Raw genomic sequence first — 132,833 nt, 5'->3', positions numbered from 1 at the left:
TGTCTGGGCAGATGGGTGGGAAATGGCCCTGAGACAGTCAGACGTGAACAGCTGGCCAGATGTGAGGGCGAGCAGGAGAGACGGCAAGGGTGCCTGGGCCTTCCACTCCAGTTACCAGGCCCAGGGGACCAGCGGGCGACCCTGGCTACTGGCCTCCAACTGCCCTGTGGCCAGGCCCACAAAGCCAGAGCCCAGACTTTGGGTGCTCTTTGATGCCCAAGAGCTAGCCAGTCCAAGTAGTAGAAGTCATGGGACTGGAGTCCCACGGAGTCACCGGAGTCTAGTCATGGGGCTGGAAGAGAGGAAATGGGACAGAGAGGTGTGTCCGGGGGAGGAGTGTTACCACCTGTGCGGCCGTGATGACCACGGAGGCCTCTTTGCCCGTGGTGCCCCTCCCCCAGCCTGCCACGGTGTCCAGGCTGCAGGACAAGGTGTGGGTAGGAACCTCCCACCTGGCGAAACCTTTGTCTGAAGGGCTTCTCTGACCTGCTCTTCCCTTGCTTTCTAGGGCTTTCCAGGACCTTGTGCTGTCACCTGATCCCTTCTCCTCCCAAGTACCCAATGCCACCTAATTCAGACCACAGCTCTCCCGGGGCATCAGACCTGCCCTTCAGGGGGCGCAGGCTCCGAGCCCTGGGCAGTATGGGCCCCACCCCTATTGAGAGGCCTGGCCTGGGTGAAAGGCTGGCTACAGCCACTGCCCTGAGAGCCCTGGAGGTGTCCTCAGGCCCCGGCCCTCGAATCCAGGGGTGTCCAGACACAAACCCAATAACAGATCCAGCAGCCAGGCCACCAGGTCTCTGCTGTCTACCTCATCTAAATCCTATCCCTCCGGCCCATTCCCACCCTTAGTCCCCCCCACCCTGCCCCACCGATGGGCTTGCCTCGGTAGGAGCTGAGAGGTGCCCAGAAGATCTTGAGACCACCACAGGATTCTGGCCTCAGCATCTAGTGGACGTGGGGATGGGAGGTGAGCCTGGTGCTGGAGAGGCCCCTCTTGGCGGAGTGACGTCCAGGACTTGGGACAGCCAGGGCATCCGAGTTCAGACCCCAGGTTAGGTCTGAGGGGAGGCCCAGCTCCCCACCCCTCCTAGCCCACTCGCCCTCCCGGGGGCCTGGGGCAGAGGGGCAGGCCTGAAGAGGCCTTGCCAGTGAGGAGTGGACGGGCTGCAGTAGCTGGACTCTGCAGGTCCCCCAGGCTCTGTGGGACCTTCTTTGTTGCCCACGGTCCAAGATGCTCACCCTAGACCTCCAAGGGCGCACCTAGCACTCGGGAAATGGTTCTGTCCTCTTGTAACAGTCAAATCACTTTCGACTCTCAGGTGTTCAGAAATGCTGTTTACTTTGTAGGCAAAGTTGGTTCAATAAATTATGCAGCTGGTACTGCCTGCCTGGCCAGACCCCCTCCACCCTCCAGCACACATCCTCAGCTACATCCTCCAGCACACGTCAGTGGTGATGGGTGGGCAGCTGAGAAAGCGGAAACCGTATTTGCTCTCAGCTGTGCTCTGCACAGACAAAGCCACCATGGGGCAGCTCCGGTCTACACTTTTCCGGCATACCTGCAGAACAAGCTGAGCATGAGCGCCAGCCCCGAGGAGGAGCTGGGCCTGAGGGCCACCCAGGCCGGCCAGGCAGACCGGGAAGAAGCTGGGTGGGCGGGAGTACTTACCCGGAACCTGTCCTCCCTCCTACTCAAACACTTCTCGAGGGGCAGCCCGGCCTCTGTGTAGGACAGGACGGAGTGGAGTCAGGCTGGCCAGCCAAGGTCCCTGGGGCAGAGGGGGTCAGGCCACCCTCGCTCTGCACCTCATGCTCACCAGGGACGGTGGGCGGAAGCTGCTGTACCTCAGTCTTGGTGCCCTCCCGCTGTGCCGGACCCTTTCCTGGGTGACAAGGCTTGCGAGTGCTTAGCTGTGGCAAAATGCCCCAAGTCCTGGTGGAACCGGGCATCTTGGTCAACCTGGGAAAGGGATGGGACCGGCAGGGTGCGCGAGAGTTCAGAGCAAGTTCAGAGCAGTGTTTCTGGCCGTGGCCGGGCCTAGGGAGCTGAGGTGCTCCTGGGGAGCGCGTGGAAGACAAGTTTTGCTGGCAAGCACCAGACTGAGGGACTCACACCCACCCCAGCTTCCGGCGTCCGGCCCTGGACTCCTGCACTCTGCCCTTGCACATGGGTAGAGGCCGGCGCTGCTGTTCCTGGGTGTCTGTCCCAAGTCCAGCCTCGGAGAGAGGGAAACAATCGATAGACCAGTCCATGTTGTCCTCAAAGGTTCTGGAGCCCAGGGTGGCACAGTGTGGGGCTTGGTGTTCACTGAGGACCTTCAGGGCCAGCAAGGGCACATCAGCGACCCCTGCCCTGCCAGGCGTGCCCAGCCCTTCCCGACTGGGACCAGCACTGACCTGACCCTCAGCATTCAGGAGCAGCGTTACGCAGCCCTGGCTGGAGTGGAAGTAGAAAGGTTCCTGGCCCAAGAATAGAGGCGGCTGCTTCTTGGTGCGGCGAGTCCCCTCACCCCACACCTGGGAACGGCACGGGACGTTGGGGGAGGAGCAGAGGGCTGGGGTGGGGCCACACGGGCTCATGGACAGGGGGGCGCACCGTAATGTGGTGTCTTGGGGCCAGCAGGGTGCCAGGTGGGAAGCGGAACATGCACACTGGGAAGTTCTGCACCAGCTGCTGCAGCAGGAAGCCGCCCAGCTCCACAGTCTCCTCTTGGGACTGGTTGAGGATGCGGACAAACCTCTCCCGGCAATTCACAGCTACGATCTTCAAGCAGCAGCTATCCTGGCTGGGGCAGAAAAGGAGTGCCAAGGAGGTGCCCTGACCCGAAAGCTGCCCACCGGCCGGTGTGCCGATGGCCGGGCAACCCCCTCACCTCAGCTGGTACCCAGAACCTTGGTAGTCAGGGTCCACATAGGGCTTCGGGACCATCTTGCTGGGGTGGCCCAAGTGCGGTTTCTGGCGACCTACGGCAATGAGTGCTGTCAGGGAGCAAGGCGCGCAGGTGCCGTCTGGTGGGAACAGCACCGTATGAGGCCAGCCAGGCCTGCAGCACGTAGGGTCTGCCTGGCGGGGAGCAGGCCTGGAGAGGTGGGGAGTCCTACCTGCGCCACCTTCTGTGTCTCTGCTGAAGCTCTCGCTCCACGTCTGGTTCTGCTCAGAAGACAAGTCTGGGTACCCGGGCACCTTCTGCCCTTGGGAATGCAGGACCGGCTGGCAGTGGTGGGGGTCAGCGTTGGTGCCCTCTGAGCTGCTGGAGCGTACCACGGGCAGGGAGCCCCACTCCAGGCTCTTGCCAGGCCTCTCCGGGTGCTTGTCAGGGGAATCCAAGCTCCAGGAGTCCAGTGAAGAGGGCGGGCGGGGCTGGATCTGCCTGGGGCCACCTTCTGCTCACTGGGTGCCCTGGCTGGCAGCCCCGCCCTCATCCAAGCCCACAGCATGGTAGCAGTGGCCCAGTGGGTCCTTCCCTTCATCTTGAACCCATCCTACAGATTTAGTTCTTCCAAGGCTTGGAAGGACTAAAGGACTTGTCTAGGGATACTTAAAGATCGAAGGAAGCCTGACTTACTTCTGCCAGGCCAAGCCTTCCCCCTTGCCCTGGCCCCTGGGGCTCCCAGCCCAAGGCAGTTAGTTACTTCTGCTCCACACTGGACGTGATGTTGGTGAGGAGATTGGGGAACCGACGGGCAATGCTATTCCAGTCCACGTCCTCCAGCCGGAAACCCTGGGCAGGAAAGCAACAGGCACGTGGCTCCCTACCCAACAAGTGGAATGCCCCTTGCCTCCAGCGGGGGGTCCTGCTCACCTCCCCAGTCTGCTCATTCTCCGAGACGTCACTGGGTTCCATCAGGGTCTCCGCAGTGATCACCTGCAAGGGACACAGGCCAGGGGAAGACGCCTCTCCCCCGGTGGCGCCCCTCCCTCGACCTCATCAGCACCTTCTGCCAGGTGGGCAGGAATGCAGGTCACATGACTCCCCTTGACCAAGGGCAACGAGGAACCCTAACAGAAGCACTCAACAGAGCAGCACGATGACCCCCAAGGACGGCCGGGAAGGGGCCCGGGGGCTAAGCTCACTTCCACGCTGCCGGTCTGCGACCGAAGTATGCGGCCCACCCAGGAGGAGTGGGCCAGATGCAGGAGGCATGACTTCTGGAAGTTCTGTAGCTCATCCTCCAGCTGCTGCACCATGTGGAGGGTCTGCATCAGCTGCTTTTCCAAGAGCTCTTTCTCCTGCTCAGGGGAACTGTCTGTGAGGAGCCGCCTGGTGTCCTGTTCCCAAGACCAGCCTAGGCACCCTTGCCAGGGACTGGCCCCGCTCCCCACGCCCAGAGCCTCACCAGCCGGGCTTGTTCTTTTTGCGCTTTGAGATCCAGAGTCAACTTCCGGACCTGGTTCTGCAGGAACTTCTCCTGAGTGCAAGGGCTCCTGGGAAGAGAGGCAATCTCATCTCAGCAGGCCCCGCGTCAGGGCCAGGCAAGCTCCTGAGGGGCCAGCATCGGAGCCTCTGGCTTGACTGCCATGGCACCCTGGGTGTGGGCTAGGGCTTAGGGGTACAGTGCAGCAGGTTACGGCAGGTTGTACCCTGTCAGGTTTGAGGAGGGGTCCACATGCTCCGGCCTACACTTACACTTAGAGCGTAGTAACTCAGAGCGCAGGGTTCCCTCATCTAGCAAGGACTAGTGCTAGCAATGAAGGTTGTCAAAGTGCAAGTGCTAGAAACAAAGAAGTGCTAGCTCAGCAGTTGGGGTTGGGGTTTGACAGAAACCAGAAGCTGGGGAACCCAGAGGCTGGGTTGAGCGGGGGATGTCACTGCTGACCTCTCCCGGGGGATCCCTGCCACCTCCTGTAGGAGGCGGCAGTGCCTGTCATTCTGGAGGGCCGACCGCAGCGACTGGATCTCCACTTCTCTCAGTTGCCACAGCAGCCTCAGGGTCCGGGGGTCCAGGGCCTCAGGGGACAACCTGCAATTCCAGTCCCTGCTGCTTAACCAGCCTGGTCTTCCGGTCAGCACAGGAGGCTGGCCACCTGTCCTTCCTGTCCTTACTGCAGGTTGACAACTGGTGGTTGACTTGTGGTGTCCTGGGAATGGGAGGGATTCCCTTTGTCTGTAGGTGTGTCCACTGGAGGCCCCACATCGCTGCTGGCCGGCTCTCCATCTGCTGGCACCGGGGGCACCTCCTCCTCTTCAGACTCTAGGGAAGATTCTGGGGCCATGCTCGATGTTGGTCAGGAGCTGGGAGGGAAAGTAAGCTCAAGTTTATCCTTGTATCCCAGGTATGGGCATCTCATGGAACTCACATGGGCCGGAGAGAACTGAGTAGCGCTACCAGTTCACTAGGGGTCACTGAGGCCCACATGTATGTGTCCACCCCATTGGACAGAGGGCTGCTGGTCACTGAGAGTCTTCATCTGTTTCAGGCCGGGTGGCAGGTCATTTCCCTGGCGTCATGTTCTCAGTGTGTCCACCAGCTCTCTCCTCTTTGCCCCCCAACCCTCATCCTAGAGCAAAGGTCAGAGGTGCTGGCACTCTGCCATGACCTCACTCACATGCCCCCAGCCCAAGGGACTCACCACCAACACCCACCTGAGGCTTGAGCCGTTAGCAGGCTAGGGAGGGATGGAGAGGTGGGTTCTATGCAGTTGCCATGGGTACCTGCATCCAGAAGAAGGGCTGTTTGTTAACAGAAGCTTCCAAGGAGACCCAGTCCTAGAGCCATGAATGGGTTCTGGGCCAGCCCAGCCTAGAAGTATAGGGAATGGTCCACTGCCCAGCTAAAGACCAGAGGACCACATAGACACCTGAACCCTTCCCTGGTCAATGGTGACTGGTGGACTGGGGGCTCAGGGGCTGTGCTGGCTAACAGCAGTGAATGGTAGACTTGCCAGTCTGAGGCCGCAGTGGTCTAGGACCGCGTACCTAACCCAGAAATGGAAACTTCACCTTCCCTCCCCATCACCACACCCCCTGGGCCGCCTCAGTGGCGGTCCATCCCAGGGAGCCCTAGGGACAGTTCCTTTGCTCCAGGATCAAAGTGAGGCCTAGAAGTGGGGTACTCCAGTCTTTGTGTAGCGTCCAACTTGGTGCTTTCTCTCACACCTTCAACCTTTGCCACTTTAGGTTTCAGGAGGGGCCTTATGGGGTGGACACACAGGCCGCCGCGCCCCCTCCCCCCACTTCCACCTGATTGGGGCAGAGCAGATAGCCAGAGGCCTGGGATTCTCTCGCCAGGATGGCAGGGGAGGTGGAGGGGCAGCTCTAAGTGCCACTCAGTGTGCAGAGGCCTGGGCCAGCCTGCGGCTCCCGAGGGCACTGGGCCCCACTGGGGCGGGATGGAGCCTCAGACAAAGAGCCTGGGGCCTTTGTCCTAAGCAGCCTCAGAGGGTACTCCTCCCCCATCATGGCTGCAGCGCCCACCAGCCCTGCCCGGCTGGGGAGGGGGGGGCTCCCTCCTCCTCCCTGCCCGGCTGGGGGGGCTCCCTCCTCCTGCCCAGCGCGGGGGGGGGGGCTCCCTCCTCCTGCCCAGCGCGGGTGTGTGTGTGTGTGTGCTCCCTCCTCCTGCCCGGCTGGGGGGACTCCCTCCTCCTGCCCGGCTGGGGGGGCTCCCTCCTCCTGCCCAGCGCGGGGGGGGGGGCTCCCTCCTCCCTGCCCGGCTGGGGGGGCTCCCTCCTCCTGCCCAGTGCGGGGGGGGGGGCTCCCTCCTCCTCCCTGCCCGGCGGGGGGGGCTCCCTCCTCCTCCCTGCCCGGCTGGGGGGGCTCCCTCCTCCTGCCCAGCGCGGGGGGGGGGCTCCCTCCTCCTGCCCGGCTGGGGGGGCTCCCTCCTCCTGCCCAGCGCGGGGGGGGGCTCCCTCCTCCTGCCCGGCTGGGGGGGGCTCCCTCCTCCTGCCCGGCTGGGGGGGGCTCCCTCCTCCTCCCTGCCCGGCGGGGGGGGCTCCCTCCTCCTGCCCGGCGGGGGGGGCTCCCTCCTCCTGCCCGGCGGGGGGGGCTCCCTCCTCCCTGCCCGGCTGGGGGGGCTCCCTCCTCCTGCCCAGCGCGGGGGGGGGCTCCCTCCTCCTCCCTGCCCGGCGGGGGGGGCTCCCTCCTCCTGCCCGGCGGGGGGGGCTCCCTCCTCCTGCCCGGCGGGGAGGCTCCCTCCTCCCGCAGGATCGAAGCCCCCCCCATCCGGAGGGGACGGGGTCGGGGGGGGGGTCCCAGACCCACAGGGCAGTTCAGGACAAGACGGGGCGGCTTTGGCCCCGCCACCCCTTGGACGCAGGACCCCAGCCCAGCGCTCCCTCGCTGGCGGGGCGGGGTACCCGTCACACCGGAAAGCTACTGCGGAAGTCGGCGGGCAAGCGCGACCTCACACCGGCGCGGAGACGCGGCGGACGGCCGCCGACGGCCGCGGACCGGCGCTTCCGCGTTGTTCTCGGGAGGTGAGCGGGACCAGCCCCGCCCCTTCCTGCAGGCCCCGCCCACACCTGGGCCGGGGGCGTGGCGTCGAGCCAGGGGCGGAGCTAACGAGGGCAGCCAATGGGCGCGGGTGTGGGGCGGTATCACTGGCCACAGGGCCACGGGTGCGCGGTGGGGTGGGGCGAGCGGGCCGCCGGCCAATGAGGCTGCGGGGCTGGGGCGCGGCGCGGCGCTAGGCAGCAGGTTGCGGCCGGCGCGGCGCGGCGCGGCGCGGCGCGGGAGCGTCCTGGTCCGAGTGGCGGGCGAGCGCCCAGGTGAGCGTCGCGCCGTCCCCGGGCCTCCCGAGCGCGAGGCGCGGGGCCGGACGGCGGGACGCGTGGGAACCGCGCCGAACCTGAACCGACCGCCGCGGAGCAGGGAAGTCGGGTGCTGCGTGGTGGGGGAGTCACGAGTGCCCGCGGCGGAGGGAGAGCTCGAGCCGCAGGCCGGCGGCTGGGCCGGGGCGGCAGCGTCCGCCCCTCCGGGCGTCTCCACGGTCCCGAGCCTCCGAGGCGCGGCCCCTCCCGCGGGGGCTGTTCCCGCGGCAGCGAGGGCGTCCTGTGGGCCCGCCGGTGCCCTCGGTGCCTGGGCACGGCCACCTGCGGTGCCGCCCGCGGGAGGGGCCGCGCCCTCGGGGCAGGTGACGGGAAATCCTGGACCCGGTTAATGATTCCTTCATTCCTGGAGCGGGGTGGAGCTGGGCCGGCGAGGGGCTGGACGCGGGAGGCCGCCCGGCTTCCAGGGGACACCACACTGAACCTGTTGCGGGGCCGCCGAGGCCCTGACCTCGGGTCTGTGCCCTCCCCACAGGACAGGTATGATCTTGGAGCTGGCCGCCATGGAGCTGAAAGTGTGGGTGGACGGCATCCAGCGGGTGGTCTGTGGGGTCTCAGAGCAGACCACCTGCCAGGAAGTGGTCATAGCACTAGCCCAAGCAATAGGTAAGTACCTTGGAGGCAGAGAGACTCAGCGGGTAGGGCAGGGGCCTAATGGTCGCTGACCCTCCCCCTTCAAGGAGGGGGAAACCGGGTCCTGATCGCTCTGGTTCTGACTCTTCAAGTAAGGTAGACCGAGTCAAGGACACAGGCTGAACCTTTCTCTCCTCTACAGGCCAGACAGGCCGCTTCGTGCTCGTGCAGCGTCTCAGAGAGAAGGAGCGGCAGCTGCTGCCACAGGAGTGTCCAGTAGGTGCCCAGGCCACCTGTGGACAGTTTGCCAGTGATGTGCAGTTTGTCCTAAGGCGGACAGGACCCAGCCTGTCTGGGAGACCCTCCTCAGACAGATGTCTGCCCCCGGAGCGATGCCCAGTTCGTGCCAGCCTCCCCCCAAAGCCAAGAGTAGGACCTGGCCGTGAGCCCCGGAAAGCACTGACCTTCAGTTTGGGATGTCCCAGGCTGGCTCCCAATCCCCTATCCCCTGAGCCTACAACCCCATTAGCACCCACACCGGGCACCTTTGCAGACCTGCAGGACCTAGAGGTCAGAGTACAGAGGAATGCCGAGGAGCTGGGCCATGAGGCCTTCTGGGAACAGGAGCTTCGGAGAGAGCAAGCCCGGGAGCGAGAGGGCCAGGCTCGCTTGCAGGCCCTGAGTGCAGCTACTGCCGAGCATGCGGCCAGGCTCCAGGCCCTGGATGCTCAGGCCTGTGCCCTGGAGACCGAGCTTCGGCTGGCCACAGAGGCGCCTGCGCCTCCCTCGGCTACAGCATCTGCTACAGAACGCCTGCTCCAGGACCTGGCAATCCAGGAGCGGCAGAGTGTGGAGGTGCAGGGTAGCCTGGCCCTGGTGAGCCGAGCTCTGGAGGCTGCTGAGCATGCCCTGCAGGTGAGCCCAGGAGACTCAGGCCCTGCTGCCTCCCTGTCCCATACACAGGCCAGCTTGGGGGTCTGGCAGAGGGTCAGATTAGCAAGCTTGCTCTGTGGGTTGTGGAGCTCCATGGTCGGCCCCTGAGAGTTCTATGTGCTCCCAGGCCCAGGCTCAGGAGCTTGAGGAGCTGAACCGGGAGCTCCGCCAGTGTAACCTGCAGCAATTCATCCAGCAGACAGGGGCTGCCCTACCACCGCACACACATCCTGACAGAGGCCCATCTGGCACAGAGGTTAGCGTGGTTCTGGGGAAAGGCAGAATGATGGGGGCCAGGCCCAGCTCCCAGCTGACCTGCTTTCCTCACAGAATCTTCTGCCTCCAGCCAGCGAAGAGGCCCTCCAAGGAACCCCCCAGAGTCATGTCTTAGTGCCCAGCCTGAGTCCTGAGGGTATGTCTGCCAGCCCCCCACCTGTGGGATGGACCCTTCCCGGGCCTCAGCCTCCTCAGTTGTGTCTTCCCACAGCTTCCCACATATGGCAGAGCTCCTGGAGGTAGCAACTCTCGCCCAAGTGGGGCTGGCTGAAGATAGATGAGCCAGGATAGCTGGGATGAGTCGCCTGGACAGCAGGACAGCAGGCGTCTGTGGCCACAGAGGATTCCGTCCACGTGCAGTGCGAAGCACTAGTGTCCTGGGGCTTCTGCTTCAGGAAGGTGGAGTGCCGCAAGCACAGCACCCTAGCCCTTGCCAGTTGACAAGTCCCCTGGAGAGGCTTGGGCCAGCTCAGAACTCCCCTGCTCCCAGGGCCACTACTCCTTGCCAGGGAAGGGCAAGTATGGATACTATATTCGCGCAGTGGTCATGTGCCTGTGGGCAGTGTCCTTCACTGTGTGCGTGCCACCTCCCCTTCCCTACCCCAACACTGAAACAATAAACTACCCAAAGTGCCTTGAACGTGTCCCAAGACAGTGCTGTGCAGGTTCTGTGAGGCCTAGAACTTGAAGTCTACATAACAGCCATGGTGGAGTACTCTGGACGGGCCACTGGGATCTGGGAAGGGGGTGCTTCAGGAACCAGAGCTCCCTGGGATCCAAGCTGGGACTTCCCTAGTTGTTTTGCCCTGCGGGTCTCTGAGACCTTTGTCATCTCCAGACTTATGAAGGCCTGCCAGCTCAGCTCTGACCTGGGTTTTTGTCTGGACCCCACTCCAACCGGGCTTCCTGAGTCTGTCTGGCCTGCACCCCATACAGCAGCAGGAACTAGGGATGACAGGACTACAAGTAAGACCTGCCCGGCAGGTTTGCTGAGAACTTGTGGAGGCTGGTTCCTGGATCCTGGGTCAGGTCCTGGGTTTCTGGGCTGGCCAGGCCCTGGGAGCCTTCCGAGGAGGGTATGGGCCCTGAGTGGCCAGGGTCTGTGCCCTTTCTCCTGTGGGAGTGCACAGCCCCTAGTGGGATTCCAGCTTTGAAATTAGGGTAGGGCGGCTTCCTTAGCTTAGCCCAACCACTCCCAGCCCAGGGCCTCTCCCAGCCCTGGCTTCAGGGGGGCGTGGCATGGTCCTAGCAGCTAGAGCTGTGGCTAGGCTTAAGATTTTTTTTTTTTTTTTTTTTTTGATAAGCAGAGCCAGGGGAGCCCCCAGGCTCTGGGCACCCAAGGGTGGTGATGGAGACAGGAAGTCACCTAGGAAGCTGGAAATGGCCCCTCCTCCAAGGCCAGAGCCACCAGGAACCTACTGCTGTGGGGGCATGGAGAACAGAGTATTTACCCGAGGCAGGGTGGAGTGGGGAGGGGCTGGGGCCCAGCAGGCAAGGCCAAGCACGGGGTCACACAGAGTGCAGCCCAAAGTGCAGAGGCTGCTAGGGCTGGGCACCTAGCTCCTCCACCCACCACAGGAGGCGTCACACACACTCTGGGCACCAACCTTAAGCCCCCTAAGCACATGGGCTAGAGGGCACAGTGCCAGGTGGTGTCCAGAGACCACCTCACACCAGGGTTCAGGCAGAGGAGGTCACATCTTTCCTGAGTTTTTTTTTTGGGGGGGGAGGGGTCCGGTTGTGGGGCCTGAACTCTGGGCCTGGGCGCTGTCCCTCAGCTCTTCAGCTCAAGGCTAGCGCTCTACCACTTGAGCCACAGCACCACTTCCAGCTTTTTTCTTTTTGCTTATGTGGTGCTGAGGAATTGAACCCAGGGCCTCATGCATGCAAGGCAAGCGCTCTACCACTGAGCCACCTTCCCAACCCTCCTGAGTTTTTATCCATCTTCCCTGGCCCAGACTAGAAGCAGGCAGAGCCAGCATGTACCAGGTGCTGTCCAGCCTGCGGTGTGGCATTGACTGGCCCTGAAGAAGCTGCAGAGCCCTGGTCATCTGTGATGTGGGAGGGGCAGAGCCCCTCAGCAGCTGTTCAAGGTGAACAGAATCCCACACCGTGAGGAGGTGCCACCCTGCTTCGTTCAGCTCACGAAGCCTTGGAGATGCTGAAAAGTTTAGTTTTAGTTTGAAACTTTTATTTAGAGACAATGGTATGAGTTGTGCTGTGCGAAAGTAAGGAAAAGGGAGACGGCTCTCTACACACATCAGGTCTCAGACAGAGCAGGACCTAGCCTTGCTAGCGGGCCATCTCCCTGATCAATGCCTGGAGGGACCCCAGCACCTTTCATTGTGGGGAGGTCTCTGCCCCTCCCTTTGCCTCACCCAGCCAGGCTGTGCTGTGTGTGATGCTGGGGTCACTCTGGGCCTTGACCCCGAGGTCCAGCTCGGAGTCACCAAGGCCACACGGCCTCCCCCAGCCTGCATAGCCGGCTGGGCATGGCAGGCACTGCACTGAGGACAGGATGTGGCCAATCTGAACCCAGAAGGGCCTGGACCAAGTCTGTTCCTCCTCCACAGCCTCCTGAGAGAGGGGACAGGGCCTGCTCCATGTGTCCCGGCCCCGCAGGCCCAGAGCTTTCAGCAGGGTAGCCTGAGAACACCCAGCAGAGAGGGCCCCGGGAGGGACCTGGGACCCCACGAAGAGGCCCGTGGTCCTGCCTCCCGCGCTGAGGTTGAGCCGTCCACGTCCCCGGGTAGGAAGTCCCAGAAGTGGCCCTCGGAGGGGGTCCCGCGGGTCCGGTCCTGTCGGCTGAAGATCACAAGACACTAGCCTGCCCAGGGCTTCCCGGGACACACGGGGAACGGCATTCCCTCCAAAAGGGTCTCCGGCCCAATCTCAACCCCGACCCGCGTGGCGCGCCGGGAGCTCCCCCGCGTCCCCCCACCCCACCCCGCCCCGGGCTGGGCCAGGCGGGCCAGGCGGTGGGAGCAGCCCCCGTCCGGGCCGGCCTCCCCGGACCCGGCGCCTGCACGCCCGCCCGCCGGCCTGACCCGGTCGGCCAGCGCCGGGGTTCGTGCTGCCCAGGGGCAGATCAGCCGCTGTCACACGCACAGTGGGTCCGGAGCAACGCAGTGTGCGGTGGGCAGGGGCTGCCCTGCGCCCGGAGGCCGGCGCGGCGCGCGGGCGGCGGAGGGTCGCCCCGCTGCTCCCACTTAGGCAGGAACCCCCGCGACCCCCGGGAGAGGACGACCCCGGAGGCGCCACCCCGCCCTCCGGCTCGGTACCCCGCGTGCGTCACCTGCGACCCCGGCCCGGGGCCGTCGCTCGCTCTCAGACCAACTTCGGTGGACGCCTCGGTCCCCCTCGCGCCCCCGGCGGGCCCGGACCGGGCCCCACGTGCCCGCCCAATATGCAAATGTAAGAGCTTCCAGCCAATGGGTCGCCGCGCGGGGCCCGCCCTGCGGCGCCTCGGCCAATGGGCGCGCGGCGGTGGGCGCAGCACGCCCCGCCCACCGCCGCGCGGCCCTCGGCAGGCGCGGCCGGCGCGTTCCTTTCTGCACGTCGGCTTGGGGAGGGGCGGCCACCTGCCGGGCGGGGCCTGCGGGGCGGCGGGGCCTGCGGGGCGGCGGGGCCTGCGGGGCGGCGGGGCCTGCGGGGCCTGCGGGGCGGCGGGGCGCGGGGCCCGCGGGGCGGCCCCTCCGCCGGGGGCCCGAGGCGGTCGCCCCGCCGTCCGGCCCACCGCGTCGCCGCGCTCCGGCGCTCCTCGCCCGGGCGGCACCCCGGGGAGTGGGCCGGGGCTGGGGTCCGCGGAGAGGGGGGCCGCCGGCGGAGCCGTCCTGCCGTGCGCGGGGACGAGGCCTGCGTGCCCGCCGCCCCGGAAGACGTCGCGGAGCCGCCTGCAGTCCCGACGGCTTAGGAGGCTGCAGTCGGGACCCAGCAGACCCTCACCTCCCGTTCCCCGCAGGAAGTCGGAAAGGAGGCGTGGCCCAAGGGGCAGAGCGCCAGCTTTGAGCTGAGCCAGCCCAGCAAGAGCAGGAGGCCCCGAGTTCAACGCCCAGTACGTGTGTTACGTGTGTGTGCATGCGTGTGCCCGCTTCGAGCCAGCAGCCAGGGACGCCTGGTCCCCGTGGCTGTCCTCTCTTCACTCCCTTCCCCTCCGTGGCCAAGGTGGACCCTGAGGTGAAACCGTGGATCTTCTCACCCCTAAGCAGGCAGGAAGGTGCTTCTTCTATTGCTTCCAAAACAGGAGTCCTTATGAGCTCTTTGTCCCCCCCCCAATCTCCCTCAAATCAACCAGTTCCCCACATTCCTGCCTCAGAGACTGTCTGACCTGGTGAACCTCCCCGCCTTGCTCCAGCACCTCCAAGAGGTTCCTTTGCCCTGCCCAGGCCCTTGTCCACGGCTGCCCTCCTCTCGTTGGACCGTTCTTGTCTTCTCTGCTTCCACAGAGTCCCACATCTTGTACAGTCTAGGGTTAGCGCTTGTCAGCTGCCACAAACCCAGCCTGGGCAGTTGAGTGCTGGGGCTCCACAGGGGTGTCGGATCTAGACCTCAGTAGCATAGAACTTTGGGACTGGCTCTAAGCACAGGGTTGTGCAATGCGGCTGTCTATGGATGTAGCACCAAGAAGGCAGAAACCAGCTTAGTTCATTGGCCACCAGAAATTTAAGGGTATGATTGGGCTCCAATGCTCATATCTGTAATCCTGGATCCTTGAAAGGTAGAGATTGGGAAGAGTATGGACTATACATCTGTTGTCTCACCCACAAATGAATTGTAAAGATAATGGCTAAGGTCTAGACCAACCTAAGGATAAACTCTAGATCCTATCTCGAAACTAAAGCAAAAAGAGTTGGTAGTAGAGCACCTGCCTAGCAATGTGAAACCTTTAATTCAACCCCTAGTACCCCAAAAAAAGAAAGGATGAATTGAAGGGTCAGCAAGACTTACATCATGTGGAGTTTTTGTTTTTTGTTTTTGTTTCTTTGTGCCAGTCCTGGGGCTTGAACTCAGGGCCTGAGCTTCTTTCACTCAAGGCTAGCATTCTACCACTTGAGCCACAGTTCTGTTTCTGGTTCTTTGTTGTTGGTGTTGGTGTTGGTGGTGGTGGTGGTCATGGTCATGGGGCTTGAACGCTGGGCCTGGGCTCTGTCAGCTCTTCAGCTCAAGGCTAATGCTCTACCACTTGAGCCACACCACCACTTCCAGCTTTTCCTGCTTATGTGGTGCTGAGGAATGGAACCCAGGGCTTCAGGCATGCAAGGCAAGCGCTCTACCACAGAGCCACCTTCCCAGCCCCCTCTGGCTCTTTTTAAATAGTTTTATTGGAGATAAGCTTCTCACAGACTAACCTCCCTGTGCTGGCTTCAAACCCCTTGGATCTCAGCCTTCTGAGTAGATAGGATTACAGGTGTGAGACATCTGTACCCAACAGAATCATGAGTTCTTGAGGGATTATATGTTTGTTTGTACCCATGCTCAAGTCTAGTCTTCTACCACTTGAGCAACTGCTTAATTGGAGATAAGAGTCTCACAGACCTACCTGCACAGGCTAGTAAGATCTGTGATCCTCAGCTCTCAGCCTCCTGAGTAGCTAGGATTACAGGTGTGGATCATGTGTTCTTGAAGGAATCCCTTGGATCATTAGGATTCCTGAAGAGGGCCCTATCTTTAAGATAGAGCACAGATTCAGAGGGAAGAGTCAGGGACTAGAGGATAGGAAGAAATTTAACCACAGGAACATGATTCGCACATGTTCCCCAATTCTGCCAATCCCCAAAGTACTTATATATTCATGCCCAGGCCCTATAAATGTAACTGTGACCTTATTTGGACAAAAGGGATTTTTCAGAAAACTCAAGTGAAAGACCTTGAAATGGAATGACGCTCAATTACCTAGATGGACCCTGGACCCTGAATCCAATGACAGTATTCTTTATTTTCTGCACTGGTCCTCGGGCTTGACTTAGGCCTGGGCACTATCCCTGAGCTCTTTCACTTAAAACAAGTGCTCTACCACTTTGAGCCACACTTCCATTTCTGGTTTTCTGGTAATTAACTGGAGATAAGAATGTCACCAAAGCTGGGAGCAGGTGGCTCTCACCTGTAATCCTAGCCACTCAGGAGCCTGAGATCTGATGATCACGGTTCAAAGCCAGCCTAGGCAGGAAAGTCCTTGAGACTCTTATCTCCAATAAACCACTCAGAAAACTGGAAGTGGCGCTGTGGCTCACGTGGTAGAGCAATCACTTTGAGCTGAAGAACTGAGGGACAGAGCCCAGGCCCAGAGTTCAAGCCCATGACCGACCAAAAAAAAAAAAAAAAAAAGAATGTCATAGATTTTCCTTCTCGGGCTGGCTTTGAACTGGGATCCTCAGATCTCAACCTCCTGAGTAGCTAGGATTACAGGTGTGAGCCACCAGCATCCAGCTTTATCCCTGGGCTTTTATGCTAAAGGCTTGTGCTCTACCAGTTGATTCACAACTCCCAGATTTTTTTTGGGGGGGTCCGGTCGTGGGGCCTGACCTCTGGGCCTGGGCTTGTCCCTCAGCTCTTCAGCTCAAGGCTAGCGCTCTACCACTTGAGCCATAGCGCCACTTCCAGCTTCTTCATTTTGCTTATGTGGTGCTGAGGAATCGAACCCAGGGCCTCAGGCATGCCAGGCAAGCACTCTACCACTGAGCCACCTTCCCAGCCCATCATCTCCCAGATTTTTTTTTTTTTTGTGATTAATTGTAGATAACTCTCACAGACTTTCCTGCCCTGGCTGGCTTTGAACTGCGATCCTCAGCCTCCTGAGAAGCTAGGATTTTAAGTGTGAGCCACTGGCACCTGGCAGACATCTGTTGTTTTAAACCATCTAGTTTGTGGTCAAAAGACACTCAAGTATCTGCTTTCCCTGGTCTCAGAAGGCAGTGCTGCCTGTCCCTCGACACCTCTGGGTGTTTCAATTACCTTGTTCTCACCCCTTTCACTGCCCCTGCTTTAGCCTTCCTCGGGCATTTACTTGTCGAGATGGATGGAATGGGATAAAGGACAACACCAGGGTTCAGGGCTCACCCAGCTGTATGAATTACAGGCAGGATGGGGAAGGGTCCGGACCCTCTGGGAGAAGCTGGCTCAGGCTAGATAGAATTGAGAGAACTCTCAGCCTACTTTGCCCTTCTGTGTAAGCCAGAACACATACCATATCTTGGCTTGTCTGTGCCCATGTGAGGCAGGAATAGCATGAACCAGCACAAAGGAGGAACCCAGCAGAGACCTACCTCTGGGTACACATGTGGATCTACACTGGCAGTAACTGGGAGAGATGGCAGGAAGATAACCAATGCATGCATGAGAACTGACAGTAGTAATGTGGGGTGTTGTCATGGGGGTGTCTGTGCCTGTCATTCACTCCATGTGAGCAGACAAGGAGAAACTTTATATCAGTGGGTGAAGGGAGAGGGCATGAGTAGGTAAGAGGTATAGATACATGTTTGAGCCCAGTCTGGCCTTGCGCAGCTAGCTCCTTATGGATACTTCTCACACCTAAGCATGGGTTGGCAGGGTTGGGTCGTTTCTGTGCTCTGCTCAAATTTGCTCACTCAGAAAGTGTTCTATGTCATTGTGGGTGCACAAGCTTTTCCAGGGCAGCTGTGGAGATTCAGGGCCTTTCACATGCTACACAGCACTTCACCACTGAGCTACACCGCCAGTCCCATTCTGTCATATCACCGTCTCTCATATCAAATAGTTCAATTCTCAACAGGGTTCAAGTTATTTTGTTTCGTTTTGCGCCAGTACTGGAGCCCGAACTTAGGGCCTAGCGCCCTTGGCTTTTTCACTCATACATGATACTCTACCACTTGAGCCACGTGACCTTTTGCTGTTTAACTGTAGATAAGAGCCACAGATTCATCTGCATGGGCTGACTTCCCACACTGCCCTCAGATCTCGGCCTCCTGGGTAGCTAACGTGATCACAGGTGTGGGCAGCTGGCACAGACTCCTATTCAAAGTTTACTCTGTCTCGCAAAGCTGGGACCCAGGAGCCCGCACTTGAAGAGCCAGCACACACCAGGTGCAACCTGAGAGCCCTGTGCCTGCTTCAAAGGACAGACAGGAGCAGCCAGAACCCACACCCAGCCCCACCTCGGGGCCAAGGGCGATCCAGCCAGACCCCAGGCTCGCGCACGAAGGGCGGGGCCTGCGCGGGGGCGGGGCCTGCGCGGGGGCGGGGCCTGCGCGGGGGCGGGGCCTGCGCGGGGCGGGGCCTGCGCGGGGCGGGGCCTGCGCGGAGCGGGGCCTGCGCGGGGCCCTGGCAGAAGGCCGCTCCCATTCGCGCCAGGAGGGAGGCGGAGGGTGGGCTGTACCATCATCTGCGCCGGGGGAGCGGTGGGCCAGCACACTGGAGGACGGCCGAGCACGAATTCTTCCACAACACTGACTTCTCTGGACAGAGCCCCTGCACTAACCAGCGTCGGCGAAGGGAGAAGGCGTTCTAGCGCGTCGGAGCTCCGTGAGAGCGTTCTCCCCCCGCCACGGCCCGGCCCAGTGGTTTCGGCCAACGGGCGGGGCGGAAGGCGCCCGAAGCTCACACGGTGCGCTTCCGGGTCGGGGTGCGCGCGCTGGCGGCGGCGGCGGCCGCAGCGGCGGTGGCGGCGGTCGGGCCTAATCGCGGTCTGGCTTTGGCGGCGGCGGGGACGTCCGGCCGCGCCCAGGAGGCGCCAGGTTCCCGGGTACGTACGGTGGCCGCGCCGGCCCCGGGCCCCCGCCCCCCCCGGCCGCGCAGGCCCCTGGGGGCGCCGCTCGCTTTGTCTGCGGCCTCTGGGGCGAGCGAAGCCTGCGCCCTGCTGGCTGCGGGCCGGGACAGGCGGGCGCCCGCGGCCGCGCGCTCGGCCCCCCGGCCCGGCCCCTCAGGTGGCGGGGCGCCCGGCGCCGGGCCGGCGGGGCGCGGCGGGGCCGGCGGGGAAGGCTGGTCCCGGCGGCCCCGGCCCGCGGGGGAGCCGAGGGCTCGCGTGTCCCCCGGTCGAGCGGCCCTCAGCGCCGGCTCTCGGGAGTTAGCTCGTCGTCCTCGGTCTGCCCACGGATCAGGTCCCCGAGAGGCCGAGTCGCTTGCCTGGGTCACGCAGCCGCAGCGTGGGGCCGCGCTGGCGGCCGGGCCCCGCTCCGCGCGGTGAGCCGTGCGGGCCGCCGGCCCGGCCCCGCCGGGGACCTGCGCGCGCGTCTGCCCGCGAGAAGGGCACTTGGGGCCGCGGCGGCCGGGGCAGGCTGAGTCCGAGGTGGAACGCGGGACTTGGCGTTCCTGGGCCAGGCCTCCTTCGGACGGAAAGGACGTTGGGCCAGCAGCAGCGAGAGGCCTTTCCGGGACTGTCCTGGCGCTGTGGAGAACGCCCTGCCCGGAGCCACCAGCTCGGCTTTACTCAGAAGGGCGGCGTTGTAGCCCCGCGCTCAGCCTAGCAGAGACTTTCGGAGGCTCCTAGTGTCCACTTCCATTGCAGCGTTTCATACACGTCGTAATGGTACACGATCGTGAAGAACAAGCCCGAGCTGGGTTCTGGGGGTTCATGCCTGTAATCCAGACCACTCAGGAGGTGGAGATCTGAGGATTTCAGTTCAAAGCCATCCTGGCAGGAAAGGCCCATGAGGCCCAGCACAGTTAACCGATTAACCCGCACAAAGCTGGAAAGTAGAGATATGGCTCAAGTGGTTGATTGTCATCCTTGAGGAAAAAAGCCAAATGAGAGTGTACCAGTTCAAACCTCAGGATGGCACCAAAGAAGAAAAAGTCAACCTGAATGGAGAAGTTGGACTTTGCTGCAGGCTTTGCCCACTGCCTTTTTTTCTTTTTCTTTTTGTCAGTCATGGGGCTTGAACTCTGGGCCTGGGTGCTGTCCCTCAGCTCTTCAGCTCAAGGCACACACTCTACCACTTGAGCCACAGCTCCACTTCCGGTTTTCTGGTAGTTTATTAGAGATAAGAGTTTCATGGACTTTCCTGCCTAGGCTGGCTTTGAACCAAGATCCTCAGATCTCAGCCTCCTTAGTAGCTAGAATTACAGGTGTGAGCCACCAGCGCCCAGCTTTGCCCAGTGCCTTTCATACGGTTTCCTCCCTGATTTCTCATGGCAGCCTTCTGAGGCAGGGCCTGATCCTTACTATGGCTCTCAGTGAAGAAAGAATCTAAGAGTTGCTTGTTCATATTTTGAACTTGGGAGTGTGAAATATGTTATTAGAGTGGGGATTTGCTCTTGTACATCAGACCTTAAACTACCCCATTTCTACCCTGTTGTCATCTAGTGGTTTGGGGGCTAAATTTTCTGCTGTCTTTGAATTGTTTGCTGATTGGTTCATAAATGAGTATTCACCCTTCCCCTCAGCTTTCTTCTGGACAGGGCAGACAGGGCAGGCATTGTAGCATGTGCCTTAGGATGATATGAGGTCACAGGTATGGGAAGGGTACAGGTGAGCAGAATTACAGATCTCTTGTCTCTCACAGTAACCACTTTTAGGTTTGATCTTTGATCCTTGATAGCCGTGCGTCGTCTGGGTCCTAGTAGACACAGGAGCCCCTGGCCAGGACTCCTGGCTGCTAAACAGGGTATAGACTTTTCGTAAGGGGCTGTGGATACTTAGAACAGCAGATAGAGAAAAGGTTAATAATTTGTCAAAACCACTTCTCAGATGACAACTGGTCAGTGAAAGCTTTCTCAAATTACATGCCCTTACTATGTAGAAAACTTGAGCTAGAACCTGGGGCTTTGTGGTGCCTCCTTACATGGGAGCTAAGGCAGTCCCTATCTTTGAGCTGGCCTTCACTCCTTCATGAAGGTTATTTTGTGGAGGGATTACCCCTCTCCAGCCTCTGCTGGGTGTGTGTGATCCTTATGGCTGAAGGACATAAGCAAGCCTGCATCTACAGGGTTCAGTGAATAGATCTGACCTTGAGCACTTCTCTTACCCCTGTGTGGCGCTTTCCTTCAACTATAGATAAGAGGCTTGGTGGAAATGCACATGATGCCACCGAGTGGGCTTCACTCACTGTGCCTCTGTGAACTGGGGTAAGCAGCACTAAGGACTATGTGCGTGGATTGGTTCTCATTTGTGGGCCAAAAAAGTCTGAGGCTCTGGATAGGAGGAGGGTCATGTCCAGAAACAAGTCAAATGTACCAGCTGTCTTTACAGGGCCTGCAGAGGGGCCCTGGTAGATTTCCTACTGACAGGTGAAAATAATTTGTTTCTTCAGCCTCCCCATCTGGGTACCACAGAAATTCCAAGGCCCCAGGAGCCTCAGCTGATAGTAGTCAACTGAATGAAGGCCAGTGGACCAGCCTTGGCCAAGAGTGACCTCTTCAGGGAGTGCTAGGCAGATAGACTGTTTTTCCCTAAGCCTCTGCTGACCAGCTCTCAGTTGTGCAATGCTACTTTGCTCTGCTCAGAAGTCCACGTGGTTCATTCTTGGTGTTGAGACTCTTTTTTTTGGGGGGGGGGAGGGGGTCTGGTCATAGGGCCTGAACGCTGGGCCTGGGCGCTGTCCCTCAGCTCTTCAGCTCAAGGCTAGCGCTCTACCACTTGAACCACAACGCCACTTCCAGCTTTTTTCTTTTTGCTTATGTGGTGCTAAGGAATCGAACCCAGGGCCTCAGGCATACAAGGCAAGCACTCTACCACTGAGCCACCTTCCCAGCCCCGGTGTTGAGACTCTTGAAGGAGTTCTTGTACAAAAGCATCCCTGATCCTTAGGAACTGAGATCTACTTTGCACATAGGAATCTGTGTCTTTTTTTGATTTTGTGCATAGGTTATGGCTGAGTTTGCCCTATGTGTGTTGTGTCTTACAGTTTGACCTCTTCATGTACGTGAATGTTCAGGGAAATAGAAGGAATGACTGTTATTATTTTGGTACTGGTACTAGGGCTTGAACTCAAGGCCTTACACTCTTGCTTGGTTTTTTTTTTTTTTTTTTGCTCAAGGCTCACTTGATCCAGTTTTCCACTTCTGGCCTTTTCCTGGTTAACCAGAGATAACAATCTCTCAAGCTGGGCACCAGTGGTTCACGCCTGTAATCTTAGCTACTCAGGAGGCTGAGATCTGAGGATCACGGTTCAAAGCCAGCCCAGGCAGAAAAGTCCATGAGACTCTTATCTCCAGAAAACCAATAGAAATTGAAGTGGTGCTGTGGCTCAAGCGGTAGAGCGCTCGCCTTGAGCTGAAAAGCTTAGAGATAGCACCCAAGCCCAGAGATCAAGCCATGACCTACCAAAAAAAAAAAAAAAAAAAAAAATCCCTCAGATTTGTCTGCTCAGGTTCTCTTTGGACCTAGGTCCTCAGCTTTCTGAGTAGCTAAGATTATAGACATAAGTCATGGGCACCTGGCAAATAACTATGACTCTTTAAGAGAGGACTTTGGAATTAGTGCAGTTTGGAATTACCTAGCACTGGTCTTTTTCAGAGCTGAACTCCGATGTGTAGCAATGGATGACGAGAGCCTGGATGAACTTGTGGCCCAGAGCCCAGGGCCGGGTGAATGCCAAGTTGGCCCCTTGGAATTGGCAAGTGACGCTGGTAAGCCACCTGCTGCTGGGGGGATCTCTGGAGGAGCAGTGGTGCCTGGTGCTTTCTCCAGGTTGCTGACTGCCCTTGGGAGGTTGTATATGGGTTTTAAACTTCAGCCTTCACACACACACACACACACACACACTTTAGTTTTAAATTGTAGAAATATGGTGCACTAATTTTTTCGTGTTCATTTTTTACACTGGGTATCATCTTGCCATTTTGCCTAGACTCGTTTATAGTCCCTGGGCTCCAGCAACTTTTACCGCAGCTTTCTTTTCTTTACTTTTTTTTTTTGGTTGGCCATGGTGCTTGAACTCAGCCTGGGCACTGTCCCTCAGCTCTTTAGCTCAAGACGAGTGCTCAGCCTCCTTAGTAGCTAGGAATACAGGCGTGAGCTACCAGTGCCTGGCTTACCTCAGCATTCTAAGTAGCTGGGCCAGATGTGCTTCTGTGTCTAGCCTTCTTATCTGTTTTGTTTTATTTAAGACATGGTCTTGTTATGTAGTCCAGGGTAGTCTTGAATTCTCAGTCCTTCCATGTCAGGCTCCTGAGTGCTGTAATTACAGGCCTGTGCCATGGTACTTGATACTTTTTGTCTGATTTTTTTTTTTTTTTTTTTTTTTGGGTCCGGTTGTGGGGCCTGAACTGTGGGCCTGGGCACTGTCCCTCAGCTCTTCAGCTCAAGGCTAGCGCTCTACCACTTGAGCCACAGCGCCACTTCCAGCTTTTTTCTTTTTGCTTATGTGGTGCTGAGGAATCGAACCCAGGGCCTCAGGCATGCAAGGCAAGCACTCTACCACTGAGCCACCTTCCCAGCCCTTTTTGTCTGATTTTTAATGTTAGTCGCACAAATGCGAGTAGGAGGCCTCCCTTTGTTTTCATTGGCCTCACCAGTCCCACTCTCACAGCCCAGGGAACCTGCAGACCTTTGAAATCCCCAGTACATTTGTAGAGCAAACCTGGGTCTCTGCTACTTTAGTTGTGACTCTGCCCTTGGGGCCTATACTTCTACAAAACCCCGATGCTCTAGAAGAAAGCAGTGATGAGCACAGTGGAGACTCTGAGGATGACACAGGCAGTGAGCATGAAGACGGCACAGACATGGAGGATGAGGAGGGGCTCTCTGAAGAGGAGGACCTGGGAGACAGATCAGGTAAGATGCCTTGATTCTCCTCTTATGTGAGCAGATAGCCTTTGTTTTTGTTTTGTTTTTGTCGATCATGAGGGCCTGAACTCTGGGCCTGGGCGCTGTCCCTCAGCTCTTCAGCTCAAGGCTAGCGCTCTACCACTTGAGCCACAGCGCCACTTCTGGCTTTTTTCTGGATATGTGGTGCTGAGGAATCAAACCCAGGGCCTCATGCATGCAAGGCAAGCACTCTACCTCTGAGCCACCTTCCCAGCCCCCCTGCTATAGTCTTTAGTTTCCATGTTCAGTTTGATGACATGGTTTCATAGATGTCTCTTCTGGTAGGTGTGGAAAATGTGCAAGAACATCAAGAAGGGGCTGGGAAGGTGGCTCAGTGGTAGAATGCTTGCCTTGCATGCATGAGACCCTGGGTTCAATTCCTCAGAACCACATAAGCATAAAAGCCGGAAGTGGAGGTGTAGCTCAAGTGGTAAAGTGCTCGCCTTGAGCTGAAGAGCTGAGGGACAGCACCCAGGCCCAGAGTTCAGGCCCCCCCCCCCAAAAAAAAAACAAAAAAAAAAACCATCAATAAGCACAAGCTAAGCCAGGCACTGGTGGCTAACGCCTGTAATCCTAGCCATTCAAGAGGCTCAGATCTGAGGCTCATTGTTTAAAGCCACTTTGGGTAGAAAAGTTCATCAGACTTTTATCTCCAATGAACTTCCAAAAAGCCGGAAGTGGAACTGTGGCTCAGTAGTGAAACGTCAGCCTTGAGCACAAAAGCTCATGGACAGCACGAGGCCTGAGGTCAATCCCAGGGCTGGCACGAAGTAAGAGAGAGGAAAAAGAAGCACGAGCTGTGAGAGGACATGACCGTCTTCCGGGCAGGGTGGCTCAGATACCTAGAAGGTTGTGTGGGCTGAGATTTCATCCAGCAGATAGGCTAGTTGGCAGGTCTGCCCTGTGGTTCGTTCTCTGCTGGTGCTTTCCAGAACTGGGCAAACTTCTTGTGTGGTTTTATTAAGAAAGTCTGAATACTAGCTGAGGTTTGTGCCCTTCACCTCTTTTAGGGAACAGTGCTTAAAAGGGCAGGTCTGCTCTAGGTAACTTCCCCATCCTTCATAGCCACTTCGGCCTATAGGCAGCCAGGGCCTTAGGTGGGCTGCCTTCTGTCTTAGTCTTCATGCCAGGAGCATGCACTTTTTTTTTTGTCGGTCGTGGGGCTTGAACTCTGGACCTCAGTGCTGTCCCTGCGCTCTTCAGTGGTTTATTGGAAATCTGAGTCTCATGGACTTTTCTGCCCGGGCTGGCTTTGAACCGTGATCCTCATATCTCAGCCTCCTGAGTAGCTAGGATTACAGGCGTGAGCCACCGGCACCCGGCTGGAGCATGCACTTTTGATGCATCTCTAGCACCTGTGTTTCATTCTTTCACTATGATTCTGTGGCTGTCAGTGTTAGAAAATTGGAAGCACCTACCTCCTGGACCTGCTGCTGGTCAGGCCCCAGCCCCAAACTTGAAAAATGGTTCTGATAAAGCAAACGGCCCATTAAGAAATCTGCCAAGCCGGGCGCCCGTGGCTCAAGCCTGTAATCCTAGCTACTCAGGAGGCTGAGATCTAAGGATCACGGTTCAAAGCCAACCCAGGCAAGGAGAGTCCTGAGACTCATCTCCAATAAACCACTAGAAAACCGGAAGTGGCTCTGAGGCTCAAGCTGTAGAGTGCATGCCTTGAGCTGAAGAGCTGAGGGATCGCACCCAAGCCCACAGTTCAAGCCCCACAACCGACCAAAAAGAAAAGAAAGAAAGAAAAAGAAATTTGCCATTCAGGGGCTGCTGTCCTAAAATAGGCACGCCTAGAGGCTCAACAGTTGTTCCATTCTTTGAGACCCATTCTGGCCCTGGGGTCCATGGCTTTAATTGGGCTCTGACTCTGCCCTAAGTCTTGGGCTTGAGCAGCTGATGTGGCTGCTCAGTCACTATCCCTGTCCGCTTGACTCAGAAACAGCTGTGGTTGAAATGGATTCAGGTTAGTAGCTGTGGCAACCATAGCTTGCAGGTCATGAGGACGGGACTCAACAGGCACAGGTGCACTGAGTACCTTCCAGGTAGATGGAGAATGTATCCCACAAGGACTTTCTTTTTTTTTTAGTTGGATATGGTGCTTGAACTCTGGGCCTGGACACTGTCCGTCAGCTCTTCAGCTCAAAGCTAGTGCTCTACCACTTGAACCACAGTGCCACTTCTGGCTTTTTCTGTTTATGTGGTGCTGAGGAATTGAACCCAGGGCCTCATGCATGCAAGGCAGGCACTCTACCACTGAGCCACCTTCCCAGCCCCCCACAAGGTACTGGGGCTTGAACTCAGGGCTTTGTGCTCTTGCTTAGCTTGTAAATTCAAGGCAAGCCCTTCAACTCTTGAGTCAGACATCACTTCTAATTTTTTGTTGGTTAATTGGAGATAAGAGTCCCTGGGATTTATCTGCACAGGCTGGCTTCAAATCTTGATCCTTTAGACCTGTCTCCTGAGTAGTTAGGATTATAGGCCTGAGCCACCAGTACCCAGCCCACAAAGACTTATCTGAAAGCTGTTTTCCTGAGTGAATCTTGAGCCTGCTCCCAGCCATGAGCTTTTGCTCATGTAGCCAATCTCGTGTGTGTGTGTGTGTGTGTGTGTGTGTGTGCGCGCGCGCGCGCGCGCGCGCGCGTGTGTGTTGAACTCAGGGGAAGGCTAGCACTCTGCCACTTTGAGCCACAGCTTCACTTCCTGTTTTCTCATGGTTAATTGGAATATCAGAGTCTCAGGGACTTTCTTGCCCAGGGTGGCTTTGAACCACAATTCTCAGATCTCAGCCTCCTGAGTAGTTAGGATTAGAGGTGTGAGCCACCCGCACCCAGTACCCAACCCTTTCTTTCACTGAAATTGTAATGTTTTGATTTACCCAAGGTTCTGAGGATTCTGAAGATGATATACTAACGTTAGTGGCGGCAGCAGATGCTCGTGGGAAGCTGGAGCCCAGCGGTGCACTCAATTCTGACGATGATGCAGAAAGCTGCCCCATTTGCCTCAATGCATTCAGAGACCAGGCTCTGGGCACCCCAGAGACCTGCACCCACTACTTCTGCCTAGACTGTATTGTCGAATGGTCCAGGGTGAGTGGGTTTTGCTGGGATTCTGCTTTGGATGGCTCCCACTTAGAATTGCTTTGCCTGGCTCTCTGATAGTAAAGAACTCAAGTGTGCACTTTTGAGAGCTGAGCCCTGGGCTTTCAGAACTGTTGTTGAGACTCGGCTTACTGTGATGGTTGTGTCTGTGGTTGAGGGGCGCAAGAGAAGGGGACTACAGGTTTCTTGGGAACCCAGACATTGAAACATCAATTGATATACAAACAGAGCTTATATGTGCTGCAGCCCCAGAGTATGTTGCTACCTGGGAGGATCTTACAGATATGATGGTCAACCTTAGTCCTGACTGCCAGCATTGGAGAGGACAAGCGAGTAGTTTGTTGACTATCTTCCTTCCCTTCCTTTCCTCCCTCCCTTTTGTTCCAGTACCGGGGTTTAAACTGAAAAGATGTATGTTTTATTTTATACAGTGAATTTCAGTAAGTCCACTTGAAAGGTTCTTGGTAAAGATAACTAGAAAACATTTATAGTATTCTACCACTGAGTCATCTTCACAGCTACCCAGAAAATGTTTAAAAAAGATTTTTTTTGGGGGGCAGTGTAGTCGTTGAGATGGGAAGACAGGGATGGAAGGGGAAAAGCAAAGGAGGAGACAACAATGCTTGATAAGAAATGTGCTTATTACCCTGCTCATGTAATTGAAACCCCTCTGTACGGTATTTTCACAATAAAAAACTTTAGAAAAAAAAGTAAAAAAAGTTTTTAGTATACATTTTCTTTCTTTCCTTCTTTCTCTCCTTCTTTCTTTCTTTCTTTCTTTTTTTCTTTCTTTCTTTCTTTTTTTTGGTCAGTTATGGAGCTTGAACTCTGGGCTTGGGCGCTGTTCCTCAGCTGTTCAGCTCAAGACTAGCACTCTAGGACCTGAGCCATGCCCCACTTCTGGTTTTCTGGTGGTTAATAGGTGATAGGACTTTCCTGCCCTGGCTGCCTTTGAACTGCAATCCTCAGATCTTAGCCTCCTGAGGAGCTAGGATTACAGGTGTGAGCCACTGGCACCTGGCTTTTAGTATACATTTTAAAAAGCCAACACTTGATTTAGAGAAAAATTTTATTTTGAAGAAAAAATTTATTTGAAGGTGATTCTGTTGGGCTGTAATACAATTTTTATTTCTCACAGAATGCCAACTCCTGTCCAGTTGATCGAACCATATTTAAATGTATTTGTATTCGAGCTGAGTTTGGTGGTAAAATCTTAAAGAAGGTAAGTATGCATGCTGCCCACCCCCTTCTTCCCTTACCTTATAGGAAAGAGCTTGCTTTTAAAACTTCGTTACAGGGGCTGGGAAGGTGGCTTAGTGGTAGAGTGCTTGCCTTGCTTGCATGAGGCCCTGGGTTCAATTCCTCAGTACCACATAAGCAAAAAGAAAAAGGCCGGAAGTGGCGCTGTAGCTCAAGTGGTAGAGTGCTAGCCTTGAGCTGAAGAGCTGAGGGACAGCGCCCAGGCCCAGAGTTCAGGCCCCACGACCGGAACCCCCCCCCCCCCCCAAAAAAAAAAAAGTAAAAAATAAAATAAATTAAAAAAACCGGGTTACATCGGATGGGCGATTTCTCCACACATTTGCATTGAATTCCAATCAGTTTCATCCCCTGCCACATATCCTATCCCCCTCTGCCCAAATCGAGCAGCCCCAACAGGTTTCCTTGTTCTGTTTTCATAGTTAGAAGTAAGCATTTCCTTTCATCCTCCCCACCAGCACAGCCCTCTCTAAATAGGTTTTAGAAATGGACTTGTGCTTTTGTGGCCCTGAGCACGATGAAGCCCAGAGCTAGAATTACCATCTGATGAGAGAGTCCTGGTCTTTCGCCCTCATCACCCTCTCATCGTAGTGTCTCTGGGCATGTGGCTGGAGAGGAAATGTGGTGCAAGTTTAGGCCCACTCTAGGACCAGAATTCAGAAAGTACTGGGTTACTTATTGTGTAGAGCTGGAAGGAAGAAGGCATTTTCCTCTGCTCTTAATTCCCCTTTGCTAATTTGTTCTTTTAGTGTATGTTTGTTTTTTGCTGTACTGGACTAGAACTAGGGCATTGCAAATGTTAGGAAAACACTACCATTGAGCTACATCCTCAGCCTTGGACTTTTGAGACAGGGTCTTGCTTTCTAACTCAGACTAGCCTTCATTCCATCATCCTGTCTCTACCTCTTGGTGTTTCTGGTATGTTCCACTATAGTGTGTGTGCGCACGTGTGCATGTGTGTGCATGTGCGCGTGCGCTCGTATCACTGGGCATTGAACCCAGGTCTATGTGTGCTAGACAAGCATTGTACCATTGAGCTATACCCCAGATCCTCTTCCGTTGAAGAGCAGCCCTGGGCAAAGCTGTAGGGATCTGTCTGAGATTCCTAAAAACTACAAGCTTGAGAATATATATATATATATATATATATATATTGGTCCTGTCTTGGGGCCTGAACTCTGGGCCTGGGTGCTGTCCCTCAGACTCCCAGCTCAAGGCTAGCGCTCTACCACTTGAGTCACAGTGCCACTTCCGGCTTTTTTCTTATGTGGTGCTGAGGAATCGAACCCAGGGCCTCATACATGCAAGACAAGCACTCTACCACTGAACCACCTTCCCAACCTTGATATATATTTTTTAACACTGGGCCTGAGTGCTGTCCCTGAAGTCTTTTGCTCAAGGCTAGCACTCTACCACTTTGAGCCACCATTCCACTACCAGTTTTAGGGTAGTAAATTGGAGATGAGAGTCTTTTGGAGATTTTTCTGCTGTTCTGCCCTAGCTGGCTTCAAACCAGAATCATCATATTTCAGCCTCCTCAGTAGCTAGGATTAGAGGCATGAGTCATCAGCACCGGCTTATTTATTTATTTATTTATTTATTTATTTATTTATTTATTTGTTGGTCCTGGGTCTTGAACTCTGGGCCTGGGTGCTGTCCCTGTGCTCTTCAGCTCAAGGCTAGTGCTCTGCCACTTGAGCCACAGGTCCTCTGGGCCAATAAAGCCTGAACAGATCTTAAAATTGTATTATGAACTAATACCTAGATTATGGGGTCCATTAGGTATGTAACCAACAGATTTGTCATTAGATTCCAGTGGAGAACACCAGAGCCCAGGAGGAGGAAGAGGAAGACCCAACCTTTTGTGAGGTGTGTGGCAGGTGTGACCGTGAGGACCGGCTCCTGCTCTGTGATGGCTGTGATGCTGGGTAAGGGCGCGGGGCTCTGGTGTATGCTGGGTAAGGGCGCGGGGCTCTGGTGTATGCTGGATTGTGTTATCTGGGTTGTATAGAGGGCAAGGGGTATCACCTGGGCTCATGGGGGACTGAGCCCCACAGACAGTGACATCAGGGGCTTTCCTAGCTCTTTTTTTTTTTTTCTTTTGTCGGTCGTGGGGCTTGAACTCGGCCTGGGCGCTGTCCCTCAGCTCAAGGCGAGCGCTCTACCACTTGAGCTACAGCGCCACTTCCGGTTTTCTGGTGGTTTATTGGAGATAGGAGTCTCATGGTCTCTCCTGCCCGGGCTGGCTTTGAACCGCTATCCTCAGATCTCAGCCTCCTGAGTAGCTAGGATTACAGGCGTGAGCCACCAGCGCCCGGCTCTTTCCTAGCTCTTCGACTTTTTCGGCTTTTTTTCTTTTTTTTTTTTTTTTTTTTTGGTCCGGTCGTGGGGCCTGAACTCTGGGCCTAGGCGCTGTCCCTCAGCTCTTCAGCTCAAGGCTGGCGCTCTACCACTTGAGCCACAGCGCCACTTCCAGCTTTTTTCTTTTTGCTTATGTGGTGCTGAGGAATCGAACCCAGGGCCTCAGGCATGCAAGGCAAGCGCTCTACCACTGAGCCACCTTCCCAGCCCCCAGCTTTTTTCTTATGTGGTGCTGAGGAATCGAACCCAGGGCCTTGAGCATGCAAGGCAAGTGCTCTACCACTGAGCCACCTCCCCAGCCCCTTTCCTAGCTCTTGACATTGTACCTCTACATCTTCCAGAAAGTATTCTAAGGCTGCCCAGAGTCATACAGTACACTAAGACAAAGTGAAGGAAGGCCGGGTAACCACAGGGAGATTGGGCCTGGCCTAGCAGTGTACATGCCGACCTAGAGTTGTTGGGAATGAGATCCTGCAGCTACATCATCCTGACCACAGTACAGATTCCTTGGGCTGGGAAGGTGGCTCAGTGGTAGAGCGCTTGCCTTGCATGCTTGAGGCCCTGGGTTCCATTCCTCAGCACCACATAAGCAAAAAGAAAAAAGCCGGAAGTGGCACTGTGGCTCAAGTGGTAGAGCGCTAGCCTTGAGCTGAAGAGCTGAGGGATAGCACCCAGGCACCCAGGCCCAGAATTCAGGCCCCATGACCGGACCCAAAAAAAAAAAATCCTTTACCTTTATTTGGGAGGGGGAGGCCTGGGGCTTGCCTTCTAACCTATATCTATGAATAGTTGGGATTATAGGTATGTGTCATCTCACCAAACTTGTTGAGAAGTCTCTATAACTTATCCACGTTGGTCTTGAACCATGATCCCCTCAGTTGCTCTGTCCTATGTAACTGAGACTGTAGGTCTGCTGCCATGCCTGACACTCTTGACCATTATTAATTTTTTTTAATTTTATTTTTTTTGTCAGTTGTAGGGTTTGAACTCTGGCTCCTTCCATTGTTTATTTGTGCCTAGCCGAGGTCTTCATCTTTATTGATGGTCCACGTATATATGTATATGTGTATATATATATATATATTATTAATTTATTATTTTTTTTTGCTAATCCTGGGGCTTGAACTCAAGGCCTAGGCACTGTCCTTGAGCTTCTTTTTTTGGTCGGTCCTGGGGCTTGAACTCTGGGCCTGAGCACTGTCCCTCAGCTCTTCAGCTCAAGGCTAGCGCTCTACCACTTGAGCTACAGCATCACTTCCAGTTTTCTGGTGGTTTATTGGAGATAAGAGTTTCACGGACTACGGGCTGGAAGGTAGCTCAGTGGTAGAGCGCTTACCTAGCATGCATGAAGCTGAGTAAGGTTCCACAGTACCACATAGAAAAAGCCCCAAGTAGCACTGTGGCTTAAGTGGTAGAGTGCTAACCTTAAGCACAAAAAGCTCAAGGACAGGCCGGGCACTGGTGGCTCATGCCTGTAATCCTAGCTACTCAGGAGGCTGAGATCTGAAGATCGCAGTTCAAAGCCAGCCTGGGCAGGAAAGTCCGTGAAACTCTTTTTTTTTTTTTGGGGTCCGGTCGTGGGGCCTAAACTCTGGGTCTGGGCGCTGTCCCTTAGCTCTTCAGCTCAAGGCTAGCGCTCTACCACTTGAGCCACAGTGCCACTTCCAGTCCCGGAAACAAGTTTTAAAAAGACTGTAGTTAGGTGATGTTTCAGTTTAGCTTGGACCAAAAGACCTTTTCTTCTCTAGCTCAGGCATTCAGGCACTGACATTTGAAACTCCTGGGACCCCTGTGAGTGATGGTGGGAAGATGTGGAGTGACGAGAAGGGTGGGCTGCTGTGTCACATTGCTGGAGAGGGGCCTCACGGAAGGATGGGCGTCACAAGGACCTGTTACACCTAGTTGCCTTATGACTTCAGTGCCAAGGCAGGAGTCCCACTATTAGCAGTACCAGCTGAGACTCCGGGAGTGTGACCTGATCAGCATGGACACAGCAGCGGAAGGCCAGACTCCATAAAAATATCAAGCTTTCATGTCTTCAGACTGGAGGCTAGAAAGCCAAGCTTTGATGGAATTGGTTTTTGTTTTTGTTTTTGTTTTTCTTTGGTCGGTGGTGGGGCTTGAAGTCAGGACCTTGGTGCTGTCCCTAAGCTTTTCTGTTCAAAGCTAGTACTCTACCACTTTGAGCTACAGCTCCACTTCTGGTTTTCTGGTGGTTAATTAGAAGTAAGACTTTTCTGCCCGGGCTGGCTTTGAATTACAATCCTTCGATCTCAGCCTCCTTGGGTAGTTAGATTATAGGTGTAAGCCAGTGCCAGCTGTGGAATTGATTTCGGAGGAGGCCTTTCAACCATGTCTTCTTGGGTCTTTTCATTTGCATAGCTTCTGATGTTTCTTCCTCTTCTTATAAAGATGCTAGTCTTTTTTTGTTGTTGTTATTACTCATGGGGCCTGAACTCTGGGCCCGGGCGCTGTCCCTCAGCTCTTCAGCTCAAGGCGAATGTTCTACCACTTGAGCCACAGTGCCACTTCTGGTTTTCCGGTGATTAATTGGAGATAAGAGTCTCCTGGACTTTCCTGCCTGGGTTGGCTTTGAACCTCAATCCTCAGGTCTCAGCCTCCTGAGTAGCTGGGATGACAGATGTGAGCCACTGGCACCTGGCTTTCCACACCCTTTCTAGCCACCTCTTCCAGGAACCTTTGTGTGCCCAGATGCCAAAGCTCACCAGGCCCTGTCTTTCTGAGCCTTTAAAGAGCCTCAGTTGCATAGGCATAACTGAAGCATAGACACCCATTTGGAAATATGAACAGAGAAACAACCAATGCTAAGACATCAGTCCAGTTCTCCAGTCTCCTATTATTGGACAAGTTGGTCTGGGCACAGAAGATCAGTGCCTGACCTGCCTTGGGGAGGAAGTTAGGGCCAGCATCCGTGGGGGCCGGCCACATGGGCAAGGGCCAGAGGGTATGCTCTGTCACATCACATAGGATGTTCGGTCTGTAACAAGTGCACTGAAGGCCTCGGCATATCTGATTGTCAGCTGAGTCGCTGGGCTTCCTTGCTGGGATAGACACTCTCCCTCTTGTTCCCGTAGGTACCACATGGAGTGTTTGGATCCTCCCCTTCAAGAAGTGCCTGTGGATGAGTGGTTCTGTCCAGAGTGTGCTGCCCCTGGTGGTGTCCCTGCCAGTGGTAATGTGCTGCCTTACCCCAGAGTGCTTGGGTCCTGCCTGTTGTCCGAAGTCCCAGAGAAGGGCCTTGGGTCAGAGTCTGGTGTGGTAGGGAATGACCTTGGCTTCTGTTATGATGGGGCTTTGACTGGGAGCTGGAGGAACTTGACCTCTGGAGGCAGTCATGAGTCATCAGATTGGGACTTCTAGTCCGCAAGGTCTGGAGCATTTGACTTCTGGTTACGTGACCCAGGCAGTCATCCTACATGGGTGATCCTGTGATACACAGGACGTGAGCCCCAGCAGCTCAGGGTTCTCTTTTCCTAAGATATAGTTCCTGTAAGCGAAGAAGAGGTCTCCCAGCTGCTGGCCGATGTGGTGCCCACCACTGGCAGATTGCGGCCTCATACAGGCAGGACCCGAGCCATTGCCAGGACGCGGCAGAGCGAGAGAGTGAGGGCCACTGTGAACCGGAACCGGATCTCCACTGCCAGTAGGGTGCAGGTAGGCGGCCAACACCGGGCCTGTTCTGACCAGAGAGGTCTCAGTGCTGTGAGTACTGGGTTGAAGAGCTATCACTGTGCCATGGAAGTTCAGGTCTACAGAGCGCCTGTGTGCCACACCCAGCGTAGCCTGGTAAGAGGGCATGTGAGTACACCTTACATGTGGCAGGTCAGCCCAGCAAGCTCTCCGAGCCAGAAGCTCGGGTTCTGACCCAGAGTACATGGTCCCTCCTGTAGCCCAGAGGCCCTGTGCTGGCTCTCTGACCCACGGAGGGTGGTCCCTCCTGTGTCCAGGAGGTCGCAAGCTGGCTCTCACACTTTTAAGGCTTGCAAGTGAACCTTCCTCACAAACAAGTCCTGGTATTGAAGGTTCCAGCTCCATCGCTGTACTCTGTGGACTAGGGCACCTGGTAGTTCTTTTCTGAGGTTCCCGTGGGCAGCAGAGCGATAGTATGGCCGGAGTGCCAAGTGGATTAGAGAGACTGAGGTCCTGTCTCCCCCACACCATTCCCACCTGAGTCCCAGTGATACCCCTCTAGCTCCTCCCTCCCTCCCCTGGGTCTGCTGCCTTCCTTGGAGTGCAGTTTCTCACTTACCTCTGGGATTGGTCTGTTCTGTCCCAGCCATCCATGCCTTCCCTAGTTCTCTCCAGGGTGCCCTTGTCTACTCACCTGCTTCACCAAGGCCACGTGGCTGGCTCCTGCTCCCATCTGCCTTCTTCCTCCGCGTGGAACTCTTGATCGATGCCTAACCCTCACAGCCTATTCTTCCCCCGAGCTTGTCTCCTGGACACGCTTTCAGGCAGGCCCTGACTCTCGTGAAGCTGAGGGAGGTGATGCAGGCCTCAGGCTCCTGTGGGCCATACTCAGAGCTCTGAGCAGGTGTCTGTGGTGGCACTGTCCCTGTAACATGGTCCTTCTTGGTGTTCCCTCCCCCACAAAAAATGAAGGGTAGTCTTCACCGCACTCACCCATTGACCCCTGCTGTTGGTTGTGTGCAGCACGTGCCCAGGTACCTCATGTCTTCTCTGCTGGATGAGACAATTGAGGCCGTCGCAACTGGTCTGAGCACTGCTGTGTACCAGCGCCCTCTGACGCCACGCACTCCTGTTAAACGGAAAAGGAAGACCGGTAAGCCTGGCACGGTGGATGCTCCTCCCACCGGCATTTCTGCCCTGGAGTCCAGGAATGTGGTCACCACCATTTTCTCCTCTGCAACTTTAGTTGCTCAGTCAAAAATACAGGCAGTTCTTCATATCTGTGTTTCTCATTCATAAACTCCTCCATCTATGGATCCAAAATGTTTGGAGAAACAGTCCCATCTATATTGAATACATAAGCCTTTGTTTTTGTCATTCCCTGAATAATGTAGTATTTTGTATAGTATGTCAGGTATTACAAAGAAACTGTAGCTGATTTAAAATATGTGCAAATACTGTATACTATTTTATAGAAGACTTGAGCATCAGTAGATTTTATGGTTTTTGAAGTCCTGAACTTTTTTTTGTTGTTGGTTTTGGGGCCTGAATGCTGGGCCTGGTCACTGTCTCAGAGCTCTTCAGCTCAAAGTGAGCACTCTACCACTTCTAACTTCTTCTGCTTATGTGGTGCTGAGGAATTGAACCCAGGGCCTCATGCACACAAGGCAAGCACTCTACCACTGAGCCACCTTCCCAGCCCATGACCTCCTTTCTATAGGCCTGTCCTCTTTTCTTTTTGGTGCCAGTTCTGGGGCTTAGTTCGGATTTTTAACATCAGAACAAACTTGTGGATACAAATATACTGGCCAGGGCTGGGAAAGTGGCTCAGTGGTAGAGCGCTTGCCTTGCATGCATGAGGCCCTGGGTTCGATTCCTCAGTACCACATAAGCAAAAAGAAAAAAGCTGGAAGTGGTGCTGTGGCTCAAGTGGTAGAGCGCTAGCCTTGAGCTGATGAGCTGAGGGACAGCGCCCAGGCCCAGAGTTCAGGCCCCACTACCGGACCCAAAACAAACAAACAAAAAAAACAAATATACTGGCCAAACCTTGAATGTTATACTCCTTTCTGTTTTGCCTGGAATTCTACCCCTGCTGATTCCTGGTGTTTAAATCTTCCAATACAAAAGTAAAAGTCTCCTAAAATGAAGGTTCATGCAGACCTCTTTTTTCTTTTTTTTTTTTTTTGCTCATGACTAGCACTCTACCACTTGAGCCACAGCTCCATTTATGTCTTTTTTGGTAGTTATAGTAATTGGATATTAGAGTCTTAGGACTCTTTTGCCCTGGGCTGGCTTCAGACTGTGATCCTCAGATCTTTACCTCTGGCTAGGATTATAGGCATGAGCCACTAGTACCCATCTGAGTGTGGGTTTCTTTTTTCTTTCTTTTTTTTTTTTTTTTTTTGGTTGGTCCTGGAGCTTGAACTCTGGGCCTGGGCGCTGTCCCTCAACTCTTCAGCTCAAGACAAGCGCTCTACCACTTGAGCTACAGCCCACTTCCGGTTTTCTGGTGGTTTATTGGAGATAGGAGTCTCAGGATCTCTCCTGCCCGGGCTGGCTTTGAACCGCGATCCTCAGATCAGCCTCCTGAGTAGCTAGGATTACAGGCGTGAGCCACCAGCGCCCAGCTCTTTTTTATTATTAAAAATTTTTCTTGTAAAGATGATGTACAGAGGGCTTCCATTTATATATGTCAGGTAATAAATACGTTTTCTTTTTAACAATGTGCCACCCCCCTCCCTCATTCTCCCGGTTTTTCCCCCTCTTGATTTTCCTCTCCTCCCTCCCCCCATGTTTTAAATATATATTTTTGTTTTGTAATTATGTAAAAGCTTTTAAAGTCAGATCTTGGTTGGCATCAGTAACTCACTTCTGTAATCCTAGCTACTCAAGAGGCTGAAATTTAAGGATCAAGACTTGAAGCTAGGGGCTGGGAAGTTGGCTTAGTGGTAGAGTGCTTGCCTTGCATGCATAAGGCCCTGGGTTCAATTCCTCAGTATCACATAAGCAGAAAAAAGCCAGAAGTGGCGCTGTGGCTCAAGTGGTAGAGCGCTAAAAAAAAAAAAAGACTTGAGTCTACTTTTCTTTTCTTTTCTTTCTTTCTTTTCTTTTTTTTTTTTTATTGTTGGTCATGGGGCCTGAACTCTAGGCCTGGGCGCTGCCCCTCAGCTCTTCAGCTCAAGGCTAGCGCTCTATCACTTGAGCCACAGCTCCACTTCCGGCTTTTTCTGCTTATGTGGTGCTGAAGAATCAAACCCAGGGCCTCATGCATGCAAGACAAGCGCTCTACCACTGAGCCACCTTCCCAGCTCCCAAGAGACTTTCATCTTCACTTAACCAACTAAAGGAAGTGGAGGCATAACTCAAGTAGCTAACCATGAGCAGACAAAGCTGATAAATCAAGATTGTGAGGCCTTGAATTCAAGGCTCAGTACCAGCATACATAAAAGAAACAAGTCAGGTCTTCTCAGAACTACTCAGAAGTCAGATCCCATCCTTACTTGCCACTTGTTTCTCCCATCTCAAAATGTTTATGGTTTATTTCTCATTTAAAAGTCTATGACACCGGGCGCTGGTGGCTCACACCTGTCATCCTAGCTACTCAGAAGGCTGAGACCTGAGGATCACAGTTCAAAGCCAGCCTGAGCAGGAAAGTCCATGAGACTCTTATCTCCAGTTAACTACCAGAAAACCAGAATTGACACTGTGGCTCAAAGGGGTAGAGCACTAGCCTTGAGCTAAAGAGCTGAGGGACAATGCCCAGGCCCAGAGTTCAAGATCCACAACCTACAAAAAAAGAAGTCCAGGCCATAGCTAGCAGTGATAAAGCCCATGCATCCCAAGCATAAGAGCTTGTCAAGCCCCAGTACTGCCCCCCAAAAGTCTAAGCTGGCACTTGGAGTCTTGTAGTACCCCAATCTTTTACCTGCTCCCTGGTTCTGTGCTTTCAGGGCCTTGCACATAGTGGAACATAAGAGTCTAACATTTTTTTTAGGGAGACGGAAGAAGGTACTGGGAAGAAAGAAAACCCAGTCTAGATCATCAGTGAAATGTAAGAATGGACGTGGAAGAGCCAAGAAACGCCAACACCATGTGAAAAAGAGAAAGGGGAAAAAGACAAAGGTAAGAACCTGCAGTGGTTTTCAGACTTGGTGGCTTTCCTATGGGTCTCGCCGCAGACGACATCTGAGTGCTTCTCTCTGCAGCTACTTTGTAGTTCCCTGAGAACAGTCAGCTTCTCTTGGGGCAGAAGTCAAAAGCAGGATAGGGAATGCCTCCAGTCCCCAGAAGCCAGATATACTGAGGGGTGTGTACAGGATATACAAGGGTTGTAGGATAACCCCTGGGACCCATGTGGGCAGAGAGAAGTCACGTTCACGCGGTGTCTGCTTGGTCTGGGCAGCTGGCTCATGGTGTCTGGGATGGGAGCAGATGGGTATGGAAAGGAGGCAAGCCCTCTAGGCAGAGGACTCTTGCTCACAAGCAGCCTAGAGCCCCAGCAGCCTGGGCCATAGCCATTAACTGGTGGAGATACTTTCCTGCCAGCTCTTGCCTAGTAGAAGGTAGAAGTAGGCAAAAGTGTGTGGTGTCTTTGCCCCACATACCTGGTTCACCTGCTGTCAGAGCTTGGGGGGTAGTGATGGCAGGGATACGCTCAGGCCTTTGCCATAGGTAGTACCCTGGTTGTTCACTGGATAGCCTCATGCTGTCGCTGGGCCCCTCCTAGCTGTTGTCCTTACGTAGATCCCTGGGCTGACACAGAGCATATTTCTTTTTTTTTTTTTTTGTCGGTCGTGGGGCTTGAACTCTGGGCCTGGGCGCTGTCCCTCAGCTCTTACAGCTCAAGGCGAGCGCTCTACCACTTGAGCTACAGCGCCACTTCCGGTTTTCTGGTGGTTTATTGGAGATAGGAGTCTCATGGTCTTTCCTGCCCGGGCTGGCTTTGAACCGCGATCCTCAGATCTCAGCCTCCTGAGTAGCTAGGATTACAGGCGTGAGCCACCAGCGCCCGGCCAGAGCATATTTCTTTATAACACAAAACTGAATCACAACCATTAGCCAAGTGTTTGCCACATCTTTTCTGGATCTATATCATTTTTTAAAGTTATTTGTGTTTTTTCATTTGTTTCTGTCAGTCGTGAGGCTTGAACGCAGGGCCTGGGTGCTGTCCCTGAGCTTTTTCGCTCAACGCTAGCACTCTACCTCTTTGAGACATAGCGCCACTTCCAGTTTTCTGGTGGTTAATTGGAGATAAGAGTCTCAGGGGCTTTCTTGCCCTGGCGAGCTTTGAACTGCACAGATCTCAGCCTCCTGAGTATATAGGATTATAGGCATGAGCTACCAGCACCCATTTTAGGTTTTTTGTTGTGGTTGTTTGTGGTGGTCATGGGGTCTGAACTAAGGGCCTAGGCGCTATCCCTGAGTGCTTTTGCTCAAGGCTAGAGATCTATCACTTTGGGCACTACCTCCAGTTTTCTGGTGGAGATAAGAATCTCATGGATTTTCTTGCCTGGGCTGGCTTTGAACCAGCATCCTCAAATCTCTGCTTTGTGAGTAGCTAGGATTTGTGAGTAGCTAGGATTATAAGCATGAGCCACCAGCGATTTTATTCTTTTTATTTGTTTATTTCTTGTAGCATTGAAGATTGGGCTCAGGGCCTTGAACTTGCTAGAGAGGCCTTCTACCCTGGCTCATATCTTCACCTTGGTTGGTTATTGTTGTTGTTTTTGGTTCTAGTCCTGGGGCTTGAACTCAGGGCCTGGGTGCCATTGCTGATCTTTTTTCTTTTCTTTTTTTGCCAGTTCTGGGGCTGGTGAAACCCTGGACACTGTCCCTGAGCTTCTTACTATTTGTTTTTTGTTTTTTTTTTTTTGGGGGGGGGGTTGGTTGTGGGGCCTGAACTCTGGTCCTGGGCGCTGTCCCTCAGCTCTTCAGCTCAAGGCTAGTGCTCTACCACTTGAGCTACAGCGCCACTTCCGGTTTTCTGGTGGTTTATTGGAGATAGGAGTCTCACGGTCTCTCTTGCCCGGGCTGGCTTTGAACCTCAATCCTCAGATCTCAGCCTCCTGAGTAGCTAGGATTACAGGCGTGAGCCACCAGCGCCTGGCACGTCCAGCTTTTTTCTTTTTGCTTATGTGGTGCTGAGGAATCGAACCCAGGGCCTCAGGCATGCAAGACAAGCGCCTTACCACTGAGCCACCTTACCAGCCCTCTCTTAGCTTCTTTTGCTCAAGGCTAGCACTCTCACTTGAGCTACAATACCAGTTCTGGCTTTTTCTTTGTATGTGGTACTGAAGGAATTCACGCATGCTAGGCAAGCACTCTGCCACCACTAAGCCGCATTCCCAGCCCTCACTGATTTTGTTTAAGGATAGTACTCTACCACTTGGGCCACATCTCCACTTCTGGCCTTTTGGTAGTTGGAGATCAGTCTCCCTCAGACCTTTTATTTATTTATTTATTTATTTATTTATTTTTTTGTGCTGTCCTGGAGCTTGAACCAGGGCCTGGCCTCTGTCCTGGAGCTTTTATGTTCACTGTATCAATTGAGCTACAACTCCACTTCCGGCTTTTCTTTTCTTTTTTTTTTTTTTTTTTTGGTCGGTTGTGGGGCCTGAACTCTGGGCCTGGGCGCTGTCCCTCAGTTCTTCAGCTCAAGGCTAGCCCTCTACCACTTGAGCCACAGCGCCACTTCCAGCTTTTTCTGCTTATTTGGTGCTGAAAAATCGAACCCAGGGCCCCATGCATGCAAGGCAAGCGCTCTACCACTGAGCTACCTTCCCAGCCCAACTTCTGGCTTTTTTTGATAGTTCAGTAGAGATTCTCATAGACTTTTCTGCTTGGGCTGGCTTTAAGCCACGATCCTCAGATCTCAGCCTCCCAAGTAGCTAGCATAATAGACATGAGCCACCACTTCCAACCTACATGTCATTCTTGCTCATCAGTTATTCCTTTCTGTTGCTTCTGTTCAGAATGACGTCACAGCTCGCGCCCGTATAGCGCGGACGCTGGGCCTCCGCAGGCCTGTGCGTGGCACCTGCGTGCCATCAGTGTACAAGCCAGTAGACCCCTCGCTGGGGCTAATGCGAGCAGATATCGGAGCAGCTTCCCTGTCCCTGTTTGGAGACCCCTACGAGCTGGACCCCTTTGACAGGTGACTACACAGATGACTATCTGACAGGGGCACCAGCTCCCGTCACCCTTGGACCTGGAGGGTTGTGGGCCTGGCGTTCTCTAGATCTCTCTCAGATTTGTTTAACACAGGCAACCCCTGCTGGCGCCGAGCTGTCATCCCTCCCTTTGACATGTGTTCCTTTCCAGCAGTGAAGAGCTCTCCACCGAGCCCCCTTCCCCTCTGAGTGTCAAGAGGAGGGTGCTGTCCCGCTCAGCCCTGCGGTCTCACCAGCCCGTGGCTAGACCTGTCTCTATGGGACTTCCCAGGTATGTGGCACTAGGAGTGTGTGGGAGGGCCAAGCAGGGGCCATGGCCACATTGCTGGGCTCTCTCTGTGGTCTCCCCTTGGCTCTGGAATGTTTGAGGTCAGCGCCATGCTGCATCAGGGCCTGAGAGCCCCTGGCAGAAGAGGAATGGGGCCCCCGCCAAGGCAGGAGCCCGGTCCACACTCACCAACTCTAGAGACTGTTTCCTGCCAGGCCAGGTGCCGATGGCCCACACCTGTCATCCTAGCTACTCAGGAGGCTGAGATCTGAGGATCTTGGTTCAAAGCCAGCCTGGGCAGGAAAGGCTATGAGACGCTTATCTCCAATGAGCCACCAGAAAACCCAGAAGTGGTGCTGTGGCTCAAGTGGTAGAGCACTCGCCTTGAGCTGAAGAGCTAAGGGACAGCGCCCAGGCCCAGAGTTCAAGCCCCACAACTGACCAAAAGAAAAAAAGTTTTCCTGCCAGCTCTTGTCCTAGTAGTAAACAGGGGCAGCATAAATGTCAGAGCTGTGGAGGGGGTGGTCTCAGGAATCTCCCTGGGTCTGCCCATAGCAGACAGGTCCCTGCCATGGCCCCAGAGCCCGGTGTGGAGGAAGCCCCGGTCCCTGACCTTCTGGGGAGCATCCTGTCTGGCCAGAGCCTTCTGATGATGAGCAGCGCTGACGTCATCATCCACCGGGACGGCTCTCTCAGTGCCAAGAGGGCAGGTAAGCACCTTGGGTTGTCACCCCTTCCTTCCAGCTCTGGGAGGGGAGACGCACTTTCTCCAGAGGCAGCCATGTCAGCCCAGCTTCTCAGGCTCTGCTGTGAATGTGAACCAGAGAGCTGAGGGCCGGGAGCCTGCGGAGCTTAAACACAAGGCAGTCGTCACGTCAGAGTCGTCACGTGAGAGCGGCATGTCTGGCATGTCTGTGGTTCCTCCCTGACCCCACCCCCGAGGCTGGCCCAGTGCAGCTGCAGAACACATCCTACCCCACAGTCGCACCTCTATAAAGCAGCAGCAACAGAAGTAGCAGTGGGTGAGGAGTAGGGGAGAATGGACAGGAACGAGGTGAAATGATTGCCATCTGATCTTCTTGTTACGTAGCTCCCGTGTCCCTCCAGCGCACCGTTGTAGCTCCATCTAGAAGGCAGGACGCGACGAGAGCCAGGGGAGCTGATGCTGCGCAGCCTGGCACGCCAGCGTCAGGGAGCACAGCCAGCGGACTCGCCCCCAGTGGCCAGCCACAGAGCTCTGGCCTAAGCGGCTGGGGCAGGTCGGCCCTGCACCGCAGCCCGGCCCACACAGTGGGGGCGCCTGTGAGGCCGGACTCATCTGCAATCCCTGGGTCAGGCCACGCCCAGAAGCCATCAAACCAGAGTGGACCTAGACAGAGTGGCAAACTCTGGCTTAATGGCACCAGTGCACAGGTCTTGCCTCTTGTTTCTGCCTCGCCTAATATCTCTACCGGTCATTCGAATCCTCCACCTAGAAGCACAACCCTTGGACATCACCCAAAAGTAGTTCCCAGGAGAGCCAGTATCTCAGAGCTGCCCAGGATACCGAAGGTCCAAAGGGACAGCAGTGGCAGCAGACGGGACCCGGCCCGAGGTCAGAGCATCGAGATCCCCAGCACGTGCATCAGTCGCCTGACAGGTAGAGAGGGCCCAGGGCAGCCAGGGCGAAACAGGGCAGAGAGCAAGCCAAGCAGCAGGGCCCCCCAGGAGCCCAGTTCACAAATGGGCAGCTCCCGTTCCCACGGAAGCTTGGCCCCACTGGGAGCTTCAAGAGGGAAGGGTGTTGGGTCGACCTTCGAGAGCTTCCGGATCAATATCCCAGGAAACACCGCGCACTGTAACCAGGTGTCTAGCCCTGGCTTCTGTAATACATTCCGGCCTGTGGACAGCAAGCTGCAGAAGAAGGAGAATCCTTCCCCTCTCTTCTCCATCAAAAAGACAAAGCAGCTCAAGAGTGAGATATACGACCCCTTTGACCCCACTGGCTCTGACTCAAGCCCTCGAAGCAGCAGCCCTGAGAGTCTTGGCCCCAGCCTCCTGCCATCTGAGATCACAAGGACCATCTCCATCCATAGTCCTAAGGCTCCCCCGTGCCAGGCTGTGCGCTGCGTCACCTCCTACAGGGTAGATAGCGTCTTTGGGAGTGAACCAGAGCCAGACCCGCCTGGAGAGTCCACATCTGGCACACTCAAGTTCCAGAGCGAGGGCCCTACCCAGGGGGCCTCTTACGTGGAAAGAGAAGGGCTAGATGAGGATCCCACAGAGCGTCAGAGTCCAGCCCTGCGGACGCAGCGGTCCTCCCTGGCAGACCCCTGGGACGACGACGATGCAGTATCCCGTGGCCCCTTCTTTGGCTCCGAGGAGCGGACGGTGACTTGCGTGACTGTCCTGGAACCAGATGCTACGCCCAGCCCCCCTGTGCGGCCGGTGACCACCCACAGGGTTGTCGAGCTGCGGGCCCCGTCGCGCTCCCCGTCCACTTGCAGTTCCCGAGGTGGGAAGAAGGCCAAGAGAAAGAGGTCGGCCAGGGAGCACCGGAGGATGCGCTCCAGTACCCGTTCTGGCTCCAGGGACAGGACTTCGCACTCAGCATCACCTGTGGCTGAGGAGCATGCTAGGAGGCACCGGGCCAAGGCCAAGGGCCGAAGATCTTCCAGTGACCGTGCCAGCAGCCAGGAGAAAGCAAAGAGGAAGAAGGCCAAGGGCAGGGATAAAGAGTGGAGGCGGGGTTCTCGGGGCCGGAGCCGGAGGCAGGCCCAGTCCCGCTCTGTGAGCCCCGGCAGCTCCTCTGAGCGCAGGAGGAAGAGGAGGCGTCGCTCGGGGTCCAGGCCTCGTGGGAGGGAGTGCTCCCCTCCCAGCAGCCTCGAGAGGACCCGGAGGCACAAGCACCAGCGAGAGCGCAGCCGAGAGCGAGCCGATAAGAAGGAGAGCTCATCCCGGTCTCAAGAGAGGAGGCGGTGGAGATCGCCATCGCCTGGCTCGGAGCACAGGGCTCGGCAGCCTCGTCCCCACGAGAAGCCGCCTCGTTCCCCGGAGAGGAAGGACGCTGGGAGGGAGGCTTCCCCTGCCCCCGCCCTGCAGCAGGATGGAGACCACCCGGAAACGCTGCCGGCCGCAGCAGGAGTGGGCACCTTGCCCGAAGTGGTGCTGGCTGACCCGGACCCCTCTGCGGCGCCCCCTGCCCTGGAGGTGCCGGCCGAGTGCCCACTCGAGGATCTGGACTATGGCGACTCTGTGGAGGCGGGCCACGTCTTCGAGGACTTTTCAAACGAAGCCCTCTTTATCCAGCTTGATGACATGAGCTCACCTCCTTCCCCTGAAAGCACCGACTCCTCCCCAGAGCGAGACCTTCTGTCAAATCCTGCCCTGCCCCTGGCCAGCCAGCTGCATGATACCACCCTGGCAGCCATCCAGAGGGAGGTGTCCCTCATCCATGATGGCCTCTCACAGCCCACACCACCACCAGAGGGCCCCCCAGAGCAGTGTCCACTCAGGCAGGATGTGGCAGAGACGCTTGCCCCCACTCCCAGTGCCCTGGGTGTGGCCCCTGAGGTGAAGGAGGCCTGTGAGGTGGTCAGGCCCGAGGACGCTGTGGCACAGGCCCCGCTTTTGCGGTCCAGAGCTCTGGTGAAGAGAGTCACCTGGAACCTACAAGAGGCTGGAGGCGGCGTCCCAGCCCCGGACAGAGCCCCACGTGAGTAGGCGAAGAGGCGGGCGGGGCGGGGCGGGGCGCCACTGCGGCCTGTGGGGGGGCGCACACCCCCAGAGCCATTGCGGCCTGTGGGGGCGCACACCCCCAGAGCCACTGCGGCCTGTGGGGGCGCACACCCCGAGAGCCACTGCGGCCTGTGGGGGGGCGCACACCCCCAGAGCCACTGCGGCCTGTGGGGGGGCGCACACCCCCAGAGCCACTGCGGCCTGTGGGGGCGCACACCCCGAGAGCCACTGTGGCCTGTGGGGGCGCACACCCCCAGAGCCACTGCGGCCTGTGGGGGGCACACCCCCAGAGCCACTGCGGCCTGTGGGGGCGCACACCCCGAGAGCCACTGTGGCCTGTGGGGGCGCACACCCCGAGAGCCACTGCGGCCTGTGGGGGGGCGCACACCCCCAGAGCCACTGCGGCCTGTGGGGGGCACACCCCCAGAGCCACTGCGGCCTGTGGGGGCGCACACCCCGAGAGCCACTGTGGCCTGTGGGGGCGCACACCCCGAGAGCCACTGCGGCCTGTGGGGGGGCGCACACCCCCAGAGCCACTGCGGCCTGTGGGAGGGCACACACCCCGAGAGCCACTGCGGCCTGTGGGGGGGCGCACACCCCCAGAGCCACTGCGGCCTGTGGGGAGGCACACCCCGAGAGCCATTGCGGCCTGTGGGGGGGCGCACACCCCGAGAGCCACTGCGGCCTGTGGGGGCACACCCCGAGAGCCATTGCGGCCTGTGGGGGCGCACACACCCCGAGAGCCACTGCGGCCTGTGGGGGGGCACACCCCGAGAGCCATTGCGGCCTGTGGGGGGCACACACCCCGAGAGCCATTGCGGCCTGTGGGGGCACACCCCGAGAGCCACTGCGGCCTGTGGGGGCACACCCCGAGAGCCATTGCGGCCTGTGGGGGCGCACACACCCCGAGAGCCACTGCGGCCTGTGGGGGGGCACACCCCGAGAGCCACTGCGGCCTGTGGGGCGCACACCCCCAGAGCCACTGCGGCCTGTGGGGGGGCACACCCCCAGAGCCACTGCGGCCTGTGGGGGCGCACACCCCCAGAGCCACTGCGGCCTGTGGGGGGCGCACACCCCGAGAGCCACTGCGGCCTGTGGGGGCACACCCCGAGAGCCACTGCGGCCTGTGGGGGCACACCCCGAGAGCCACTGCGGCCTGTGGGGGGGCGCACACCCCGAGAGCCACTGCGGCCTGTGGGGGGCACACACCCCCAGAGCCACTGCGGCCTGTGGGGGCGCACACCCCCAGAGCCACTGCGGCCTGTGGGGGGGCACACCCCGAGAGCCATTGCGGCCTGTGGGGGCGCACACACCCCGAGAGCCACTGCGGCCTGTGGGGGCGCACACACCCCGAGAGCCACTGCGGCCTGTGGGGGCGCACACCCCGAGAGCCATTGCGGCCTGTGGGGGCACACACCCCGAGAGCCACTGCGGCCTGTGGGGGGCACACCCCGAGAGCCACTGCGGCCTGTGGGGGCGCACACACCCCGAGAGCCACTGTGGCCTGTGGGGGCGCACACCCCGAGAGCCACTGCGGCCTGTGGGGGCACACACCCCGAGAGCCACTGCGGCCTGTGGGGGGGCACACCCCCAGAGCCTCTTGCTTCCCTTGGCTCTTTTTTTTTTTTTTTGGGTCGGTCGTGGGGCCTGAACTCTGGGCCTGGGCGCTGTCCCTCAGTTCTTCAGCTCAAGGTTAGCGCTCTACCACTTGAGCCACAGCGCCACTTACAGCTTTTTTCTTTTTGCTCATGTGGTGCTGAGGAATCGAACCCAGGGCCTCATGCATGCAAGGCGAGCGCTCTACCACTGAGCCACCTTCCCAGCCCTTCCCTGGCTCTCTGGGGCTTACACACACATAATCCAGTTCCTTGGAGATTGGCAGATCTACGGCTCAGCCTGTGATCGCATTGCTGGATAGCTTGCACAAGGAGCAGGCCACAGGGTACCTCCATCCTCTGTCTCTTGGGCCCTCAGGGACACTACTTCACAGACCTCAGGAAGGAGCCTGGGATGCGGAGGACGGGGCCCCCACGGGGGTTCAGCAGGTGCTGTTCTCCCAGCTGCCCCCTCCTAGCCACATGCTCCTGGAGACTGGGTTCCCTGACACAGACTCCTCTCAGGTGAGTGCGGGGCCATGTGCTGGACCAGTGGGCCGTGCAGGCAGGGGTCCGGCCTGACAGATGGTCCTGCTTCCCTTCTGCCTGGCCCCTTCTGCTCTGGGAGTGGCTCAGGACTCAGTAGGAACATTCTTGTCCAGGTTTACAGCCCAAACATGCCTCCTGCTCCAGCTCAGCCCGCAAGCATCCTGCCCTACCCACTGGTCAGCCCGCCCCCGGTCCAGTTTATCCTGCAGGGGAGTCTTCCTTTGGCAGGCTGTGGCCCAGTACAGGGCCTGGCCCCTGTACCCACCATGTTAGCCACAGCCTCAGAGCTGGCCGGTCAAGCCACAACGGCCAATAACTCAGAGGAAAGGACTGCCACTCCCAGGCCATCTGCAGAGAAGACCAAGAAGGAAGAGGTAAGCACTACCCCTTCCTGTGCGGGCTTCCATCTTGTTTTGAAGCCAGAGTCCTTGGGATGGGTTCGAGAACGGAATCTAGCACAGCAGCTTTGGTAGAGGACAGCGGATGTTGTCTCTAATGCTCCTGGGCTGAAGGAATTTCCCAGCACTGCAGGCCTCCAGCCAAAGGGTCCTGGGCCAAGTCCTGGCCGTTCTGTGAGGTCCCACATGTTCTCTCTCGCAGTACATGAAGAAGCTCCACATGCAGGAGCGAGCAGTGGAGGAGGTGAAGCTGGCCATCAAGCCCTTCTACCAGAAGAGGGAGGTGACCAAGGAGGAGTACAAGGACATCCTGCGCAAAGCCGTCCAGAAGGTGGGCTTGGGCGGGCGCGCGGGCGCAGAGGTGGGCTTGGGCGGGCGCGTGGACGCGGGGGAGGTGGGCTTGGACGGGCGCACGTGCGCAGAGGTGGGCTTGGGCGGGCGCGCGGACGCGGGGGAGGTGGGCTTGGACGGGCGCACGTGCGCAGAGGTGGGCTTGGGCGGGTGCGCGGACGCGGGGGAGGTGGGCTTGGACGGGCGCACGTGCGCGGAGGTGGGCTTGGATGGGCGTGCGTGGGGGAGGTGGGCTTGGACAGGCATGCGCGGCTGTCACTACACAGAAGGTGGGCTTGGGCAGGCGAGCACGGCTGTCGTTAGGTCGAATGCCCAGACCAAAGTGGTGCTGTGGCTCAAGTGGAGCACTAGCCTTGAGCACCTAGCCCCTGAGTTCAAGCCCCATGACTGGCAGAGAAACCTCAACAAAACCAGAAAGCCCAGTCCTGAATATGATAGGCTACTGCCATTTTTTTGTCTCACAGACTTTCGGGGCCTATAAATTAACTGTGGATCAGCTGACTGGGCCATGTTGACAGTTGAAAAGGCAGATACCAGCCAGGCACTGGTGGCTCACGCCTATAATCCTACCTACTCAGGAGGCTGAGATCTGAGGATCGTGGTTCAAAGCCAGCCAGGGCAGAAAGGCTGTGAGACTCTTACTCTCCTGTGTAACCACCAGAAGATCAGAAATAGCCCTTTGGCTCAAGTGGTAGAGCCTAGCCTTGAAATGAAGAACTCGGACAGCACCCAGGCCTAGAGGTCAAGCCCCACAACCAACAACAACAACAACAAAGGCAAATCCTAGGGATGTTTAAAGTTAAAATTGCCTAGTCTAGGTCTGGGAAGGTAGCTCAGTGGTAGAGCGCTTGCCTTGCATGCCTGAGGCCCTGGGTTCGATTCCTCAGCACCACATAAGCAAAAAGAATAAAAGCCGGAAGTGGCGCTGTGGCTCAAGTGGTAGAGCGCTAGCCTTGAGCTGAAGAGCTGAGGGACAGCGCCCAGGCCCAGAGTTCAGGCCCCACAACCAGCCCAAAAAATAAAAATAATAAAAATAATAAATTGCCTAGGCTACTCCTGGCCTGTAGATAAGGCCCTGAGAAACGAACAGGACTGTCTGTGGTGCTGAGTCTCCAGTTTCACAGGAAGGCCCTGCAGCCCTGTAAGATGGCAAGCAAGCTGCTAGAGAATGTTTCCTGGAGATGGCAGACAGGTCTGCCACGGTCAGTGCCTGGTGTTCGAGGCCTCAGAGTAACAGTCTTCTTCCTGCAGATTTGCCACAGCAAGAGTGGGGAGATCAACCCCGTGAAGGTGGCCAACTTGGTGAAGGCATACGTGGACAAGTACAAGCATATGCGTAGGCACAAGAAGGCGGAGGCTGGGGAGGAAGTGCCTGCCCAGGCCGAAGCCTGAGGCCAGGAGCGCTGGGCAGGGCCCCTGGGGACACTGCTGTGTTCTGTGTCTTCAGTGGCAAAGGTCTGGGACCACCAGCACTCCTGCCTCGGGCTTCCATGACGACACCTGTCTGCACCTGTCTTGCTCAAACTGGACTTTTTTTATATGTATATTATAAATACAATGTTTCCATTGTGTTCTAATTTATCAAAAGTGACTTACCTTGAGAATCTTTCCTACCGACTAAGTATTGGGAAGTGAGCCGCGGCTGGCTCGTGTCTTGTGCACCGTGCACCTCTGGTGTGGCGGTGCCTTACCTTTTCTGATTGCTTTGTGCTCCTGTAGGGAGGCCTGCCTGCCGCCCTCCCCCACACCCTGCCTGCCTTCCAGAGCATTTGTATGCAGCAGGGACTTGGTGGCTGCAAAGCTCACCATGAAGCAGTGTGCAGGGATGGGGTTCTGTGAGGGAGGTGGGGTGAGGTGTAATCCAGGCCCAGCCATATCAGTCAGCGCCATTAGCCAGCCGGCTGCTCGGGGAGAAGCGTCCTGACTGCTTAGTGCCACTCTACCATGACAGCACTGGCTCTCGTTCTTTATTGAGGGGAGGTGGCGGCCGGCCTGGGCCCGCCGCTCCAAGTCAGGAGGAAGTGCTCCAGGTCATCATAGAGGCTGTTGGTGCTGGACAGGCACAGGCCCAGGCTGCTGCTGTCCAGCGAGGACACGCCCTCCCGCTGCACGCCCTCCACATGCACGCGGCACAGCAGCGGCTCCAGCTGCAGGGGAGAGCGTCTCGTCACTCCTGTCTGTGGCCAGGCCGCCCGCCCCACCCAGAGCGCCGGCCTCACCTTCACCAGGATCAGGCTCTTCTCCTTGGGCCTTCTGGCGGACAGGTCCTGCCCAAAGCCCAGGTAGATGGTATAGTGAGGGGATCCCGGGCGCTGTCTCGCCCGGAACTCGCCCAGTTCTGCAAGAGGAGGCTCTGGTGAGCAGGTGGCCAGGGCACCGCCTGGGACAGCCCCCGAGGGCACCCCACTGACCTCTGAAGAAGGTGCCGAAGTCAAAGATGGGCGTGTGGCAGTTGCGCTCCAGCAGCTGCGCTGGGGTGGAAGGGCTGGCAGAGCCCAGTGGGCTTCCCACCTCCCAGTACACCTTGCATTTGCCCATGCGCAAGGCCCACAGTTCCAGCCCCCGCAGCTCCAGCTGCAGGCCGGGGGCCACGTGCCGCAGCAGCTCCTCTGTGTAGCGCAGCTGCTTCTGGTCGGGGAGCTCAGCGGGGCTGGGGAAGAGGACCGGCTGGGCCTCGGTGGCCAGGGCAGCCGGGCCTGTGGGGTTGTACAGAAACACACAGCCCGGGTGCCCCACCACCGCCTGGAGCACGGTGCGGCCTTTGTACATGATGGTCACATCCAGGGCTCCCGGGCCAGGCTCTGTGGAGGGACGGAGCTGTGAGCACAGGCTGTGTGTGCCCTGGGTCCATGCCCGGGAAGGAAGACCAGAGCTGGCCCTGTCCCCAAGCCCCTCTCACCCGTGGTCAGTGCTGGGTGCTGAGGTCTGGGGCCGGGGACGTCCTCCATGGTCCATGGGGCACTGGGCTCCTCAGGGTGCGCTGCACCAGGAACCACAGAGGAGCTGCTTAGTGCTGACGGTGACGTGGTGTCCCAGTGTCCCAGCTTCCCTGCCCTGCTTCCTCCACATCTTGGTCAAGGGTCAGCCCAGGGGGCTCTGCCAGGCCCCTGCCCTGTCTCCTGCAGAGAGGAGCCTGGAGTCTCACCGGGAGCCTGGGGGAGGGCCAGGTTTCCTCCCAATGCAGCCTCCAGCAAGGGACCCCCCAGGAGACTCTGCTGCAGAACCCCAAACAGCGGGAGGTCCCCTGCATCACTCCCCATGGTGGCCAGAGGTCCTGGGGTGTGGGACTCAGCACCTCCTGTCAGGAATGGCCCTGGGACTCCTCCCTGCAAGGAAGAACAAGTCAGGCCAGCAGCTGCTCAGGCCCCACGCCTAGGGAGAGGCGGTGGGTCAGACTGTACCTGTGCTGGTGGGGCAGCTCTGAAGGCCTCTTCCTCCCCCGGGTGGACAGCTGGGATTTCGGAGGCTGGCGGGAGACCTGGCTGTGAATGAACAGCCCCAGGGCTCTCCAGTTCCAGTACCCCCCCCCCCGCCCCCCCAGTCACAGCCTAGCACTTGGGCCTGCCTGGGAAGGAGCCAGCCCAAGGCTGCACCAAGTCTTTACCAGGCCCAGGCCAGTTTCTAAAACTAAATCTGACATCCTGGAGAGCAGTGAGACACACACAGTAGGTCCTCCGCTGTTCTTCCCGCCTCCCTGGCCCAGCCCTCGGCGCGCCTCACCTCTGCCCCCTGGCTCGGAACTGAGCATGTAGACTTTGTGGGGGTCGACCAGGTCCCCAGAGTTGTCCTGCAGCATCACGAAGCGTCGGGTGCTGCGCAGTGCACAGCGGAAATTGGTTTTCCAGCCAGCGCGCTCCGCAGCCTCGGCTTCCAGGGAGGGCTGGTCGCCTCCACTGCCGCTGGGTGGCCACCTGCCCCGGGCCACGGCCCAGGCCTGGTGAGGACAGAGGAGGTGGCTGGGGGAGGCCCGCCGTGCGCCCGGAAGAGGCTTGCGTGTGCAGGGCTGGGTCTCACCTTGAAGATGCGTGCGTCTGCCTCCCCCAGATCCTTGCGAGCGAAGTGCTTCCAGGGCACACGGAAGACAGTGTGGGTCTCGTCCAGCCACCGCAGCCCCTCATACCGGCCACTGCTGACCTCACTCAGGAGCCACTCGCCAAACAGCACACGCTGGACAACCCTGCACGCAGGGCAGACGCGGCAGTCAGGCCTGCAGCCAGGCACACCCTCAGGGCAGGGGGGGAGGTGCTCTCACCTGTCCTGAGCCGCAGCCATTGCTCCTTCTTGTGGGGACAGTCTGGAGGTCAGGGGGCCCTTGGCGTCAGAGACGTGGTCTCAGGACCCGTCCTGCAGTTGCCACGGCTGCTAGGGGGGAATTTGTGTAGCCAGGAATCACAGGTGTGACCCAAGATGTTGCCGTGCAGGATCACAGATGTGCGCTGTACACTTGTAGCCACCTGTGTTGCCTACTTATGGGTTTGTGGCCAAGGTGGCTGTCTGTGTGACCGCAGATGTGGCGGGTGCACACACGTGGAGTCACAGATGTTGATCCAGCGTCCGGGCCTGGACGGAGGTCGCAGGCAGGACCCTGCGGGAGACAGGCAGGAGAGGCAGTGGGGAGGGCCGGCCCAGGCTGGGAAAGTGAAACTGCGGCTCTGGAAACGAAACCTAAACTCCAGAGCTGCGGCGGGCAGGCGGGCGGGCGGGCGGGCAGGCGGGCGGGCGGGCGGGCAGCGCTTTCCCAGGTCCGGAGCCCAGGCCCAGGAGCTCGGGCCCCAGGCCACGGCCACCTCCACCCGGCCCACCCAGCCAACCCAGGCCCCCCACCCCCACCCAGGCCTGCCCCAGCCCTGGGCTGCTGGTGGGAACCCTCTCGTAGGCCCCCCCCCCCCCCCCCCCCCGCTCTCGGGTCCTCTGGCCCTTTGCTCTGCCCCGACAGCCAGACGGCCATCCACAGTGGGGACAAGGACCCCAGGCTCCTCGCCGCCTCACCTCCCCCACCTCCCCCCCACCGCTCCACCTAAGCCGGGGCCCCTACCTGGTACCGGGACCGCCGGGGCGGAAAGTTTCCTCTCCCAGCAAAGGGTGCCTGAGCTCTTATAGTGGAGGGCGGGGCAGGCAGGAACCCGAGCCGCCCAGGCCCGCCCACTCCCGCCCTGCAGCCGGCCTGGCCCCGCCCTCCGGCCAGCCTGTCTCCAGCCTCATCCATCCCTGCCCCCCGTCCCCACGGCTCCGGCCATCTTGCCCCAGCTGTCCTGCCCCCATCCTGTCCCCCACCCTCCAGTCAGGTTGGTCCCCAGCGCTCAGCCACCCCTGCTCCGGCCCCGGCCCTCCCTCCGGCCGTCCCTCTCCACCCTGTCCCTCCCTGTCCCATCCCCAGAGGGCCTGGACAGTGCCCAGGAGGGACAGATCTGCTCCCCCCTGCTCTTCTAAACCAGGTGCATCCGAGGGGTCCTTTCCTCCTCCAGGAAGCACAGAGCAAACCAGGGGTTTGTTCCCGGTGTAGACAAGCTGATCCGAAACCTAGACCTTCCTCCCTGCCCTGTAAAGGTAATGGGAGGGGCCGGAAGCAGGAAGCATTAACAACCTGCTTAGATAGGAACAGTCACGCCCCAAATTAAAACTCGTGGGAAAATGGGTGGTACCTTAACTTTAAGGAGATGCTGGCGACCCAAGGGGAGCAAGTCCAGCCTGGGCCCTGGAGGAAGCAAGCTGGTGGGAGAGCGGCAGCATTATATTACAGAGGACCTCCTGCACCCGCCCCACGGGGCCCTGCACACAGGCCTCCCTGCCTAGGGCACAGACTTCAGAAGGAGGCTGAGAACCAAGAGGCCCCTCCCCAGAAGGCTTCATGGCAGATGAGTCTCTGGGCTGGGTTGAGAAATAGAGATCCAAAGATGGCCAGAGGGGCTGGGAAGGCAGCTCAGTGGTAGCACTTGCCTTGCATGCATGAGGCCCTTGGGTTCCATTCCTCAGCACCACATAAGCAGGAAAAAAGTGGAAGTGGTAAGCCGGGCACTGGTGGCTCACGCCTGTAATCCTAGCTCCTCAGAAGGCTGAGATCTGAGGATCACGGTTCAAAGCCAGCCTGGGCAGAAAAGACCGTGAGACTCCTATCTCTAATAAACCACTAGAAAACCAGAAGTGGTGCTGTAGCTCAAGTGGTAGAGCGCTCGCCTTGAGCTGAAGAGCTGAGGGACAGCGCCCATGCCCAGAGTTCAGGCCCATGATTGAACAACAACAACAAAAAAGTGGCAGAGGGCTTGCCTCACATGCATGAGGCCCTGGGTTTGATTCCTCAGCACCACATATACAGAGAAAGCCAGAAGTAGTGCTGTGGCTCAACTGATACAGCACTAGCCTTTTTTTTTTTTTTTGTAGGTCGTGGGGCTTGAACTCTGGGCTTGGGCGCTGTCCCTCAGCTCTTCAGCTCAAGGCGAGTGCTCTACCACTTGAGCTACAGCGCCACTTCTGGTTTTCTAGTGGTTTATTAGAGATAGGAGTCTCCTGCCCGGTCTGGTTTTGAACCCCATCCTCAGATCTCAGCCTCCTGAGTAGCTAGGATTACAGGCGTGAGCCACCAGTGCCCAGCTATAGCACTAGCCTTGAGCAAAAGAAGCTCAGGGACAGCGCCTAGGCCCTGAGTTCAAGCCCCAGACTGGCAAGAAAAAATCCAGAGAAGGTCACATCAGTAAAGGAACTTCCTGGCGGCCAGCTGCCTGGGTTTATGGGAAGCTATTCAGACCCTCGGGGCTGGGGAGAGGGGACAGTGGCCATGGGCCCTCAGTGGGAAGCAGGAGCAGCTGGAGGTGTTGGGATCCCGGCCCAGCGGGCCTGATGTCCTGGACTCAGGGCTCCAAAGCGGTTCTTTATTGTGCACCAGGAAGGACAGTAGACGGGGCTCCGGGGTGGGGGGCCGGCTAGATGTAGGTGGAGTCGGGGCTGCCGGCCGGGGGGGTCCTGCGGCCGGCGTCCTCGTCGCTGCTGCTGCCCTCGTCCTCGCTGCCCGCGTTGCCGGGGCCGTCCACCTCTGCAGCGGGCGTGTTGAGGACCACCACGTCGGCCTCGGCCCCGATGTCCTCCCCAAACCACACGGCCTTGTAGCCGCCCTCGGGCCGACGCTCCTTGGTCAGGATGGATCTCACCGCCGAGGGGCTGTCTGCAGCCCCAGCGGGCGCGGGGGTCCCCGGGGCCAGGCCCAGGGGCTCCGGCCTGGGCTGCGCGGGGGTGGGCAGCTCAGGGGTCTCCGGGTCGGGAGACACAGGGGTCTCCTCCGGGGGTGTGGGCTGCGGCTCAGGGCTGGGGCTGGGTGCCCAGGCAGCCTCATCCTCTTTGAGGAAGGCCTGGTTGTCAGAACCCAGGGCCTGGGGCTCCTGGGGACATGGGAAGGACGTCAGCCAGCCAGCCCGGCTCCCACACCCACCCTGCCGCCCGCCCCCTCCCCTCCCCACCCTCGCCACCTTCCCACCCTGGTGTCCTCCCCCTGCGAATCCAGCCCCCTGGTTGCCTGGCTAGCCCCCTGCCTCCCTCCTATCTTTGCTCCCCCACTCCCTCCCCTCCCCCCAGCCTCTCTGCCTGTCCCTCTCCCAGCTTGCCCAGTCCCCTCCCCCTCCAAGGGCCTCACCCCCGCTTTGCCAGAGCAACAGTGGAGCCGGTGACCATACTGCTTATGGAGGAGGATGACCAGGCCAATGAGGGCCAGCAGGAGCAGCGCGCCCAGCACACCGCCCAGCACCGCCATGTCCACTGTGGAGAAGTGCTGGCCCGCGCCCGGCTGGCCCACGCCCGGCTGGCTGTCACCCCCGGGGCCGCCTCCTGCCAAAGACATCATGGCCCCTTCCTTTGACACGCCCTGGGCACCGCAAGACCCAGCCCAACCCGGTCCTGCTCCAGGCTGAGGATCCACGGGGTGGGTGCTACCGACTCTGAAGGAGAGGCGGCAGGGTTACCAAGGCCAGGGCGCAGGGAGGTCAGGCCACTGCGGGAGGGACCGCGGGGGGGCACAGAGGGCATGCGGTGCAGGGCAGCGGGGGGGCATGGAGGGCATGCTGTGCAGGGCAGCGGGGGCATGGAGGAGGGCATGCTGTGCAGGGCAGCGGGGGCATGGAGGAGGGCATGCCATGCAGGGCAGTGGGGGGGGCACAGAGGGCATGCCATGCAGGGCAGTGGGGGCATGGAGGAGGGCATGCGGTGCAGGGCAGCGGGGGCATGGAGGAGGGCATGCGGTGCAGGGCAGCGGGGGCATGGAGGAGGGCATGCGGTGCAGGGCAGCGGGGGCATGGAGGAGGGCATGCGGTGCAGGGCAGCGGGGGCATGGAGGAGGGCATGCGGTGCAGGGCAGCGGGGGGCATGGAGGGCATGCTGTGCAGGGCAGCGGGGGCATGGAGGAGGGCATGCGGTGCAGGGCAGCGGGGGGGGCATGGAGGGCATGTGGTGCAGGGCAGCGGGGGGGCATGGAGGAGGGCATGCGGTGCAGGGCAGCGGGGGTGGCGGCATGGAGGGCATGCTGTGCAGGGCAGCAGGGGCATGGAGGAGGGCATGCGGTGCAGGGCAGCAGCGGGGGCATGGAGGGCATGCGGTGCAGGGCAGTAGGGGGGCGGCATGGAGGGCATGCGGTGCAGGGCAGTAGGGGGCGGCATGGAGGGCATGCGGTGCAGGGCAGTAGGGGGCGGCATGGAGGGCATGCGGTGCAGGGCAGTAGGGGGCGGCATGGAGGGCATGCGGTGCAGGGCAGTGGTGGCATGGAGGGCATGCGGTGCAGGGCAGTAGGGGGCGGCATGGAGGGCATGCGGTGCAGGGCAGTAGGGGGGCGGCATGGAGGGCATGCGGTGCAGGGCAGTAGGGGGGCATGGAGGAGGGCATGCGGTGCAGGGCAGTAGGGAGGCATGGAGGAGGGCATGCAGTGCAGGGCAGTAGGGGGGCATGGAGGAGGGCATGCGGTGCAGGGCAGCAGCGGGGGCATGGAGGAGGGCATGCGGTGCAGGGCAGCAGCGGGGGCATGGAGGAGGGCATTCCGTGCAGGGCAGTAGGGGGGCGGCATGGAGGGAATGCCGTGCAGGGCAGCAGCTTCCAAGATGACCCGGTCGAGTGCCCTCCCACTTTCAGTCCCCCTCAGTTAGACCTGAGGTGGGACTCTACGTGGGCAGTGTGTCCAGTCACCCCACTCAGAAATCGCACTTGGTGACCACTTCTCTAGGACAACTGGCAGGTCAGGCCCTGCTGACCCCACACCCGGCAGGGCACTGCAGATACACTGGGGCAGTGCAAGGCGGTCTCCAGCCGAGACCTGAACCCCGGACCTGTGCCGAGCGTTGGCTCCCGGTGGGAAGGAGTTTGGCTGACAGTGAAGGTGCCTGCCCGGGCTGCCCGTGGCCTCGGGGCGGGGCAGAGGGGACCCCTGGGGGCCTGGAAGTGATGTAATTCATTCTCCAAGGACAGGGTCTCACTGTGTGGGCTCCTGCCTCCATCTCCCCAGCAGCTCCCTGCGGAAGCTCCCCACTGCTGGCCTTCCGAGCTCAACGCCCACCCCGTGTCTCCACATCATCAGGAAGGCGTTCCTTAAACTAACAGCTGTGCTGGACGCCGGTGGGAAAAAAGATAAACCTAATGGTTTACCTAACTGGTAAAAGTGGGGCTGGCTGAATTTCAGATCTGGCCCCTGCCCAGCCCCTGAACGCAGAAAAGGCCGCTGGGGTTTGGGGCCAGGCCGCCCTTGCCGAGCCCTGTGAGTGACAAACCACTGGGTCCTGAGTCAGGAGGGGGCTGGAGCGCCACCAAGGCGGGGCTACCTGCAGCTGGGGGGCTCCTGCTGGGGCCGGGGCTCATCGTGGTCTGGGCGCTTCCTGGCTTCAGCGTCTGTGCTGAGTCCCCACCGGGCGTGGCTGAGGGGGGGGAGCTGCCCGCTCCCTCAGTGGGGGGGAGCCCGGGTGTGGATGAGACAGGAGGCCTCAGAGTAGTACCTAAAGGTGGGTGAGGGCCAGAGCTGGTCAGCGGGTCCCCAGCGGGGCAGGAGGCAGGGCCCCAGCGGAGGCCCTCCCCTGCGTGGGGGACACCGAGGCCCACCTGTGGGGGGGGTAGCGGGGGGCTCCTGCTCCATCACGTGGATCTCGGCCGTGGCAGTTGCCGTGGCCCCAGTCACGGTGTTGTTGGCCTCCACCTGGCGTGGAAGGATGCTTGTACCTCCTGGGTATCCTGCCCCAGCCCCTCAGAATCACGTGACCCCCTCCACACACACCTCAGCGTAGAAGACGCTCGCATGCTGCAGGGCCCTGGTGGTCAGCACAATCTCCCCCTCCATCGTGAAGTCCGAAGAGTTGGTGATTCGATACCTGATGGCTGAGTTGAGGTCCTAGGCAGGGCGGCCATGAGTCCCAGGCCCGGGGCCCCCGCGCCTCCTCAGCGCCCACATGGAGGCCGGGCGGACCCAGGGGGGGGCGGGGACTACCTACCGGGAACTCCGGGTCCTCAGCCCAGATCCTCAGGAACTGAGTGGGGGAGGCCGCGTCCCTGACGGTCGCATTTGCCCCCGAGCCAGCCTCCACGGTGCCCCTGAACACGCTCTGGGGGAAGCGCGGGGAGCGGCCCGCGGTCCCCCGGGCCTCCAGGGTGGCCTTGGTTATGGAGTAGCGAGCCCCATCCGCCTGCTCAGCCTGGAGAGATGGCCGCTCAGGAGGGGCTGGGAGACCTGGCCACACCCGCTCTCCATCCTGCCCCGCACCCACCTTGACCATCAACACGAAGACGGTGGGGCTGGGGACACTCTTGGCCATGGTGAGGTTGCCGGAGGTGTCGTTGATGGCGAATGTGTCCTCCTGGTTTCCTTAGGGCGTTTGTGGTGGAGTTCAGCCGCCTCCCTCACCCAGCCCAGGCTCCTCCTTGCCTCAGCCCCGGACAGGGGCAGGGGCAGGGGCAGGGGCAGGGACAGGGACAGGGGCAGGGGCTGGGGCTGGGGCTGGGGCAGGGGCAGGGGCAGGGACAGGGACAGGGGCAGGGGCTGGGGCTGGGGCTGGGGCAGGGGCAGGGGTAGGGACAGGGGCAGGGCCAGGGGCAGGGGCAGGGGCAGGGCCAGGGGCAGGGGCAGGGCCAGGGGCAGGGGCAGGGGCAGGGACAGGGGCAGGGGTAGGGACAGGGGCAGGGACAGGGACAGGGGCAGGGCCAGGGGCAGGGGCAGGGACAGGGGCAGGGACAGGGACAGGGGCAGGGGCAGGGGCAGGGGCAGGGGTAGGGACAGGGGCAGGGACAGAGGGAGGCTGGGGCAGGGGCAGGGGCAGGGCCAGGGCCAGGGGCAGGGGCAGGGACAGGGACAGGGGCTGGGGCTGGGGCAGGGCCAGGGGCAGGGGCAGGGACAGGGGCAGGGGCAGGGACAGGGGCAGGGACAGGGACAGGGCCAGGGGCAGGGGCAGGGGCAGGGCCAGGGGCAGGGGCAGGGACAGGGGCAGGGGCAGGGGCAGGGGCAGGGACAGGGACAGGGGCTGGGGCTGGGGCAGGGGCAGGGCCAGGGCCAGGGGCAGGGGCAGGGACAGGGGCTGGGGCTGGGGCAGGGGTAGGGGCAGGGGCAGGGGCAGGGGCAGGGACAGGGACAGGGGCAGGGCCAGGGGCAGGGGTAGGGACAGGGGCAGGGACAGAGGCTGGGGCAGGGGCAGGGACAGGGGCAGGGCCAGGGGCAGGGGCAGGGGCAGGGGCAGGGACAGGGACAGGGGCAGGGGTAGGGACAGGGGCAGGGGCAGGGACAAGGGCAGGGGCAGGGGTAGGGACAGGGACAGGGACAGGGGCAGGGACAGGGACAGGGCCAGGGGCAGGGGCAGGGGCAGGGGCAGGGCCAGGGGCAGGGGCAGGGCCAGGGGCAGGGGCAGGGACAGGGACAGGGACAGGGACAGGGACAGGGACAGGGGCAGGGGCAGGGCCAGGGGCAGGGGCAGGGACAGGGGCAGGGGCAGGGGCAGGGACAGGGGCAGGGGTAGGGACAGGGGCAGGGACAGGGACAGGGACAGGGGCAGGGGCAGGGGCAGGGACAGGGGCAGGGACAGGGACAGGGGCAGGGGCAGGGGCAGGGGCAGGGGTAGGGACAGGGGCAGGGACAGGGACAGGGGCTGGGGCTGGGGCAGGGCCAGGGGCAGGGGCAGGGCCAGGGGCAGGGGCAGGGCCAGGGGCAGGGGCAGGGGCAGGGGCAGGGGCAGGGACAGGGACAGGGACAGGGACAGGGGCTGGGGCTGGGGCTGGGGCAGGGCCAGGGCCAGGGGCAGGGGCAGGGACAGGGGCTGGGGCTGGGGCAGGGGTAGGGGCAGGGGCAGGGGCAGGGGTAGGGACAGGGGCAGGGACAGAGGCTGGGGCAGGGGCAGGGCCAGGGGCAGGGCCAGGGGCAGGGACAGGGACAGTGGCAGGGACAGGGGCTGGGGCAGGGGCTGGGGCCGGGGCAGGGGCAGGGGCAGGGACAGGGACAGGGGCAGGGGCAGGCTGGGCTCCAGGGGACAGGGCTCGCCCGCACTCACCCCCAGCGATGCTGTAGACTATACGCTGGTCGATGCCCCTGTCACCGTCCACCGCGTAGATGGGCCCCGGGCGCAGGGTGAGGGGGGATGTCTGTGGGGATGGGACACCATGGAGCCGGGGCCACAGCCCAGCTCTGCCCCACCTGTGACCCACGAGGAACACGGCCACCTGGAGCACAGTCGGGGGAGGGGGAAGGGCAGGGTCCAGGCCTGGGCGCCCCCTCCCCCCCCATGCTGTGATGGACGCCACCGCTCCCTCCACACCCCTTTCCGGAGTCTGCATGGCCCACGTGCAGCTCATGGAGAAGGGGCTGGGGGCTCTGAGAGCCTGCTTGTCCTTCTGTCCTCACCGGGAGGTCCCCCTTCCCTCCTCCTCCCTCCCCCTCCCCCCCAGCACACCACGCAGGTGGAGGAGCAGCTGTACCCCCCAGCCCGCTGCTGCAGCCACACCCCTCAGCACTTGTGAAGAAGAACCACCCATTGGCCATTCACGCCTGCTTCAAACTCACAACCAAAACTGCCCATAGCCCACCAGGAAAGCCTCAGCCTGAGCCAGATTTACCCCAGCTCAGGCCTGGAGCCTGAACTGAGGCTGCCCCTGAGTGGCCCATTACCGGCCTGTGGCCCACGGGGACCGAGCCGTGGTACTGGGCCTCCAGGCAGACGTAGCCGTCCGAGTAAGTGCAGGGCAGGAACCAGGGGGGCCGGAGGTCGGCGGGCAGCACGCTCAGGACCAGGGTGGCCGTGGCTGTGTGGCTGGGCTCTGTGCTCCCCACAGTGTCCTGTAAAGCCACACCCTCCACGTCAGGCCTCCCAGAAGCTAGAACGGGACCCCAGGCGTCCAGGCTTTGGGATGAACGTGACTTGCTCGCCTGCACTATCAGCTGGAAGGTCATGTTCCGAGTCTTGAGGAAATCCAAGGGCTTGTCCAGCCTCAGGGAGGGGCGGTTCACCCCCTCCAGGGAGAAGAAGCTGCTGGCACCCTGTGGGGGAGGGGAAGGTGCAGCGAGGAGTGGGGGGGAGGGGGGCAGGGGGCAAGGGGGCAGGGGGGCAGGGGACAGGGGGGCAGGGGGGCAGGGGGAGCAGGGGGCAGGGGGGAGGGGAGGCAGAGGGGGCAGGGGGGCAGGGGGGCAGGGGGGGCAGGGGAGCAGGGGAGCAGGGGGCAGGGGGGGCAGGGGGACGGGGGGCAGGGGGAGCAGGGGGGCAGGGGGGGACAGGGGGCAGGGGGGCAGGGGGGCAGGGGGGCAGGGGACAGGGGGGCAGGGGGGCAGGGGGGCAGGGGGGCAGGGGGAGCAGGGGGCAGGGGGAGCAGGGGGCAGGGGGAGCAGGGGGCAGGGGGGCAGGGGGGCAGGGGGAGCAGGGGACAGGGGGGCAGGGGGGCAGGGGGAGCAGGGGGCAGGGGGGCAGGGGGAGCAGGGGGCAGGGGGAGCAGGGGGCAGGGGGCAGGGGGCAGGGGGGCAGGGGGGCAGGGGACAGGGGGGCAGGGGGGCAGGGGGGCAGGGGGGCAGGGGGAGCAGGGGGCAGGGGGAGCAGGGGGCAGGGGGAGCAGGGGGCAGGGGGCAGGGGGGCAGGGGGAGCAGGGGACAGGGGGGCAGGGGGGCAGGGGGAGCAGGGGGCAGGGGGGCAGGGGGAGCAGGGGGCAGGGGGAGCAGGGGACAGGGGGGCAGGGGGGCAGGGGGAGCAGGGGGCAGGGGGAGCAGGGGGCAGGGGGGCAGGGGGAGCAGGGAGCAGGGGGAGCAGGGGGCAGGGGGAGCAGGGGGCAGGGGGAGCAGGGGGCAAGGGGGCAGGGGGCAGGGGGAGCAGGGGACAGGGGGGCAGGGGGCAGGGGGGCAGGGGGCAGGGGGAGCAGGGGGCAAGGGGGCAGGGGGCAGGGGGAGCAGGGGACAGGGGGGCAGGGGGGCAGGGGGAGCAGGGGCCAGGGTGGCAGGGGCAAGTATTGGGGGTGGTGCAGCACTGACCGGGGTCACCTCCAAGAGGCTGTAGAACAAGGTGTCATCTTTGTCTTTATCTGTGGCCTGCAGTTCTGCTTCCGGAATGACCACAGACTTCACCTTCGTGTCCTGGTTGTGAAGGGAGTGCTCTGCACCTGCCCAGGGCCTGGGGGACCCAGCTGCGGCGGGGCCTCCACCAGCGGCCCTCCCCCTGCCCAGGCAGCCCCGCCCCCCGCCCTGGCAGCCCCTCCCCACGCCTGGCAGCCCCGCCCCCCGCCCTGGCAGCCCCTCCCCACGCCTGGCAGCCACGCCCCCCGCCCAGGCAGCCCCGCCCCCACGCCTGGCAGCCACGCCCCCCGCCCTGGCAGCCCCGCCCCCCCGCCCTGGCAGCCCCGCCCCCCCGCCCAGGCAGCCCCGCCCCCCGCCCAGGCAGCCCCGCCCCCACGCCTGGCAGCCACGCCCCCACGCCCAGGCAGCCCCGCCCCGCTCAGGGCTTACCTCAGTCACGTTCCACTGCTTGGTGGTGAAGGGGAACTCTGGGGCGTTGTCATTGACGTCTTGCACCACCACTAGCACCCTGAAGTTCGTCACCTGTGGGGCATCAGCACACCGGGCACACCGCCTTGTCCCCTGCCCCCGCCTGGCTGGGGGCTGTTCTAGCACCCATCAGTCACTCAATCCTTCCTTCATCCCTTCGCCTCCTTGCGCTGGTGTGTTCAACTGCTACTGGTACCTGTGAGCTCCAGTCCCAGCACGGACTCATAGACCTTAAGTAAGGCCTGACTTCGGGGCTGGGAAGGTGGCTCAGTGGTAGAGCGCTTGCCTTGCATGCCTGAGGCCCTGGGTTCAATTCCTCAGCACCACATAAGCAGAAAAAGCCGGAAGTGGCGCTGTGGCTCAAGTGGTAGAGCGCTAGCCTTGAGCTGAAGAGCTGAGGGACAGCGCCCAGGCCCAGAGTTCTGCTTGGCTTAAGGGGAGTGGGTGCTCGCCACAGAAGAGATGATTGATGTGGACCAGGGACAGAAAGGGGAGGCCTGCAGGGCTGCGCAGGTGTGGGACGGTGGAGAGAGGGAGGGAAGAGGGCCGGGCAAGAACAGAGGCTGAGCTGGGCGCCGGTGGCTCATGCCTGTCATCCTAGCTACTCAGGAGGCTGAGATCTGAGGATCATGGTTCAAAGCCAGCCTGGGCAGGAACGTCCATGAGACTCTGATCTCCAATAAACTGGAGCTGAAGAGCACAGGGACAGTGCCCAGGCTCAGAGTTCAAGTCCCATGACTGACAAAAAAAAAACAGAGGCGGCCGCAGTGACTGGCAGGTGAAGAGGCACTGGGTGCCTGGGTGAGGAACGGTGTCTAGGTGTCTAGGCACCCATCTGTTGGACAGATGGGTGGACCAGTCCTAGCTGGGGGCGGAGTGGGAGTTTGGAAACACTGGAATGAGGTCACTGAGGAGCAGCCTTGGGGTCCCCTGAAGCAGAGGGCAGGGGCGGGGGGGGGAGTGGGGGGCACTCACCACTGAGCTTCCCCTTTTGCATATTATGTGCGCCTCCAGTATCGGGGTTTCCTAGGAGGCAGATGGGTTTTGTGAGTCACCTGCCCCCGGGTACCCCCGTGAGTGGTAGATCCCTGGACAGCAGGCTCCTGGAAGCCTGGTCCCTATGCCCCGCCCCTCAGGGCCAGCCTGGGCCCAAAGGGCTTTGCTGCCTGAGGGCAGCTGGGGGGCCAAAGGGCACAGAGCCCTTATTCCCTCACACACCATACTTCTCCAGACAAAGGGGGCCCCCCGCCCCTGCCCAGCAAGCTTACCGTACCTCATAATCCAGCGTTGTGTTGAGAAACAGCTGGTTTCCTCGGATTTCAAATGCCAAGGGGGTGGACAAGTCACTCAGCTCCACATGCTGGCCCAGTGGGACAGTGATGTTCGCCAGGGGCCCAGTAATATTTGTGTTCTCCTCCAGCTGGAAGTAGGACTGGCTCACAGTGCAGACTGGAACGTGGGGGAGAAGAGGTGGATGCCACCCAGCCCCACCCCAGCCCCAGCCAGCTCGCCACCGCCCCTCTCCAGCGCATACCCTGAGCCTGGGCAGCCGCCCCTGGGGCTCGGCCCAGCAGTGCTAAGAGCAGCGGCAGCAGGAGGGGAGGCCCCAGAAGAGCCGGGGCCCCCATCTTGGTGCCCGTTGCTGGCGGAAGGGCCCAGCGTCTCTGGCGTCTGTAGGTGGCTGGTGCAGGTCCTGCCTTGGTGACCTTCGCCCCTGCTGGGCACCTCCCGGATTTATGATTCTTTACAACCGGCCCTCTACCAAGGGGGACTCCGCAGGCCGGCACCAGCAGCCGGAGTTGGCCATTCAGGGCTCAGCCGGAAGAAAGAGCTGTGAGGGGCCAGGGAGGGAGCTGGGAGGGCTGGGAGGCAGAACCGGGCAGGGTTAGCGGGGGCAGAGCTGGGCTGGGGCTGGAGGCTGAGGGTCAGGCAGGGGTTCCGGGAAGCTGGGCGGAGCTGAGAGCCAGAGCTGGGCAGGGCAGGGGAGATGGGCAGAGCTGGGGCAGGGGCCTAGACTTTTGCCTTGGATTTGCTGTCCCTGTCTTAGGCAGCCTCTGGCTCTTCCCTAGAGGTCCTTTGGGGACAATTTTAAGGCTGTTTCTTGGGGTTCCCTTGGAGACCCTCTGTGCCCTTGGTGCACAGGAAGTGTACCAGCAACCTGGGGTGCAGGGCAGGGCTATGATGAAGTACAGACAGGGGCCAGAGTATTCCAGGAACTGGTGAGGTCTCTGGCCCAGGCAGGACCTGCCCTGACCCAGTCTTTCTGGCCCTCAAGCCTCCTCCCTGTGTGAGCTGGGGAGAGCTGGCTGGGAGGGGTCAGCGGGCCCACAGGGCCTCTAAGCTGGCCTGTGTGTGCCCCTCTCTAAGGGGAATGAGCGAGCCAGCCCCCAATCACTGTCAGTCCTTACCCTTCTCCTGGACACAGGCACCCCCTGCGGTCCGTCCTCCTGCGGCAGGTGAGTCTGGCCCGCCCAGCCTCCCCTCTCCTGCCTGCGCACAGGTGCCTCTGGGTAGGAGCTGGGGGCACCTCCGAACCCTGCGCACAAAGTTGATGGCCTGGGGCCCAGGCCAGGGGGCCACTGAGGGACCCTTGAACCAGTGTCGGCTGGCTGGCTGGCCTCCGGGTTTGAGGGGCAGCCCGGAGGCCACGGTCCTTCCTTGGAGTGCACAGGGCACCCCTCCACCCGACGGCCTCACTGCGCAGGGCCGCCCCGACTTTATGGGTCGGCGCACGCTGGACTCGGAGGACCAGGGTCTGGATCTCTCTTTTATTGGTGTCAAGTACAATGCCCCCCCCTTCCCGGGCATTCCTCTTCATTCCTCATCTGGGCTGCCTCCTCACTTCCGGCCACTCCGCAGCCATGCCCAGAGGCGGGCCGGGAGACCAGGCCCTGCCCAGGGCCAGCCTCCGGAGCGTCCTGCAGGGCGGAGCACAGGGCACTGGTCAGGCCTGGCCAGGGCAGCGCCGCCGGGGAGGGGAGGGGCGTGGTCCGGAGAGGGCGGGGCCATGAGAGGGGCGGGGCCTGGCAGGGGCGGGGCCCGGGGAGGGGAAGGGTAGAGCCGGCTGGGAGGGGCCTGGAGGGGGCGGGGCCCCGCGGGGAGAGGTCTGGTGGGGAGGGGCGGGGCCCGGCGGGGGCGGAGCTTGGCGGGGAAGGGTGGGGCCGGCGGGCGCGCCTGGGACCTGCGGGGAGGGTTTCTGGCTGGAAGGGGCGGGGCCCGGAGGGCAGAGCCTGGCCTGGCGGGGCGGGGCTTGGAGGTGAGGGGCGGGGCCCTGCGGGGGAGAGGAAGGCGGGCGGGGCGGGGCCCGGCGGGGCGGGGAGGGCGGGGCCCGGCGTGGGGCGCGGGGCTCACCAGGCCTGCAGCGCGGGCACGTCAGACCACCGCAGGCAGAGCCGGGCCTCCGCAGGCTGCGGCCAGACGGTACCGTTCCCCGCCTCCTGTTCGCTGCCCCACCCCAGGTCAGAATTAGTCGTGGCAGTGGGGTCCGCGCCGCGCCCGGCCCGCGGTCCGCCCGCGGCCTCACCTGCGCTTCCCCACCAGTCCCTGCAGCAGCCGCTGCAGCCTCGCGCTGTCCCGCAGGCGGCTGAGCTCGCTGGTGAACGTCCCGTCCGAGTGTCGCTGGGCCCTGCGGGGGGGCGGAGCGCGGGGTCTCACGGGGAGCGGGGTCTCACGGGGAGCGGGGGTCTCACGGGGAGCGGGGGTCTCACGGGGAGCGCGGGGAGCGGGGGTCTCACGGGGAGTGCGGGGAGCCGGGGTCTCACGGGGAGCGGGGTCTCACGGGGAGCGGGTTCTCACGGGGAGCGGGGGTCTCACGGGGAGCGGGGGTCTCACGGGGAGCGCGGGGTCTCGCGGGGAGCGGGGGTCTCACGGGGAGCGCGGGGAGCGGGGGTCTCACGGGGAGCGCGGGGAGCGGGGGTCTCACGGGGAGCGGGGGTCTCACGGGGAGCGCGGGGAGCGGGGGTCTCACGGGGAGCGGGGGTCTCACGGGGAGCGGGGGTCTCACGGGGAGCGGGAGTCTCACGGGGAGCGCGGGGAGCGGGGGTCTCGCGGGGAGCGCGGGGAGCGGGGGTCTCACGGGGAGCGCGGGGAGCGGGGGTCTCACGGGGAGCGGGGGTCTCACGGGGAGCGCGGGGTCTCGCGGGGAGCGCGGGGAGCGGGGGTCTCACGGGGAGCGCGGGGTCTCACGGGGAGCGGGGGTCTCACGGGGAGCGCGGGGTCTCACGGGGAGCGCGGGTTCTCACGGGGAGCGCGGGTTCTCACGGGGAGCGGGGGTCTCGCGGGGAGCGCGGGTTCTCACGGGGAGCGCGGGTTCTCACGGGGAGCGCGGGTTCTCACGGGGAGCGCGGGGAGCGGGGGTCTCACGGGGAGCGCGGGTTCTCACGGGGAGCGGGGGTCTCACGGGGAGCGCGGGGAGCGGGGGTCTCACGGGGAGCGCGGGGAGCGGGGGTCTCACGGGGAGCGCGGGTTCTCGCGGGGAGCGCGGGGTCTCGCGGGGAGCGCGGGTTCTCACGGGGAGCGCGGGGTCTCGCGGGGAGCCGGGGTCTCGCGGGGGCCGAGGCGTCTCGCGGGGAGCGCGGGTCTCACCTGGGCAGGGCGGGGAGCGCGGCAGAGTCCGTGAGCAGCAGCAGCAGCAGCAGCAGCAGCAGCAGTGGCGGCGGCGGCGGCTGCGGCGGGGCCATGGCGGGCGCCTGGCACGCAGAGCCCCGCGACGGAGCCCCGCGACGGAGCCCCGCGCGCCCCTTTATAGCCCCGGCCGCGGGCTCCGGGCGCCGCCCTGGCTCCGCGCGGCCGGCCGCGCCCCATCGATCCCGGGAAGGTCGGGGCCGCCCCCCCAGCTGTCGTCCGGCCGCCTCCGGTCCCCACCGCCTGGCCGGCGCCCCTCGGCCGGGCGGGGCGGGGCGGGGCGCGGGCTCCTCCGGCCTGGACCGACCCCATCTCTGCCGCCAGAGCTGGCACTGCGGGGCGCGGGGACGCTGGAGCTGTTCGCAGGCCTCGGGAAATGGGTGGGAAAGGCTTCCCAAAGATCCGGCCGGCCGCTCCCCTGGCCGGGCTGGGTGGGCAGAGCTCGAGCCCTTCCGGAAGACAAACCCTCAGACTGCCGTCCTTACCTAACAGGCAAAAGTGCAGGCACCGCTTGCGGGGCGGAGCACGGAAGAAAAGCAAAGGAGAAGCAAAAGGAGCCCTAGGTTCCCATCCCAGAACTGGCCGCGCGCGCGCGCGCGCACACGCACACAAGTGCACACACACACGCACACATGCACACACGCGCGCGCATGCACACACGCGTGCACACATGTACACATGCACACACGCACACATGCACACGCGCGCGCGTGCACACACACACACATGTACATACATGCACACGAGTGCACGCACACATGCACACACGCGCGCACACATATACGCGCGCACACATGTACACATGCACACACACGCACATGTACATACATGCACACAAGTGCACGCGCACACACATGCGCACGTGCACACGCGCGCACACACGTGCATGCACACACGCATACATGCACACACAGCATGTACTGAAGACCAGGCACAGATGGCTCACCCTTGTGAGCTACCCAGGAGGCTGAGATCAGAGGATCTCAGTTTGAAGCCAGCCTGGGTAGGAAGTTTGTGAGATTCTTAGCTCCAGTGAACCAACCATAAAAAGCCAGAAGTGGCTCTGTGATGCAAGTGCTCAAGCACTGACCCCAGGAAGAAACACACGCACGTGCACCGAGTCCCGGCAAAGCCGGCATGGCTGATGCCTGCTTGCCAACACCGCCAGCCTGCTGCTATGGGTGCAGAGCCCAGAGCCCTGGCACAGATCTGGGGCCCAGTGGTGGCCCAGGCTCTCTGTGGCGGTCCCGGCCGTCTGTGACCGGCGGGGCCCTCCATGGCCTTGCAGCCCCTCTCCAGGGGACCTGGCCAGAGAAGCTGACCCAGGAACAGCCTCACAGGCTGAAAGATCTCACCCAAAATAGCTGGCTGATGGATGGCTTTCCAAGAACCTGCTGCAGGCAGAAGCTGGGATAAAGCTGATTAGAGACTAGCGATTAACCCCAGCAAGCCTCCCTGTGATTAAATGGCCAGTGGCTGAGTCCACAACACTGATGACATTGATTTCAACTCTCCTCCACAAGTGGGGTAGGCAAAGCCATATTCTGGGGCTGAGGATTTTGCCCAACACTTCCCCAACGCTTGTTTTCCGTTTTTAAAATGTAGCAAGTAGTTTGGCACCTGTTGCTCACATCTGTAATCCTAGTCACTCTGGAGGCTGAGATCTGAGGCTCAAGGTTCAAAGCCAGACAGGGATGGAAACTCTGTGAGACTCTTCTTTTCTTTTTGGTCTTTGTGGAGCTTGAACTCTGGGCCTGAGCTTTTCAGCTCATTTGAGCCACAGTACCGCTTCCAGTTAGTTTCTTGGTGGTTTATTGGAGATAAGAGTCCCACGGACTTTTCTCCACCCAGCCTTTTCTTTTTTCCTGTCCAGGCCCTGAATTCAAACCCCAAGATTGGCACAAAAAAATAAGTATAAAACTAGAATGTAACAACTTTCCCAGAGTGATACACTGAGTATCACATCACCTTGAACTGGTATTCATTTCCTCAGAGATAATCAAGGTTTGTTGGCATTGGCTTATCAGAAACAGAAGTGTGGCTGGGTGCTGCGCCTTCCTGAGTCACAGCCTGGCATGGTTTGCGGTGGTCGGAGCGGCACCAGCGCCCCCCCCTGTGTTGGAGCAGAAGCTGGGGAGAGGTGACTGAGGTGGTTGACGGGCGCCTGGAAGGACACGGAGGGACACGCTCCTGTGGGATTCTGGTCAGCTCCCCAAGGGTTGTTGCCAGCCCTGAGCTTTCTCAGGCTTCCACACAAGCTCTGGGTCTCTCTCAAGCAGTCCTTTGTGCTGCCACCATGTTTAGATGCAACTGAGGAAACCCTTGCCGGACAGAGCTGAAGCCCAGGGCCTCAAAAGTCACAACTGTGCTCTATAGGGGAGACTCCTTCTCCACGTTCCCAACCTCCACCACACAGTTAGAATAACAGCAGACTGACACGGCCTGGTGATGTGGAACATCTCCGCGGATCCTTCTCCACTGGCTGCATATTTTGAACATGTTTTCCTCAAGCCCCGCTTCCATTGCTTGAGCCTCAACTCCACTAAGCTTTTGGCTGGCTAATTAGGGACAAGAGTCCCAGGGATTTTCCTGTTTGGACTGACTTCTCACCTTGGTCCCCAGATCTCAGCCTCCTGAGTAGCTGGAATTACAGGTGTGAGCCACCAGTTCTCAGCAGGTTTTGTTTGTTTGTTTTGTTTTTGTCTTTTCAGCACCCTTTTTGAAATCAATCAATTGGAAGTGGCACTGTGGTTTAAAGTGGTAGAGCGCCAGCCTTGAGCAAAAGAGCTCAGGGACAGCGCCCAGGCCAAGTTCAAGCCCCATGACCAAAATAAATAAATAAATAAATAAATAAATAAATAAATAAATAAATATATATATATATATATATATATATATATATATATATATGAAGATGGCTCAGTGGTAGAGAGCATGCCTTGCACATATGAGGCCCTAGGTTCGATTCCTCAGCACCACATAAGCAGAAAAGGCACTAAGTGGCGCTGTGGCTCAAGTGGTAGGGCACTAGCTTTGAGCTGAAGAGGTGAAGGACAGCGCCCAGGCCCTGAATTCAGGCCCCAGGACTGGCAAACATAAATAAATAAAAATAAAATCCATGCCTGTTCTATGTCTTGATGAGCATTTATCCAGTATTCCTGTGTCTCCATGGCTCCTGCTCTGTACTGAGGTTTGAACTCAGACTCTCAAAATTGCTCAGCTGGTGCTCTACCACCCAATTCATGCCTCCAGACTTTTTGCTGGTTACTTGGTGGTTCTCGATTGGGAGATGGACTCTGAAGACATTTCTGGCTGCACTGACTTTGAATGGTGTTCATCAGGATCACAGATGCCCAAGAGCGAGGAGCGAGGTGTGAGCCCAGCCTTCTGCTTCATAGACTTCATGACTAATCCTTCTGTGAGCATTCCTATCCTGTCTGTTTCAGCACCTGTTTCTGTTCTTTGGGATGGAGACCATACACCTGCTGAGTAAAGCACCTGGCTAACAGGTTAAACTTACTAACACCTGGTCAATTGTTTCCCCAGTGGCTGTGCTGTTTTTACATTCAAGAATTTCAATTTTTCCACATCCTTGCCATCCACTTTTTTTTTTATTCCAGAACTGGGACTTGAACTGGACACTGTCCCTGCATTTTTTTTCACTCAAGTCTAGTGTTCTACCACTTGAGCCACAGCTCCACTTCTGGTTTCTTGGTGGTTCATTGGAGGTAAGAGTTTCATGGGCTTTTCTACCAAGGCTGACTTTGAACTGTGGTCCTCAGATCTCAGCCTCCTGAATAGCTATGATTACAAATGCGAACCACTGGTTCTGAGCTGTTTATCTAATTTTTTTCTTCCAGTGTTGGGTGTTCAACCCAGGGCCTTTGCAGTTAGACATATTAGGCAAGCACGCTCCAATCCCGGGTGTCTTTTTTTTTTTTTTTAATTGTAAAGGGAGCCAGATGCTGGTGGCCCATGCCTGGCTACTCAGGAAGCTGATCTGAGGATTGCAGTTTAAAGCCAGCCTGGTCAGGGAAGTCCATGAGACTCTTATCTACAATTAATAACATACACACACACACACACACACACACACACACACACACACACAGCTGGAAGCACAGCTGTGGGTCAAGTGGCAGACCACTAGCCTTCAGATGAAAAAGCTCAGGGAAAGCACTCTGGCCATGAGTTCAAGCCCAGGACTGGAAAAAAAATTGTGAAAGGATATTAGATTCTTGTGAAATACTTTTTTTGGGGGGGGCGGCTTGAACTCTGGGCCTAGGCACTGTCCCTCAGCTCTTCAGCTCGAGGCTAGCACTCTACCACTTCGGTTTTTCTGGTGGTTTATTGGAGATAAGGGTTTCACAGTCTTCCCTGCCCGGCTAGCTTTGAACTACGATCCTCAGATCTCAGTCTTCTGAGTAGCTAGGATTACGGGTGTGAGCCACTGGTGCCCAGCTTTGTGAAATGCTTTATCTGCACAAATTGAGATGATCCTGTGGCTTTTAAAAATTCATTCCATTAATGCAGTATATTGCACTGATTGGGTTTCATTTGTGGAATTGTTATGGTACTCCTGAGACAAATCCCACAGGGTAATGGTCCATAATCCTTTAAAAATGCTATGGATTTGGTGGTGTTTTGCTGAGAGTTTCTGCAGCTAGATTAAAAAGGAACATTATTTTGGAGTTTTCTTTTTGTGGAAGCATTGTTGAGTTTTGAGAGTTCTTTCTAGATTTGTATAAAGACCTTGTGTGTATGTGTGCATGTGTGTGTGTGTGTGTGTGTGCGTGCACACACACATATATCCAGCAAATGCTGGATTTATAATTTGCTGGTTTGCTTGTGTTTTCTTCCATTCTGTGATTAGAAGTTAAAAAAAAATTGTGCTATCAGAACTGGGACTTGAAGCCGAGCACCCATGGCTCACGCCTGTCATCCTAGCTACTCAGGAGGCTGAGATCTGAGGATCATGGTTCAAAGTCAGCCTGGGCAGGAAAGTCCATGAAACTCTTATCTCCAATAAACCACCAGAAAACCGGAAGTGGTGTTATAGCTCCAGTGGTAGAGCACTAGCCTTGAGCTGAAGAGCTGAGGGACAGTGTTCAGGCCCAGAGTTCAAGCCCCAGGACCGACAAAAACAAACAAACAAACAAAACTGGGACTTGAATTCAGGGACTAGGCATTGTCACTTAGCTTTCTTGACTCAAGGCTGGTACTCTACCACTTGAGCCACAGTACTACTTCCAGCTTTTTCTCTGGTTGTTGGTTAATTAGAGATAAGAGTCTCCTGGACTTTCCTGTCCAGGCTGGCTTTGACCCTATATCCTCAGACCTCAGCCTCCTGAGTAGCTAGAATTGCAGATATGAGCAACCAGCACCTGGCTAATTTTTAAATTTTTTTTTGTGTGTGTGAGTTATGGAACTTGAACTCAGGGCCCGAGTGTTGTCCCTAAGCTCTTTTGCCCAAGGCTAGCGCTCTACTACCTTGAGCCACAGTGCCACTTCTGCTTTCTGGTGGTTAATTGGAGATGAGTTCAAGAAACTGGCTACTGGTGGCTCACACCTATAATCCTAGGTTCTCTGGAGGCTGAGATCTGAGGATAATAGTTCAAAGCCAGCTCAAGTGAGAAAGGCTGTGAGACTCATCTCCACTTAACCACCAGAAAACTGGAAGTGGCATTGTTGCTCAAGTGGTAGAGTACTAACCTTAAGCAAAAGAACTCAGTGACAGTGCCTAGGTCCTAAATTCAAGCCCCTTGGTAGGGGCGGGGGGGGGGGGAAGAAGGTAGAAAGGAACGAATGAACCAACGAACGAACGAACGAAAGAGACTCATGGACTTTACTTCCCAGGCTGGCTTCAAACTGATATGGTAGAGGAAGTAAAAATGGAATATAATATTTGACTTGGATTGAAACAAATAAATAATGAATGATTTCAAGATATAAATGTAAGCTGGGAGCCAGTGACTCATGCTGTAATCCTAGCTACTCAGGAGACTGAGATCTGAAGATCGTGGTTCAAAGCCAGCCCAGGCAGGAAAGTCCATGAGACTCTTATCTCCAATAAACCACTAGAAAACAGGAAGTGACGCTGTGGGTCAAGTGGAAGAGTACTCACCTTGAGCTGAAGACCTGAGGGACAGCGCCCAGGCCCAGAGTTCAAGTCCCATGACCGACCAAAAAAAAAAAAAAAGGAAGAAGAAGAAGAACAAATAAACAAAAAATGTAACCGTGCTTTCTGTGGATGACTTCCCTGGTAACTAACTAGCTATTTTAGCTAGTAACTAACTGTAACTCTGTAACTCTAACTCTGCTTCTGTTTTCTGCACAATGGAGCCCTAACCCAGCTGAACCTTTACCACCCTTTATTCTATTCCCTGCCTCTGGCCAGCAAAACCTTGGCGGGAAATTTAAACTTAAGGTACAAATTTCTTGCAACAATCATTGGCTAAAATCAACACCCAACCTCCCCCTTTCCCTGCCCTAGCCAAAAATGCTTAAAACCCAATGTGGGCTGGCACTGGGGCCATTTCCGGGATGCCAGCTCCAGCGGTGATCCTGGCACGCCAGCACTTTTCACTCAATAAAATCTGTTTTTTTGTGTTTTTGTTTTTTTTTTGGTCGGTCCTGGGGCTTGAACTCTGGGCCTGGGCGCTGTCCCTGCACTCTTTAGCTCAAGGAGAGCACTCTACCTCTTGAGCCACAGCACCACTTCAGTTTTCAGCAAACACACACACAACAGACACACAGCAAACACACACACACAGACACACAGCAGACACACACACACAGCAGACACACACACACAGCAGACACACACAGCAGACACACACACACAGCAGACACACACAGCAGACACACACACACAGCAGACACACACACACAGCAGACACACACACACAGCAGACACACACAGCAGACACACACACACAGCAGACACACACACACAGCAGACACACGAAGCACATACACAGCACACAGCAGACACACACACACAGCAGACATACAGCAGACACACAGCAGACACACAGCAGACACACAGCAGACACACACAGCACACACACAGGACACACACACACAGCACACACACAGCACACACACAGCACACACACACACAGCACACACACAGCACACACACACAGCACACACACAGCACACACAGCACACACACAGCACACACACAGCACACACAGCACACACAGCACACACAGCACACACAGCACACACACAGCACACACAGCACACACACACACACAGCACACACAGCACACACACACACACAGGACACACACACAGCACACACACACACACACACAGCACACACAGCACACACACAGCACACACACAGCACACACAGCACACACAGCACACACAGCACACACACACACACAGGACACACACACAGCACACACACACACACACACAGCACACACACAGCACACACACACACAGCACACACACACAGAGCACACACATGGCAGAAGCTCCTGTGGGAGGAGGGCGCGGAGCTGAGTCTGATCTGATGTCACTAAGGGCCACTGAAGCCCCTGGAGGGGCCGGTGCTGCGGGAGCTGCGCTGCGGGAGCTGGGGGGGGGCTGGGGGGGGGCTGGAGGTGGGGACGGGGAGGACGGGGGAGGGGGGCGCCGCGGCCCAGGAGTGGGGAGGGGGGGGCACCGCGGCCCAGGAGTGGGGAGGGGGGGCGCCGCGGCCCAGGAGTGGGGGGGCGCCGCGGGCGGGCGGTCAGCGCGGCCCAGGAGTGGGGAGGGGGGGGGCACCGCGGCCCAGGAGTGGGGAGGGGGGGGGAGCCGCGGGCCCAGGAGTGGGGAGGGGGGGGCACCGCGGCCCAGGAGTGGGGAGGGGGGGCGCCGCGGCCCAGGAGTGGGGGGGGCGCCGCGGGCGGGCGGTCAGCGCGGCCCAGGAGTGTGTTGGGGGAGGGGGGGGCACCGCCGGCCCAGGAGTGGGGAGGGGGGGGGAGCCGCGGGCCCAGGAGTGGGGGAGGGGGGGGGCACCGCGGCCCAGGAGTGGGGGGGCACCGCGGCCCAGGAGTGGGGAGGGGAGGGGGGGGAGCCGCGGGCCCAGGAGTGGGGAGGGGGGGGGCACCGCGGCCCAGGAGTGGGGGGGCACCGCGGCCCAGGAGTGGGCAGCGCGGCCCAGGAGTGGGGGGGCGCCGCGGCCCAGGAGTGGGGGGGCGCCGCGGCCCAGGAGTGGGGGGGCGCCGCGGGCCAGGAGTGGGGGGGCACCGCGGGCGGGCGGTCAGCGCGGCCCAGGAGTGGGGGGGCGCCGCGGCCCAGGAGTGGGGGGGCGCCGCGGCCCAGGAGTGGGGGGGCGCCGCGGGCGGGCGGTCAGCGCGGCCCAGGAGTGGGGGGGCGCCGCGGGCGGGCGGTCAGCGCGGCCCAGGAGTGGGGGGCCACCGCGGGCCAGGAGTGGGGGGGGCGCCGCGGGCGGGCGGTCAGCGCGGCGTCCCGCGGGCCTGGCGCGGAGGGCGGGGCCTGCTGCGGGCGGGGTGCGGGCCGGGGCGGGGCGGGGCGGGGCTTGCGCGGCAGGCTCCGGCCGGGGCCGGGGCACCGCGCGGCCATGGGGAACCGCAGCGCCGCGGCGGGCGCGGGGCTCGCGGGGCCCCCGGCGGGGCGCGGGCCGGCGGGCGCGGCGGGCGCGGCGGCGCTGGCGGGCGGCGTGGTGCTGATCGCCGCCGTGCTGGCGGGGAACGCGCTGGTGTGCGCCAGCGTGGCCGCGGAGCGCGCGCTGCGGACGCCCACCAACTTCTTCGTGCTGAGCCTGGCGGCCGCCGACCTGCTGCTGGCGCTGCTGGTGCTGCCGCTCTTCGTCTACTCCGAGGTGAGCGGGCGGCGCGGCCGACCCCGCGTCCCCCGACGGGCCCCGGCCTCCGCCCCGGCCTCCGCCCCGGCCTCCCGCCCCGGCCTCCGCCCCGGGCCGCCTCCGCCCCGGCCTCCCGCCCCGGCCTCCCGCCCCGGCCTCCCGCCCCGGGCCGCCTCCGCCCCGGCCTCCGCCCCGGCCTCCGCCCCGGCCTCCGCCCCGGCCTCCGCCCCGGCCTCCGCCCCGGCATCCCGCCCCGGCCTCCGCCCCGGGCCGCCTCCGCCCCGGCCTCCGCCCCGGCCTCCGACCCGGCCTCCCCCCCCGGGCCGCCTCCGCCCCGGCCTCCGCCCCGGGCCGCCTCCGCCCCGGCCTCCCGCCCCGGGCCGCCTCCGCCCCGGGCCGCCTCCGCCCCGCGCTGCGCGCAGCAAAGCCGATTAGGCCGGGCGTCGGGGCGGCGGCCGCGCTGACCTCGGCGGCCAGCGGACGCGCGGAGCGGGGTAAGCTCCGGATCACCTCAGCTCCCCGCGCCGGCGCCCTCCCTGAGCGGAGCCTCAGCTGCCTCCGTGTCTGTGGAGCTGAGGAATCGAACCCGGGACTGCGTGCGTGCGTGCATGCATGCGTGCGTGCATGCATGCGGGGCCAGCGCTCCACCGCGGGGCCTCCATCCCGCCCGCGGTCTTTGCATTCTAAAGCTCACGGGTCAGGGGGAGAGCCAGGCTGAGGAGGAGGAGCTGAGGAGGAGGAGCTGAGGAGGAGGAGGAGCTGAGGAGGAGGAGCTGAGGTGGAGGAGCTGAGGTGGAGGAGCTGAGGAGGAGGAGCTGAGGAGGAGGAGGAGCTGAGGAGGAGGAGCTGAGGAGGAGGAGCTGAGGAGGAGGAGGAGCTGAGGTGGAGGAGCTGAGGAGGAGGAGCTGAGGTGGAGGAGGAGCTGAGGAGGAGGAGGAGCTGAGGAGGAGGAGCTGAGGTGGAGGAGCTGAGGAGGAGGAGCTGAGGTGGAGGAGGAGCTGAGGAGGAGGAGCTGAGGTGGAGGAGCTGAGGAGGAGGAGCTGAGGAGGAGGAGGAGCTGAGGTGGAGGAGGAGCTGAGGAGGAGGAGCTGAGGAGGAGGAGGAGCTGAGGTGGAGGAGGAGCTGAGGTGGAGGAGCTGAGGAGGAGGAGCTGAGGAGGAGGAGCTGAGGTGGAGGAGCTGAGGAGGAGGAGCTGAGGTGGAGGAGCTGAGGAGGAGGAGGAGCTGAGGTGGAGGAGCTGAGGTGGAGGAGGAGCTGAGGAGGAGGAGCTGAGGAGGAGGAGCTGAGGAGGAGGAGCTGAGGAGGAGGAGGAGCTGAGGTGGAGGAGCTGAGGTGGAGGAGGAGCTGAGGAGGAGGAGCTGAGGAGGAGGAGCTGAGGTGGAGGAGCTGAGGAGGAGGAGGAGCTGAGGAGGAGGAGCTGAGGTGGAGGAGCTGAGGAGGAGGAGGAGCTGAGGAGGAGGAGCTGAGGAGGAGGAGGAGCTGAGGTGGAGGAGCTGAGGAGGAGGAGCTGAGGTGGAGGAGGAGCTGAGGAGGAGGAGGAGCTGAGGAGGAGGAGCTGAGGAGGAGGAGCTGAGGTGGAGGAGCTGAGGAGGAGGAGCTGAGGAGGACGAGCTGAGGTGGAGGAGGAGCTGAGGTGGAGGAGGAGCTGAGGAGGAGGAGCTGAGGAGGAGGAGGAGCTGAGGTGGAGGAGGAGCTGAGGTGGAGGAGCTGAGGTGGAGGAGGAGCTGAGGTGGAGGAGCTGAGGTGGAGGAGGAGCTGATGTGGAGGAGCTGAGGAGGAGGAGGAGCTGAGGAGGAGGAGCTGAGGTGGAGGAGGAGCTGAGGTGGAGGAGGAGCTGAGGTGGAGGAGGAGCTGAGGAGGAGGAGGAGCTGAGGAGGAGGAGCTGAGGAGGAGGAGGAGCTGAGGAGGAGGAGCTGAGGTGGAGGAGCTGAGGAGGAGGAGGAGCTGAGGAGGAGGAGCTGAGGTGGAGGAGGAGCTGAGGAGGAGGAGCTGAGGTGGAGGAGGAGCTGAGGTGGAGGAGCTGAGGTGGAGGAGGAGCTGAGGAGGAGGAGCTGAGTAGGAGGAGCTGAGGTGGAGGAGGAGCTGAGGTGGAGGAGCTGAGGTGGAGGAGGAGCTGAGGTGGAGGAGCTGAGGAGGAGGAGGAGCTGAGGAGGAGGAGCTGAGGAGGAGGAGCTGAGGTGGAGGAGGAGCTGAGGAGGAGGAGGAGCTGAGGTGGAGGAGGAGCTGAGGAGGAGGAGCTGAGGTGGAGGAGCTGAGGTGGAGGATCTGAGGTGGAGGAGGAGCTGAGGAGGAGGAGCTGAGGTGGAGGAGCTGAGGAGGAGGAGCTGAGGAGGAGGAGCTGAGGTGGAGGAGGAGCTGAGGAGGAGGAGCTGAGGAAGAGGAGCTGAGGTGGAGGAGGAGCTGAGGTGGAGGAGCTGAGGAGGAGCTGAGGAGGAGCTGAGGAGGAGGAGCTGAGGTGGAGGAGCTGAGGAGGAGGAGCTGAGGAGGAGGAGGAGCTGAGGAGGAGGAGGAGCTGAGGTGGAGGAGCTGAGGTGGAGGAGGAGCTGAGGAGGAGGAGCTGAGGTGGAGGAGCTGAGGAGGAGGAGCTGAGGTGGAGGAGCTGAGGAGGAGGAGCTGAGGTGGAGGAGGAGCTGAGGTGGAGGAGCTGAGGAGGAGGAGCTGAGGTGGAGGAGCTGAGGAGGAGCTGAGGAGGAGGAGCTGAGGAGGAGGAGCTGAGGTGGAGGAGGAGCTGAGGTGGAGGAGCTGAGGAGGAGGAGCTGAGGTGGAGGAGGAGCTGAGGTGGAGGAGCTGAGGTGGAGGAGGAGCTGAGGTGGAGGAGCTGAGGAGGAGCTGAGGAGGAGGAGCTGAGGAGGAGGAGCTGAGGAGGAGGAGCTGAGGTGGAGGAGCTGAGGTGGAGGAGGAGCTGAGGAGGAGGAGCTGAGGTGGAGGAGGAGCTGAGGTGGAGGAGCTGAGGTGGAGGAGGAGCTGAGGTGGAGGAGCTGAGGAGGAGGAGCTGAGGTGGAGGAGGAGCTGAGGTGGAGGAGCTGAGGAGGAGCTGAGGAGGAGGAGCTGAGGAGGAGGAGCTGAGGTGGAGGAGCTGAGGTGGAGGAGCTGAGGAGGAGGAGCTGAGGAGGAGGAGCTGAGGAGGAGGAGCTGAGGTGGAGGAGCTGAGGAGGAGGAGCTGAGGAGGAGGAGCTGAGGAGGAGGAGCTGAGGAGGAGGAGCTGAGGTGGAGGAGCTGAGGTGGAGGAGGAGCTGAGGAGGAGGAGCTGAGGTGGAGGAGGAGCTGAGGTGGAGGAGCTGAGGTGGAGGAGGAGCTGAGGTGGAGGAGCTGAGGAGGAGGAGCTGAGGTGGAGGAGGAGCTGAGGAGGAGGAGCTGAGGAGGAGGAGCTGAGGTGGAGGAGGAGCTGAGGTGGAGGAGCTGAGGTGGAGGAGGAGCTGAGGTGGAGGAGCTGAGGTGGAGGAGGAGCTGAGGTGGAGGAGCTGAGGAGGAGGAGGAGCTGAGGAGGAGGAGCGGCTCCAGCAGGAAGGCTGTGGGCAGGGCCACACCCGAGGTCCGACCCTCCCGGGCGCGGGGGCGCCGGGCCCCTCCCCGGCCCGCAGTCCGGTCCCGCGAGCCCCGCGTCCGCGCAGGTGCAGGGCGGAGTGTGGCTGCTCAGTCCGCGCCTCTGTGACGCGCTCATGGCCATGGACGTCCTGCTGTGCACGGCCTCCATCTTCAACCTGTGCGCCATCAGCGTGGACAGGTGAGCGCGCGCGGGGGACGGGGAGGGGAGCGCGGGGACGGGGAGGGGAGCGCGGGGACGGGGAGGGGAGCGCGGGGACGGGGAGGGGAGCGCGGGGACGGGGAGGGCGGGGACGGGGAGGGGAGCGCGGGGACGGGGAGGGGAGCGCGGGGACGGGGAGGGGAGCGCGGGGTCGGGGACGGGGAGGGGAGCGCGGGGACGGGGAGGGGAGCGCGGGGACGGGGAGGGCGGGGACGGGGAGGGGAGCGCGGGGACGGGGAGGGGAGCGCGGGGACGGGGAGTCGGGGAGGGGAGCGCGGGGACGGGGAGTCGGGGAGGGGAGCGCGGGGACGGGGAGGGGAGCGCGGGGACGGGGAGGGGAGCGCGGGGTCGGGGACGGGGAGGGGAGCGCGGGGACGGGGAGGGGAGGGCGGGGACGGGGAGTCGGGGAGGGGAGCGCGGGGACGGGGAGGGCGGGGACGGGGAGTCGGGGAGGGGAGCGCGGGGACGGGGAGGGGAGGGCGGGGACGGGGAGGGGAGCGCGGGGACGGGGAGGGGAGCGCGGGGACGGGGAGGGGAGCGCGGGGACGGGGAGGGCGGGGACGGGGAGTCGGGGAGGGGAGCGCGGGGACGGGGAGGGGAGGGCGGGGACGGGGAGGGGAGGGCGGGGACGGGGAGGGGAGCGCGGGGACGGGGAGGGCGGGGACGGGGAGGGGAGCGCGGGGACGGGGAGGGGAGCGCGGGGACGGGGAGGGGAGCGCGGGGTCGGGGAGTCGGGGAGGGGAGCGCGGGGACGGGGAGGGGAGCGCGGGGACGGGGAGGGGAGCGCGGGGACGGGGAGCGCGGTGACGGGGAGGGGAGCGCGGGGACGGGGAGTCGGGGAGGGGAGCGCGGGGACGGGGAGGGGAGCGCGGGGACGGGGAGGGGAGCGCGGGGTCGGGGAGTCGGGGAGGGGAGCGCGGGGACGGGGAGGGGAGCGCGGGGACGGGGAGGGGAGCGCGGGGACGGGGAGGGGAGCGCGGGGTCGGGGAGTCGGGGAGGGGAGCGCGGGGACGGGGAGGGGAGCGCGGGGTCGGGGAGTCGGGGAGGGGAGCGCGGGACAGTGAGCGCGGGAGGGGAGGCCAGCCGGGAGAGAGTGGGCGCCGCCGCCGCCTCCGCGTCCTCACCGCGCCCGCCCCGCCGCGCCCGCCGCGCCCGCCCGCAGGTTCGTGGCCGTGGCCGTGCCGCTGCGCTACCACCGCCAGGGACGGCGCCAGCTGCTGCTCATCGCAGCCACGTGGCTGCTCGCGGCGGCCGTGGCGGCGCCCGTGCTGTGCGGCCTCAACGACGTGCGCGGCCGGGACCCCGCGGTGTGCCGCCTGGAGGACCGCGACTACGTGGTCTACTCGTCCGTGTGCTCCTTCTTCCTGCCCTGCCCGCTCATGCTGCTGCTCTACTGGGCCACCTTCCGAGGCCTGCGCCGCTGGGGCGCCGCCCGGCGCGCCAAGCTGCACGGCCGCGCGCCCCGCCGGCCCAGCGGCCCCGGGCCCCCGCAGGACCCCCGCGCCCCCGACGGCGCGCCCCCGGAGCCGGGCCTCCCCGAGAGCCCGTCCCCCGAGCCGGGCCTCCCCGAGAGCCCCTGCTGCCCCGAAGATCAGGCTCCCGACGCCGACCCCGAGGCGGCGCTCCCCCACGAGTCCCGGACGCCTTCCTGGCGGAGGACGCGCCCCAAGATCACGAGCCGGGAGCGCAAGGCCATGAGAGTCCTGCCAGTGGTCGTCGGTGGGTTCCCGCCCTGGGGCGGGGCCGTGGAGGGGAGGAGCTGGAGGGGTGGGCGTGGCCGCGGAGGGGAGGAGCCCGGGTGGTGGGGCGGGGCCGTGGGGGAGGAGTCGGGTGGTGGGGCGGGGCCGTGGAGGGGAGGAGCTGGATGGGGTGGGTGTGGCCGCGGAGGGGAGGAGCCGCGTGACAGGTGCAGAGGGTGGGCGGGGCCGTGGAGGGGAGGAGCTGGAGGGTGGGCGTGGCCGCGGAGGGGAGGAGCCAGGGTGGTGGGGCGGGGCCGTGGAGGGGAGGAGCTGGATGGGGTGGGTGTGGCCGCGGAGGGGAGGAGCCGCGTGACAGGTGCAGAGGGTGGGCGGGGCCGTGGAGGGGAGGAGCTGGAGGGTGGGCGTGGCCGCGGAGGGGAGGAGCCAGGGTGGTGGGGCGGGGCCGTGGAGGGGAGGAGCTGGATGGGGTGGGTGTGGCCGCGGAGGGGAGGAGCCGCGTGACAGGTGCAGAGGGTGGGCGGGGCCGTGGAGGGGAGGAGCTGGAGGGTGGGCGTGGCCGCGGAGGGGAGGAGCCAGGGTGGTGGGGCGGGGCCGTGAAGGGGAGGAGCCGCGTGACAGGTGCGGAGTGGGTGGGGCCGTGGAGGGGAGGAGCCCGGGTGACAGGTGCAGAGGGTGGGCGGGGCCGTGGAGGGGAGGAGCCCGGGTGACAGGTGCAGAGGGTGGGCGGGGCCGTGGAAGGGAGGAGCCCGGGTGACAGGTGATGAGGGTGGGCGGGGCCGTGGAGGGGAGGAGCCGGGTGACAGGTGCAGAGGGTGGGCGGGCGGGGCCATGGAGGGGAGGAGCCGGGGTGACAGGTGCAGAGTGGGCGGGGCCGTGGGGGAGGAGTCGGGTGGTGGGGCGGGGCCGTGGAGGGGAGGAGCCCGGGTGGTGGGGTGGGGCCGTGGAGGGGAGGAGCCCGGGTGGTGGGGCGGGGCCGTGGAGGGGAGGAGCCCGGGTGGTGGGGCGGGGCCGTGGAGGGGAGGAGCCCGGGTGGTGGGGCGGGGCCGTGGAGGGGAGGAGTCGGGTGGTGGGGCGGGGCCGTGGGGGGAGGAGTCGGGTGGTGGGGCGTGGCCGTGGAGGGGAGGAGTCGGGTGGTGGGGCGTGGCCGTGGAGGGGAGGAGCCCGGGTGGTGGGGCGGGGCCGTGGAGGGGAGGAGTCGGGTGGTGGGGCGTGGCCGTGGAGGGGAGGAGCCCGGGTGGTGGGGCGGGGCCGTGGAGGGGAGGAGCCCGGGTGGTGGGGCGGGGCCGTGGAGGGGAGGAGCCCGGGTGGTGGGGCGGGGCCGTGGGGGAGGAGCCCGGGTGGTGGGGCGTGGCCGTGGAGGGGAGGAGCCCGGGTGGTGGGGCGGGGCCGTGGAGGGGAGGAGCCCGGGTGGTGGGGCGGGGCCGTGGGGGAGGAGTCGGGTGGTGGGGCGGGGCTGTGGGGGAGGAGCCCGGGTGGTGGGGCGGGGCCGTGGAGGGGAGGAGCCCGGGTGGTGGGGCGGGGCCGTGGAGGGGAGGAGCCCGGGTGGTGGGGCGGGGCCGTGGAGGGGAGGAGCCCGGGTGGTGGCCGGGCGGGCGGGCTGGCGGGCGGGCGGCCCGGCGCGCGCCGCTCACGGCCTGGTCCCCAGGCGTCTTCCTGGTGTGCTGGACGCCCTTCTTCGTGGTGCACATCACGCGGGCGCTGTGTCCCTCCTGCTCCGTGCCTCCGCGGCTGGTCAGCGCAGTCACCTGGCTGGGCTACGTCAACAGCGCCCTCAACCCGCTGATTTACACCGTCTTCAATGCCGAGTTCCGCAACGTCTTCCGGAAGGCCCTGCGCCTCTGCTGCTGAGCCGCTGAGCCACCGGCGCCCCCGGGTCGGCCCCGGGTCGGGGGATCCCTTTCTCCCTCTGGGGACGCTGTCCGCTGGCCCCGAGGGCAGTGCTGGGCTCCCGGGCCACGAGGGCCCGCGCGGCCAGCCCCTTCCCGAAGGCCCAGGCAAAGTGGGCTCGGGCGGAGGGCAGTCAGGAGAGGCCCAGGCCTAGGGCAGGAGGGAGGCCCGAGGGCCCCGACCGCCCTGCCCGGGCGCGGACGGCTCCCCTGCTCCCAACCCGGCTGCTTCTTCCGTCCTGTCAGCGCCCTGCTGGGAGCTTTGCTGTGGAGGTTGCCCCAGCCACAGCGGGCACTGGTGTGTGTGTTCTCAAGACTGGGAAATCCCGGGCTCTGGGTTCTGGAGCTGTAGGCACAGTCTCAGTACCCAGGGCGGCCAGGGCCGCCACCCTCCCCCCAGCCCCGGCTGGTGATGCGCAGCCACCTCCTCCGGGAAGCCTCCAGAATTCCCCTCAGGGAGCCGACCGGGTCTGGAGTGCCTGTCTTTCCCGGGGTGGGTGTGTCCCCGGCCGCACAGGGCCTGGGGGCGGTGGGAGCTAGGGCTCTCTGGAGCTTTGTCCCTGGGGAGCTGAGGGCACCAGCGGGGCCCAGCCTTGACCATGCCTGTTGAACAGCTCTGCAGACAAAAATAAAGGCAAAGACTCCTGTGAGTGAGAGGCTCCTCAAAAATCAAGGGTGACCACAAGCCTCACTGGGTGGAGACACCCAACACCCACAAGACCCCCAAGCTTCTCCTTCAAAGACGACGACGGGAGAGCAATGCCAGGGGCCTGATGGTGCCATGGCCCCAACACCCATCACCCATGCTGGTGTTCTGGGATGCTCTCACATGCCACCCTGGAGGCACGGACTCTGCATGCCTTCTGAAGGCTTTTTTTTTTGGGGGGGGGTCCGGTCGTGGGGCCTGAACTCTGGGCCTGGGCGCTGTCCCTCAGCTCTTCAGCTCAAGGCTAGCACTCTACCACTTGAGCCACAGCGCTACTTCCGGCTTTTTTCCTTTTATCTTGTGTGGTGCTGGGGAATTGAACCCAGGGCCTCATGCATGCAAGGCAAGCGCTCTACCACTGAGCCAACTTCCCAGGCCCATATAAAGGCTGCTTTCTGATCAGCAATAACCTGGACGAGTCCAGGTTCAAGGAGTTGGGGTACAGAATTTGCCGGCCCCCACCCCTTTGTCCCTTCATCTCTGTGGCTGTAAGGCTTTGAACCCTAGCAGACAAACTCAGCTCTACTCAATTGGAGTCCTGGCGGGCTGGACAGGGCCAAGAGGAAAGTCCTTGTTGAACAGTGGCCTTCTGTCCCCAGAGATGGCTTCTGGGAGCAGGGTCAGCATGAAGGAGTGCCAGGGCCACTCTGGCAGAAATTCACGGTGTGACTATGAGGACTTACTTGGTGGGGAAACACCACAGAGGCTCAGAGCCTGCCCGGCTGGCTGTGGAAAGCTGGGAGAGCAGGCAGGGAGTCCCAAGAATCCAAGGCTTTTGGGTTCATATGCTCTTCTGACACTGGCTCCCCACTCTACTGTTTCCTAAAACTACAGGGCTCTTCCAGCCACAGGAGAACCTTCTGGTAGGCATGTGAACTAGCTTGGTACAGGAGAGAGGCCGAATTTGTGTGTGTGTGTGAACTTTTGTGGCATGGGATTTGAGCTCAAGGCCGAGCACTACCACTACAGCCCTATGCCCAGCCCTTTTGTACTTTCAGGTTATTTTCAGACAGGATCTTATTTCTGAGAGTGGCCTTAGCACAGTCCTCCCACCTCAGCTACTTACGTGGCCAGGGTGACAGGTACACAGTACCACACCCTCTTTCATCTCTGTTACACAAATGTGAAGGATTATGAGTCACTGTGTCTGGCAGGCTGAATTTTTTTTAGCACGTCATGGTATGAACCTGGTAAACATATATCTCAGAGACACTGCTTTAGAGGCTAATGTTGGAATCACTATAGCTTTTGTTTTTGTGCTGGTTCTGGGGCTTGACCTAAGAGCCTAGACTCAAAGCTGGTGCTCTACCACTTGAACCAAAGCTCCAGTCCTGCTTTTTAGTAGTTAATTGGAGATCAGAATCTCATAGATTTTTTTCCTTCCTGGATTGAACTGTGATCTTCAGATCTTTCTTAGCCTCCTGAATAGGATTCCAGGTGTGAGCCACCAGTGCCTGGCTAGAATCACTATTTTTTAATTTTTTTTTTTTTGGGTGTGTGTGGGGGGGTCCGGTTGTGGGGCCTGAACTCTGGGCCTGGGCGCTGTCCCTCAGCTCTTCAACTCAAGGCAAGCGCTCTAGCACTTGAGCCACAGCGCCACTTCCGGCTTTTTTCTTTTTTCTTATGTGGTGCTGAGGAATCGAACCCAGGGCTTCGTGCATGCAAGGCAAGTGCTCTACCACTGAGCCACTTTCCCAGCCCCTAATTTTATTTTTTAAAATCAGTTGTGGGGCTTGAGCTCTGGGCCTGGGTGCTGTCCTCAGCTCTTCAGTTTAAGGTGAGCATTGTACCTCTCGAGCCACAATGCCACAGCTGGTTTTCCAGTGGTTAATTGGAGATAAGAGTCTCACTGACTTTCCTGCTCAGGCTGGCTTTGAACTGCAATCCTCACATCTGACTCCTGAGAAGCTAGAATTACAGGTGTGAGACACCAGGGCCTGGATTAGAATCACCATTTTTTTGTGGGTCATGGGGCTTGAATTCTGGGCCTAGATGCTGTCCCTCAGCTCTTTGGCTGAAGGCAAACCATCTACCTCTTGAGCCACAGCACCACTTCTGTTTTTTTTTCTGGTGGTTTATTGGAGATAAGAGTCTTATGGACTTTCCTGCCTGGGCTGGCTTTACCTGCGATCCTCAGATCTCAACCTCATGAATAGTAGGATTACAGGCATGAGCCACCGGTGCCTGGCTTTAGAATCACCATTTTTAAGACATCCAAAACTTACTGGGCAAGGCCAAGCCTCTTCCTCCAGGCCCTCATGGAGCCTGCACCTCCTCTCCACGCCCAGAGGAGCCTCTGGATTTGAGAGCAAGGGGATGGGACCGGGTCATAAGACTACTTCCCAAAACATGAAAAAGCCTCTGAAATATCAGCGGCCATCTGGCAGCTCTCCTAGTCAATGGTGGAGGAAGGTATTTTTCCAGGGCTGTTCCAGGTCATATCCAAACATGCGAGGTGAGCCCTGGAAGCCAGCTTGCACAGAGCTGCATCACAGGAAGGAAGTAGACAAAAGACGACCAGGACTTTGCATGCGGAAGCTCAAATCAGCAAGCTGGACATTTCACTGCAGGACACAGGCTGCTCTGGCACCTTCTGAGAGTCCTCTGAGCACCTCAGGCCAGGGCTGCAGGAGAAGAGGAGCTGGCTCCATCACTAAGTGGACACAACACCCTCACAGGACCATTTCTGCTCAAAGACAGACCGTGGGGCGCGTCCTCAGAGTTACAATGCGCCTGTGTCAAGTGCTGGCTGAGGAGGTGAAGGTGACACCCCCGTCACTGCAGAGGCCCCCGCCCCACACGAGGGCGCCGTGGCGCCGGACAGGTGGAGCGTGCCGTCTGGGTGATCAGGAGGGCCTTGGAGCACTGTGTGTGTGACTCAGGTCCCAGGGCTGAGTTGACTGACGGGGTGGGTGGGGACTTTATTTACAACTCTATCGACAGACACACATGTATGTAGACACACTGACGCACAAGGGATGAAAGAGCACCGGGCTGGGCGAGGACCCGGGGCCACAGCGCCACCAACACTCCTCAGGTCTCCATGGTAGTTCAATGCCAAGGGCACGGTGACACGCGTATTTCCCAAGTCTCTGGTTGGGAGTTCATGTCCAAGGACGCAGCCACTCAATCTGTTCATTACTTGTCCAGCAAGTTTCTTTGCCTTCCCAGGGCCTTCCCCAGCCTCGGGGAGTCCTGACCTGGGACGCGGTGCAGGGAGGAGCCTGGGTCACACAGTGACCTTCTCAATCACACTCTCCTCCACGTGGACTTCGTCTGCCTGGACAGTGACTGAAGTGGACTGGCCACATATGTGCTGGTGGTCTTTCCAGTCCTGAAAGGAAACAAACCCATGTGACGAGGAGGGCCACGGAGGAAGCAGGACACAGGTGGGCCTGAGCAGGGCCCCAGCCCTCCCCGCCCTCCAGAGGCTCTGCCTGTGAAGGAAGCCCTCCCCACGCGGAGTCCCAGACCCAGGAGCCGACTTCCCCTCCCAGCAGGTCTCAGTTCAGACAGAGCTTGGGCCCACAGCCTTTGCACGCCACGCAGGCTCTCTTCCACTAAGCTGGAGCCCTTATCCTTCAACGAGTTTTTTCTGCTGTTGGGAATTTAAACAAAGAAATTAAGCTGGGTGGATGTGGTGGCACACAGTTGCCCTTCCTGCAACAACAGGAAGTCCAAAGTGGAAGGGCAGAGGGCAGGGACTGGGCTTGGGTAAGAAGAGAGATCATATCTCAAAAGTGACAGGTGAGCTCGGCACCAGTGGCCATGCCTATAACCCTAGCTGCTCAGGAGATCTGAGGACTGAGATGTGAAGTCATCCCAGGCAGACAAATTTGTATGAGACACATCTCCAGTTAATAAGCAAAAAGGCAGAACTAAAAGTATTACTCAAATGTGGAGTGCTAGTCATGAGCAAAAAGTGGAGTGAGAGTGTGAGGCCCCGAGTTCAAATCCCAGTACTGGGGGAAACAACCACCAAAAACTAGGCAAGCAGGAACCACGCCTGTACGTGGCGGTGTGACTGGTGTGATCTGCTCCTTGTGACGGTGTGATCTGCTCCTTGTAACGGTGTGACTGTGTGATCTGCTCCTTGTAACGGTGTGACTGTGTGATCTGCTCCTTGTAACGGTGTGACTGTGTGATCTGCTCCTTGTGAAGGTGACTGTGTGTGATCTGCTCCTTGTAACGGTGTGACTGGTGTGATCTGCTCCTTGTGAAGGTGTGACTGTGTGATCTGCTCCTTGTGAAGGTGTGACTGTGTGATCTGCTCCTTGTGAAGGTGTGACTGTGTGTGATCTGCTCCTTGTGAAGGTGTGACTGTGTGTGATCTGCTCCTTGTGAAGGTGTGACTGGTGTGATCTGCTCCTTGTGAAGGTGTGACTGGTGTGATCTGCTCCTTGTAACGGTGTGACTGTGTGTTCTGCTCCTTGTGACGGTGTGACTGGTGTGATCTGCTCCTTGTGAAGGTGTGACTGTGTGTGATCTGCTCCTTGTAACAGTGTGACTGTGTGTGATCTGCTCCTTGTGAAGGTGTGACTGTGTGATCTGCTCCTTGTGAAGGTGTGACTGTGTGATCTGCTCCTTGTGAAGGTGTGACTGGTGTGATCTGCTCCTTGTGACGGTGTGACTGTGTGTTCTGCTCCTTGTGACGGTGTGACTGGTGTGATCTGCTCCTTGTGAAGGTGTGACTGTGTGTGATCTGTTCCTTGTAACGGTGTGACTGGTGTGATCTGCTCCTTGTGAAGGTGTGACTGTGTGTGATCTGCTCCTTGTGAAGGTGTGACTGTGTGTGATCTGCTCCTTGTAACAGTGTGACTGGTGTGATCTGCTCCTTGTGAAGGTGTGACTGTGTGATCTGCTCCTTGTAACGGTGTGACTGGTGTGATCTGCTCCTTGTAACGGTGTGACTGTGTGTGATCTGCTCCTTGTGACGGTGTGACTGTGTGTGATCTGCTCCTTGTGACGGTGTGACTGTGTGATCTGCTCCTTGTGAAGGTGTGACTGGTGTGATCTGCTCCTTGTGAAGGTGTGACTGTGTGATCTGCTCCTTGTGACGGTGTAACGGTGTGTGATCTGCTCCTTGTAACGGTGTAACGGTGTGTGATCTGCTCCTTGTAACGGTGTGACTGTGTGTGATTTGCTCCTTGGAAGAGCAGAAATGGGCACACCAAGGAAACAGGTCATCTCCTAGAAAGTCACCTTCTACTGACCTCTTTTTCCATATTTCCTATAATAAACCTTTTTTTTTCTTTTTTATTGTGAAAATACCATACAGAGGGGTTACAATTACAAGAGCAAGGTAATGAGTACATTCCTTATCAAACATTGTTACCTCCTTTGTTTCCCCTTACCATTCCTTCCCATCTTCCCTCCCCCTACCCCCAATAAACCTATCATTTCTATTTCCTTGTTTTCTTAAGGAAAAAAGAAAATGAAAAAAAAAACCTGAAAAGAGACAGAACCCATACAATCTAATTGTGCATGCAGGGCTGGGAAAGTGGCTCAGTGGTACAGTGCTTGCCTGGCATGCATGAAGCCCTAGGTTTAATTCCTCAGTACCACATAAACAGAAAAAGCTGGAAGTGGCGCTGTGGCTCAAGTGGTAGAGTGCTAGCCTTGAGCAAAAGCAGCTCAGGAACAGTACCCAGGCCCTGAGTTCAAGCTCCAGGACTGATCAAATAAATCAATAAAAATCCCATTAAAAATGAGTCCATAGCTGGGCACTGGTAGCTCACGCCTGTAATCCTAGCTACTCAGGAAGATCTCAGGACTGTGGTTCAAAGTCATCCGGGCAACAAAAACTGCGAGACTCTTATCTCCAATTAACTGAAAATGCAGCTGGGGCTCCACTATAGCCTTGAGGGAGAAAGCTCAGGGACAGTGCCCAGGCCCTGAGTACACGCTCCACGATAAACCAAAAATAAATAAAATGCTGGCCCCAAAGGAGGAGGGAATCAAGAGGCCTGATTCAGGAGGGGCAGCCCAGAGGGCTGTACTTCTGTGGAATTTCAAACTGTCCATGGAGAGGGGAAAGAAAGGCTTGGCCCCAAGCCTGGAGGGAGGGGGCCTGGGGCACTCTGACCACCGCTGAGTGTCTGCCCAGCTGCTCAAGAACATGAAGGCACTGGCTACAGGCTTCCTGGCCAGCCACTTCAGACACACACAGCAGGTCCTGCAGGGCCTTGTGCTACAGCACTGGCAGTAATTCACAGGCTTTCTCTCCTCTATGCACCAAGCCCAGTATAATGAAAACTGTTAACAATTGCATCTTAAAAGACGTTACCTGAGCCAGGCACCAGTGGCTCACGCCTGTAATCCTAGCTACTCAGGAGGCTGAGATCTGAGGATCATGATTTGAAGTCAGCCTATGCAGAAAAGTCTACAAGACTCCATCTCTAAGTAACAAGCAAAATGCCAGACTAGAGGTGTGGCTTAATTGGTAGATCACTAGCTGTGAGCAAGTAAGCCTAATCAAAGTACAAGATCCAGAGTTCCAGCCCTGATACTGGCATTAAAGAGCAAAATGAAGCCAGATGCTGGTGGCTCATGTTTGTAGTCCTAGCTACTCAGGAGGCTGAGATCTAAGGATTGTGGTTCCAAGTCAGCCTGTGTAGGAAAGTCCATGAGACTCTTATCTCCAATTAACCACCAGAAAACCAGAAGTGGGGCTGTGACTCAAAGTGGTAGAGGGGTATTGAGCAATAAAGCTCAAGGACAGCATCCAGGCCCTGAGTTCAAAACCCACGAACACCACTACCACCACCAACAAAAAGCCCAGAAAAAGTAAAATGTTAAGCAGGAGTGGTAGCACACACCCAGCACTCCGGAGGTAGAGGCCAGAGCCATAATTAACACCAGCTTAGGACGCCTCGTGAGAGAGGAGGCAGGCACAGTCAGGTGCACACCCCAACAAATGCCACGTCCACAGCACAGCCACAACAGCGCTGTCCAGAACAGCCAGCAGAAAACACCCAGATGTCCACGCCGATGACAGATAGACAAGCCCTGTCCATCCACAAAGCAGTGCTATTGGCTGACCCCTCCCATTGCCTGGGGGGGCTACCACAGTGGTGGCTGCAGCTGAGGCAGCCAGTCTGGCCTGCAGAGTGAGACGCTGCCACAAAAACACCGAGTGAAGCCAGTGACTGATGGCTGAGATCCAAGGACTGCAGTTCAAAGCCAGCTCCAGCAGGAAAGTCCCTGGAACTCTGATCTCCAATTAAAAACAGAAAAAGCCAGAAGTAGAGCTGTGGCTCAAGTGGTAGAGTGCTAACCTTGAACAAAAGGAATGCAGGACAGTGCCCAGACCCAGAGTTCAAGTCCCAGGACCAGCAACAAAAGTAACAAATAGGCTGAGGAAGTGGCTCACTAGTGGAGCTCTTGCTCAGCACAGGCAAGGGGAAAGATCTAAACTGAATTGTGATTTGCACAACTCTGTAGGCTTACCAAAACCACTGAATTATACCTTTAAAATGGGTGATCTGGTTTTTTTGGTTGTGGGGTTTGAATTCGGGGCCTGGGCGCTGTCCCTGTGCTCTTTAGCTCAAGGCTAGCGCTCTGCCACTTGAGCCACAGCACCACTTCTGGCTTTATGGTGGTTCATTGGAGATAAGAGTCTCATGGACTTTCCTGCCCAGGCTGTCTTTGAAGCATGATCCTCAGATCTCAGCCTCTTGAGTAGCTAGATTACAGGTGTGAGCCATGGGTGCCTGATTTCTGGTTTTGCTGTTGTTGGGGCTTGAACTCAGGGCCTGGGCGCTGTTCCTGAACTTTTTCACTCAAGGTGAGTGCTCTACCACTGATTCACATTCCCTCTTCTGATTTTCTAGTGGTTTATTGGAGATAAGAGTCTCACAGGCTTTTCTGCCTGGGCTGGCTCTGAACCGCAATCCTCAGATCTCAGCCTCCTGAGTAGCTAGGATTACAGGCGTGAGCCACCAGCACCTAGCAAAATGGGCAATCTTATGGTATGTCAATTCGACTCACACACACACACACACACAGACAGACAGTTCAAATGGGGTTTGAAGAAAATAAGCCTGGTGCAAGATAGAATCGAAAATCATGACAGTCCTCTGTCCTGGGAGAAGGCTACCTGTCCCTTTCCAGGTGTCCCAGCCGGTGCAGACTACCCTCAGCAGCTCTGGCTTACTGCAGCCGGATGCCGTCGCCTGGAAATGTGGCCTTGTACTCCTGGGACAACTGAGGGGAGGCGTAGCTGTGACCTCAGCTGGCCTACACGCCTTCCTGGAGAAGCTCAGGGGCCACTTCTGGCTCTGCTTCCAGAATCTTTTGAGCCTGAGCAGAGGTGGGGCTGCGGACGAAGGGGGCTCGTCCTTGCTCTGCTGGAGAGGAGGACCTGGGACACAGCTTCTGTGCCTACTGAGGACCCTGGCAGGAAGGCGGTGTCACGGGGGGTGAGGGAGGCCCCCGAGGTGTGCTGGGCACACATCCACCCTGACCACCCTCCGTGCTGTCTTCCCTCCTGTGCACCCGTCGGGACCGAGGCCCGCAGCCCGGCTTAGCTGTGTCCCTGTCCCTGGAGCCACAGTGTCCTTTCACCAGCTCACCCAGGCCCAAAGCAGAGAACAATGCCCCGTCCCAAGCGACCGCCCCGCAGCACCCCACCCACAGCTCCGCTGGGCAGAGCGCAGGTCAGTTCCCCATCTGCCTTCCAGGTTACGGAGCCTAGAGCCCCGAGACATCTGCACCTCTGCCCAGGGCCGGGCTAGTGCTGGCCAGAGGAGCCGCTGCCAAGCCCGGGGCCAGCGCCACTGCACCTCCCTCCAGCTCAGGAAGCCATGTTCAAACCAGACGAAAAGGAACATGCCATCTTCAAAGCAGGGCTTTGTTAGGGGAGCATCCACAAAGAGCAGGGGCATGCTGTGATTGTGCAGTGAGCAGACAGACAGACTGCAAGCTTCCAAGCTCCAGGAGTGTCCACTTGGCCAGCACTGCCCTCAACACTGCTAAAATGCAGCACAACAAGATCGCCTGCTCTCCATCTGACAGGCCGCACGGTCCGTGTCATGGCACCGGCAGCAGGCGGCGACGGGATGCCGTGGGAGGGGCAGAGCAGCGTACGGGCTGAGGCCTGAGGAAGCTGCCCCAGGACACTTCCTAGCAGAGCAGGGCTGGCTAGTAGGACACTAGCTAACCTCACTGAGACTGCCACCCGCCCCAAAGCCCTCTGAGGACCGGCGGGGGAGTCCAGGGATGTGACATACCTACCACACCGCTCTTTAGTTTCCTTAAAACCCACAGCCAGAGGAGGACAACAGAAGCGGCGGCATCCATCACACAGCCGCTACAGGGCCCGCCAGGCTCAGAGCGGAACCGCCAACGTCAGGGTCTCGCCCAGGAGTGACCCTGCACCGCGAGGGCACGACTTCTGACCTCGGCAGAGCCAGTGGCAGCCCAAGAGGCCAGGGCCTTCAGCAGAGAGCCGGCCTCTCCAGCCCTCCCTGCGGCCTGGGCCGGCTCGGAGGCGGCGGGCGGGGCTTACCTTGCGCTGGCAGAAGGTGGAGCAGTAGTTGACCTTGTGACAACCGGTGCACTCACTCGTGGCTCCCCGGCCACAGTTCACACAGGACTGCTGCAAGGACAGAGAGGTGTCAGTGCCACCGCGCGGGCAGCGCGGGCTGGGCTCCGCCGCGCCCCCCCCCCCGTCGCTCCCCTGGAAGATCAGGCCTTAGCACTCCACACCTTGTGATCACCGGGGACCACGGCAGGCACACCTGAGCTCGGGTGCAGCAGGACACCCCGAGTTCCCAGCGCCCCCACGGCGCCCCCCACCGCTTCCCTGGGCCTCTTCACAAAGCCTGGCAGGACAGGGCTTTCTTCAGCAGCATGCGGGGGGTTTCTGTTCATACTGCAGCTTGTCCATGACTAACTGTTGCAAAACAACGGACGGTGGCCTTTGACAATACTTTGTCAATGGGAAATGTTAACCAACATTTCCCAATGTGGAGAGAACCACTAGATAAGACCCAGTGCAAGCCAGGGTCACGTGGACTGCAGGAAGGGCCAGTGCCGGTGGGCAGGGGCAGTAGCCTGCCGTGATCCGCACACAGGTAAACCAGATGCCCACTTTCACAACGCCAATTAAACCAACTCTATAGCTGTCTTTCATATTCACAATACACAGCAACTACTTATCAGGTACTGATTTTCACACATGCAAGGGCATCATTCCCAGTGAAGGTTGCATTTGGCTTGAAAGCCGGGCGCCGGCGGCTCACGCCTGTGATCCTAGCTACTCAAGAAGCTGAGATCTGAGGATTGCGGTTCAAAGCCAGCCTGGGCAGAAAAGCCCATGTGAGACTCTTATCTCCAATTAACCACTCAAAAACCAGAAGTGGCGCTGTGGCTCAAATGGTAGAATGCTGGCCTTGAGTATAAAGAGGCTCAGGGACAGCACCAAGGCCCCACAACTGACAAAAAAGTGTGAACTTCAGGTAGACACTGATGGTTCACACCTGTAAAATACTGTTAAAAAAAAAATCTGTAAACTAGTGGGAAACTTTCTCCCAAAGGAGAAAGGTCTCAGACTCCGTTCACACCCTCACAGGGGCAGGTAACCTACCACACAGCTCCTCACAGCTGGACCCAGGGGGACCCAGCCCAGGTCGGCTCACATGCCAGGGCAGGGTCCAGCCCCTCAGGGCTGAAGGCCATGGCTGGCCTTGGAATGAGGCCACACTTTATGTGGAGGTCAGGCCTGGGGTGGAGGGGGGGAACGGGGGGTGTGTGAGGGGGGGCTTTGGAGTCGGGCCCTGGGGAGGGCGGGGCCGGGGCCAGGCCCTGGGGAGGGGGCTGGCTTTGGGGCGGGGCAGGAAACAGGTGTGGATGGGAGACTCAGAGGGGCTCAGGAACAGGACACCAGCTCACAATCCACGTTCTCAGCTTGGTAAGCTATCTGCTAGAAACGAGTGACAGCTGTAATGGGGGGGGTGCTGGGGAGGAATGCTTATCAGAACCCTAAATCACTGCTAGCTCCCTGTCCGGGAGGGCCCCTCAGAAAGTAGGCCCACAGAGCGAGAGCCGCCTGTTCCAGAGAAGACGCTGGCTGACATCAACCCTGACCCAGCGGGGGAGGTCCCAGGCCGCCGGGATGCCACCAAGGCCAGGGGAATGCGAGGAGCCGCAGTGAGACGGGGCCCTGGCCTCCACGCGAAGCCCTGCGCCGTGAGGAACGGGCAGACGGCGCGTCGGCTCCCTGTGCAAGCTGGGAGTGCCGGTGCCACCTCACACCGGGCTGTGCACGCGCCTGCGACCTCTGCCACTTGCGTGGGACCCTGAAGCCCTAAGGAAAGACTTTAAAGCAAACTTGCACTATCACAACGCAGGCGCACATCCCGGATACGCGCCATGTTCCCGGGTGACCCGCACCCGCAGGCCCCGTCTGAACTTTCTAGAAGCCTACAGAATCTCACGGGCCAGTCAGTGGCTGTCGGTCAGAACAACCCTCGGAGGCCACGCGGCCCGAGCACTGAGCAGTTCAGAAGCGGCCCGTAGTCCTGGGAAGCAGCCAGCCGCACAGGGGAGCGGCCAGCCGCCACTGCCCGCGACAAGACAGGCCGCTGTCCACCTGCACAGCACCTGCGGCGACTCCAACACCAATCCAGCGTGGCAGGAGCACGGAGCACACGTGCAGGAGCACGGGCGGCCGGGCTCCACATTCCCCTCTGGGCACTGCTGGTTTGGAAACCAAACAAATTCAACATTATGGGCAATGGAGCAAACTTCCCAAAAGGAGCCAACCAAGAACGGAATGAAGAACTCCAAACGCCTAGTGAGCCTGAGCTGCCACACAGGGGCTCAGTGCCTTGGCTCTGACAACCAGCTATGGCTCCACCGTTGCTCTTGGCCTCTGGACGTCGACTTTACGTGGCTTGATCAAGGGGCTCGGAGGAGCAGTCGGCCCGGGGAGTGCGCCTCCCCCCACTTCTTCCAGAACAGCCACACGACAACCTGTATCTGCTTCTGGCCCAGTTCCTGCTCAGAACCGCTCAGGCGCCTGTGCTCCCGCAACTCGGTGTCCAGACATCCACTCCCCGGGCCTTGCCTCTCCCTGAGTGACGCGCCAGGAATAAGGGGTGGAGACCTTCAGGAGGCAAGCAACCCCAGACGCCACGGGCAGCACCCCTTACCAAATCCACCTTGAGCATGTGGAGGGCTCAGCTTCTGTCTGCACAGCCTTGCTGGGAGCAGCCGAAGGCCAAGCGGGGAGGTGGCAGCCTGGGCTTAGCCTAGACCAGCTTCTGCACCTCTCTAGCTGTGAAGCCGAGGTCTTAAACCCAAGTTCCAGTCTCCTGGTCTCTCAAAAGTACATAGGGGCCAGATGTGGTAGCAATTGCCTGTAAACCTAGCTACTTAGGAGACAGAGATTGGGAGGATCGTGGTTTGAGGCTAGCCAAGGCAAAGTTTGAGATTCCAGCATAATCAGTTATGGTGGCACATGCCAGTCATCCCATGTGTGGTAGTAACAGGATTGAAGTCCAGAACAGCCTAGGCAAGAACACTAGACCCTATTAAAAAAATAAGGCAAAAAAACCAACCCCACAAATGGAGGCATGGCTTAAGTGGTAGAGCACCTGCCTAGCAAGCACGAGGCCTTGAATTTAAACCTCAATACTGTCTTTCCCTGTCTCCCCTACACACCCCAAAAACACTCATAGAAAATTCTATCATGGTGGCCACACCTGTGACTCCAGCACTCAGGAGGCTAAAGTATGAGGACTGTGAGTTCCAGGCCACTCTGGGCTACATAAGACTAAGAAATCCCAGGGGGCTGGGAAGGTGACTCAGTGGTAGAGCGCCTGCCTCGCATGCATGAGGCCCTGGGTTCGATTCCTCAGCATCACATAAGCAGAAAAAGCCGAAAGTGGCGCTGTGGCTCAAGTGGTAGAACACTAACCTTGAGCTGAAGAGCTGACGGACAGCGCCCAGGCCCAGAGTTCAGGCCCCATGACCGACAAAAACAAAAACAAAACAAAAAAAAAGAAAGAAAGAAAGAAAAAAAAAAAGAAAACCAAGGGAGTAGGAATGTGGCTCAAGTTGTGGGCAAAAGCAGCTCAGGGACAGAGCCCAGGCCCTGAGTTCAAACCCCAGGCCTGGAAAAAAAAAAAAGCGAAAAGAAAACCCAATATGCCAGGTATGTGTGCATACCTGTGAACATGTGCATGCCTGTGTGCATGTGTGTGAGCTAAGCACACTTCACCGAGGGGAAGGGCATGTGAAGTGGACCAAGAACACACGCAGTGCCAGAGGCTACTGGGCCCAGAGGGACCCAGCCCCATGGTGGCCATGGAGCACAGCCAGAGCCACAGCTGGGCCCCCCTGGGCACTGTGACCACGCACCCGGGGCCTCACCAGGCCGTCTGCCAAGCAACCTCCAGTGCTGGACAGACGGGGCACGGGGAAGGCCAGCTTTCAAGGTCGCGGTCCCCTGACCCCCAGGAGGTCGCGGTCCCCTGGCCCCCAGGGTCGCGGTCCCCTGGCCCCCAGGGTCGCGGTCCCCTGGCCCCAGGTCTGTGCTGCCAGTGACCCTCACCACCCACATCTGTTTGCTGAGGGAAGCATCAGGAGGCCAGCTGTCCACAGCAGCACACATGCGGCAGGAGGCAGTGTTCTCGGGGAACACGCAGGGGGCTCCCCATCTTTACCAGCCTTGCATCCTGGCCCTGCTCTGGAATCCCACAGGCCTGGAGCACCAGCCTCACAACGTCTGACAAGAACACGCATGTGCTCCGTGAGGTCTGGGGCTCAAACAGGGCCGAAGCTCCTGAAGGGGAAACCCCAAGCCCACACCACTTCCCTGAAGGCAGGACAGCCTCCGTCTCAGGGCCTCTGGCTGTGAAGCCACGGGAGAGATTCTCCCGGCTGCTATTACTTGGCTCCCTGGTGTGGGAGGAAACTCACATGAAGTTACGGCCTGTGTAGAACTTCCTTGTTCCTGGCTCAATGCCTACCCGACCTGTCCTTCCTCCCACCACACCGCTGATATGGACAGCTCCCTTGGAGCCTCAGGGTCCTCTGTGCCGCTGTACTTCGGGCCTGGGTCTCAAGGACGGTTCCCGAGCACAGGCTCCGGCTTCTGTGCTCTGGGAGAGGCTTCTTCAGGGAAGGGCAGTCAAGCCAAGCCCCTGCGGCCACTCCGCTGGCTTTCTGCTGGACACTGCACCCTGACATCCAAACACATCTGCCGTTCTGCCCTGCTTATCTCTGCAGAACTAATTATACACAATGCAAAATTTCCATGATTAAAGTCAGTAAAAATCCCCTTGGTAAGCTTCAGTTGAGCTCAATACAGTGCTTTAAAAAAAGATGTATTCTATGGCATATATACCAATAGGGAGAGCAGTAGGGGCCAGAGAGCAGAGGGGTTGGCAAATATGCCATTCAACTTGATTTCTTTCTTTTTTCTTTTGGGTCGGTCGTGGGGCTTGAACTCTGGGCCTGGGCGCTGTCCCTCAGCTCTTCAGCTCAAGCAGCACTCTACCACTTGAGACACAGCACCATTTCCTACTTTTTCTCAATCGTTTATTGAAGATTAGTCTCACAGACTTTCCTGCCTGCTCTGGCTTCAGCCTCCTGAGTAGCTAGGATTACAGGCGTGAGCCACTGGTGCCCAGATCCCCAGCTGCTTTTTTTTATTTTTTATTTTTTTGGTCGGACGTGGGGCCTGAACTCTGAGCTTGAGTGCTGTCCCTCAGCTCTTCGGCTCAAGACTAACGCTCTACCACGGGAGCCACAGCGCCACTTCCAGCTTTTTCTGCTTACGTGGTGCTGAGGAATCAAACTCAGGGCCTCATGCATGCAAGGCAAGCACTGTACCACTGAGCCACCTTCCCAGCCCCCCAGCTGTACTTTTAATACCAGTTAATCTTTGAACATCAGTGTCACAGCAGACCCTTCAAGAGACTAAGACAGACTTGTCACTTTCACAAGCACAAAGGCCACTGGGCTGTGTCCTCCACGGCGCCCTTCCTCCCACTGCTCACTCCCACAGACACAGCGCAGTGCACTAGGAAGGGTCTGAGCCCAACCTGTCCTCCTATCTTCCTGGGGCCCTGTCCTGAAGATCCCGCAGGGCCGGCTGGCTCTCAAAGGGTTTGAGCCCTAACTCAGAGCCACCATATTACTGGAGCCAGTGACAGAGCTGCTGTCCTCCATATTACTAGAGCCAGTGACAGAGCTCCTGCCCTCCATATTGCTAGACTCAGTGACAGAGCTGCTGTCCTCCATATTACTAGAATCAGTGACAGAGCTCCTGTCCAGCAGCTGTGGTCACCACACTGCTTCAACCATCAGGGGAACTGCCCACAGCCATCGTCATCCTCTTGACTGAAACACCGGGTATAGCGTGGCTGTACTAGCGGCAGGTAGCAGCTGGACCCCGAGCCTTCCCATGAGGCCCTCTGAAAGTAGGCCAAAAGACTGAAGTACTGGGCAAGCTTCCCAGCACCTGCTCCCTAGCTGGCAGGGCTTGGAGGTCAACAGCTGGGCTACAGGGGTCAGTGGATGCCCCATTGCACTGTATAGATCCCAAACTAGGGATGTGCCGGTCACGACCCAGACGAGAGGGCCGGACGGGTGCCCGCTCTCATAGAGCCCAACACTTCTCAGGGGATAAACAAAATCTAACAGAAATGCACCTCCACCACCCGGTAAACTACAATGCCCAATAAACAGTTATGAGACATGTAAGACACAAAAGAGTACCCACAGGAGGAGAAACAGACGCGGACATAAACAGAACCTGACATGGCCTGAATGCTGGACTAGCCAAGACTTCACTATCTTAACACTGAGATGAAAACTGCCCCGGAAGAAAGGTCTGTGAGACTCTTATCTCCAATAACCAGCAAAAGGCGGCAAGTGGAGGTGTGGCTCAAGGGGTAGAGCACTAGCCTTGTGTGAAAAAGCTAAGGGACAGCGCCCAGGTCCATTGTGTCGGGCGGGTAAAGTAACAGAGCAGTAATAGTGATTGGGACACATTGTAAACACACATGCTGTGTCACGAATGGAATCAACTAAGGAAGAGATATCCTCCCCACCCCCACGCCCACATGAGCCAATGAAAACCTTCTCTTGCCTCCGCCTCGGCCTGCAGGCTGCTTCAGTACCAGGCACAGGAACATGGGGGGTTTTTTGCCGGTCATGGGACTTGAACTCTGAGCCTGGGCTCTGTCCCTCAGCTCTTCAGCTCAAGGTGAGCGCTCTACCACTTGAGCCACTACACCGCGTCTGGTTTTCTGGTGGTTAATTGGAGATAAGGGACTCATGGACTTTCCTGCCCGGGTGGGCTTTGAACCGTGATCCTCAGATCTCAGCCCCCTGACTAGCTAGGATTACAGGCACGAGCCTCGGCGCCCGGCTTCCTCCTCTTTTTATTTCTTGTATTCTGAGACCGTTTGCTAAACCTCCCAGGATGACCTCTACACCCTGAGTTACTCCAGAGTGGCTGGGATTACAGACAGGTGCCATATATCCACACATTGTTTTTATGTGCTCTTTTGTTTTGGGCTGTGCTGGGAATCTAACCCAGGCCCTGGCCAAGCTACCAGGAGAACTCTGCACCACGAGTGATATCCACGGCCCCAGAGAAGCTTAAAGCCAACAAGCCATTAAGGAAAAAGGCAATTCCTATTAGATATTAACACAAAGGGTGCTGGCTAGGAGAGAAAGTGAGAACCTCTTCAAAGTGCTGGGTGAAAAAGTGCCAACTCAGGACCATATACCTGAAAATCAAAGGAAATAGCCCCTTCACAGGGGCCGCCCGGGCTCTCCGGGGCTGGCTTCAGCTACGGCTGGCTTCGGCTCATGCTGTCTCTCACTGTCACTGTTTTTTTTTTTTTTTCCCCCCTTGGGGTCCGGTGGTGGGGCCTGAACTCTTGGCCTGGGCGCTGTCCCTCAGCTCTTCAGCTCCAGGCTAGCGTTCTACCATTTGAGCCACAGCGCCACTTCCGGCTTTTTGCTTATGTGGTGCTGAGGAATCGAACCCAGGGCCTCATGCATGCAAGGCAAGCGCTCTACCACTGAGCCACCTTCCCAGCCCCTCACCATCACTTTTTCTTTTATTTGTTGTTTGTGGGGCTTGAACTCAGGGCCTGGGTGCTGTCAATGAGCCTCTGTGCTCAAGGCTAGCGCTCTACCGCTTGAGCCACAGCGCCACCTCCTGTCTCTCACCTTCTCATGTGACTTCTCTTTGCTGTTTTTCTTTAAGACTTCAAACAGAATTCCGGTCTGGTTCTGACAGTTTGAGTCTGCCCAGGAGGCAGAAACAATGGGTCCAGCAGGAAGATTAATGCTACGGACAGCCTTCCGTGGAAGAACTGACCAGTGCTTGGAACTATTTTGGCCTAATAGCATTACTGGACATTAAAATCCACACTGAGTCTTTCTTTTTCTTTTCTTTTTTTTTTTTTTTTGGATTGGTCATGGGCTTAAGGTGCTGTCCCTGAGCTTTTTTGCTCAATGCTAGCACTTCACCATTTTGAGCCACAGCACCTTTTCCAGTTTTCTGGTAGTTAATGGGAGATAAGATATCAGACTTTCTTGCCCTGGCTGGCTTTGAACGGTGGTCCTCAGAGCTCATGAGCCACCGGCGCCCGGCTTCCTTTTTTCTTTTTTGGTGGTGATGGTACTGGGGCTTGAACTCAGAGCCATGCACTGTGTACTCTTGCTCAGCTTTTTTGCTCACAGCTGGCATTCTACTGTAACTCCCATTCCGGCTTCTTTCTTGGGGAAGAGGGGTGTTGGTACTAGGGTTTGAACTCAGGTCCAGGGCTTTGTCCCTTAGCTTTTTCACTCAAAGTTGGACTTCTACCACTTGAGCCAAAGCTCTACTTCCAGCTTTTTGCTGCTAACTGGAGGTAAGAATCCAAAGCCTTTCTGGCCTAGGCTGCCTTCAAACGAGGTCCTCAATCTCAACCTTCTGAGTAGACAGGATTACAAGAGTGAGCCACCAGCGCCCCGCTCTATTCTGGCTTTTGCCTTCTTCTAGAGGTAAGTTTTCAACAATTTGTCTGCCTGGGCTGGCTTCAAATCATGATCCTCAGATCTCAGCCTTCTGAGTGGCTAGGATTATAGATGTGAGCCACTGGTGCCCAGCAAAATCAAGTGTATCTGGAATATTCACCAAGAAAGAGAACAGTCTTAGACACAAAACAAGTCCAGTCTCATTCATTTAAAAGCACAGCATTAATTCTTCCACTGAGGATGACTGACAGGAGGATCGCAGAGCTGTGTTTGAGGTCAGCTAGCTACACAGCCAAGACCCTGTCTCAACACAACAAACAAACAATGCATGCATTTAAATTATTACACAGCATATTATCTCCTGGAGATAAGAAAGGACAAGAAGTCTGTCAGATGGGGCTGTGCCCAAGATTGAGAACACCGGCCTAGCAAACACAAGGCCAAGTTCAAACCCCAGCACCCCGCCAAAAAATCTACAAAACCCTCTACACTTTTAAACCATCCAGGTCAAAACAAAACCTGGAGACCCACATCGCGCTGTCAGTTTATTTTCAACCAATCTCCCCAGGCAGCTCACGTGAAGAGGGACAGGAGCGCTGACTCCGTGAGGTCAGAGCTGACAGAAACCCGGAGAGCCGGCGTGGCGCGGGGACTGCTGGGAGGAGGCTCGCCGTGTCCAGTGACGCGGGTGCGAGCCTCCCTGGCCGCACGCAAAGGCTCAGGCATTTCATTCTGCATAAACTTCACCTCCACTTTTTAGAGTCCAAAGGCACACAGAAAACATCAATAAGCCATTATCTTTGGGCATCAGGGTGGAAGGAGTTTGGTTTTTTTTCTCTTTAATAAGCTTGTCTATTTCCCACAAATGTCAGCATGGGTTTTGCGCTAATCTAGAACTGCGGGGGGGAGGGGGTGCACATATGCTGGCAAAAAGCCAGGACATTGTACATGCCAGGCACGCCTTCTACCACTGAGTCACACTTACCCTGAAATTACACTTTTGAAAAAAATATTTTAAGTTTTCTCTACCATTAAAAAAAAAAAGTAGAGCTGGGAGCCGGTGGCTCTCGCCTATAATCCTAGCTATTCAGGAGGCTGAAGAGTCCGTGAGACTCTTATCTCAAATTAACCACTAGAAAAATGGAAGTGATGCTATGGTTCAAGCGGTAGAGAGCTTGTCTTAAGCTGAAGAGCTGAGGGAGAGTTCAAGCCCCACGACTGATCAAAAAAAAAAAAAAAAAAGTAGAAACCATTTTTTCCTTGAAAACCAACACATTACATATTAAAAATATTCAGATAAACTGGTGCCGGTGGCTCACGCCTGTAATCCCAGCTACTCAGGAGGCTGAGATCTGAGGATCTCGGTTCAAAGCCAGCGCAGGCAGGAAACTCCATGACACTCTTTTTTTTTTTTTGTCAGTCATGGGGCTTGAACTCTGGGCCTGGGCGCTGTCCCTCAGCTCTTCAGCTCAAGGCGAGCACTCTACCACTTGAGCTACAGCGCCACTTCCGGTTTTCTGGTGGTTTATTGGAGATAGGAGTCTCACGGTCTCTCCTGCCCGGGCTGGCTTTGAACCGTGATCCTCAGATCTCAGCCTCCTGAGTAGCTAGGATTACAGGCATGAGCCACTAGCGCCCGGCTCCATGACACTCTTATCTCCAATAAACCACTAGAAAACTGGAAGTGGCGCTGTGGCTCAAGCAGTAAACTTGCCTAGAGCTGAAGAGCTGAGGGACAGCGCCCAGGCCCAGAGTTCAAGCCCAATGACCGACCAAAAAAAATAAAATAAAAACAAAAACATTCAGAGTCCTGCACCAATAGCTCATGTCTATAATCCCACTTATTCAAAAGGCTGAGATCTGAGGATCATGGTTTATCAAAAGCCCAGGCAGAAAAGTTCATTCACAAGACTGTTTTTTTTTTTTTTGGCCAGTCCTGGCTTGAACTCAGGGCCTGGGTGCTGTCCTTGAGCTTCTTTTGCTCAAGGCTAGCGTTCAACCACCTGAACCACAGCATCGCTTCTGGCATTTTCTGTGTATGTGGTAGTGAGGCACTGACCCAGGGCGTCGTGCAGGCCGGGCAAGCGCTCGCCCACGGCACCTTCCCAGCAGCCCTGAGCTTTGAACTCACGGCTCTGCTTCACGGGTTCTCAAGCTTCCACCCGAGGCACCAGCCTCCCCCGTTCTCCATGGTAACCTCACCCCTCCCCAGTGGGCTCACATCAGAGTGGCTTCTTCCCCGGTGCACTGAGCCTGGCGATCTTTGCCCTCTATCCTGTACTTAGGTTTTTACCCTCAGTCTAAAACCTTGGACAAAAGGAAGCCAAAGAAGACCGGGGTACAGCTCCGACACAGAAAACCTGCCTGACAATCTGAGGGCGCTGGGGAAATCCTGTTGGTCACGATGTGTGTGACCTTCTGCCCGGGGTGGCGGAGGCTGACTGGACAGAAAGCTCTTGGCACCCGCCCGCCAGTGCCTGCGTGTGTCCTTGAACTTAAACTTCTTATTCTACTACATAAAGATAACCTGGAAGTATGAATCCTGTGAGCAGTGCGTGTTCAAAGGGAGTGGCTCGGGTGAAAAAAGCCAACGACAAACGGCCTTTACTTTTGCAGCAAGCCAACTTCTTCACAAACACAGGACATTTTAGAAACAGTCCACCCAAGCCCCGTCAGGAGGGCCTCGACTGTGGTGATTTTCCAGGGTTTCGGTCTCGGGGGCAGCAGAGCAGTGAGCCTCGTTGGCCGACGTGGGAACCACCGGCCGGCCCAGGGCTCCTGGGGGACAGGGGACACGGCCACACATCGGAGCTCGCGTTACCTCTTTCCGCTCGGCATCGGCCTGCATTCTGGCCTGGGTCGCGGCGGCCTCACGGCAGGAGCTGGCCTGCTTGGCCTGTTCAAACACTGTCTTCAGCTGCTGTGCAGTGCTGAGCAGAGAGTTGACCATCTCTTCCAGGTACAACCAGCTGCGCGGTTCTGACATCTCCAGCCCATTGACCACCGTGGGGGAGACAGCTTTGGTGGGGGTGGAAGGCGGCACTGCCAGGGCAGGCAGGGGTGTCAGGACTGGAACGTGTAGAACGGGGGTAAACCAAGACATTAGCAACTCCCAAGCTTCCGGACAGCCTGCACCAAGCACGCTCACATGTGGGAACAGCGGGTGTCCTGTCCCCCCTGCACCTTCTCAGCGCTGCCAGCAGCAAGCCCCAGACAGGCCCACGGCCGACACAGGGCCAAGAACCCCGTGTGCACAGACACCTACCTGGGGCAGGGCGACAAACAAGCACTAACCCGAGGCTGCTTCCTTACACGTCCAAGGAAGGAAAACCTTTCATGTTTTGTTTCCTACTTTTGGCTTCTTTTTTAAAGACAGAAGGGTCTCCCTTTACAGCCCCGACTGGCCCTGAACTCCCAGTCCTCCGGGGATTACAGGTGCGCACGCTCGGCAGAGCGCCCAGCGGCAGCTCCGGCTCCCGCAGTGAAGCAGGAAGCCCTGGTGCACAGGGGTGGGTGTGAGCTCCCCGCGGGCGGGCGTGAGCGGGCCTCCAGAGCTCCCCGCGGGCGGGCAGGCGATGCACACCGCTCACCCAGGGGCAGGCCACCCTCACCAGGCACAGGCAAGTGCCTGGCGTCACAGCCCGGGTGAGGACCACTCTAGACAAGGGCTCTGGGCAGCCTCCACAGCAGTGTCTGGGGGCAGGAAGGCGCACACGGTGGGCTGAGCTCAGAAAGCAAGCGCAGCCCTGACACTGGCCACCTCCTGTCACAGGCCACAGCAGCTGATGCTCATTTCCTGAGTCTTCCATGATCCTTGGTTTTCAAGAAAAGCACAGTAGAGCAAGATGAAGAGTATCTGCAATTTACTATCAAATAGCTCAAGGGAGAGAGTTCCTTACACATCGTTGATCTTTTGTTGTACATCTGAGATCATTTCTACAAAGAAGTTCTTAAGCTGGGCACTGGTGGCTCACACCTGCAATCTTGGTTACTCAGGAATCTGAGATCTGAAGATCACAGTCCAAAGCCAGCCCGGGCAGGAAAGTCTATGAGACTCTTATCTCTAATTAACTCTAAAAATCCAGAAGTGGGGCTGTGACTCAAGTAGTAGAACACAAAAGCTCAGAGAAAAAGTCTATGCTCTGAGTTCAAGCCCCAAGACTGGTGCACGCACACACTTGCACACACACACACACACACACACACACACACACACAGAGATACTTGGATGTTAACAAAATTTCTGGAGGTGGGGTTCCCTCCTGAGTTCATGATGAGCAGCGGACAAGCCCTGTCCCACACGGCCCACGGCAGACATGGAAAATGAGAGGATGGGGGATCTGGACCAAGGTGCAGCCTGTGTGAGCCAGAAGGACAGAAGTTTGGTCAAGGTGGGAGGGACTTTTAAAAACTTACTGCAAGCCGGGTTCTGGAGGCTGGCGCCTGTCATCCTAGGGACGCAGGTGGATGAGATTCAAAGATCACGGTTCAAAGCCCAGTAAAGGAAAGGCCGTGAGGCTTCCCTCTCCAATTAATCATCCAAAACTCAGAAAAGGAGCTGTGGCTCAAATGGTAGAATGATAGCCTTCAGTAAAAAAGCTTGGGGATGGGCTGGGAAGGTGGCTCAGTGGTAGAGCGCTTGCCTTGCATGCCTGAGGCCCTGGGTTCGATTCCTCAGCACCACATAAGCAAAAAGAAAAAAGCCGGAAGTGGCGCTGTGGCTCAAGTGGTAGAGCGCTAGCCTTGAGCTGAAGAGCTGAGGGACAGCGCCCAGGCCCAGAGTTCATGACCAACTCCGCGCCCCCCCCCCCCAAAAAAAAGTAAGAGTTGAGGTCATCAGAATGGTGCATGCTTTAGGCTGGGAATGCAGCTTGCCTAGCAAGTCCATGGTCCTGGGTCTGATCGATCCTCAGTACTAAAAAAGAATGGTTCATGCTTGCCATCCCAATGTGGTAGGAGGTGAAAGTCCAGGGCCAATCCAGGCAAAAGTGGAGACCCTGTGTGGAAAACTAACTAAAGCCGAAGAAGTGGGGCTGAGTTCAAGAAATAGAGGCCCTGAGTTCAAACCTGGGTATCACCAAAAATTTTTTTTAATAAAAAATAAATAGCTGGGTGCCAGCAGCTCACTCCTGTAATCTTTGATACTCAGGAGGCTGAGATCTGAGGATCATGGTTCAAAGCCAGCCCAAGCTGAAAAGTCCATGAATCTTTCCTCCAATTAATCATAAGAAGCTGGAAGCAGTATTAATCATATGATTAATTAATTAATCATAAGAAGGCTCAAGTAGTAGAGTGTTATCCTTAGACAAAAAAAGTTCAGGGACAGCACCAAGGCCCTGAGTTCAAGCCTGAGGATTGGAACTAAACAAACACACAAACAAACAAAACATAGTCAAGTGAAAACCCAGGTCAAAGTACACACAGAAAGCTGGGCGCTGGTGGCTCACGCCTGTAATCCTAGCTACTCAGGAGGCTGAGATCTGAGGATCACGGTTCAAAGCCAGCCCGGGCAGGAGAGACTGTGAGACTCCTATCTCCAATAAACCACCAGAAAACCGGAAGTGGCGCTGTAGCTCAAGTGGTAGAGCGCTCGCCTTGAGCTGAAGAGCTGAGGGACAGCGCCCAGACCTAGAGTTCAAGCCCCACGACCGACAAAAAAAAAAAGTACACACAGAACGGCGAGTTCTCAGCCATGAAGGCATGGGCATCAAACCGTCACTCTGCAGCTCCGGACCCAGGGGTGTGGGTCCTCTATGAACACCTCCTCTTCCCAGAGGACCTGGCGATACCTATGTTAGGCCTCAAAGGAGTTTTGGTGTTTATGGGAGCTGCCTGACACTAGACCAACGAGGGCTCACAGGGAGCCGATGTGCAGTAAAACGCTCTTTACACACAGGTAGGCTTCCGGTCAGCCCTTACCTGCGCTGCAGCAGAAAAGCAAACAGCAACAGAGGTGGGTGAGATCGACCAGGACACACCACACGTGTATGTGCAAATGGATAAAGAAATCCCCCTTACTTAACTAACGTGAGCTAATGAGAAGAAGAAAGGAAAACCAAACAGCCCAGGTCTGGGGCTGGAGCTGGTGGCAGAACCCTTGACAGCATGTGAGACCTGAGGGTGACCCACGCGTGTGTCAGACTCACCTATTTTGGGATGTGACGTTGGCAGAGCGGCTTCTGGGAACGGGGCGATCTGGCAGCTGTCCTGAAAGCCGGGGTAGTGAGGCTCAGGGTGGCCGACCCTGCACGGGGGCTGCACCCCGGCCTCCTGCACTGCAGAGAGAGCGACAGGAGGCTTCAGCCACGCACAGACACCACAGGTCCTGGCCACAGGTACTGGGAGGACGTGACGGAGTGTGGACAGTCAGAAGACCACACATGAGGATTTCGCCTGTTTCACCCACTTTCCTCACACGGCCCCTGCGAAGGGGCCGGGACTACTCCCGTGAGACAGCGCTGCACCCAAGCGGGAGTTGGCAGACCAGCTTGGCAGACGCGGCTCTGTCACAGATAATCAGGTCCCACACCACGTGCCTGCCACACGCACTCATCGGATTTCCGCGGGTCGGCAGCAGACAGCTGCTCAAAGGGCCTCCCAAGGTACCAGTAGCAGACAAGGCCCACCGTGGGGAGCCAGGAGACTGGGGCTGCACACAGGTCAGACAGCGGTCCACCACTCACCCGTGGCTCCAGCGAAGACATCGCCCTGGGAGGGGCCCTCTGATATGACGGCAGTGGCCTCCACAGCGGAAGCCCGGTCGAAGGTCAGTGCCCCAGAGGTAGTGATCTGTCCTGAGGGCGTCACAGTGACTGGAAAGCAGAAGTGCATTTGACACTCAGCCAGGCCTCATCGACTCCAGGACGCAGAGCTCTGAGGATTGCAGTTCAATGCCAGTGGACACAGGAAAGTCTCATCTCTAATTAAATCCCAAAAAAGTCAGAAGTGGAGGGAGGTGTGGTAAGTGGTAGAATGCTAGCTTTGAGCAAAAGGGCTCAGGGATGGAGCTCAAGCCTGGAGCTCCAGCTGCAGGAGCAGCACCAAAATAAATGAGAAGAAAAGGCTCTAATCAGGGCTGTGCTCATCAGCGGTCCAGCCTGCGACCTTCAGCCTTCACCGCCTCATCTCCTCCTGCTGTCAGCCCACGAGATGCCGACCGGCCCTCAAGATGGGCAGACCTAGAGACCACCAGTGTGGGGACCACCATGCCCTGCAGGGACACATGGCTCCCAAGGCTGAGGTCTGACCAAGGCCTTTTCCTTTTCCCACACATCTGTTGTTTGTTTTTGTTTTGTTTTGTTGGTCGGTCATGGGGCTTGAACTCTGGGCCTGGGTGCTGTCTCTGTGCTCTTCAGCTCAAGGCGAGTGCTCTACCACTTGAGCCACAGCGCCACTTCCACTTTTCAGATCTCAGCCTCCTGAGTAGCTAGGATGACAGGCATGAGCCACCGGTGCCCGGCTGTTTTGTTTTGTTTTGTGCCAGTCCTGGGGCTTGAACTCAGCATGGAAGCTGTCCCTGAGCTTTTATGCTCAAGGCTAACACTCTACCACTTAAGCCATAGCTCCACTTCTGACTTTTTTGGTAGTTAACTATAGAGATGAGAGTCTCACAGACTGTCCTGCCTGGGCTGGCTTCGAACTGCAACCCTCAGATCTCAGCCGCCTGAGTAGCTAAGATTTCAGGTGTGCACCACCAGTGCCCAGCCATTCTCTGGTTAAGCGAGCCAGATTTCCCTTCTGGTTCCTTGATTCTCCTGATCAGTTCACAGGCAACAGGAAGTACTCAAACTGGACCCAGAAGAGGCTTCATGACAACGACACTTCTATGAAAGGCTGCCCCAAGCTACTGGGGGCTTGGGCTTGCAAGTCTCCAGGAGAGAGCGGCCCTCCCAGCCCCATGCACCATCCAGGAGAGAGCGGCCCTCCCAGCCCCATGCACCATCCAGGAGAGAGCGGCCCTCCCAGCCCCATCCACCACGGGGTGCTTGCTGAGGACAAGCTCTGCCAGAGGAGGCTAGTGGCCCCGGGGCCTCCATGTGGATGCCCTCGGGGGGCTGGGAAGAGCCCAGGATGAGCCACACCGCACCAGGGGAGCAAGCCAGGGAGGGAAGGAGGGTGTGCACCCCCACGGGAGGGAGGGAGGGAAGGTGTGCACCCCCACGGGAGGGAGGGAAGGAGGGTGTGCACCCCCACGGGAGGGAGGGAGGGAGGCAGGGTGTGCACCCCCACGGGAGGGAAGGAGGGTGTGCACCCCCACGGGAGGGAGGGAGGGAGGGTGTGCACCCCCACGGGAGGGAGGGAGGGAGGGAGGGAGTATGCACCCCCACGGGAGGGAGGGAGGGAGGGAGTATGCACCCCCACGGGAGGGAGGGAGGGAGGGAGGGAGGGAGGCAGGGTGTGCACCCCCACGGGAGGGAGGGAGGGAGGGAGTATGCACCCCCACGGGAGGGAGGGAGGGAGGGAGGGAGGGAGGGAGGGAGGGAGTATGCACCCCCACGGGAGGGAGGGAGGGAGGGAGGGAGGGAGGGAGGGAGGGAGGGAGGGAGTATGCACCCCCACGGGAGGGAGGGAGGGAGGGAGGGAGGGAGGGAGGGAGGGAGGGAGTATGCACCCCCACGGGAGGGAGGGAGGGAGGGAGGGAGGGAGGGTGTGCACCCCCACGGGAGGGAGGGAGGGAGGGAGGGAGGCAGGGTGTGCACCCCCACGGGAGCCACCGCCCAGTAGCCCACCCACAGTGGGGCTAACCGCCTCCCTAGCTCCTCAGCAAGTGCTTCAGACAAGCTACTCGGTGTAAGCCCATCCGCTCCCCTCAGAAGAGGCGTGGCTCTGGTGAAACTCACAGGCGGTGGCTGCCGTGGCCGGGAGCAGAGTGATGTTCTTGGGGGACTCTTTCTTCATGGGCGTGGCGGGCAGTTCGTTTTCCTTCTTGCGCCTTTTGTAAGGAACGAACAGCCTCACGGGACCACTCTGAGGGAGAAAGGCAGCGTGGCCATCAAGCCTCGGGGAGAGGGGGGTGCGTGCCCGACTCTTCTCAAGCACATTCTCCCGAGGAAAGCCCACTCCTGCCCCTCAAAGACAGAATGCTTTCAAAAGCAACCGTGAACAGTACTGCCATGCAAGACAGCACCACGGACACATGGGACCTTAGGATTCCTAGAAGGGAAGAAGAAGTGGAACCAAATGGGGAACAAGAAAAACCACATCCCAGGCCACAGCTGCCAGTGATGCCCATCATCCTCCGCTCAGTCAGAAGACAGCTTGGGAAGACCAAGCAGCAGAAACAAAGAATCACAGGGCCGCTCTGCACAAGAGACACAGAAGGCCACAAGACAAGGGTCCCCCAAACCAGGCCCCGAGTTCAAGCCCCATGACCAAAAAAAAGTTTCACAGACGCTTCTGCCCAGGCTGGCTTCAAACTGCAATCCTCAGATCTCCGCCGCCTAAGCAGCTAGGACTACAGGTGTGAGCGGCCAGCGCCTGCCTCCTGTTTTTTTCCAGTACTAGGAACTGAATCCAGGGTTTTCTGTGTGCTAAGCCTTCTTACCTGCTGAGCTTTACCTCCCGCTCTTTGAGCTGCCGGAACGCAAGTAGCTGGATTGCGGGCCTGCACTCCCATACCCTATTCTCCACGCTTGCGATGATTCCCTGAGCACACCTAGAAAGTTCCTTGAAGGCTTTGTTGGTTAACCCTGCACCTTGGACTCTTAGGCTGCACCCGAGCCTCTTCTTACATTCATGGTCCATGCTTCCTACTTCTCTGTACATCTTAAATTTCTCGTTAAAAAACATTCACCGGGAGAGGGTGATACTGTCCACAAAGAAATGCACTCTTTACCTGGCTTACGCAACTGTAGCCCTGTGTACAGCATCTTCATAATAACAATTAAAAACATCAAAAAACAAAAACCCAGACATTGAGCACGACATACTATAGCAGCACTGGGTATTAAGACCCAGGGGCTTCCTGCTGGGGGCGCTGTTGGGATAAAAGATCTTCCCCTGCAGAGAGCAGATGCCCCCAGGGCTCGGCCAGGGAGCAGAGTCATCTGTGGCTGGCCGTCCTGGCCCCGGCTAAGCTGGTGCCATTGGCAGACTCCACTGCAACACGAAATGAGCTGGTTCAACCAGGGTCTGCACGAGAACGGAAGGAGCCGCGGCTGCTGCGCTGCTGCTCTGTGGGAGTTGGCGCTCTGTGGGGAGATGGGTCCTGTAACCTCGAGGGACCTCAAGTGGGTGCTTTCTATAATCCTCCCAGCCACACCAGGTATTTCTCTGGGAGCAGACCGATGGTGGCATCACACCCACACGTGGAAGCCAAGATTTAAACAACCTGTTAAGGACCAACTTACTGATTCTGTGTTTAAAGAACTTTTTGTTATCAAACCTAAAAAACTCTGGGTCAAATCCTAAGTAATGAAGATAGTCCACCTAGATAGTTTTCCTCTTCTGTTTAGATCTTTGATCCAATTTAAACTACATTTGTGCAAAGTGTGAAGTTTGGGCCAAAGCTCAGTCCTTTGACAGCATAGAGGTGCCAACACTACTTGCTAGAACTCCTGTCTTGGTAAGCAACTAGACTCTGATCTCTTCTTTATATCCTTCAAGTCTCCCCTGTGGGTTCCATACTGTCCTGATTACTGTAATGACACCAAGTTTTAAAACCCCTCAATTGTAATTTTTTCCAATGTTAGATTTCTTTTTCAAAACTATTTTGGGGGGCTGGGAAGGTGGCTCAGTAGTAGTGTGCTTGCCTTGCATGCATGAGGCCCTGGGTTCGATTCCTCAGCACCACATAAGCAAAAAGAAAAAAGCCGGAAGTGGCACTGTGGCTCAAGTGGTAGAGCGCTAGCCTTGAGCTGAAGAGCTGAGGGACAGCGCCCAGGCCCAGAGTTCAGGCCCCACGACAGGACCCCCCCCCCTCAAAAAAAAAAAGAAAAAAAAAATCAAAACTATTTTGGCATTTCTCTTGGCACCAATGGCTCACACCCGTAATCCTAGCTACCTGGGCCAGGGAAAGTTTGCAAGACTATCTCAACAGAAAAAGCTGGCATGGTAGAGAACAGTTCATCATACTGCTGTTAGCATGGACCCTACTTCAAAAATAAGTACCGGGGCTGGGATTGTGGCTCAGTGGTAGAGTGCTGGCCTAGCATGCATGAAGCCCTGGGTTCAATTCCTCGGTATCACATACACAGAAAACGCCAGAAGTAGTGCTGTGGCTCCACTGGGAGAGTGCTAGCTTTGAGAAAAAGAAGCTCAGGGTCAGCGCCCAGGCCCTGAATTCCAGCCCCATGACCAGCAAAAATAAATAAATAAAAATAAGTACGTACAGAAACACAGCTTAAATGGTAAAGTACATTCTTAACAAGGAGGAACCCAGTTCAAGTCCCAGTACAGAAAGAGAGAGAAAGAGAGAGAGAGAGAGAGAGAGAGAGAGAGAGAGAGAGAGAGAATAGCAGATGCTTACTGTTTTGTTTTATAACACAAGGCCACAAGGCCTGTAGTGTTTAGGTGTGTGGTGTTGGGTAGTACCTAGGCCCTCACACATATTAAGCAAGTCCGCTTACTGTGAGTCACACTCCTAGGCTAAGGCTTAAATTTTATTTTAATTTTAAAATGAGGGCTGAGATGTAGGTCAGAAATAAAGTGCTTGCCTAACAAGTACAACATCTTAGGTTCAATCCTCAGCATCAAAAAAGAAAAACACACACACACACACACACAAGCCCATATTATAGTATTTGCTACTAAGGAACTAAAATCTTAGAACCATAGTTCAAAGCCAGCCTGGGCAGATTTTTTTTTTTTTTTTTTTGGTTGGTCATGGGGTCTGAGCTCTGCGTCTGGGCGCTGTCCGTCAGCTCTTCAGCTCAAGGCTAGCGCTCTACCACTTGAGCCACAGCACCACTTGTGGCCTTTTTTCTGTTTATGTGGTGCTGAGGAATAGAACCCCGGGCCTCATGCATGCAAGGCAAACATTGTACCACTGAGCCACCTTCCTAGCTGGCAGATCTTACCTCTAAATAAGCAGGAAAAAAATTATAAATGGAGTACCTGCTGTGAGCAGATAAAGCTCAAGGCAATGAGCTCCCTATTACCAGCAAATATGTAAAAAACATTTTCTTCTTTTTTTGGGGGGGGGGAGGCGGGTTGTGGGGCTTGAACTTTGGGCCTGGGCGCTGTCTCTAGGCCCTTCAGCTCAAGGCTAGCAACTCTACCACTTGAGCCACAGTGCCACTTCCTGTTTTCTGGTGGTTTATTTGAGATAAGTCTCATGGACTTTGCTGCGGGTGCTGACTTTGAACTGCCAAACTCAGATCTCAGCTTTGGGAGTAGCTAGGATTACAGGTGTGAGTCACTGGTGCCCAGCTTTCTTTTTTTTTTAACAAAGAAAAACAACATTTAGAAGTTGCAGCAGATGAAATAGTAGTCATCTTAACTCCTGGAGACTGTAAGGACATTACTCTGACTGGCAAAAGGGATTCTGCAGATATAACTACAAATCTTGAGATGAAGATTATTCTGGGTAACCTAAGGAGGCCAATCTAATCACAAGCTCTGTAACAATGGAGAACCTTTCCTGGCTGAATCAGCATAGCAGAACAGAGAAATCTGAAGCATGAGAAGGATATAACAGATCTTTGATGTCTTTAAAAATGGAAGAAGAGCTGGGAAGGTGGCTCAGTGGTAGAGCGCTTGCCTTGCATGCCTGAGGCCCTGGGTTCGATTCCTCAGTACCACATAAGCAAAAAGAAAAAAGCCGGAAGTGGCGCTGTGGCTCAAGTGGTAGAGCACTCGCCTTGAGCTGAAGAGCTGAGGGACAGCGCCCAGGCCCAGAGTTCAAGCACCAGGACTGGTTAAAAAAAAAAAATTAACTAAGGAAAACGGAAATGAAACTTGTACAGTAGTACCCTACAAACTGTATCACACGCAGAGTAAATAAACAGTATCATACTTTTAAAAACCATACGGCAATAGACATAAAACGATCTTGCCTCCTGTAGAGCAGCAGCAGGTAAGAGTCTAGGATAGGCAGCTGGCTGGCTCTCAGGACACGGTAACTCCACGCACGTGACAGCTGGCGCACTGTCACAAAACCGTGTTAAAAGTGCAGACCGTGAGTCGCAATGTGCATCTGCTATAACCACTCTAAACGTCCGTGTTAGACTGAAGCGCTAGTGGCTCACTCCTGTCAACCTAGCTGGTCCAGGAGGCTAACATCTGAGGATCAAGGTCTGAAGCCAGCTCAAGCAGACAAAACCATGAGACTCTTCAATTAGGCAGCAAAATGCCAACTAGAGGCAGAGCTCCAAGTTCAAGCCCCAGTAAGTACTGGCGCACACACACACGCCCATGTACTGTGCTGCTTCTGGGGCAGACCTAGTGGCTGCGCGGCCTTCCTCATTTCAGACCCTGGACCCCTCTGGAGACACAGGGACTAGGGCTGCACCGAGGCACGTCTACGAAGGTGGGTAGGATCTCCCCAGGCACGGGGCAACAGAAAAGTAGGACAAGAGGTGAGAGGCTGGCGTGTCCACCCGCACATCCCGCAGCACACGCACCAAGACTTACCAGGGTCATATCATCACAGCAGGCGGCACAGGTGCATGAGGCGGCGTGAGGGTTTAAAATCCCATCCTACAACACAGAAGGTGTCAGCCACGTTAGAACGCCTGTCCCAGCACAGGCTGCCCATCAGGAGATTGCACTCAGCTCTACTGTGCATTCACCACCACACATGGAAGACGTGAAATGTAACATTCCTGAAACTGCTACATCTTTACATGAAGGGCTCCCCTGAAGCCCTCTGAGAACAGAAGACCCCACAGGCATTCGGGATTTCCCCAGCCATGCTGGGAGCTGACCTGGAGCAGGGTAAGAAGTCCTCCTTCTTAGGAGAGGACTATGTGCATGTATCTGATCATATAAAATAGCATTGATCAAAAAGAAATCCAGGAGGCCGGGCGCCAGTGGCTCACACCTGTCATCCTAGCTACTCAGGAGGCTGTGATCTGAGGACTGAGGTTCAAAGTCAGCCCGGGCAAGAAAGTCTGTGAGACTCTTATCTCCAATAAACCACTAGAAAACTGGAACTGGCGCTGTGGCTCGAGTGGTGGAGCTGAGGGACAGCGCCCAGGCCAAGTTCAAGCCCCATGACTGACAAAACACAAGACAAAACAAAACAAAACTCCAGGAAATGGACATCAAGTTTTTTCCTTTGTTGCTGTTTTTCTTTTCTTTTTGTCTTGTCTGTTCAGTTACTGACTTTGGAAAGGTAAGGAGGGATCATATAAATGGAGGGACAAAGGGTGAATAAATGAAGCAGTGGTAGTCACTAGACACTACGTTGAAAATGAACCATACAATCTGTGGACAGAAATGGGAGGGGAAAAACTGGGAAAGGATAACATTGTCCAAAAAAAAAAAAAATGTACCCTTTACCTGACTTATGTAAGTGTAACCCCTTCTTTTTTTTTTTTTTTTTTTTCTTCTTTTTTTTTTTTTTTTGCCGGTCATGGGGCCTGAACTCTGGGTCTGGGCACTGTCCCTCAGCTCTTCAGCTCAAGGCTAGTGCTCTACCACTGGAGCCACAGCGCCACTTCCAGCTTTTTCTGTTTATGTGGTGCTGAGGAATCGAACCCAGGGCCTCATGCTTGCAAGGCATGCACTCTACCGCTGAGCTACTTTCCCAGCCCCGTAACCCCTTCTTTATGTCATCTGTATAATAATAAAAAATTAAAATCTAAAAAAAAGGCAGGGCTGGGTGCTGGTGACTCACGCCTGTAATCCTAGCTACTCAGGAGGCTGAGATCTGAGAATCACGGTTCAAAGCCAGCCCAGGCAGAAAAGTCTGTGAGACTCTTATCTCCAATAAACCACTCAGAAAACTGGAAGTGGCGCTGTGGCTCAAGTGGTAGACCGACCAAAAAACAAAAACAAACAAACAAAGCAAATGAACTATACAATTTGTGGGTAGAGACAAGAGGAAAAAACTGGGAGTTAATGAGGGAAGGGGTGTCACAATCCAAAGAGAAATGTACCTTTTACCTGATTTATGTAACTGTAACTCTGCATCACCTTTATTATATTAATTTAAAAAAACAAAAACGCAATCTCTTTCTTAGGAGTAAAGTAGGGCAGAGAAGACAAGCATCTTACACAGTCACAGACAGACACCCTGGCTTTGCTGCCTCTCTTCTGTGTCCAGCATTTCCTTTTCCTGGGCCTCATGATGCACCCCCTCAGCAATCCTCTGGGGTTACCTGCACCACATCTCCTGGAAAGCCAGTAATGCACCCACGGCCACATGGGCCTTGGCTGAGCCGTCCGGATGGCTCTGCAGTCATGCAGCTGCCGGGCCACACGTGGCCGTACCTGGATGAGGCACTGGAGAGGTCTGCCGGCGTAGCGGATGCTCCTCTTCCAGTCTTTGCTGCTGGCTCTTCCTGCCATGGCCTCGAATTCCGTGGGGCTGTACCAGTTCTCCCCCTGCTTGATGCATCGGCCGCGGCCGCCTGGAACGAAAGTGAACCTGTCATGACGACTCCTCACAGCTGAGAGCTGGCCGCCCCGGCCCTTCCTCCACCGTGTCTCCTTCTCCACTGCCCTCCTGGCTGCCCCGTCCTACCTGATCGCTGATCTCACTGACACCAAAGTCACCCCAGAAGCACCTGTGGTGGTCTCCCAGCCACGTCCACAGTCAGCACCAGCTTGTCACAGCCCGCGGCTGTCCACTCCCCGCAATCCCTGTGTGAGTCTCGTGGGAAACATGCCCCACGCTACCTTTCTCCTACTTTCTCTCTCTCCCAGAGCCACCATGACCCAGAATTCACCCCCAGGCCCCCCGCCCCGGCCAAGGCCTTCAATGGGCTGGGTTTCAACCACGGAGGCTGGAGGTCTCCCACAGTTCCCTCTCCTCAGTGCGTTTAGGGTCCCTGGGCCCCGGTTTACAGTCCTCCAGTGGACATGGGCGGCGGCCTCACCTGAGCCGAGCCTGCTCTTGTAGAGCGTGCCGCTGATGTTCCGGCAGCGCACAGGCAGCTCACTGCCGTACACCGAGGGGTCCCAGTTGTACTTGGTGCCACCCTTCTCCTGGCCTGGTGCCAACGGGGTCGGAGGAGACTGAGGACCTGCACAAAGAGAGGCCGTGAGGCCCCTGTCACCAGGACAGACAGGATGCCAGCTCACATCTGCCCTCCTTTCCTGCGGGTATACAGATGGTTTAGTACAACAGCACCACCCCTTCCCTGTGGGCAATGCTCTCTCTGCCCAGAGAACTCCTGCCAGGCTCCCAAAGTCAATATTTGGTTTCCAAACTTACTACAAAAGCAAATAAGCAGCCAGGCGCTGGTGGCTCACACCTGTCATCCTAGCTACTCAGGAGGCTGACATCTGAGGATCACATTCAAAGCCAGCCCAGGCAAGAAAGTCCATGAGACTTTTTTTATTTTATGGTCAGTCATGGGGCCTGAACTCAGGGCCTGGGCGCTGTCCCTCAGCTCTTCAGTGCCACTTCCAGCTTTTTCCGTTTATGTGGTGCTGAGGAATCGAGCCCAGGGCCTCATGCCTGCAAAGCAAGCACTCTACCTCTGAGCCACCTTCCCAGCCCCTCCGTGAGACTCTTATTCCCAATTAACCACCTTTAGAAAACTAAAAGTGGAGATGGGCTCAAAGTGGCAGTGCTAGGCTTGAACAAAAGAGCGTAGGGACAGTGCCCAGGCCCTCAGTTTAAGCCCCACAGCTGACAAAAACAAAAAACAACAGAAAAACTCAAATAAATTCCGGAGGGCTCGGTACCTGGGGTGAGCGGGGCTGCTGGACCCTTCAGCCCAGTTGTCTCCACGATGCTCCCATCTGTGTGGACTACGATCAGCGTGGCCTTCTCTGTGTTCAGGCTGTCCCCAATCTGAAGAGCTGTCCTACCAGACTAGAAAGAAGAACATCTCTGTTGGTCAGCTCCTAGATATCCGGCATGTCACTCAGCCCAATGGGACGTGGCCCTACAGCGAGGCTCTTGCCGCTGATAACCAGAAAATCCAAGCCAGGCCTCCCACATCCTCTCCAGATATGTTCTCAAGAACCAAGAACAAGAAAGACCCATGCCAAAGTGGCTGCTGATCTGTCGAAGCAAAAACATCCCCATGCTCCACAAACACAGCAACTTTCTGGGGAATGTGCCCACTAGCACCTGCACCAGGAAGGAAAGCCTGTCTACTGATCCCAAGCATCCACAGGAAGCAGGCTAACATGGTGGGGCTGTAAATGACTTCTGCATTGGGGCACAGAAGCCATATAAACAGTGATGGGCAGCAAGGCCTGCCATAGTGCATTGTGGGTATGAGCTGTAAGCCCAGGAGAACCGAGGGAAGCAAGACTCGGGTCTGTCTGTGAGTCTATGGAGTGTTATGAACACGTCAGGCAGTGCCAGCCACTGGCAGATCAACATTGGGTAGAGAGCAACCTGAGCTAGATGGAGACTGGAAGGCCATTTGTTGAGGATGATCCCAACCTGTCAGCCCCAACAGCTCCCCTGTCTCCCTATAACCTCCCAGAAGCCAGGTTGACTCTGCATCGTCCTCAAACGGTGAAGCACAGTGAGGACAAAAGCGTAAGCCCTTGTTTAGAACCCCTGTCTGGCATGCCACAGGAAACTCATCTCTGCTCTGATCTTTCCTGTATGGCACAGTCCCAAGGCTCCTGAGAGCGAGGAAGGCCCACACACCCTCCACCCACCTAAACAGTGCAGATACTCGTGCACACCAGACCCTGCAATGGTCTTTAAGGACTGGAAATGCTTCCTGGAGCTGTACGAAGCAGCCCACAGTGCCAAGGGCAGGACCAGCAGATCTGGACTGCACCCTGACAACTTCTTACCAGGACATGTCCTGAGATGGACGCCGCGTTTGCCACTGACGTTGTGAAGACATTGTCTGCAGAGGACCCAACGTTGGCCACCGTCACTGTGGTCACTTCTGCAACAGAAGGAACTAGACTTTACATAGGGTAAAGAAAAAACACAAGGGCTGGGAAGGTGGCTCAGTGGTAGAGCACTTGTCCTGCACGCATGAGGCCCTGGGTTCAATTCCTCAGCACCACATAAGCAAAAAAAGCCAGAAGTGGTGCTATGGGTCAAGTGGCAAGCACTAGCCTTGAGCTGAAGAACTGAGGGACAGTGCTCAGGCCCAGAGTTCAGGCCCCATGACGGAAAAGAAAAGAAAAAACAAACAAACACAAAAGACAGGGTCTCACACAGGAGATACAGACAAAGCATTCCACATGGCTGTTTATACTCCACTGTGACATCTTTGCCCCTTTGTACTTTTTTCTCGGTCAGGGGGCTTGAGCTCAGCGGGTGGGTGCTGTCCCTGAGTTCAGCTCAAGGCTAGCACTCTATAGCTCCACTTCCACGCTTTTGTAAAAATGCTGTCAACATTTTTATTCTAGTCTTAGTCATCTGGTTGTCTCAGAAGAGAACACGACTCTTCCCCAGTGAATTCCTTTACAGTGAAAATATTCATCACAAATATGTACCACAGCCTTGTGCCCATACCTGCTCTGGTCCCCAGCAACGATCCTGAGAAGCAGGCTGACCTACCACACCCACCCTCACGACACATCCAGGGGCTCTGCGGCAACGTGCTGTGAGGCCACACACCCCTGTCTTTGCACCCTTCCCTCCGGGCGCCTGCTGTTGCTCAGAATCCTAGGACAGTCTCTGGCAGAGGCCTGTGCTCGGAGTCCTGCCCCTCCCACTGACCAAACTCCCAACAAACCGTCCCAAGGTACCTTCCAGTCTCCTCCCTCCACTGCCAGACCCCTGGTCTGCGGCAGACCACGACTGCAGCTAACTCCTTCTCTCCTCTCAGCATTCGGCACAGGCTACAACCCAGGGCCTGTCTGAACATAGGTCTAAAGACAGCTCCAGCTGCTATCGCCAAAGATGGACAGTCTGTCCTGCTGTGTCGCTTAAACCTGGAACTACCTGACTTCAGTAACTCAATAAAACATGTGCAATGTGCTCACTCGCTCACTCCAACATGCGTGTGCACACAAATTAAAATTTGAACACATAACATTCTGCAGAGAAAAAAAAAAAACAAGCAGCACGGACAGGATGGCCTCATCTTCTCTGCACTCAAAGAGGAATTGCTAAAAGGACAAAACGTCGAGGTTCCAAACCTTGGACTTTATAAGAAGTGTGCTATGATCTAAGCGCTCCCACGTGTTTGCCTGCGGCCGTGTCTCCAGCGGGCCGTCGGGGGCGCAGGCCATGGCGCAGGCCGCCCGGGACTGTCAGGCCGCCCAGGGCGCAGGCCGCCCGGGACTGTCAGGCCGCCCGGGACTGTCAGGCCGCCCAGGCCGCAGGCCATGGCGCAGGCTGCCCGGGACTTAAAGGCCGTCGGGGCGCAGGCCGCCCGGGACTGTCAGGCCGTCGGGGCGCAGGCCATGGCGCAGGCCGCCCGGGACTGTCAGGCCGTCGGGGCGCAGGCCATGGCGCAGGCCGCCCGGGGCTGTCAGGCCGTCGGGGCGCAGGCCAGCTGTGACCCTGGCCCTCCACCGCAGCCCCTGAGAGGCAGTTTCGAGGTACCCACACCCCGCAGCAGGACGGGGCCCCGAACCCGCGGAGCTCCGCGAGGGACGGCAGCGCGAGCGACTGCGAGCCCGGGGACCGTCGGGGCGGGGAGGAGGCGCGGCGCGCCGGCCTGACTTCACCTGTCCGAGGGCGCGCGGCCCGGGCTCCACGTGCTAGAAAACCCGAGAATAGGGGCTGTGTCACAACATCGGCGACCTCGGGGCAGCGGAGGCCGGAGGCCGCGTCCGCACACGCGGGGGGGGGGGGGGGGGGCGGGCTCGCCGGGCCGGCCGGGCTGCTCCCGGGGCCCGGGGTGTCCCCGTCCCCCGCGCACGCCGCCCTCCGGGGCCGCGGGCTCCGCGGCCTCCCGCGGAAGTCACGACGCGCGCGGCGCTCCTGGCCGAGGGGGCGGGGCGCGCGCGGGGCGCGGGGCGGCGGGGCCGGGGCGCGGGCGCGGGCGCGGGGAGCGCGAGGCCGGCGGCTCGGCGCACTTGCCTGCGAAGGCGGCGGCGGCGGCGGCGGCCTCGTCGGGGCCGGGCAGGGCCTCGGCGCTCATGTCCATGTGCCCGGGATCGGCCGCCATCACCGCCACGGCCGTGACCCGCCGCGTCTCGCGCTCCGCCTCCGAGTCCGCGTCCTCCTCCGAGTCCGAGGCCCGGCTCAGCACCGGCTCCTCCGCCTCGCCGCCCGCCGCGGCCGCGGCCGCCGCCGCCACAGCGGCCGCGGCCGCCACCGCCGCCGCCTCGGCCAGGCCCAGCTGCTTGGCGGCCGAGTCCGAGTCCTCCATCCGGACTCCGCCGAGCCCGCCCGAAGGCGCCGGCCGGGGCCGCCCGAAGCGGGGCCCGAAGAGGCCTCCCGAGCCGGGCCGAGGTCTTCCGAAGCCTCCGCGCGAGCCGACGCGGAAGGGGCGGCCAGACGCCCGCCGGGCCGGGCCGAGCCGAGCCCAGCCGACGTCGGGTCCGGGGCCGGGAGGAGCCGGGAGGAGCCGGGAGGAGCCGGGAGAAGCCGGGAGGAGCCGAGCGGGGCCGAGCGGGGCCGGGAGGAGCCGAGCCGGGCCGGGCCGAGCCGAGCGGGGCCGGGAGGAGCCGAGCCGGGCCGGGCCGAGCCGAGCGGGGCCGGGCCGGGAGGAGTCGGGAGGAGCCGCGCCGAGCGGGGCCGAGAGGAGCCGGAAGAAGCCGAGAGGAGCCGGAAGAAGCCGAGCGGGGCCGAGAGGAGCCGGAAGAAGCCGAGCGGGGCCGAGAGGAGCCGAGCGGGGCTGAGCCGAGCCAAGCCGAGCGGGGCCGAGAGGAGCCGGAAGAAGCCGAGAGGAGCCGAACGGGGCCGAGCCGAGCCGAGTGGAGCCGAGCCGAGCCGAGCGGGGCCGAGCCGAGCCGAGCCGAGCGGGGCCGAGCCGAGCCGAGCCGAGCCGAGCCGAGCGGGGCCGAGCCGAGCCGAGCCGAGCCGAGCCGAGCCGAGCCGAGCCGGGCCGAGCGGGGCCGAGCGGGGCCGAGCTGAGCCGAGCGGGGCCGAGCGCCTCCGAACCGCGTCCCCCGGAGCCTCGGCCAAGCTCCTCCCGCCGCGCTCGCCCGGAAGCGCCCGAGTGCCGCCGGGAGGCCGTGTCGAGGCCGGAGGGCGGAGCGAAGATGGCGGGAGGGCGCGGAGGGGCCGCCGGGAGCGCGGCAGGCGCGGCGGCAAGGTGGCGGCCGCGGGCGCAGGTGAGGCGGGCGGCCGCGCCGGCGCCGCCTGACGTCGTGTGCGGGCCCCGGCCCTGCGGTGCGGACGGCGGAGCGGGGTCCCGCCGCGGCGGTGCGGCGCGCGCCTTCCCGTCGTCGTGGCCCCCGGGTCCCCGCGCTCCCCGGGACGGGGCGGGACCCCCGCGCTCCCCGGATGGGACCCCCGGCTCCCCGGATGGGACCCCCGCGCTCCCCGGGACGGGGCGGGACCCCCGGCTCCCCGGATGGGACCCCCGCGCTCCCCGGATGGGACCCCCGCGCTCCCTGGGACGGGGCGGGACCCCCGGCTCCCCGGGACGGGGCGGGACCCCCGGCTCCCCGGGACGGGGCGGGACCCCCGCGCTCCCCGGGACGGGGCGGGACCCCCGCGCTCCCCGGATGGGACCCCCGCGCTCCCCGGATGGGACCCCCGCGCTCCCTGGGACGGGGCGGGACCCCCGGCTCCCCGGGACGGGGCGGGACCCCCGCGCTCCCCGGGACGGGGCGGGGACCCCCGCGCTCCCCGGATGGGACCCCCGCGCTCCCCGGGACGGGGCGGGACCCCCGCGCTCCCCGGATGGGACCCCCGCGCTCCCCGGGACGGGGCGGGGACCCCGGGCTCCCCGGATGGGACCCCCGCGCTCCCCGGGACGGGGCGGGACCCCCGCGCTCCCCGGGACGGGGCGGGACCCCCGCGCTCCCCGGATGGGACCCCCGCGCTCCCCGGATGGGACCCCCGCGCTCCCCGGGACGGGGCGGGACCCCCGCGCTCCCCGGGGGCTTCCGGGCACACACCATCGGCGGCACACCGGGAGTCGGGGCGGCGCGGACGGCGGCGGCTTCCTGCTGTCCCCAATCCGTTCCCTAAACCCGTCCCGGACCGGCCCCGAGGACAGGTTAGCAAACCACTGAGGCCTGAGTCCTGCGGAAGGTCTCACAGCCGGTCCTGGCCCCGTCCCACCCGCCACCCGCCACCCTCACCTACCTCCCACCCCTCACCCGCCACCCCTCACCCTCCACCCCTCACCCTCCACCCCTCCACCCAGCCCCGTCCCACCCGCCACCCTCACCTACCTCCCACCCCTCACCCGCCACCCCTCACCCTCCACCCCTCCACCCAGCCCCGTCCCACCTGCCACCCCTCACCCTCCACCCCTCACCCACCACCCCTCACCCTCCACCCCTCACCCGCCACCCCTCACCCTCCACCCAGCCCCGTCCCTCCCACCACCCCTCACCTGACATCCACCCCTCACCCTCCACCCCTCACCCTCCACCCAGCCCCGTCCCACCCTCCACCCCTCACCCGCCACCCAGCCCTCACCCACCACCCCTCACCCTCCACCCAGCCCCGTCCCACCTGCCACCCCTCACCCTCCACCCCTCCACCCAGCCCCGTCCCTCCCACCACCCCTCACCCGCCACCCAGCCCTCACCCGCCACCCAGCCCTCACCCACCACCCCTCACCCTCCACCCAGCCCCGTCCCTCCCGCCACCCCTCACCTGCCTCCCACCCCTCACCCTCCACCCCTCACCCTCCACCCAGCCCCGTCCCTCCCACCACCCCTCACCCTCCCACCCCTCACCCTCCACCCAGCCCTGTCCCTCCCACCACCCCTCATCCTCCACCCCTCACCCGCCACCCAGCCCCATCCCACCCGCCACCCACCCTCACGCACCCATCCATCTATCCATCATCCACCCATTCTTGAATCCATCCAACAACAACATCGTGCACTCCATCCCGCAGCTCTTCCAAATGTTCCCTCATGAAATACATTTTTGGAGGTGCTCCCTGGGTGTGGCTGCACACAGTCTGGTAGTACCTACCCCCAGAGGATCAGAACCAGCTTCTGTTTACCTGTGTTTGCCTTGAAGGGGGCTTGCAGTTACTATGGAGTATTCATTTGGTTAAGTTAAAAAACAAAACAAAAAACAGTTTCCAAATTCCTCGACCAGGGATAGGCAGGGACACCACAGGTAACCCTACAAAGACCCACCTTTCTGGTGTTCTCTGACAAGCTTTCTGGTCGGGCTCCAAGCCATCCTCTGCTAGTTAGGTTTATTGGATTATTTTCATTTGTTTAAAAAACAAACAAACAAAGAGCTAGCAGTGTGGCTCAGTGGTAGAGCACTTGCTCTGATGACAAGGCCCTGGCCATTCTAGCACTATCCAGGAAAAAAAGAGCTAAGTTTGTACAGAACAGGATCTCTGCACTGACTGGCTCACATCAGGAAAACAGCTGTTCGCTTCCATGTTGAACTTCCACCTCCCATCTGTCGGTAGTCAAATTGGAATTGCAGCAAATCCCTGAAAAAAGCAAAACTGAGTTCAGTCCAAATGAGCCCCTGTGGTCCTGAAAGTGAGAATGTCATTTAAACGTCATTTGTGGTTTTGAGTGTTTTTATCTAAGTCCCACAGTTTTGGACTGTAGCAATGAACAACTAACAGCTAAAAGGGAAATTTTTCTGATCTGTTTATTTATTTGAGGTACTAGGGATGGAACCCGGGACCTCGCACATGCAAGGCAAGCACTCTTCCACTGCTATGTCCCTAGTGTTAGCCTTTTATTATTTGTGTGCTGGTTCTAGGGCTTGACCGCTGGACTCTGTCCTTGACCTTTTTATGCTCAAGACTAGGACTCTACCACTTGCTCCACAGGTCAACTTCCAGCTTTATGTTAGTTATTTGGAGTCTCATACACTTCCTAGCCCTGACTGGCTTTGAACCAAGAGCCCCAGATCTCAGCCTCCTGAGTAGCTAGGATTATAGTTTTATGATGCACTAGCACCCACCCTAATGTTGGTTGACCTTTAAGAAAAAGATCCTGGGCGCTGGGAAGGTAGCTTAGTGGTAGAGTGCTTACCTAGCACATACCACATACACAGAAGAAGCAGGAAGTGGTGTGGCTCTAGTGATAGAGTGCTAGCTGAGCAGAAGAAGCTCAGGGACAGTGCCAGGCCCTGAGTTCAGACCCAAGTATCTGCAGGGAGGAAATCCCCAATTAATCTGCAGTCACGTACCTAGGTGGCCTAGTTCATCTGGGGCCTGGAAAAGAACGGATCAGATTCAGAATGCTGAAATGGGACACAGCGCAAGCGGTGGCTCCCCTGGTTACTATTCCCACAGGCACCCCCAGGAGGGGCCCCGTCCAGAGCCCCTCGCTGAAGTCCTGTGTTTATCACTTTAAGACTCATGCCACTCGAGTTCACACCTCTGGAACAGATGGTCCAACTTTGCCCACGAAGTCAGATGTCCTACAGAAGCCTACCAAGCCTCCTGTTTTCCTTACCTTCCCTAGAAAGAGAAAAGGAAATGGCAGACAGCTGCAGACTGGGTTCAGATAACTGCCATGCCCGATACACAGAAGCAGGCTGAGCTCTGGGCCTGGCGCTGCCCCTCAGCTCTTCAGCTCAAGGCTAGCGCTCTACCACTTGAGCCACAGCACCACTTCCGGCTTTTTCTGCGTATGGAGTGCTGAAGAATTGAACCCAGGGCCTCATGCATGCAAGGCAAGCGCTCTACCACTGACCCAACTTCCCAGCCCCAGAGCTTTTTTATTTCGTTTTTTTTTCTTTTTCTTTTTGGTTGGTCGTGGGGCTTGAACTCTGGGCCTGGGCGCTGTCCCTCAGCTCTTCAGCTCAAGGCGAGCGCTCTACCACTTGAGCCACAGTGTGACGAGCTTTTTTTTTTTTTTTAATAGGAGGTTTTGGCAAAATTTTAATTTTTCCGGGTGGAATGCACACGTAGAGACATGCATGTGTTACAAGTGTGTTACAAATGCGTTGTGAGCTTCTGACAGGTGATCTGGCCCAGTCACATTTCATCAGGAAGTTCTTTACAGGCAGAAACAGTGCTTCTAGAAATGGACCCTCCCCCAAGAACCAAATATGAGGGGAAATCCACACCTGTGTCAGGGTGGGAGAAGGATGGATAATTTGGGAGAAAAAAAAAATTCCAGAGGGTTATTGTGGAGAAGTGAATAAAATTTGAGCAGAAAGCAAAATATCTAATCAATGATGAAAAAGGGTTTTTTAATAACAGAAAAAGATCTCCATGTAATTACCTAAGTGTGATATATGTGTGCGAAGCACAGGCGGTGAGAAAGTTGCCTTGGGTTTTGTTCCGGGAGCTTCTTTCCCAAGGCACAGATCACACCCATCTTGTTGAGCCTGGACTCTGGCATGCACCCAGGCTACAACACTTTTGCCCGGCCCGGCTCTGGGTACAGTCTGTTCCCAGTTGTGGGTATGTGAAGTCAGAAGTTGTCACATCTTCCTCAAAGGGACGGATGTAGAGATGAGAGAGGGCAAGCTGGCGGCCCGCTGAGCACTCGCCTATAAAAGTGAGGCCAGGGCTGGGAAGGTGGCTCAGTGGCAGAGCGCTTGCCTTGCATGCCTGAGGCCCTGGGTTCGATTCCTCAGCACCACATAAGAAAAAGCTGGAAGTGGTGCTGTGGCTCAAGTGGTAGAGCGCTAGCCTTGAGCTGAAGAGCTGAGGGACAGCGCCCAGGCCCAGAGTTCAGGCCCCACGACCAGACCCCCCCCCCAAAAAAAAAAGATAAACATGAGGCCAGAGGAGAACTGAACAGGACGGTTTCAGAGGGTTGATGGTGACACTGTCTTTCCTAGGGAGAAGCCCCCTGGACGTGGCGCCCCGCAGCTGACGTATCCTGCATCCTGAGCCCCTCCCCCAGGCTGGGTTGGTGCCTTTGTGCCTTTCACCCTGCCTCACTTTCTCCTTCATCCAGACGGGGCCTTTCAGGGGGAGTAGAGTTCCTGGAGTGCCGGCTCTGCCACCCACAGGCCGAGGTCCTGTGGGGGTCATGAGGTGGCCTCATCTTCACAGCCTGGCCAGGTGGCAGGAAGATGACGCGCCTGAGCTTCACTATTACAGAAACATGTATGATGTGGGCGGAGCTCGGGAAATTACTACTGGAGATTTAAATATTCTCCTCCGAGTCAGGGGAACATGTATTTTATCTTAAGAATATGAAAATGGTCTTCTTTTACCAACCTGTGGCGGAGTGGCAGCCCCTAGGAAGTTCCCATGGTAGCCGCGGTGTGGCGCTTAGACCTCGGTCCCCAGTAGCCACTGGGACCCCTCGGGTGACCACACCGGGTGTAGCAATAGAAGCCCCGAGTGAGGAGCCGCGGGTGCTCACCTGCTGGAGCCTGAGCTTGTGGCCGCCGGCCTCGTAGGATCATCACAGCCCTCTGTCGTGGCCGCCCAGGCAGGTGCGCCACCCCATTCTGCTGAGCTCGAAGGTCCTTGACCACGTACCAGCTCCCATCAGTTCCTCTTCAAATGCTCTTCCATCTCAGCGCCCTGTACTACGCCCTGTACTTCCTAGCCACGCTTCTGCTGATCGTGTATAAGAGTAAGTAAGGCGCGTGCGGGAGCCGCGGGATCCCACGCTCACACACACACGCTGACCTGACTCTGACTCTTCCCAGGCCAGGTTTTCAGCTATCCCTGGAGCTGCCTGGCCCTTGATCTGACACTGTTACTTCTGATGGGGGTTCTGGAGGGAGCCCATCTGTACCTGGGTGAGTTGGCTGTGAAACCATACAGGGTTTGTGGTCACAAAGGTGCCATCTTGAATGTGCTAAACCTTTCTATCTTGAGCTCTTTGTGGCGTGGTTCTTGGAGCCTTTTTTTTTTTTTCCCATGAGGCCTGGGCACTGCCTCTGCGCTCTTCAGCTCAGGCGAGCGCTCTGCCACTTGAACCACAGCGCCACTTCCGGTTTTCTAGTGGTTTATTGGAGATCAGAGTCTCACAGACTTTTCCTGCCCAGGCTGGCTTTGAACCTCGATCCTCAGCTCTCAGCCTCCTGAGTAGCTGGGATGATAGGCGTGGCCACCGGCGCCCAGCTCCTGGAGACATTTTCATCCAAACTGGTTCACCGAGCGCATTGTAGCCTTGCCTTACTGTGTCGTTAAGTATTACATGCTTGTTCAGAGGCTTTGTCCCGGAGACAGGTGACACTAGTGGCCTCTTCACATCCGGAAGCATACTCCACAACAGTGCAACGATCAGAAGCTCAGGAGGTCAGAGCCCGACCCCAGCACACTGCCCGGCCTCAGCCTAGGGGAGAAGGTGTGGAGCATCTTGTGAGCTCCTCCTGAGGCCGAGGCCCAGCCTCTCCTGTCCCCTCCGGTCACGTCTGCCACCGCCTCTTGTGACCATTACAAGCCAACTCCCTTTTCTTTCGCCACACAGCTCATCTGAGGGTACGTCCTCATACTTGGCTCAAGTACAAAGGGAAAATGTGGGAATCCCCTTCCCAGAGCTGACTGCCAAGATTGCCTGCAGCCTGGGCTGTGGCCCTACTGCGCTCCTGCTCATTGGCATGTCTCATTTTCAGATAAGATCAGACCTTATCGATGGGCGCTGGCAGCTCACGCCTGTCATCCTAGCTACTCAGGAGGCTGAGATCTGAGAATCACAGTTCAAAGCCAGGCCAAGCAGGAAAGGCTGTGAGACTTTTTTTTTTTTTTGTCTGTTGTAGGGCTTGAACTCTGGGCCTGGGAGCTGTCCCTCAGCTCTTCAGCTCAAGGTGAGCGCTCTACCACTGAAACTACAGTGCCACTTCCAGTTTTCTAGTAGTTTATTGGAGATAAGAGTCTCATGGACTTTCCTGCCTGGGCTGGCTTTGATCCGTGATCCTCAGATCTCAGCCTCCTGAGTAGCTAGGATGACAGGTGTGAGCCGCCGGTGCCCTGCTGACTGTGAGACTCTTTTCTCCAATAAACCACCAGAAAAACGAAGTGGCGCTGTGGCTCAAGTGGTAGAGCACTTGCCTTGAGCTGAAGAGCTGAGGGACGTGCCCAGGCCCAGAGTTCAAGCCCCACGACCCACCCCCCCCAAAAAAATCAAACCATGAATAGCCCTGACACCAGGAATTCCTGCAGCACAGCACCATTGCCAGGCTCTTCTTCCACCACCGTGTATATGGAGAGGAAATGGAGGCACACAGAGAAGTGGCCTCTATGCGTCTGGTGCTGTCAGACCCGGAACTCCAAGAGTGGCCAGAGTGAATCCTAGACCGGGCTGGGCTTCCAGTGTCTGGAAGCCCAGTGTCTGCCTGGGTGGAGTAGAGTTTCTGTGGTTTGCCCACAAGATGGTGCTGCCAGGAGGGTATAAGGGCTGCAGACCTTGGGCCCAGCCAGCAGGGGAGCAGGGCGGAAGACCCGCCCCCAGGAGGCTGCAGGGTGAACTGAGGCACGGCAGGCCCTCAGCACACCCCAGGCAACAGGGTCAGCTGGTGGCAACCTCCAGCCAGCATGTTCTATGACTGATCTGGTTGTAAAACAGGCAGTTTTGTTTTTGTAAGTATTCGTGAAAGTTTCCAGAACCCAGACTGTCTTAGCCCAGAGGAAAATATTTTTGGAGGGCTTAAACAAAATCCCTTTGATCCAACTTGGAGTTAGGAAAAGGTAGCAGATGCCCCTCCTTTTAGAGAAACCAAACTTTCAGAGACCGGACTTGAGCCGCGGCATAGCTGTGGGAGGCAGCCTTCCGGAGCTGGTCCTGAGGCCCAGGCTGGGACGTCCCGAAGCCCACACCTCACTCTCCTCTTTGCTCTGCTCTCCAGGCACCAAGGGCAACCTGATGCAGGCTGAGGTGCTGCTGGCCACCAGCCTGGCCCTCACAGTGGGAGGCAGCGTCCTCTCGGTCCACTTCATGCTCTGGCAGACCCTGGTGCTGTGGGTGGACTCAGTCCTGAGCACTGCTCTCCTGGCCCTGCAAGGCCTGGAGGCCGCCCTGCAGGTGGTGACCACGGCTGCCTTCATCAGGTAGATGAGCCAGCTCAGCCCCCGCCACGGCTCCCGGTGCACAGCGTCTCTGACCCACTTGATATAGATGGTTTGGTTTGGGTTTTGATTTTATTTTTTCATGCCAGAATTGAGGCCTGGACTCAGGGTGTGGTGCTCTACCACATGAGCCAGACCTCCACACCTGGCTTTGTAGATGGTTTGGGGTGGCCTACAAATCTTCTTAGGTGGGGTAACTATGGTAGTCCAGGGCAAAACCAACTTGTTGAGACACGAAAGTGTTGAGAATGGCGACTGTGGGGGGGAAGGGGGAAAGGTAGCCCCAGGTCTGCCCACACAGGTCCCCTGGCTGGAGGCCTGGCCTCAGCAGCAGGGCCCAGCGGGAGGCAGGCTTTTACAGAGTGGCCTGCCAGCAGCTCCACCCTGTCACCACAGAGAAACAGCCCCACCCTCAGCCAGCCCACCCGGGACGCCTGCGGCCCATCCCCCACCTTGTGTTTTTCTCACACAGAAGTTCTTGGCATCTCAGGTTTCCGCACCAGCCCCAGTTCGTGTTCTGAGAGCCCGTGGTGCTCTGCTTCCAGGCCCCGCCCCAGGCCTGGTCCCCCTCTGGCTCCTGCAAGTGCATCTCCTCTGGCTGTTTAGCTCTTACTGCTTAAGTGGCACCCCTGACCTGTTTTGTTTTTATTTTGCATTAGGCTTTCAGTAACTTTGCCCAAGCTGGCCTCAAACTCAATCCTCCTGCCTCCCAAGTAGCAAGGATTACAGGTGTGAACCTCATGCCTGCTAAGCTGTGTGTGTGTGTGTGTGTGTGTGTGTGTGTGTGTGTGTGTGTGTGTGTGTGTGTGTGTGTGTGTGTGTGTGTGTGTGTGTGTGTGTGTGTGTGTGTGTGTGTGTGTGTGTGTGTGTGTGTACTTGAACTCAGGGCCTGAACCCTGCCCCTTAGCTTTTTCACTCAAGGCTGATGCTCTACCACTTGAGCCACAGCTCCAATTCTGGCCTTTTAGAGGTTAAATGGAAATAGGAGTGTTTACCTTTCCCTGCCTGGGCTGGCTTTGAATCCAGTCTGGAGCCACTGGGATCAGGCTCTAAACATACGTTATTATATTTATAATTCCTTCATTTCTGTTGTATCTGTTTGGAATAATGTGTTGAAATATCTCGTTGTAAATAAAGGTTTTTATACCATATAAATGTTTTATATGTGGTTCATCCTCTCCCCTCCCCACCTCCGCAGTGCTGGGGTTTGAACTGGGCTTTGTACTTGCTACGTAAGTGCTCTGCCATGACCTTCCACGGGCCCTGATACCGAAGAGTCCACCATCCTCTCCACCTTCATGACCCCGTCCTGGAACCCACCTTCACCCTCTGGCCAGCTGCCCAGCACTCTGCAGGAGGAAGCTCTCCCCTCCATAGGCAAGGCGGTTGGGGCCAGGGGTGCTGTGGACACACTCCTCACCCATGGCTCCTCAGCCAGTGTATCTGACCTGCAGCCCTCTGAGGCCATGGGGACAGTGTCCTGGAGATCTGCCCTCCCACTCCCAGCGCTGAGCAGAGCCCAGCTCCCACTGGGTGTGGGAAGGGGCCGTGCCCCAGACCACCTGGGGCTGTTTCCCTCCCTAGCATTTTGTAGCCTGGGTACTTCTGCTGTCACCAGCCTGTCCTGCAATCCA

At 58.6% G+C, this 132,833-nt stretch overlaps 10 protein-coding genes across 33 annotated transcripts in view; 5 read left to right on the top strand and 5 right to left on the bottom strand.

The window, feature by feature from the left end:
- Lrrc56 (leucine rich repeat containing 56) overlaps positions 1-1,457 on the top strand; it is a 13,059-nt gene extending 11,602 nt beyond the window's left edge. For 6 of the 7 annotated variants that reach the window (XM_070001259.1, XM_070001255.1, XM_070001258.1 and 3 more), the window contains one exon: positions 509-1,456. In XM_070001259.1, the coding sequence (XP_069857360.1) occupies positions 509-852 (344 nt within the window). In that variant the 3' untranslated portion in view covers positions 853-1,456. Of the gene's footprint in view, positions 1-508 lie in introns of all 7 variants that reach the window. The other variant, XM_070001260.1, reaches the window with a different exon arrangement.
- Lmntd2 (lamin tail domain containing 2) lies at positions 1,306-7,416 on the bottom strand. 5 transcript variants are annotated; one of them, XM_070001249.1, is made up of 16 exons: positions 7,307-7,416; positions 5,589-5,657; positions 5,049-5,237; positions 4,822-4,965; positions 4,342-4,429; positions 4,079-4,234; positions 3,807-3,869; positions 3,637-3,725; positions 3,106-3,374; positions 2,877-3,012; positions 2,600-2,789; positions 2,401-2,520; positions 2,123-2,319; positions 1,821-1,963; positions 1,673-1,725; positions 1,306-1,562 (listed from the first exon to the last, which is right to left on the bottom strand). In XM_070001249.1, the coding sequence occupies exons 3-16, from the start codon at positions 5,216-5,218 to the stop codon at positions 1,431-1,433; spliced, it is 1,950 nt and encodes a 649-aa protein (XP_069857350.1). In that variant the 5' UTR covers positions 5,219-5,237; positions 5,589-5,657; positions 7,307-7,416; the 3' UTR covers positions 1,306-1,430. The 5 variants fall into 5 exon arrangements, with proteins under 5 accessions (XP_069857350.1, XP_069857353.1, XP_069857351.1 ...); XM_070001252.1 differs by having other exon boundaries at positions 1,821-1,936; XM_070001253.1 differs by having other exon boundaries at positions 1,307-1,562; positions 2,877-2,967.
- LOC138813002 (ras association domain-containing protein 7-like) lies at positions 7,359-10,190 on the top strand. 3 transcript variants are annotated; one of them, XM_070001263.1, is made up of 6 exons: positions 7,359-7,417; positions 8,244-8,374; positions 8,544-9,256; positions 9,402-9,530; positions 9,605-9,686; positions 9,762-10,190. In XM_070001263.1, the coding sequence occupies exons 2-6, from the start codon at positions 8,251-8,253 to the stop codon at positions 9,791-9,793; spliced, it is 1,080 nt and encodes a 359-aa protein (XP_069857364.1). In that variant the 5' UTR covers positions 7,359-7,417; positions 8,244-8,250; the 3' UTR covers positions 9,794-10,190. The 3 variants fall into 3 exon arrangements, with proteins under 3 accessions (XP_069857364.1, XP_069857363.1, XP_069857365.1); XM_070001262.1 differs by lacking the exon at positions 7,359-7,417 and adding an exon at positions 7,644-7,708; XM_070001264.1 differs by lacking the exon at positions 7,359-7,417 and having other exon boundaries at positions 8,167-8,374; positions 9,621-9,686.
- A 7,948-nt stretch (positions 10,191-18,138) lies between these two features.
- On the top strand, positions 18,139-49,277 carry LOC138812998 (PHD and RING finger domain-containing protein 1-like). 9 transcript variants are annotated; one of them, XM_070001244.1, is made up of 18 exons: positions 18,139-18,266; positions 21,978-22,090; positions 23,064-23,237; positions 26,157-26,362; positions 27,513-27,596; positions 29,441-29,559; positions 33,088-33,185; positions 33,498-33,667; positions 34,667-34,796; positions 37,638-37,765; positions 40,615-40,796; positions 40,964-41,083; positions 41,636-41,790; positions 42,171-44,774; positions 46,772-46,917; positions 47,055-47,315; positions 47,542-47,670; positions 48,942-49,277. In XM_070001244.1, exons 2-18 carry the CDS (start codon positions 22,000-22,002, stop codon positions 49,080-49,082), a joined length of 4,938 nt encoding a protein of 1,645 aa, XP_069857345.1. In that variant the 5' UTR covers positions 18,139-18,266; positions 21,978-21,999; the 3' UTR covers positions 49,083-49,277. The 9 variants fall into 9 exon arrangements, with proteins under 9 accessions (XP_069857345.1, XP_069857349.1, XP_069857344.1 ...); XM_070001248.1 differs by having other exon boundaries at positions 18,141-18,266; positions 23,118-23,237; positions 33,492-33,667; positions 40,967-41,083; XM_070001243.1 differs by having other exon boundaries at positions 18,141-18,266; positions 33,492-33,667; positions 40,967-41,083.
- Positions 49,278-49,640: 363 nt separating this feature from the next.
- LOC138812980 (interferon regulatory factor 7-like) lies at positions 49,641-52,807 on the bottom strand. The gene is made up of 10 exons (XM_070001221.1): positions 52,726-52,807; positions 51,943-52,275; positions 51,705-51,867; positions 51,411-51,624; positions 51,092-51,156; positions 50,836-51,016; positions 50,590-50,670; positions 50,102-50,491; positions 49,910-50,028; positions 49,641-49,837 (listed from the first exon to the last, which is right to left on the bottom strand). The coding sequence occupies exons 2-10, from the start codon at positions 51,960-51,962 to the stop codon at positions 49,658-49,660; spliced, it is 1,413 nt and encodes a 470-aa protein (XP_069857322.1). The 5' UTR covers positions 51,963-52,275; positions 52,726-52,807; the 3' UTR covers positions 49,641-49,657.
- A 1,735-nt stretch (positions 52,808-54,542) lies between these two features.
- On the bottom strand, positions 54,543-65,314 carry LOC138812997 (cadherin-related family member 5-like). 2 transcript variants are annotated; one of them, XM_070001236.1, is made up of 16 exons: positions 65,052-65,314; positions 64,178-64,505; positions 63,917-64,092; positions 63,619-63,669; positions 62,605-62,697; positions 62,134-62,235; positions 61,048-61,158; positions 60,790-60,957; positions 60,176-60,266; positions 58,409-58,506; positions 58,136-58,336; positions 57,922-58,035; positions 57,750-57,843; positions 57,476-57,646; positions 55,312-55,502; positions 54,543-55,060 (listed from the first exon to the last, which is right to left on the bottom strand). In XM_070001236.1, the coding sequence occupies exons 2-16, from the start codon at positions 64,269-64,271 to the stop codon at positions 54,608-54,610; spliced, it is 2,208 nt and encodes a 735-aa protein (XP_069857337.1). In that variant the 5' UTR covers positions 64,272-64,505; positions 65,052-65,314; the 3' UTR covers positions 54,543-54,607. The 2 variants fall into 2 exon arrangements, with proteins under 2 accessions (XP_069857337.1, XP_069857338.1); XM_070001237.1 differs by lacking the exon at positions 57,476-57,646.
- Sct (secretin) lies at positions 64,732-67,322 on the bottom strand. The gene is made up of 4 exons (XM_070001230.1): positions 67,228-67,322; positions 66,167-66,268; positions 65,995-66,087; positions 64,732-64,801 (listed from the first exon to the last, which is right to left on the bottom strand). The coding sequence occupies exons 1-4, from the start codon at positions 67,320-67,322 to the stop codon at positions 64,732-64,734; spliced, it is 360 nt and encodes a 119-aa protein (XP_069857331.1).
- An 8,707-nt stretch (positions 67,323-76,029) lies between these two features.
- LOC138812979 (D(4) dopamine receptor-like) lies at positions 76,030-84,060 on the top strand. The gene is made up of 4 exons (XM_070001220.1): positions 76,030-76,108; positions 79,702-79,814; positions 80,998-81,554; positions 83,181-84,060. The coding sequence occupies exons 2-4, from the start codon at positions 79,750-79,752 to the stop codon at positions 83,381-83,383; spliced, it is 825 nt and encodes a 274-aa protein (XP_069857321.1). The 5' UTR covers positions 76,030-76,108; positions 79,702-79,749; the 3' UTR covers positions 83,384-84,060.
- A 2,968-nt stretch (positions 84,061-87,028) lies between these two features.
- On the bottom strand, positions 87,029-122,614 carry LOC138812995 (deformed epidermal autoregulatory factor 1 homolog). Of its 2 annotated transcripts, none has more exons than XM_070001235.1 (12): positions 122,184-122,614; positions 119,990-120,087; positions 118,913-119,042; positions 118,099-118,245; positions 117,491-117,630; positions 115,688-115,753; positions 110,956-111,082; positions 108,799-108,927; positions 108,262-108,390; positions 104,937-105,157; positions 93,636-93,725; positions 87,029-87,461 (listed from the first exon to the last, which is right to left on the bottom strand). In XM_070001235.1, the coding sequence occupies exons 1-12, from the start codon at positions 122,473-122,475 to the stop codon at positions 87,357-87,359; spliced, it is 1,674 nt and encodes a 557-aa protein (XP_069857336.1). In that variant the 5' UTR covers positions 122,476-122,614; the 3' UTR covers positions 87,029-87,356. The 2 variants fall into 2 exon arrangements, with proteins under 2 accessions (XP_069857336.1, XP_069857335.1); XM_070001234.1 differs by having other exon boundaries at positions 104,937-105,184; positions 122,184-122,610.
- A 666-nt stretch (positions 122,615-123,280) lies between these two features.
- LOC138812994 (transmembrane protein 80-like) lies at positions 123,281-132,330 on the top strand. Of its 2 annotated transcripts, XM_070001232.1 has the most exons (6): positions 123,281-123,382; positions 128,013-128,048; positions 128,668-128,761; positions 128,838-128,930; positions 130,980-131,181; positions 131,672-132,330. In XM_070001232.1, the coding sequence occupies exons 1-6, from the start codon at positions 123,311-123,313 to the stop codon at positions 131,718-131,720; spliced, it is 546 nt and encodes a 181-aa protein (XP_069857333.1). In that variant the 5' UTR covers positions 123,281-123,310; the 3' UTR covers positions 131,721-132,330. The 2 variants fall into 2 exon arrangements, with proteins under 2 accessions (XP_069857333.1, XP_069857334.1); XM_070001233.1 differs by having other exon boundaries at positions 130,980-132,330.
- The last annotated feature ends 503 nt before the right edge of the window (positions 132,331-132,833 follow it).

Source organism: Dipodomys merriami, unplaced genomic scaffold (genome assembly GCF_024711535.1).
Source record: "Dipodomys merriami isolate MVZ:Mamm:240054 unplaced genomic scaffold, mDipMer1.0.p SCAF_574, whole genome shotgun sequence".
NCBI lineage: Eukaryota > Metazoa > Chordata > Mammalia > Rodentia > Heteromyidae > Dipodomys > Dipodomys merriami.
This window is presented reverse-complemented; position numbering and strand designations above follow the sequence as displayed.

Coding starts and splice junctions, on each gene's coding strand:
- LOC138812997 (XM_070001236.1), bottom strand. CDS start 64,271: ATGGGGGCCCCGGCTCTTCTGGGGCCTCCCCTCCTGCTGCCGCTGCTC. Junction 62,236..62,604: donor AGCAGTGGAACGTGACTGAG/GTAAGCCCTGAG, acceptor CTTCACAACCAG/GACACGAAGGTGAAGTCTGT. Junction 60,267..60,789: donor TCCCCGTGGGCCACAGGCCG/GTAATGGGCCAC, acceptor CCATCCCCACAG/ACATCCCCCCTCACCCTGCG.
- Sct (XM_070001230.1), bottom strand. CDS start 67,322: ATGGCCCCGCCGCAGCCGCCGCCGCCGCCACTGCTGCTGCTGCTGCTG. Junction 66,088..66,166: donor GGACTGGTGGGGAAGCGCAG/GTGAGGCCGCGG, acceptor GGGGTGGGGCAG/CGAACAGGAGGCGGGGAACG. Junction 64,802..65,994: donor GTGCCCGCGCTGCAGGCCTG/GTGAGCCCCGCG, acceptor CCTGCACCCCAG/GTTGCTGGTACACTTCCTGT.
- LOC138812980 (XM_070001221.1), bottom strand. CDS start 51,962: ATGGCTGCGGCTCAGGACAG. Junction 51,625..51,704: donor CAGACGCACGCATCTTCAAG/GTGAGACCCAGC, acceptor TGTCCTCACCAG/GCCTGGGCCGTGGCCCGGGG. Junction 51,157..51,410: donor TTCCGAGCCAGGGGGCAGAG/GTGAGGCGCGCC, acceptor GTCTCCCGCCAG/CCTCCGAAATCCCAGCTGTC.
- LOC138812979 (XM_070001220.1), top strand. CDS start 79,750: ATGGCCATGGACGTCCTGCTGTGCACGGCCTCCATCTTCAACCTGTGC. Junction 79,815..80,997: donor TGCGCCATCAGCGTGGACAG/GTGAGCGCGCGC, acceptor GCCCGCCCGCAG/GTTCGTGGCCGTGGCCGTGC. Junction 81,555..83,180: donor AGTCCTGCCAGTGGTCGTCG/GTGGGTTCCCGC, acceptor CCTGGTCCCCAG/GCGTCTTCCTGGTGTGCTGG.
- Lmntd2 (XM_070001249.1), bottom strand. CDS start 5,218: ATGGCCCCAGAATCTTCCCTAGAGTCTGAAGAGGAGGAGGTGCCCCCG. Junction 3,013..3,105: donor AGACACAGAAGGTGGCGCAG/GTAGGACTCCCC, acceptor TGTTCCCACCAG/ACGGCACCTGCGCGCCTTGC. Junction 1,964..2,122: donor GCCGGACGCCGGAAGCTGGG/GTGGGTGTGAGT, acceptor TCCCTTTCCCAG/GTTGACCAAGATGCCCGGTT.
- LOC138812995 (XM_070001234.1), bottom strand. CDS start 122,475: ATGGAGGACTCGGACTCGGCCGCCAAGCAGCTGGGCCTGGCCGAGGCG. Junction 108,928..110,955: donor GGCCACGGCAGCCACCGCCT/GTGAGTTTCACC, acceptor TCTGCTTTCCAG/TCACTGTGACGCCCTCAGGA. Junction 105,185..108,261: donor AACGTCACATCCCAAAATAG/GTGAGTCTGACA, acceptor TACACGTTCCAG/TCCTGACACCCCTGCCTGCC.
- LOC138812998 (XM_070001238.1), top strand. CDS start 22,000: ATGGATGACGAGAGCCTGGATGAACTTGTGGCCCAGAGCCCAGGGCCG. Junction 22,091..23,063: donor GGAATTGGCAAGTGACGCTG/GTAAGCCACCTG, acceptor CTGCTACTTTAG/TTGTGACTCTGCCCTTGGGG. Junction 27,597..29,440: donor GTGGTAAAATCTTAAAGAAG/GTAAGTATGCAT, acceptor ATTTGTCATTAG/ATTCCAGTGGAGAACACCAG.
- LOC138812994 (XM_070001232.1), top strand. CDS start 123,311: ATGGCGGGAGGGCGCGGAGGGGCCGCCGGGAGCGCGGCAGGCGCGGCG. Junction 123,383..128,012: donor GGTGGCGGCCGCGGGCGCAG/GTGAGGCGGGCG, acceptor TGTCTTTCCTAG/GGAGAAGCCCCCTGGACGTG. Junction 128,931..130,979: donor GGGAGCCCATCTGTACCTGG/GTGAGTTGGCTG, acceptor TCTGCTCTCCAG/GCACCAAGGGCAACCTGATG.
- LOC138813002 (XM_070001263.1), top strand. CDS start 8,251: ATGATCTTGGAGCTGGCCGCCATGGAGCTGAAAGTGTGGGTGGACGGC. Junction 8,375..8,543: donor AGCACTAGCCCAAGCAATAG/GTAAGTACCTTG, acceptor TCTCCTCTACAG/GCCAGACAGGCCGCTTCGTG. Junction 9,687..9,761: donor GCCCAGCCTGAGTCCTGAGG/GTATGTCTGCCA, acceptor GTCTTCCCACAG/CTTCCCACATATGGCAGAGC.